The sequence below is a fragment of the Salminus brasiliensis genome, chromosome 17 (assembly GCF_030463535.1).
Source record: "Salminus brasiliensis chromosome 17, fSalBra1.hap2, whole genome shotgun sequence".
NCBI classification, from domain to species: Eukaryota; Metazoa; Chordata; class Actinopteri; order Characiformes; family Bryconidae; genus Salminus; species Salminus brasiliensis.
The window spans coordinates 2,666,946-2,811,124 of record NC_132894.1 but is presented as its reverse complement, the minus strand read 5'-3'; the positions used below and the strand labels follow the sequence as shown (position 1 = coordinate 2,811,124).

The 144,179-nt window shown below is 42.0% G+C and overlaps 6 protein-coding genes across 12 annotated transcripts in view; 2 read left to right on the top strand and 4 right to left on the bottom strand.

Annotated features, from left to right (window-relative positions):
• The window catches only part of ankmy1 (ankyrin repeat and MYND domain containing 1), a 24,378-nt gene extending 4,481 nt beyond the window's left edge, over positions 1–19,897 (bottom strand). The window contains exons 1-15 of the mRNA XM_072661097.1: positions 19,556–19,897; positions 18,532–18,678; positions 18,185–18,370; positions 17,148–17,446; positions 16,506–16,722; positions 15,377–15,559; positions 12,539–13,128; positions 10,288–10,459; positions 6,751–6,894; positions 5,880–6,035; positions 5,502–5,609; positions 4,038–4,169; positions 2,859–2,972; positions 1,383–1,548; positions 1,171–1,279 (exon numbers count right to left, since the gene is read on the bottom strand). Coding sequence (XP_072517198.1) covers positions 1,171–1,279; positions 1,383–1,548; positions 2,859–2,972; positions 4,038–4,169; positions 5,502–5,609; positions 5,880–6,035; positions 6,751–6,894; positions 10,288–10,459; positions 12,539–13,128; positions 15,377–15,559; positions 16,506–16,722; positions 17,148–17,446; positions 18,185–18,370; positions 18,532–18,678; positions 19,556–19,705 — 2,873 coding nt within the window. The 5' untranslated portion in view covers positions 19,706–19,897. The remainder of the gene's footprint in view (positions 1–1,170; positions 1,280–1,382; positions 1,549–2,858; positions 2,973–4,037; positions 4,170–5,501; positions 5,610–5,879; positions 6,036–6,750; positions 6,895–10,287; positions 10,460–12,538; positions 13,129–15,376; positions 15,560–16,505; positions 16,723–17,147; positions 17,447–18,184; positions 18,371–18,531; positions 18,679–19,555) is intronic.
• A 2,769-nt stretch (positions 19,898–22,666) lies between these two features.
• hsh2d (hematopoietic SH2 domain containing) lies at positions 22,667–29,282 on the bottom strand. 4 transcript variants are annotated; one of them, XM_072660337.1, is made up of 6 exons: positions 29,190–29,282; positions 27,656–27,813; positions 26,420–26,509; positions 26,166–26,331; positions 25,254–25,508; positions 22,667–24,238 (listed from the first exon to the last, which is right to left on the bottom strand). In XM_072660337.1, exons 2-6 carry the CDS (start codon positions 27,778–27,780, stop codon positions 23,747–23,749), a joined length of 1,128 nt encoding a protein of 375 aa, XP_072516438.1. In that variant the 5' UTR covers positions 27,781–27,813; positions 29,190–29,282; the 3' UTR covers positions 22,667–23,746. The 4 variants fall into 4 exon arrangements, with proteins under 4 accessions (XP_072516438.1, XP_072516442.1, XP_072516439.1 ...); XM_072660341.1 differs by lacking the exon at positions 29,190–29,282 and adding an exon at positions 26,648–26,920 and having other exon boundaries at positions 26,420–26,505; positions 27,656–27,724; XM_072660338.1 differs by lacking the exon at positions 29,190–29,282 and having other exon boundaries at positions 27,656–27,924.
• Positions 29,283–30,698: 1,416 nt separating this feature from the next.
• tpm4a (tropomyosin 4a) lies at positions 30,699–52,563 on the bottom strand. Of its 4 annotated transcripts, none has more exons than XM_072661066.1 (9): positions 52,191–52,540; positions 50,823–50,948; positions 37,893–38,026; positions 37,304–37,421; positions 36,692–36,766; positions 35,732–35,803; positions 35,347–35,409; positions 35,167–35,236; positions 30,699–31,582 (listed from the first exon to the last, which is right to left on the bottom strand). In XM_072661066.1, exons 1-9 carry the CDS (start codon positions 52,302–52,304, stop codon positions 31,500–31,502), a joined length of 855 nt encoding a protein of 284 aa, XP_072517167.1. In that variant the 5' UTR covers positions 52,305–52,540; the 3' UTR covers positions 30,699–31,499. The 4 variants fall into 4 exon arrangements, with proteins under 4 accessions (XP_072517167.1, XP_072517169.1, XP_072517168.1 ...); XM_072661067.1 differs by lacking the exon at positions 30,699–31,582 and adding an exon at positions 33,113–33,552 and having other exon boundaries at positions 35,732–35,807; positions 36,696–36,766; positions 52,191–52,563; XM_072661068.1 differs by lacking the exons at positions 50,823–50,948; positions 52,191–52,540 and adding an exon at positions 45,151–45,598.
• A 23,962-nt stretch (positions 52,564–76,525) lies between these two features.
• On the top strand, positions 76,526–85,491 carry lpla (lipoprotein lipase a). The gene is made up of 10 exons (XM_072661019.1): positions 76,526–76,781; positions 77,821–78,008; positions 78,334–78,513; positions 79,055–79,166; positions 79,293–79,526; positions 79,888–80,130; positions 81,173–81,293; positions 81,427–81,606; positions 81,720–81,827; positions 82,408–85,491. The coding sequence occupies exons 1-10, from the start codon at positions 76,667–76,669 to the stop codon at positions 82,457–82,459; spliced, it is 1,533 nt and encodes a 510-aa protein (XP_072517120.1). The 5' UTR covers positions 76,526–76,666; the 3' UTR covers positions 82,460–85,491.
• Positions 85,492–93,205: 7,714 nt separating this feature from the next.
• LOC140538040 (lipoprotein lipase) lies at positions 93,206–99,937 on the top strand. Its single transcript, XM_072660436.1, has 10 exons — positions 93,206–93,443; positions 93,770–93,963; positions 94,830–95,009; positions 96,234–96,345; positions 96,453–96,686; positions 96,962–97,204; positions 97,815–97,935; positions 98,027–98,245; positions 98,723–98,818; positions 98,940–99,937. Exons 1-10 carry the CDS (start codon positions 93,344–93,346, stop codon positions 98,959–98,961), a joined length of 1,521 nt encoding a protein of 506 aa, XP_072516537.1. The 5' UTR covers positions 93,206–93,343; the 3' UTR covers positions 98,962–99,937.
• Positions 99,938–101,391: 1,454 nt separating this feature from the next.
• LOC140538041 (disintegrin and metalloproteinase domain-containing protein 10) lies at positions 101,392–142,550 on the bottom strand. Its single transcript, XM_072660437.1, has 15 exons — positions 142,410–142,550; positions 140,804–140,951; positions 140,588–140,706; positions 138,204–138,359; positions 131,851–131,933; positions 129,712–129,834; positions 126,525–126,617; positions 126,259–126,427; positions 113,617–113,780; positions 109,673–109,844; positions 108,380–108,524; positions 106,934–107,117; positions 105,988–106,087; positions 103,845–104,065; positions 101,392–102,412 (listed from the first exon to the last, which is right to left on the bottom strand). Exons 1-15 carry the CDS (start codon positions 142,483–142,485, stop codon positions 102,305–102,307), a joined length of 2,061 nt encoding a protein of 686 aa, XP_072516538.1. The 5' UTR covers positions 142,486–142,550; the 3' UTR covers positions 101,392–102,304.
• Between the last annotated feature and the right edge of the window lie 1,629 nt (positions 142,551–144,179).

The window sequence follows — 144,179 nt, the reverse complement described above, 5'->3', positions numbered from 1 at the left end:
AGTATACTAAATATAGTGCCACAATAAATAGATTACATTTATATATATATTTAAATTAATATGAATATTTTTTCACTCCTGTAGAGTGTTTGTTCCCATATTTTCATAATATCTCATTTGAACAGGGGTGTCCAAACTTTTGCATGGTCTGGGGACTTTCATAGCAGATCATAGTGGATTTGTCTTGAAGACTGAACCGGGGGCCGAACTCAGGACTTTTTGTGCTGAAGTTCGGAGTGGCTCGTAGGTGCGTGAAGCCGAAGCTCCCCCGCAACATATTTAGAAAAAGGTGAAGAAGGGTGGAGACGGGGAGGTTAAGGGTGCGAAGTTGTTTGACATGATGATGAAGTAAGAATGAGGGTTTCTATAGGGATGAGTGGGAGGAGCTCCCCTAAATTATGTCATAACTTCACATAGACATGAAAAAATAGGATAAACAATACAAATAAAAATATATATATACATAATGTAAAGAAATAAAACATACAGAGAGATAAGAAATATATATGACATAGATAGAAGACAGAAGATGTGATAAATGTAAGAAAAATGTGAATACATTTATGTATAAATAAGCAATATATAGAGCCAAATTATAGGCTACAAATACTAAAGAAACATGTAGAGGTAAGAAATATATAGATAAAATAGAAAAGTCTAAATATATATAAATAAAATAAAGATAAATATATGGTGAAAATACAAACTAAATACAAAATATATAGATAAAATAGAAAAATCTAAATATATATAAATAAAATAAAGATAAATATATGGTGAAAATACAAACTAAATATAAAATATATAGATAAAAAATCTATAACAATAAAAATAGATAATAAATATATATAGATAAAAATATAAGAACAATACAAATAAATATATGTATAAATAATATATAGCGAGACAATATAGAGTAGAAATACAAATCAAAAGTATATAGAGATAAAAATAAGATGAATAATTAAACAATAGAAAGTGCCGAATGTGTTCCGCCTACATCTAATTCTGCCTTCATCACTCTTATTTAAAGACAATGAGATTAATTCGGGTTTTGTAGGTATTTTTCACCCCTGATTAAAAGAAAGACTAAAAAGGAGTAGAATAATATGTGGGAAGCCCTGGAGGCCATATAGTCCTCACAGTGTGTGTGTGTGTGTGTGTGTGTACCGCTGTGGAGCTGGTGTTCCAGGCTCTTCAGCGAGGTGCACTCGTTCTCTGCTTTGAGGGGGTGTTGCTCCAGCTCCAGTATACACAAACTTTTCTGAGGGACTAACACCTGCAACACACACACACACACACGCGTTTATGCTCTCAAATCAGTCTTAATCAGTCACGTGGCCACAGATACCATAGCGTAACCTCTTGCTCGTCTTCCTCACTGAGTATGCCCTGGCTCTGCTCCTTCTCCAGACGCTGTTTCTCCATGCTGACCGCCGCCTGCCTCAGCAGGACACCCATAGTGCTGAGCAGCTGCCGGCGTGCGTTGTAGGCCTCTCTCTCGTGTTGGCTTAAGGCGTGGTACGGGGTGTGGCAGATTCTCCGGTCCTGGAGAGATCACAACAACAAGTTAATTAAGCCCTGTGTTTTCTCAGGAGTTAAAACAATGACCCGCCACCCTGTTTAACCCATTACAGCCCATGTTACAAAATGCCAGAGTGCTTAGTTTTTGTTTTTTGGGGGTTTTTTGCAAAAAAATCTAAATAAATATGTGTATAAATAGGCAATATATAATAATAATAATAATAATAGGTACAATATATGGTAAAATATGTAGATACAAAATGTATAGAAATAAAAATAGATTAAAAAAAATATATAGATAAAAATATAAGAACAAATAAATATATGTATAAATAATATATAGAGATAAAATTGCATATTAGTTTATTTGTAGTTTATAGTTTATATATATAGTAATTTATTTTTTGTTTTGTTTTTAAAGGTCTGTTACAAAATATTTAGCCATTCAAACGCTTCAATAATATTAATAATTAACAAGTATATATTATTATAAAATATATAAATATGCTATATTGGGATTTTGTCTTACAATATTTACAGAAGAAGTCAAGTGACCTCTTAGGGGCAGTGGTGGCCCAGCAGTGAGAGCTCCGGGTTGTTAACAGGGTTGTGGGGTTGATACCCAGGCTTGGCAAGCTGCCACTGTTGGGTAACCATTTCTTGAGCAAGGCCCTTCACCCTCTCTGCCACCCAGGCCCCCACCACTCCGGGCATGTGTGCTCATAGTCACTGTGTGTGTTTACTGCACGGATGGGTTAAAGGTGGAGGCCAAATTCCATCTGTGTCCAGCACTAATGGTGAATATACTTGTCTATGTATATTCTATTGTTCTATTGTCTATTGTATATGTATTTATCACAAGAAGAAAGAAATGCTAATGAGCTGCTCAATTAATTTAACAGATTTAATTCTATAATATTATCTGGGCTCTGGGTTTTTTTCAGCTCGAAAGGTACGGACTGTTCCTAAACTGTGACCCCAACATTAGATAATGTCGCCATCGCCTCGGCTCATACACTCAAGATGCTCAGAATGGTGCGCAGCACCAAGCAATAGCAATGCAAAAATAGCAATGCAATCACAACACAGTGCCTTATGTAATGATACTGTTATACACATTTCACATTCACACTCGGAGCACCGAGGCCTTTATAGCTGTAAAACAGGTCATATGAGCCAACTAGAAGGACGACACCCAGCAGAGCTGTGTGTTAATCGCTGTAAACCTGAACCTAACCTGTTGCACAATGAAGCTGAACAGTCAGTCAAATAGGCCGACGGGTTTCAGATTTGCTTCAGGGAAAGTTTCAGTGGGTGAGAGCTGCTGTTTGTACCTGGCTGAACTGGTAATAGGCATAATCCACTGCTGTTCCTACTGTACACCTGCTCCCCTCACCAACCAGCACAGGCATCAGGATGTCAGCACCGGCCTTTATCAGCTTCTCAACCTTAAAGACAAAACAACAAGAAAAAATACCCAAAGTTTTTCTTTTTTTTTGTTTTTTTAATAAATTAATTTCCATTTTTTTCTGCTTTTCTCCCAAAAAAACACTACCAATTAACGCCGGGTCCACCACCCCAGCTAACAGACACCTGTGGCGACCAACATCGCTTAAGAGTGATGAGGGGAGAGAGAGCGCCATCTACCCCCCCCGGAGAGAGCGCGGCCAATTGTGCTCTCTCAGATTCCGGCTAAGGCAGTAGGCTCAGGATTCTCATGTTTTTGATGATTACATTTTCCTGTTTGTTTGTGGATTTAATTGTATTATTTCAGAAGAAAGGTGATACAGAAATTATACACAGTCCTTTCAGAATATTATGATCACCTCTAATTTGGAGTGAACTCTGCCCAACTCGGCCCCATGATATACTCATACTTACCATTGTCATGGGGAAAAAATAAATAAATAAAAGTAATGTAAAATGTAGTTATTTATACACTTAATTACTCTTAATGCAATTTGGTTTTACTCCTTTAAAGTGTTTAATTTAATATTATCTGCAAATTTATTTTAACTGCAGCACAGTACTGATACATAACATGCATAACATTTGCACTATGATTATTTGCACAGCTGTACAGATTTTAATTTTCTATAAATTTTTATATCATTATATCTGTACAAATAGGTACATATGGATGATTACAGATTTTTATTTTTCATTTTTGTATTTTTTTTTTACTTTATTACTTTTAGTACTTTTTTAACGTAGTATTCTTTATTTTCTTTATTGTTTTATTAATCTATTTATATATCAATTCTGATTCTGATTATCTGCAATAAAAGAATAAATTGTACATATCAAAGGGTAATAAACTACCAGGTACTTTTTATTTTTGCAATTTTGATACTTTTTCTGACTAAACTCTTCTTTTATGATTTTGTTTTATGATTATGTCTTACATTCATTTCAAACCTCTTTTAATGCAAAACCAACTGGCCACTCTGATGTAGCTACGTTCCTCATAGCAGTGGACATTAGCAGTGAACAACGCAGCAGTAGAGGATTACCAGTTTGACTCTGTCGCGTGGTTTAGGTCCACAGTCGTAGCTGATGTTGGCGGCGGCACACAGAGCGCTGCCCACATGTCTGGAGAGGGGCAGATTGGGGTCAGCTCCACCAGCCAGAAGCTCATCAACGGCCTGATGCACAGGGGTCAAAATCAGAAATGAGCCACAGTCATAACCAGAAGTGACCGGTGATTTATACAGTGCTAATCTGAAACTGAACATCTGTATATATATATATATATATATATATATATATATATATATATACATACACATTTATTACTATTAAGATAAATACAGCAATCTGACAATTTGAGCTGGAAGGACAGATTCCTGGACAGTTTTGGGCTTTTCCTGATGACGTGTGTGGAAACTGTTTAATTATTGCTTAATTAACTCACAACAGGCCCAAACCGTGGTGTAAACCATGACTTTTGCGTATTGAGTGCATACATGCTAAAAAACTAAATGTCTGATAGGTCACTAAACTCTACCACCAATCCAAGGCATGTTAAATTAGCACTGTAGACAGCTTCATCTATAAAGCTATATCAAAAATACATTGTTCATCTCCACAAAGAACCATTTTCTAAACTGTTATCAAATCCAATTACCACGAGGGTCCGAGATTTACAGGCCTAGGAATCATCCGCAAACGTCAACCTTTTTACAAGCGCAACTTAACCATGTAAACAAAGCCCAGTGAGGTATAAGCACTTTTATTCAGTGATGTAAACACAAGCTTTAATCGCATTAATCATAATTAATCACAGAATATTGTTGTGATTAATGTGATTAATTTTTTAATAGACTGACACCACTAGTATCAACACAACAGCTGAGGCCTAAAGGTTAGGGAAGCAGGCTTGGGAGTAAGGCCCACCTAATGCCAGCCATACACTGTGCAATTTGAGCCCACTGGTCCTAGCTGACTGAATTTTAGGATCAGCCCATATTGTAGCTCGATCGGTTGATTCTTGATGTGCAGTGTGAGAAGGGAAGCGATGCCTGATTACCTGCCAGTCAGAAATGTGATGATTTCTCAACATCACGATTTGTTTTCCCCAAAAAACTGCACACTGTAGATTGCACTGGTTATGGACAGATACATCCTGCTACTGGAAAGTTCATTTGCCAGCTGCCAAAATCGGCCTGTGAGTCACAGAATACACAGTCAAGTCGTAGCGTCCTCCCAGGCACCCGCGGGTGCATTGTGCAATTAAAGTCTACTATCTACTATCGCGCAGTGTGAGCGTATAAAACATATAGCAGGCTTTGTCCGTACACGTGCAGCGCAGGTTCTCACCAAAGGTCACAGTGTCCAAAATGTGCACAGTGTATGCCTGGCCTAACTGGCACCCAGCTGCTCCTGGGTGCTGAAGTGGCTTCCCACCACTGTAGGGAACAGAGGTTGAAGCTTAATGTGCCTACCCCTGACCAAGAAATCCATACAAGGTCACTCACAAGGTCGTTGCCACTGGCGATGGCCAGTGAGAGAGGGGAATGGCCACTCCACAGATGGTTGGTGCTCGCCTTGTGGGCGAGAAGGATGGACACCACATCTCTGGCGTTCTACAGAAGAGAAGGTTTACACACACACATACACACACACACACACACACACACACACACAGTAAATCAGTTTATTTACCCATTGGGTTTAACATACAGTGCATACCAGCACTGAGCTCACACCCCACACAAACACACTGCTATTACCTATGATGGTTATGTTTATTTAAGAACAATGAACATAATCCATGTAACTCCGCGGTGCACCGTCACTGACACCTTACACACAGCAGCAGCGAGAGTGTGTGTTCTAGAGGCGTCTATGCTTACTGAATAATCACCGTCCCTCTGACAAGCCACGTGAAGTGGAGTCCTGCCTCCGTCCTCTGGGACCTTTGTGGAGGTCATGTAGATGCAGGCTGGAGTTCGAGAGCCCATGGAGGAACTGCTTCCACAACCCACCAGGGCCTCTATTTTGCTCTGTAGCTGAATTCAAAGCATGTGGTTATTATTAACAGTAATTAATCAGTACATGTCAGAATTAATAATATTTTGATTTAATAATAATAATAATAATTTAATAAAAAAAAATCCCACATATATGCTTCACTAAGAGGTCGTACATGTGCAAATGTTTGTGGACACCCCTTCTAATGAATGCATTCAGCTGCTTTAAGTTGCACCCTTTGCTGACAAAGATGTGCAAATGCATACAAACACACAGCTTGTCTAGTTCCTATAGAGAAGTACTGCCAATAGAATAGGACTCTCTGGAGCAGATAAACCATCATGACCCTATTGGCTCCATGCTGCCTAATGCCAGGCGTGGGCTAGAGGGGTTTAAAGGCCCCCAGCAGCATTGAGCTGTGGAGCAGTGGAAGAGCTGTGTTCTCTGGAATGATGGTGGAGCTCCATCCAGTACTTTTTGGATGAGTTGGGGAGACTTCAATCAAATTCTAACAGCAATGCTTCTAAAAAGATCTAGTAGAAAGTCTTCTTCACTGGACAGTAGAGACATTTACTCCAACAAAAGCAGGATCAACTACTGTTAATACCCTTGATTTCAGAAGATTTTAGAATAAGCAGGTGTCCAAATACTTTTTTTTTTTTTTACATCAGCGCTACACCTCAGGGCGGGTGCTCAAAAACAATAACGACACCACAGCTGTTGTTTATTAGCAGATTTTGATGTAGTTCTGACCTTGCTGTCCAGCTCGAACACCTCGTTGGCATCCTGGGCTTTGACGTCAGGGTCCGCGACAGCATGCAAGAGCAGCTCAGTGATCTTAGGCCCCTCTGGCCCGGACAGACCAGCAGCTATGTGCAGTGGGTATAGACCCTTCAGCTACGGAACAAGAAGCAGCAATTACATTGATGTCTTTTTCAGCAGAGTACAGTCAAACACCACCTTCAAACCACCATTCCTAAGCCTTACACAATCACATCAAAACATTATGACCACCTGCCTAATAGTGGGAATTACCACCCTTAGCTCGGGTGACACTAGCGAGATGTCATGGCATGGACTGCAATCCACCATGGGGCACCACTGCTAGCAGTCCTAATGCAGCCCTAATACAATCCTAATGCAGTCCTAATACAGTATTAACACAGTCCTAATACAGTCCTCATGCAGTCCTAATACAGTATTAATATAGTCCTAATACAGTCCTAATACAGTATTATTACAGTCTTAATACAGTCCTAATGCAGTCCTAATACAGTTCTAATACAGTCCTCATGCAGTCCTAATACAGTATTAATATAGTCCTAATACAGTCCTAATACAGCTCTAATACAGTCCTCATGCAGTCCTAATACAGTATTAATGCAGTCCTAACACAGTATTAATACAGTTCTAATACAGTCCTCATGCAGTCCTAATACAGTCCTAATACAGTATTAATACAGTCCTAATACAGTCCTCATGTAGTCCTAATACAGTATTAATATAGTCCTAATACAGTCCTAATACAGTATTATTACAGTCCTAATACAGTCCTAATGCAGTCCTAATACAGTTCTAATACAGTTCTAATACAGTCCTCATGCAGTCCTAATACAGTATTAATATAGTCCTAATACAGTCCTAATACAGTCCTAATACAGATCTAATACAGTCCTCATGCAGTTCTAATACAGTATTAATATAGTCCTAATACAGTCCTAATACAGTCCTAATACAGATCTAATACAGTCCTCATGCAGTCCTAATACAGTATTAATATAGTCCTAATACAGTCCTAATACAGTCCTAATACAGATCTAATACAGTCCTCATGCAGTTCTAATACAGTATTAATACAGTCCTAACACAGTATTAACACAGTCCTAATACAGTCCTCATGCAGTTCTAATACAGTCTTAATACAGTCCTAATGCAGTCCTAATACAGTTCTAATACAGTCCTCATGCAGTCCTAATACAGTATTAATATAGTCCTAATACAGTCCTAATACAGCTCTAATACAGTCCTCATGCAGTCCTAATACAGTATTAATGCAGTCCTAACACAGTATTAATACAGTTCTAATACAGTCCTCATGCAGTCCTAATACAGTCCTAATACAGTATTAATACAGTCCTAATACAGTCCTCATGTAGTCCTAATACAGTATTAATATAGTCCTAATACAGTCCTAATACAGTATTATTACAGTCCTAATACAGTCCTAATGCAGTCCTAATACAGTTCTAATACAGTTCTAATACAGTCCTCATGCAGTCCTAATACAGTATTAATATAGTCCTAATACAGTCCTAATACAGTCCTAATACAGATCTAATACAGTCCTCATGCAGTTCTAATACAGTATTAATGCAGTCCTAACACAGTATTAATACAGTCCTAACACAGTATTAACACAGTCCTAATACAGTCCTCATGCAGTCCTAATACAGTATTAATATAGTCCTAATACAGTCCTAATACAGTATTATTACAGTTCTTATACAGTCCTAATGCAGTCCTAATACAGTTCTAATACAGTCCTCATGCAGTCCTAATACAGTATTAATATAGTCCTAATACAGTCCTAATACAGTATTATTACAGTCCTAATACAGTCCTAATGCTGTCCTAATACAGTTCTAATACAGTTCTAATACAGTCCTCATGCAGTCCTAATACAGTATTAATATAGTCCTAATACAGTCCTAATACAGTCCTAATACAGATCTAATACAGTCCTCATGCAGTTCTAATACAGTATTAATGCAGTCCTAACACAGTATTAATAGTCCTAATACAGTCCTCATGCAGTCCTAATACAGTATTAATATAGTCCTAATACAGTCCTAATACAGTATTATTACAGTTCTTATACAGTCCTAATGCAGTCCTAATACAGTTCTAATACAGTCCTCATGCAGTCCTAATACAGTATTAATATAGTCCTAATACAGTCCTAATACAGCTCTAATACAGTCCTCATGCAGTTCTAATACAGTATTAATGCAGTCCTAACACAGTATTAATACAGTTCTAATACAGTCCTCATGCAGTCCTAATACAGTATTAATATAGTCCTAATACAGTATTATTACAGTCCTAATGCAGTCCTAATACAGTTCTAATACAGTCCTAATACAATATTAATACAGTTCTAATACAGTCCTAATGCAGTCCTAATACAGTTCTAATACAGTCCTAATACAATATTAATACAGTTCTAATACAGTCCTAATGCAGTCCTAATACAGCTCTAATACAGTCCTAATACAGTCCTAATACACTTCTAATACAGTCCTAATACAGTATTAATACAGTCCTAATGCAGTTCTAATAGTCTTAATACAGTCCTAATTCAGTCCTAATACAGTTCTAATGCAGTCTTAATACAGTCCTAATGCAGTCCTAATGCAGTTCTAATACAGTCCTAATACAGTATTAATACAGTCCTAATGCAGTTCTAATAGTCTTAATACATTCCTAATTCAGTCTTAATACAGTCCTCATGCAGTCCTATACAGTCCTAATACAGTTCTAATAAAGTTACATCATGTAAAATTTGGCAGGTTTAATATAATTTCTGCAGAGTTCAGGAGCTACAGCCTGAAAGTTTAGAAGCTGAAGCTGCACAGCATCAAAAACACAGTTAAGTAAACTGAACATACAGAATGCCTCAACAAAAATTCAGATGGGTTGACACAAATAACTATAAATGGTGAATTACAGAATATTAGTAAATAATAAATAATGTAAAAATATAATTACATAAAAAAATAATATTGACATATTAGTGCCTGGGTAGTGCTATTTATATTGAACACTGTTAATTAATTTTACAAGCAAGTTATGATTGTATATAAAGCAAAACTAAAAAAATCTATATATTAACAATAATGTATTACTAATTAATATAATGTCATGTTATAACGTCCACATTTCTTCTCAGTCAATCATGTTCTATTTTTATCCTGTTCAAACTGGTTTAATTTTATTGAAGACTCTGATCCCAGTCTTTTGAACGATGTCCACTATCCTAGGTCAATTCTGACCCATTTCAGCTTGCAGGTACAGGACGCCTGCCCAAACCTGCTACTGGAGAGCTCGCCCCCTGCAGAGTTCAGCTCTGACCCACATTTAACACACTTAATCCTGCTAATCAAGGTCTTCAGGATTTTAATTAAACAGCCAGGTGTGCCTGTGCCTGTGTGTGTGTGTGTGTGTGTGTGTGTGTGTGTGTGTGCAGGAGCAGGGATGGGTGAGAATGTGTGAGAATGAATGAAGCCTCACCTCGGCAGTTAAGGGCAAGTCTGTGCGAGCGCTGCACTCCAGCAGCCGCTGCACGCCCTCAACGTGACCTGCCTTAATGGACAGGAAGATGACAGGCATGGGGACGCTGGAGGCGTTGGGGTCAGCCCCTCTGTCCAGCAGCAGCTTCAGGGTGGACCAGCGGCTCTGATGCCTGTCCCACAACCACCAGACAGGGAAAGAAGTTAACCGTGGATACTGCTGCATGGTACTGTGTTGCCACACACTCCTACAGGACTTCTGAGCAACTGTCTCAAAAAATATGGAAAAATGACAGTAATGAACTCCCACAAGGCAGAAGAAGGCTGGGATCTCAGCTTGTGGGAACACTAATAAACCACTGGCTCCTCTGGTTGATGCAACTGTCTAAAAAGCACTGATCTGAAAGCAAAAGTAATCAATGCCCACAAGGCAGGGCAAGGCTGCAAGAAGCTAGCCAAGCCAGGTGTTCAGCTTATGGTTTCTACAGTGCAGACTGTTGAAGAAACGGCAGTTCAGGGGAACTGTGGAGGTCAAGGTGAGATCTGGTAGACCAAGATGAGAGCTGCTTATATGCTGGTGAGCAGAAATGTATAGTAACAAAGTAGAAGTTAGTTTATCTCTAGATGGAAGAAGAACCACCAGAAGAAACACCATCTTCAGACCTCCTTCAGATACTCGTATGAGGCCTCTAAAGGCCTGAGCTCTTTCAGCTGTAGTTGAGTTTACAGAGAGTGAAGCTCAGGGGGTTGAGCTGCTCTCCTCACTGGTTTTACAGATTAAACTCTTGTATGTTGCGGGTTGAGTCAGGTCTGTTCAGCTCTCTCTCTCTTTTGGGCGAGTTAGTTTAGAGAGTGAACTGAAGACTCTGTTTATGAACTCTGTCTTCTACAGTCCTGCCCTTCTACTACAGCCAGAGGAACTGAGACAGTCCTTAGGTCTGAGCATCTGAACTAATATAAACACTGATACTCAAACTTTTGATTGCTTTCTGTAAGAACTACAGAACACAGTACTGTACTTTTACTTTCAGTACTTAAGTAGTAAATTGTAGAATAAATTACTTGCAATACATAAGTACTTCCACTGAAGTCTGGAGCTTAAAGACTTCTACTCAAGTCACTTTTGCTGCAGCACTTGTACTTTTACTCAAGTCTGGGGCTCTAGTACTTTTTACACGTCTGCTGGTAAGACAGGCAAATCCGAACCCCTATATGACTGCAGGAGAGTTTAGCTGAGGGTAATGCCATGGCAGGAGAGTACCTTACCTAGAACCTTCACAAAAACAATGTATGAAGTGCTGCAGATCATCTAGGGAAGCGAGATGAGATTTGTAAACCAGTTCTGTGGACTAATTAAGTCAAAGTAGAACTCTTTGGCCACAATCAGCAAAGATACATTGAAAAGAACACCTTGCAACTGTGAAGCATGGGGTTGGATGTGTCATACTGGAGTTGTCCGGTCACTATGTGAAATGAGCTCTTCCACTTCCAACTTATTTTCAGTAATGTTTGGTTATTTAATTAATTAATTAAATTATTATTTTTTACATTGACTATATATACACACATGCATATATATATATATATATATATATATATATATATATATAAAATTTGGCGGTTGCCAGGAGAACAGTCATTGTCTGACTGCATTGTGCCAAGTGTAAAGTTTGGTGGAGGGGGGATAATGGTGTGGGGTTGTTTTTCAGGAGTTGGGTTCGGTCCCTTAGTTCCAGTGAAAGGAACTCTTAATGCTTCCAAGAGCAAACCAAGAGATTTTGGTCAATTTCATGCTCCCAACTTTGCAGGAACAGTTTGGGGGTGTTCCAACTTCCTGTTCCAACATGAATGTGCACCTGTGTGCTATGCACAAAGCAAGGTCCATCAAGACATGAATGAGTCCTGACCTCCACCCGATATAATACCTTTGGTATGAATTAGGGCGGAGACTGCCAGCCAGGCCTTCTCGTCCAACATCAGTGTCTGACCTCACAAATGCGCTTCTGGAAGAACGGTCAGAAATTCCCACCCACTAAATAAACCTTGTGAAAAAGCTGAAGCTGGTATAGCTGCAAAGAGTGGCCCGACATCATACTAAACCCTATGCGTTAAGAACGGCATGTCACTCAGGTTCATATGCATGCAAAGGCGGGCGAGCAAACACTTTTGGCTATACTGTGTATATTTAGGTTAGATAGCTCATTTGGTTCAAGCACTATAGAACTGTAAACACAGTCGATTCACACACTCACTCAGTCCTCATGAGTGCCATCTTGCGGACAGTTTCCTGGGTTTCCGCAGGCTTAATGTGACCTGCTTGGCACAGGACCTCGGCCATCTGCTGTTTGATGCCCTCTGTGACGTTGATATGAAGACTAGCCACAGAACAAGCTGAGTCAAAGGCAGGATCCTCCACTGGGATTCCGTAGGTCCGGCCCGTGTCCTCCATCTTCGGTTCCAACTCTCGTTCTTTGGAACACTCTTCTCCATCCTCAGGCTCTCCCTGCTGCCAGGTGAGGATGCCCACAGGAAGTTCCCCATCCAGCACCTGAAGAGAGCTCACCTTGTTCAGCTGGGCCTCCTCCAAGAGTCTGACCTCTCTTGGAGCTTCAGGGTCCTGAAGAACCTTCTCAGCTTCGTTTGGACCGTCGCTGCCCTCTGGGGGCTCTGGAGCGCTAGGCTCCACAGCACAGTTGACATGTTCAGATGAGGGATTTTGCTCGAGCTGGCCAGTTTGGCTGCCTGTGGCCTCTTCTACTTCAGTCCTGTGCTCAGGCCTTTCTCTAGCAGGGTTATGGGGCTCCTCCTGAGAGGCGTTGGTCTCGGCTGAAGGAGCTCTGATCTGCAGAATAAGGCAGACGATGCAGTTAAAAAGAAATCAATACAACACAATGAAAGTAATTTGGCAATTCATTCCAGTTTATATCAGCATAAAGTGTCAGATATTTTTATTAAGATCACAAAAAAGATGGTGGAGGTGGTGAGTGTGTTAGTAGTTAGTGTGTGTTGTGCTGCTGGTACGAGTGGATCAGATACAGCAGTGCTGCTGGAGTGCTTAAACACCTCAGTGTCACTGCTGGACCGAGGATAGTCCAGCTGACAGCGTCCTGTGGGCACTGATGAAGGACCAGAGGATGACCAACACACACTGTGCAGCAGCAGATACAGAGCTTCTGCCTCTGACTTTGCCTTGATCTACAAAGTGGAGCAGCTAGGTAGGCGTGTCTAATAGAGAGCGGACAGTGAGTGGACAGACACAGTGTTTAAGCACTCCAGCAGCACTGCCGCGTCTCATCCACTCGTACCAGCAGCTCAACACTCACTACTAACACACTCACCACCACTTATACTGTAAAGCATGCATCAGCCTATCTGAATGGGGGACATTCGCATATGTTAGACGTTAAGGATTCTACGAGAGGTTGGAAAATGGTCATCTTAAAAAAATCTTTTGATGGTAGTATGGGCGCTTTAAATTACATTTCAAAGCACCCACAGACTGCAACTGCCCTCGGGTCATCTGGCAGCTGTTCCAAAGTTTTCCTAGTTGTAACATGCCTGATTCCATTCATCAATTAATTATCAAGCCACTCAGGAGCTGAATGTATGCTTGAGCAGGGACGTTGACCTGAACGAGACTGCAGAGGTCAAAACCTCCCAGAAATGCATGAAGAAGCTTGAAATTGTCAGTGTGTGGATATTTATCACTAGCTGAGAATTCGGGAAGGTAGTGAACACTATGTTTTCGGACACCACTGCAGTGGGGTGGAACCCAAAAGTAATGCACTAGTAATGCACTGTTTTAGACAGATTTTTACACAAGCAGCATTTCTGCTCCAGGGCTCCCCCTACAGTTCCTTTTTACTCTCATGGCCAGCTATAAACATGCATTTCTGGACAAGCTGAGAGCTCCACACCTTACTTAAGTAGAAATGTTGGTATCTAAACTTTACTGCAGTAATTATTTATTTTTCAGACTTTTTACTTCTACTTCTCACATTTTCACTCAATTATCTGAACTTTCTCCTCCTTACATTTTAAAAACAGCCTCGTTCCTCCTATTTCATTTCCCTTTGTTTTCATTCCGGCTCTTCATCCTTCAAAAAAATGATTTGTGATTGCATGAGAAGTGTAAACAGACACCATTCTGACTCCTTATTGGTTTATAAGCGATCCATCACACCTGCACACGTCCCGTCACTCTCCAGCAAGCTCACAGCAGACGTCTGTAGTCTAGTATGAAGACTGTGTCCGTGGCAGAGACTCAAGAGAGCTGCAGTGAAATGTCCCGACTGAGCCCCACATTTACATTCCAATAAAGCTTATTGATCACACGTCTCTGAAGTCTGACTTTCTGCAGCTTTACAAAACTTCTAGACAACGACTCCTCATATTTTCCTCCATGAAGCTCATGTTAATGCTCAGTAGAGCTCAGAGACGCTCCTTTAATAGAGCTGATATTACTGAAATGCTTCATTTTCAATGGGCAGATCTGCAGCTGAAACAGGAGCCTAGTGCAGCCCAACATTTTTAACATCAACATTTTAATAGATCATTCTCCTCATTATGACTTTTAGAGAAATGGGTTTTTGGGGAGGGGGAGGGAGGGGGGGGGTAGTGCACTATAGACCCCTGTGGTGTGGCCTAAGCTTTCGGCCTTTGTTTTCCTTCCATTACTTTTACTTTTCTACTTGAAGTCGTTCTGAAACCAGTACTTTTACACTTTTACTGGAGTAAAAAGCTCCAGTTGATTCTTCAGCTTCTATAGAAGTCTTTTAAACCCTCGTATCTCCACTTATTTTACTCTAATATGACTCTATGGGTTACACAGCGTTACACAGCAGCAGTTCTGGAGAGAGTTTCTCCTCCTGCAGCTCCACCACCAAAGCTCCATAGTGCAGTAGCAGCAGTTCCAGCCCAGAGTGGGAATGATGGAGATGTCGTTCTCCCCCTGTTCCAGTCAGTGGAGCATCAGCATGATCCTGAAGCTGCTGGTTTATGATATTTGCTACATAATGTTGCTTTCAATAAACTGAGAAAAGGTCAGTAAGGTTTAGAGTAAGGTATAAATGACCATATGCAAAGCCTACCTCTGAGGTGTCCCCATTTGGACAGTCTTTCTGAGTCCTCTCAGCCACTGTCTCATGTAGAGACTGGAACGGGTAGTACAGGACAGCACACGCCGCCAGAGCAGACATGCCCTCCTCGTTCAGCTTATTCACATCTGCTCCGCTGTCCAGCAGCAAGTGGATCACATCATCATGACAACTGACCTGCAATGACAGCATTTGTTGATCATGTGGGAGAATGGAAGCTTTGCCACAGACTAGCAGCTGCTGGACATCTAAATATTTGGGGGCTATAAGCAAAGCACATACTAGTGCTGCCATCTGCTGGCCACAGCAGAACATCCCATAGGAAATACACCTCTCCCTCTTGTTGCTTTCCAAAACACCTCAATGTTAAATTCCCCTTTACTGAACTGAATAAACACACAGTGTTCTATTACCATGGAACATGTCCAAAAGTTTGTAGACGCTTGGACATCCAATGTTTCTTTTGAAATCAGGGATATGATTAAGGAGTTTGTCCCCCTTTTCTGCTGTAACAGCCCCTACTTCTCTGGAAGGGCTTTACACTAGACGCTGGATCATTGTATTTAGGATTTGATTACTACATAGCAACAGCCTAGCAACCTGGAAGTGCCTGTAGGTGGACAACTATTCCACTTATTTATTTATTTTATATAGTGTAAATTATTTATTTATCTACATTTTTGTAACTGAGTGTCTTGCTATCCCTTTCTGCTGTGACACTGAGAATTTCCCCACTGCGGGACTAATAAAGGACTATTTTATCTTATCTTATCTTATCTTATTTTTTTTATTTATTAAAAATTTTCGGTTCTGATTGTATGATTTGGGTCCTATACATCTTTTTTGATCAGATATTTGAGGGAAGATAGGGTGCAAAGGTTTGCGCACACTTCTTATGTCCCTAGGATGTCCCAAAAAGTATAGTATCACCAAACCAACCACTGCAACCACTTGGCAACACCCTAGCAACCACTAAGCAACTTCACAGCAATCACCTAGCAACACAGTAGCAACCACCAGGGATACCATTGCAACCACCTAGCAGCATTCTGCGCACTGATAAACAAAAACTACACCAGCTGTCCTGTAAACTGTAGACTTATGTAACAGTAATGACTCTCACTGTTGCTGCGATGAGGGCTGTGAAGCCTCCTGCATCACTGACATCAGGGTGGACTTTCCCATCTCGCAGGATGTGGTGTACAGCTGAGGGGACACCCAAGGATGCTTCTCTGATGAGTCTTTCTGAGCTGAGCTCCAGAGGGCCTTTGGGCCCAAACGGCTCTCTGTTCATAGCCAAGACAGCAGCAACGTCCCAGTGCAGGCCTTCGGCCCCAAATCTGCAATACAAGGGTAAACAGTGTGTTTTTTCTAATACAGTGATGTAAATACGTCACTACCATGATGGTGCTACTGCTGTGTTGAGAACGGTCCACCACACGAATAATATCTAGTCAGTCGTGGTGCTATGGTGGTCCCAGGACAACTAATACTGCATACTGTATTGCAACAGATGGGCTACTCTGACTACTATAAATCTACAAAGTGCCCCTGTACAGTAGGTGTACCTGATACAGTGTTATAAATGGGTATGAGCATTTTTCATAGCAGTGTTTGGCTGAAATCTGAGCTCATCCTTAAATGTTATTATTCCTGAAAGTTCTGAAATCTGGCGTTTGACCATCTCTAAATTAGCACATTATTTGCACAGCTACCCTGGTCAGTCATAAAGCAATACAGGATTGAGTCCAGCTGTGTTGCTGACCGGTGTGTGTGGATATGAGCCCCGATTCGCTGCTCCAGAGGCAGGTCATTAGAGAAAGATGGTGTGACGATATCACTCCTGCCAAAGAAGTGCAGGTCCAGCTCTTTTCGTAGGCGGCGGGTTATGGGCAGGTGGTCTGAGTCTGTGGAGTAGTTGTGGATGTCTGGGGGCAGAATGAAGCTCTCGTCGTCCAGAAGCGATGGGTCATCCAGCAGAGACGTATCGATAGAAAAGAGTTGCCTGTTTTCTGTACCAGGCCTTGTTATGAGGGACGGCTGGGTGGACATGCCTGCTTGAGTCTGGAAAAATGCATGACAGACAAAGTAATTATTATTATTATTATTATATGACAGTTTATTGAGCTGATTGACCCAACTGTGCTGTTATATCGCTTTAGTATTACTAGTGTGTGTGCGTGTGTGTGTGTGTTCACTGCACAGATTCTAGGCAGAAGTCAAATTCCATCTGTGTCCACAAGATGACGGTGATTATTTTTTGTCTCTTGTCTCTGCCACAATACCATGACAACTACCAGATACACCATAGCAACCACACAAAAACCTCTAGTTTCATCCTAGTGATCACATAGCAACAGCTTGAAAGTGGGAGTCCAGGAAAATACATGACAGATAATATTATTATATTATCTACACCCACTCAACCACATGGGGTACCACAGCAACCATATGGCAGCACCATTGGAACCACTAAGCAACGCCATAGAAACCACCTAATAACCAACATAATAGCAAAGACCTGGAATACGATAGCAACCACCTAGTCTCCCCCATAGCAACCATAGCATAGCAACTTAATGAAGGTCTAGAGAATAACGAACACAAACTGCACGAAAAAAAACTTACGCCACATTTTCTATAAATACCTCTACAGGGCGTACAAGTAAAAGTGTTTCTAATAAAGTGGCCAATAATTACAATCAGTCTATTCATTTTAACCATGCATGCCTATAGAAAGTAAAACCCTACAGTTCTGCTTCTCAAAGGTTTATAGAGCACAATTCTGAAGCTCATCCTTACCTGGCTTAGATATGTTTGTTTTGGGAGTCGCGCTGTGTACTCTGGGGCGTCCCGGAGTGCGAAGGCCCCCTCCACTCTGGTGCAGAGACGCAACAGCCACTGCCTGTACCACACACCCACATCCTGCCGGCCATCCAGGTATGTAACCATTCCAGGCCCGAAACGGTTATCAGCGTGGTACAGCCCCTGAGAGGACAAGTTATTAATATCTTTATTTTAATACATTAGAATATTTAATATTAATGAATAAAATAATGTTTCAAATAGAATGATACACTGTAATCACTTTTAAATAATGAAAAACAACATTTAACCCTTTAAATACTGAAAATTGTTTGCTGTTTTACCTCAAAAGTGGTTCCATCCGGGAACACATGGACCCCATAGCCTTCTTTACGATTCAGATAAAACTTCCCAGTAAATTGCGACCCATCGGACCAGGAGTACGTTCCACTCCCATGGCGGTAGTCCTTGTAGAAGGACCCTTTATATGACTATGTAATAAAAACAACACCTGGTCATTATTATTACAAAAAAAAACATCATGATGAACAGATATTTATATTAATTTGAATATTATGTTTTCATTTCAATTATATACACCAAACAGCCATAACATTATTACCACCACCATGTTTCTCCACTCACTGTCCATTCTACCAGCTCCACTGTCCATTTAGACGCACTGGGTAGTTCTAAAAACAGACTGTATCCATATATTTCTCTGTATGCCCTGTTAGCCTCCTTTCACCCTGTTCGTCAATGCTCAGGACCCCACAGGACTGACCACCACAGAGCAGGAAGTATTTGCAGCAGTTTGTGTCTTCTAGTCCCTCATCAGTGCCCACAGGACCCTGCCCACAGCACGCTGCCCATAGGACAATCCTATCACAACTACCAGATATACCATAGCAACCACCTAGTTGTTCACCCTAGTGATCATATAGCAAGAGCCTAGCAACTGCCTGGAAGTGAGTCTACTAGGCTATTTATATTATTTTATATTACAAACACACCCAACCACACGCATGGGGCACCACAGCAACCACCTAGCAACTACCATGGCAACACCCTAGCAACCACTAAGTAACTCCATAGAAATCATGTAGCAACACAACAGCAAGCACCTGGAATACCATAGCAACTCCCTAGGAACACCACGGCAACCACTTTTGTTATTTTGCAGCTGTAAGAAATGGAAATAATGGTCAGCGGTTACAGATTCTGCGCCAGCAGAGTTACAGTAGGTGGTGTCCAAACTTTGTCCAAACTTTTGAATACCAGTGCATATGCACGTTAGTCAGTGGTTAATAACTGACCAAGAGTGACCAAGTGTGAAACTAAACTGAGCAGCAGTTATGGTGTGTCTACCTCTCCATTCGCCCAGGTGAAAACTCCACCTCCGTGCTTCAGACCGTCCACAAACTGTCCCTCATATCTGGACCCATCTGCCCACTCCTGGACTCCTGCCCCGGTTCTCTTCCTCGTGCAGATGCCCCCTCTGCGGTCCAGGAGTGGCATTTCTGTGAAGACGAGCAGTCTGGTGTCCTCGGATGTCCCAAAACAGAGAAAGCACGTCTGAAGAGCTTTTGATAAACAGACTAAAGCGTCCCAAAGGCGTTTGAAGACGGTGCGGTTGCCTTGACAACGGCGGCTTTAATTTGAACTTCGAACGTCAGCTTTGTTTTTCAAAAAAACGTTTGAAGGCGTTTGAAGTCTAGCTACCTGGCTAACCCCCTGACTGCGTCACCCCGCGGGCTGGAGCACCTCCACCGCGGACACAAGGGCACCAACCCCCGGGCTGCAGGAATGGGAACAGCGGCCAGACTAGACTGAGCCCTAATTCTCAAAAGACATTTAATACGCCCACCCTGAGTGTGTTTACATCGACTTCTCTGCTCCCAAGTTGCAGCTTAGCAACGGGGACGTCCCACGGTGATCTTTCCCTCACACACACACACACACACACACACACATGCTCATAGTTGTTCAGTAACCCTAAACTCATTTCTCAGGTGAGCTACACTCTCCTCTCCCTGCTGCTCAGAGTAATTAGTAACTACCCTCCGGTGAAGCTGGTTGACCAGTTTAGCTCTAGGGTATGTTTTATTTGAGCTGATGGTTCAACTGGTCTAACGGCATGATCTACTATGACCACTTGGTTGGGTGGTTGACCAGCATGGCTGAGCTGGTTGATCATCATGACCAAGCTGGTTGACCGGCGTGACCATGATGGTCGCACTGGTCGAACAGTATGACCAAGCACGTCAACCAGTATGATCAAGCTGTGCAACCAGTATGACCAAGGTGGTTGATCAGCATGACCAGCATGACCATCATGATCTTGTTGGGCAACCAGTATGACCAAGGTGGTTGATCAGCATGACCAGCATGACCATCATGATCTTGTTGGGCAACCAGTATGACCAAGGTGGTTGACCAGCATGACCATCATGATCTTGTTGGTCAACCAGCATGAGCAAGGTGGTTGACCAGAATGACCAGCATGACTATCATGATCTCATTGGTCAACCAGCATGACCAAGGTGGTTGACCAGAATGACCAGCATGACCATCATGATCTCGATGGTCAACCAGTATCAGCATGACCATTTTGATCTTGTTGGGCAACCAGTATGACCAAGGTGGTTGATCAGCATGACCAGCATGACCATCATGATCTTGTTGGGCAACCAGTATGACCAAGGTGGTTGATCAGCATGACCAGCATGACCATCATGATCTTGTTGGGCAACCAGTATGACCAAGGTGGTTGACCAGCATGACCATCATGATCTTGTTGGTCAACCAGCATGAACAAGGTGGTTGACCAGCATGACCATCATGATCTTGTTGGTCAACCAGCTTGAGCAAGGTGGTTGACCAGAATGACCAGCATGACTATCATGATCTCATTGGTCAACCAGCATGACCAAAGTGGTTGATCAGAATGACCAGCATGACCATCATGATCTTGTTGGTCAGGCAGCATGACCAAGGTGGTTGACCACAATGACCAGCATGACCATCATGATCTCGATGGTCAACCAGTATGACCAAGGTGGTTGATCAGCATGACCAGCATGACCATCATGAACTCGTTGGTCAACCAGCATGACCAAGGTGGTTGACCAGCATGACCATAATTATCTCACTGGTCCATCAGCATGACCAAGGTGGTTGACCAGCATGACCATAATTATCTCACTGGTCCATTAGCATGACCAAGGTGGTTGACCAACAAGTCCATTAAACTTTATTGAAAGCATAACCAAGAGTTGGTTCACCAGCTGGCATACCAGTAGAGTAGGTTATCTCCTGGATCAGAGACTAGATGACCAGCTGGAAACCAGCTACCAGCAAGTAGTTACCTACAGAAGAATGGAGCCTATTAAACTTCAGCTCCTGCACTGATAACAGCAGATGTGCTCCTCAGTGCTACTTTTCTCATATTTCCACTTGAGTCATGCTCAGTACTTACCCATTGGTGGTTGTTCATTGGTGGTCACCTGATAGCTGCAGGAAGGCCGGGGCTCCCAGCAGTAAGGGCTGCACGTGATCTGGTGTAACACTGCCTCTGCTGAACTGCACTGTTAATTAAGAGTGGCTGATGGACGTGTGGTTTCATATCTCTAACCTCACTCTCAGTAGATTTGAGCTAAAAAAAATACAGGGGCCACTTTATTAGAAACCCTGGGTAGCTCCACCTCAATGGTTTACAGTTCATCAACGTGTTGGTCTTCAGGCTCTTGATGATTGACGCCGATGTGTTTGTAGCACTGGTAAAAGTTGGGTTGGGTTTTTCAGCCATAACATTAAAACCACTGTCAGGTGTCAAGTGATTAACATTGATGTTATGGTTCCAGGGGGTCAAGGTCAAGGGGTGGACCAGTTAGTTCTTGAAGGCGACGAAGGTGTGAGAACCTGAGACACTTTGACAAAAACCTAGACGACTGGGTCAGAATATCTCCATAACATCAGGCAGGTCTTGTGGGGCTTTCAAAGTATGCAGTGCAGGACTTACAGGGTCTCCTGCTAATGTTGCTAATATCATTGATGCCAGATACCACTGGACCACAGGTTCTGTGGAGTCCATGTATCAATGGGTCAGAGCGGTTGGAGGCACAAGAGGCACCTACAGAATATTTTACAGATGTTTGTTCATTAATGATTTAATTAATTAATTAATTATAAGTTTTTATTTATAAAAATTAATTTGGATCCCCAATTACCCAATACTCCCGACACTGAGAGGGTGGACATAGACCCACGCCTCATCCTCCATAGCCCTCTTTTTCCGAACTGCTGCCGTTGCAACACCACCGGGCAACCGATGCCCAAAGCACTTGTAGGAATGCTCTGCCAATGGCTAGCAGCATGACTGCAATTTGAACATACAGATGGTTTTAATGTTATGGCTGATCAGTGTAATCAAGTTAAAATTTTTAGGCCTATTTCCGTCTGTAGCGTAAAGCACATAAACACATTACACCAGTTTATTACAGTAAACAAGAGAATGTCAGTTGCTGACAGGATTATTTACCAACCTGAAATACATGAACATCATCAGAAGTCTAGACAGGATCAGTCTATGAGCAGAGAGAAGCACGAAAGGTGCAGAACATCCTGTATACAGTACCATGCAGAAGTCCTAGACAGTCAAAGAATTTTTGAATATTCGTCCGTAAAACATTAGAAAAAATAACATACGTGAGAACCCTTCTGAGGTCTGAAGAACGTGATGTCCAGGTTCCACATCCATCTCTCTTATGAAACCAACAATGGTTAAAAATATTTGGCTGGGGTCATACAACAGGGGGCGCTGCACTCAAGCATGTCATCTCCAAAAACCTACAGTTTAACAATTGTTCAACTATATGTCCAAATGTTTGTGGACACCCCATCTAACAAATGCATTCAGCTATTTCAAGTTGCACCTATTGCTGACACAGATGTGCAAATGCACACACACACACACACACACACACACACACACACACACACACAGCTTGTCTAGTCCCTGATGAGAAGTATCACCAATAGATAAGGACTTTCTGAAGCAGATGTAGAGGTAAACATGAACCTACTGGCACCATGCTGTCTAATGCCAGGCGTGGGCTAGAGGGGTATAAAGCCCCCCTAGTAGTGGAAGAACTGTGTTCTCTGGAATGATGGATGGTGCTCGATCCGATACTTCTGGGATGAGTTAAGGAGTTGGGGATGAATGAGGTGTGGTGGTGATCATTCATTCAACATCCTGATCTCACTAATGCTCTTGTGATGCGCTGAATGCAGTCAAATCCTCACAGCAATGCTCCGCCAGTTCCAGTAGAAAGTCTTCTTCTCTGGACAGTAGAGACAGTTACTCCAACAAAAGCAGGATCAACTCTTTTCAATGCCATGATTCCAGAAGAAACAACGAATGAGCAGGTGTCCCAATACTTTTGTCCTTTTAGTGTATTTCCCAGACAGCTTAATTAGCTTAATCATATATATTGGATAATAATGCAATAATTAAATAATGAAAACATGAAGACATGGAGATATGAACATTTAGCTGAGTTAGTACCCAGGGGCGAAAGGAGGTGGGTTGAGGTATTCTATCGGTAAAGCTCCAGCAGCCTCAGCAGAAGGTTCAGTTTTGTCTTTAGGGTCGCTGGGGTCTCCACTGAGCTCCTGCAGGCTGGGCTCTGTGAAGGCAGGCTCCTTTCTAATGTGATGTTCATTGATTTCTATGTATGTGTGCTCCTCGGACTGGTGCTTCTTCTTCTGGAATATCTTCTTGCACTGGGCCAGGCTTATTCGTGCAGACTTTGCTTCCACGCTAGTCTTCTGACCATTGCCTGGGTCTTCAGGCTGCGGTGAAGGTAAAGGCCTTTCTATGTATGCTGCCGGTAATCCTTTCTTTTTGTCTGCTCCAGCAGTGCTTTGTGGAGGGCAGTGTGGCGAACTGCTTCTGGGGGGTATATTCGGTGGTACAGGTGGTGGTGGTGGTGGTGCTGGTGTGTCCAGATGTTTGGTTCTGGGCTTTGGGACAGGTCTGGGAGGAGAGGCCTGAAATAAACATACAGCGCTTTGAGACGATATCAAGAATCAAACCACTTACATCAGGCAAAAGTGAAAGTTTCAGCAGTCGCTGGCATTTAGTATGTAAAATGCATTACATGCACTACATGTCCAAAAGTATTCAGACACCCCCTGTAATTAGTTAATAGTGCATCATAGAATGGGGTGCTCTGGAGAAGCTGCATATGACCCTAAGACGTACGGCTCAGTCTGGAGTGATTCTGGCACTTCATTAAATATCACTACCTGACCTCACAAACAGAGCCTTCCAAGGCATCCTCGAATTATGCGACCGCTTAGGGCCCCAACGCAACCAGGGGGCCCCCAATAGCACTAGGATATCTCAGGTAAAGGCGATTTTTATATGAATTTATTTTCATAGTTGGCACACCAATACTAGGTTAATCCATTTCTGCAGTTGGGCAAATGCAGATATGCGCCTCTTGGATGGTCAATAAAGGCCCAGGCGCCTCAGCATATTGGTATGGGGGTGCCCAAAATGAAGATCTGCTTAGGGCCCCACACAAAGGCTTGGGCCGGCCCTGCTCACGAATGCTCTTATGGCTGAATGCAATCAAATAATTCTTGTATCAGTGTTCTAACATTGAGTGTGATGACTATAATATCGTCCTACGATGCTGCATTCACCAGACGTCTGAAAGGTCCCTGAATGCAGCATCGTAGGACGCTGTTTTTTTATCGAATGCAGCATCGGTATCGGCTATCGTATCGGCTGATCCTCAGCATTAGGAGACTCGGATTCAAACGGGAGCAATAACTGGATCTGGACATCGCTGGTTCAAGCATTTGCATACTAGTGTATATTAAAAAACAGTAAGTGGGTAATGTTAACATAAAATTAATAAAAAGATCAAACAAAATGTGAATAAATGCAATTATTAAAAACCATATTTGCATCTACAGAACTATAGTAGACTAGTATAGCTGTAGTCTTCTGCCAACTGCTATTTCCATTACTTCCATATGAGTCTCTGAAGCTTACCATGTCCTGTAGGTTAAGAGCAGCAAGCTCAGCGTCCAGGCAGGGATAAAGTCTAGTAGGATGGTCTTGTGGGGCAGTGGGGGGCGTGCCAGTGCTCTGCTTCAGAAACGGAGGACATGCCGGCAGCGCGGGACGTAGGTCTTCGGGGTTATTCGGCTCAGGTCTGGGGCTGTTTGGCCGGACATCAGTGCCAGGAGGACAGACTTGCCTTTTGGGGAATAGCAGTTCAGCATAGTCTGCTGTATCCTTAGAGACCTGTGAGTGAACAGGGTGCCAGGGTCAGAAATACATGTATACATGCACCAATCAGCCATAACATTAAAACCACCTGTGTTATATTTTTAGCTCCCCCTTGTGCCCCTAATAAAACAGCTCTGACTGGTTGACTCTAGCATTAGCATTTTAGCAATATGTGCTATAGTAGCTCACACATCAGTAAGCATTTGATTGCCTGTGACTCTTGGTGCTTCCTTGAAGCATTTTCGGTAGGTACTGACCACTGCATACTGGGAAGGCCTCACAAGACCTGCCTGATTGAGATTTTTGGAGATGTTCTGACCCAGTCTGTGGTCTAGCCATTACAGTTTGGTTCTTGTCAAAGTATCTCAGATTCTTAAACTTGGACTAAACTTGGAGATATGGTCCAAAATGACTTACTGTAACGAGCATTAGGCCTAGATCCCGACATATAAGCCTAAACTTATAAGAATTCCAATGAAAATCCACTGTCAGTAATTAGAAATTCAGGAATTCAGATATTTAGTCCAAGACCAGGCTTAATCCACGTCTTTTTCACTCAATCAGAGTCTGTAACTGTCATTTTTTTATAATAGAAGAGACTCTGGAGCCCATCCTGATGTTCCACTAACATTCTCAATGAATAACAGTCTTCTGACTGACAGAAAATCCCACCTGGCCACAGGCAACAGTGAGCACCTCGACGTAGGGCCGAATGGGGGTCCTGCGGTGAAAGGCCACCAGGTCGTGGAGAGAGCGATGTTGCGTCTTCTCCCCCACGATCACATACTGGTTACCAGGCAGCATGTCAATCATGAAGTGTCTGCAGCGGTCCTCAGCTCTAAAGGGGGACACAGACACACGTTTAGGGGGAAAAAACGGTTCGTTCGTTAGTTCAGGCCGTGCAATCCAGTACATCACTGACTCACCTGTAAGACAAGGTGTATCCTATCCTGCTCTCACTGACTCGGATCAGGAAGTAGCCCGCTGGCTTGGTCATCAGCATTTCCTCCGCCTCCCTGCAAAGCATTTAAATCAGATGGAAAAAAAAGTGTCCCGAAGGCAAAGTACCTAGCCCAGAGCTCTAACCGCTGAGCCCCCCTTTGCCCCTTATTATTTGACTATATGGAAAAAATCAGCCATAACATTAAAACCACCTGCCTAATGTTGTGTAGGTCGCTTTCATGCCAGCAAAGCGGCTCTGACCTGTCGAAGCATGGCCTCCACAAGACTTCTGAAGGTGTCCTGTGGTATCCGGACGCCTTCAGACGTTAGCAGCCGATCCTTTGAGTCCTGCAAGTTGCGAGGTGCGTGCGGCCGCCATGAGCATCAGTGAGCCTCGGCACTGTCGCCAGGTCACTGGTTGTGCCTCTCTTTGGAGCACTTTTGGTAGGTGCTGACCACTGCATACTGAGAACACCCAACAAGACCTGCCTGATGTTTTGGAGATGTTCTGACCCAGTCATCGTCTAGAACATCACAGTTTGGTTCTTATCACAGTGGCTCTGAGATTCTTACACTTGTCCATTTTTCCTTCTTCATCACCTTCAACAACTGACTGTTCACCTGCTGCCTAGTATGTAGTTCCCTCCACTGTCAGGAGCCACTGGAACCAGATCATCAGTGCTATTCACTTCACTTAGCACTGGTTTTAATGTTATGGCTGATTGTGGTTGCAAATGTAACAATAAATGCTGAAGTATTTCTTTAACCTCTTGAGACCCTCTTGAGATTCCTGCTTCTCTGCACTATGATACTTCATTTTTTGAAACTTTGACCCTTTGACCTCACATGAGGACATTGTTTTCTGCAAAAACGACCTCCTGTACAGACTAAGTTTAGTTTTTATGCTTGTTAGGTCCTACTAATCCAAAATGAGAAATTAAAAATGCACATCAAGCTAAATTCCAGGTCTCAGGAGGTGAAGCTGTAGAGTAAACTACTGAGCCACAGGGAAATGCCAGCTGTTTTGACCGGCACATCCATAAAGTGTTCAAATAAAACCCACTATACTGTTCCTTCTCCAAGCAAAGCTCTCACCGATGAGTAAACGTGAAAATTGACCCCCTGCCCTGCCCTGCCCAAACCAGCCATGTATGTAAAAGCATGTGGAGCAGATGTGATCTGTATCTGCGTCTGACGTGAACCGCATTTCTGAGCCTTACTTCCTGGAGATTATGCCATGGAACCACTCTGGAACGATCCCGTTCTTCACCACACAGGTCCTCTGAAACTCCACAAACCAGGCCAGGACGGCCTCTCGGCTGGCCTGTGACACCGCTCCAGCCATCTCACACACACACACACACTGATAGCCCGTACCCTGATGACAGAAGGACAGATAGAGCGGTCAGTTCCGAGTCCGAGTCACGCGTTCCAGGCTTAGGCGTCTGTAGACGTCTCTCGCCTGCAGTGATGAGGAACAGGAGGCCTCAGTTCGTTCATAACCTCTGACAAAAACGTGTCTACTGTAAACAGCATGAGCTCATGCTAAGGGCCCAGTAAAGGCCCTCACATGTTGTTTATAAATGACACAAAAGAAAATGCAGTTGGAAAGAAGGGGAAGTTAGACAGGTTCCTTTTGGTATATTTGAATAGATTTCCATATTTAAATCAATAGCCTGACCTATAAATACCTCATTAAATAAATTCATTCATTAAACAAAATAGTGTCAAATTAGCATGATACGATTCCCTGATTCTGATCAGAAAGTCATTAATACACCAACATTGACCAAATTTCTCAACAACAAAGTCATTCCCAGTGCTTCGGTGTGAGAAACTGGCTCAGAATCATCGCAATGGAAAAAAATCGCAATGGTGGCGAATTGAACCAGACGTCTGAAAAGTTTAACACCCCTAAAAGCTACATCCTAGAACGTTGGTACAAAAACAGTGGGTATAGATACACTGCCGGACACCTGAGGCATTGTTTAATGGTAGATTCACCAAATAGTTATACCCCAAAATGTATTTTGGGGGGTTGGGTGTGGTAAATAACACTTTAAGATTTGAGATTTACCAGTATTTTACCATCCTTAACATTAAATATATAAAATTTAGGAGACACCAGTGCTGCCTAATGCTTCTGACATTGTTTTGTGGTAGTTTTGTGATAAGACTTGGCCTAAAACCATTCCAACCTTCTTTTTTTTGAAAGTCTTAAGGGCGTTATAAAGCAAAATAGTCCCAAAAGCATTCACATTTCTTTAATTTCTCACTATTTTACCATCATCAAACATTAGTTTCATATAAAACTCAAAAGGCATGTGTAGGTTCACTGGTGGGTTTGGATAGCAAATAAAATGGCTAGATCTGTGTTGTAGTCATGGCGAACAATGTCTGGTTCCATTCACCACCACTGTAAAGAAATCTGTGTGGGTAAGTTTCTCTACAATGAAACATTATACACCAAACTCACAACCATGCCTGTGTTTACCTCTCCATCCCTAAATTTTACAGCAGTTTTGATAAATCTGTGAAATTCCCCTTTAAGTATATATAGATGACTGACCAGTGATACAGCTGAAGCAGCTCAGCTCACAGCTATGAGTCAGTGCTGAGTTCTGTTTGAATCAGTGAGATTTCTACACACACACACATACACACACACACACACACACACACATTACATCTACAGCCACTCCATTCTCTAACAGCCATTATCAGAGTGTGTCTTACCTGCCCAGACAGACTCACCTGTGTCGCTCTGAACTACGCCATGACTGTGATTGTCCACGACAGGCCTGGTTGTTCAGTGTGAGCAGTGTTAGTGGAGCCGCAGTGTCTGGGTGAAAGTCGACCCGTGTAAACGCTGGGAGTGGCATTGCTTCCGTCATGCTGCACCACGTGAGGGAGGCTATTATCACAACCACATCTCTTCCTGCAAAGACCTGAAGTGCTGTGAATTATTCTGTATGTACACACTATATGTCCAAATATTTGTGGACACCCCTTCTAATGGAGGCATTCGGCTACTTTAAAGTTGCACCCATTGCTGATAAGCATGAACCTATTGGCACCATGCTGCCTAATGCCAGGCGTGGGCTAGAGGGGTATAAAGCCCCCCAGCAGCATGGAGCTCTGGAATGATGGTGGTGGAGCTCCATCCAGTACTTTTGGGATAAGTCGTAGAGTTGGGGATGATGAGGTGGTGGGGTGGTGATGATCGAACTCTCTTGTCACTGAATGCAATCAAAGCCTCACAGCAATGCTCCTCCAATATCTGATAGTAAGCCATCTGCTCTGGACAGTGGAGACAGTAACTCCAACAAAAGCAGGATCAGCTCTTTTTAATACCCTTTGATTTCAGAAGAAGAAAAGAATGAGCAGGTGTCCCAATACTTTTGTCTATTTAGTGTATATAATGCATGTATATACGCTCATGTTAAACACCTCTTTGATGTATGTATACTCTTCAAGACGAACTGTTGCAAATCCAATGGGATGCTCTGAAACAGCCGTAAGGTCATGAACCCTCAGGTCAGCAGGCCCAATGGTGAGTGTGGGCTAGAGGGTCAAAAAGCCCCACATAATTTAGCTGTGGGGCAGTGGAGTTATGGAGCTCCACCCTTTAGGACGAGTTGGGTGGTGTTTGTGATCCTGGACTGATTGTGACTTAATACAATCAAATCCTCACAGTAACCTAGAAATCTGGTGTACTAGTGGTACAATCTGGAGTATTATTGTTTGTTAGATTAGGGAAGAGAGGCTTCAGGCATGTTCCTCCTCCCCAAATTCTTTCATAACTTTCATAACTCCACTTATATACACAGAATATATTATATATGATCATTCAGATACAGTGTTAATTAATAATTATTCTGTATTGATCCATGACTAATGCTTCTGTTGCTTATTATCGATCTATGTAGTAAATATGAATCAAAACACTGTAGATTTATACAGCTAATTTTGACTTAAATACTTTGTACAACAAAAAAAATCAAGTTACAAATAATAATGTCTGATAATTCATATTAATTGTTCAGAATATTAATTAACATGTTTAACATCAATTCATATCTAATTTATTTATTGATTTATTCACTGATTATCTGCAATGGGATTCAGATTCAAACACACACAGACCTGTGCGCTGTATGTAGTTTTATAGTGTATGAATGTATTGCTATGGTAACAGTGCACAACACTCCCAAACACCACAAAAAAAAACAAAAAAATAAAAAAAACACGTTTAGACAAACATTTTTATACAAATTTATTACATGGAGAGTGAAAAAGAGACTCGTTTAAGAAAGGCACAGAGAAGGCAGATCATTAAACAATTTGGTCCGTATTACAGGTGGAATATTGGATGACATCATGCACTGACTTCCAGTCTCTCTAGAGCTTTGCACCCTGAGAGGTGTTTGATTGACACATTTCCACACAGGCGTGCAGACAGTAGCAGGTCGAGGCATCGCCTCACGAATTATCTGGAGTTGTTGTGTTTGCCAGTTTTTTGCTGTATTAAACGTTTTCTAGTTTTGGTCCCTCAGTCTTTTTTTTCTGCAGGTTTAAAAAAAAAAAAGTAAAAGAATTGAATACAAAAAGCCCCCAAATTTGAAATATTTGAATAATACGAGTAAAATAAAATTCTTCAAAAGTTACCTTCATTAAAAACAAACTAAACAAAACAAAGCAATTCATTGAGTGACCAGTAGATGGCAGACTATCTGACCACACCATTCAACTGGTGCAAGAAACTGCATGCAGGAAATTTGGATGTTTTCAAATATAATGTAAACACATCTTTAAAAAAATGCTATTTGGTAACAATAAAGGGCACTTAACGAGCACCTCAGCAGCCAACCATCACCAATCATCAAAGACTGGGGGAGTTACGGGGGGTGGGGAGGGGGGTGTAGGGGGGTAAAGTGACAAATGAAATATTATGGACATATTAAATTAATCCTCTGTGTGGAAACAGGTTGGAATAGCTGGAGATATGGAATTACGCTGGATGTTCATGGAATGTTGTAAGATGAAACCTTGCCCTTCCCCCCTTCATATGCTGTTCAGCTCTTGGAGCGTCTGGTCCAGGACTTGGTGCATTCCGAGGTTTTCTTCTTTGGCGCTAGCTAATTTCTCTGCAAACAGAAAGACAGAGGCATTCAGAAGCTGCTGGAGCTGGTCTGGCTCACTCCTGGCTGGGTTGTGAGTGAGTGGGTTTGGTTAACTGAACACAGTAACGCATGTAGTTCTGCTCTCTCTGTGCGTATTAGTCCTTTGTTCCATTCGAAACAACCCTGCAGCGCCCAGATCCATTTGCATGCATTCATAGCTGCACTGCTAACCCATATGGAAATGTTAACTGCACATTAGAGGAGCTGTGGGAAAACACTGCAGACAGGGCATGCAGAGCAGGCTGTGAAAGAGAGGTTTAGGAGTTAAGGCGCACATGCTGGACAATCAAGATGTAAACATGATCTCACCTTTGTTGACTTTCAAAAGGCAAACATTACACCTGATCCAAGCTGTACACTCGAGCTATGCTAATGCAGTACAATGAGATCCACACAAAGTGTCTGTGCAACTAATCAGTGACCGTCCTGTATTAACAGTGTCCTATATACCAAATCCATAAACACACAGCGCTGTGCAAACGTCTGAGGCACCTAAGCAAACTATTTGAAGCTGTGTCTACCTGTGAACACTATATAACGTTAGAATAAAGCCTATCAGTGCACAGTGAGAGTGTCTAACTGTAAAACTCTATATAACATTAGAATAAACGCAAATAAACATAAAGTCAGCGGTCAGTGAGAGTGTCTAACTGTAAAACTCTATATAACATTAGAATAAACGCAAATAAACATAAAGTCAGCGGTCAGTGAGAGTGTCTAACTGTAAAACTCTATATAACATTAAAATAAACGCAAATAAACATAAAGTCAGTGGTCAGTGAGAGTGTCTACCTGTAATTAACTCTATTTAACATTAGAAAAAACGCAAATAAACATAAAGTCAGCGGTCAGTGAGAGTGTCTAACTGTAAAACTCTATATAACATTAGAATAAATGCAAATAAACATAAAGTCAGTGGTCAGTGAGAGTGTCTACCTGTAATTAACTCTATATAACACTAAAATAAACCTAAATAACCATAAAGTCAGTGATCAGTGAGTGTCTACCTGTAATTAACTCTATATAACACTAAAATAAACCTAAATAACCATTAAGTCAGTGATCAGTGAGTGTCTACCTGTAATTAATTCTATATAACATTAGAATAAATGCAAATAACCATAAAGTCAGAGGCCAGTGAGAGTGTCTACCTGTAAAAATGTAGGTATATGTGGCTATTTTGTAATGTTATATAGTTTAACAGGATGACACACTCACTCACCACTGACTTTATGTTTATTTGGGTTTATTCTAATTTTTAAAAAAGTCAGAGGTCAGTGAGAGTGTCAAACAGTAGTCAGTGAGTGTCTACCTGTAATTAACTCTATATAACATTACAATAAATGCAAATAACCATAAAGTCAGACATGAGATTGAGATTGTCTACATGTAAAACTCTATATAATATTATAATAAACCCAAATAAACATAAAGTCAGTGGTCAGTGAGAGTGTCTACCTGTAAAATTGTATGTATATGTGGGTATTTTATAATATAATATAGTTTTACACGTAGACACTCTCACTGACCACTGACTTTATGTTTATTTGGCTTTAGTCTAATTAAAAAAAATACCTGTAAAACTCTACATAGCGTTAGAACAGTCTGCACAGTACTGTACACAGCCTGCACTGTTAGAGCTGTGTCCGTCCTTCCTTAGACAACTCTAAGACACCTTAAAGCAGAAGGAATGAGAGTAGGTGATGGAAAAGGAAACAGGGACTTTATTGAAACTGAGATTTCCATTGCACAGAAAAGCAGAAAGCAGAGAGACAGGCTTCATGAAAAGAGGCTGAGTTATTGCAGTCAGCCAGAGAGACAGGAGGGCAGAGACAGGAGACAGGGCAGCGGCTACAGGGAGGTCATATCGTTGAGGGCATGGTCCAGCTCCTCCGAGATGGCCTTATATTTCAGCTTCTGAGCGTACAACTCATCTGTAGATCAGCAGGAAAAAGCAGGCAGAGGGAATGAGAACCAGCCGCAGCAAGAAGACAGGGAGAGAAGACGGGTTCAACAGACGAGGGAGAACATAAATATCCCTATTAACACCATCCGGACCTACACCATACACTATATGTCCAAATGTTTGTGGACACCCCTCCTAATGAATGCATTCAGCTACTTTAAGCTAAGCACACATTGCTGACACAGATGTGCAAATGCACACACATGCAGCTTGTGTAGTCCCTGTAAAGACGTCCAGTGTGCCAATAGAATAGGATTCTCTGCAGAGAGTACATGGACCTGTTGACACCATGACTAATGCCAGGCATGGCCTAGGGGTGCACGTATCTGTCACTGCACTATATACAGTGAAATGTGTCCTCTGCATTTTACCCATCTGTGGTAGTGAACACACACACACACACACACTAGTAAACTATAGGCAGTGAGCACACACACACACACACACAGAGCCAACTCCAGCGCCCAGGAAGCAGAGAGGGTGAAGTGCCTTGCTCAAGGGCCCAACAGTAGCAGCTTGCCAAGCCCGGCATCAAACCCACAACCCTGTCATCAATAGCCCGGAGCTCTAACCTCTGAGCCACCACTGCCCTGTCCAATACTTTTGGGATGAATCAGGGAGTTGAGGATGAGGTGAGGTAGTGATCATCCTAACGCTAACACTCGAGCTTGTCGCTGAACAGTAGAGACAGTTACTCCAACAAAAGCAGGAGAAACTGCTCATAAGAATGAGCAGGTGTCCCAATACTTTTGTCCATATTGTGTATGTGAACTCAAGGCTGCTGCTATCCTCTTAAAGCAAACCTTAAGCAAATCACATGGAAGCTTATAAAAAATTTCCATGTAACCAACTGCAAATATGCTCACGGTCGCTGCTTTTGCTAAGCATATATGCTTTTACACGGCCGATGCAAAGTATACGAACAGGAAGCGTCTACTGACAGCAGACATTCCATATTACTCCAGAGGATGGAGTAATGCATGGCCGGTCTCAGCAGATTCCACACACTCAGCAGAATTTATCGCTTTCATGAGAAATGCTCCCAGCTGGATGTAACATAAAGCTCAGAATTCCCAAATTCGCTTAAATCAACATAGATTGTATTTATATCCCTCAGGTTTGGCGCAGAGGGACAACAGACTGACCAGCTCTTGACCTATGAAACCATATCCATGCCGGATATTTGAAAGTACGTCTTGACAGGAACATGTTGAGCAAAGCAGACATGAAGCAGACATGAGCCATAACATTAAAACCACCTTCTAATATCATGTAGGCCTTGTGCCACCAAAACAATACCTCTGAAGGTGTCTGAAGGTATCTGCTAATAAGACTATTGCTAGGAGCAGATCCTTTATGTCTGGACAGTTATGAGGTGGGCCTCCAGGTGCATCAGTGAGCATTGGATGCCCATGACCGTCCATTGTACTTTCTGGGTATGGACCACTGCATACCTGGCAACACCCCTCAAGACCTGCCTGGTGTTTAGGAGATGTTCTGACTGACCCAGTCGTCTAGCCATACACACATACAGGCCTCTACGTTAGGTACAGCGCAGCTAAATAAACAGATGTTGTCATACCTTCCAGGTCATCGATGGATTTTTCCAGTTTGGCCACTGTTCTCTCTGCAAATTCAGCACGGGTCTCAGCCTGCTCAGACACAAGACAGGGAAGGTTGAGTAGCCTGTTGGAACAGAGTCCCACTCGAGTGCTCATAGTGTTCCTTCCTCTTCCTCATTAAAAAGAAAAGCGCACTGTACCTCCTTCAGTTTATCACTAAGAACCTTGATCTCCTCTTCATATTTGTCTTCTTTTTCTGAGTACTGAAACCAAAGGGAAATATGATATTAGGTCAGGAATATTGAACAGCATTCCCAAGAAGAACTGTGTTTACTTAATTTTCCTCCTCCTAGTTCATCCCCTTCAAATGTCACATTCAGCACTTTTGATTGTACAGTATTATACGGTATATATTATTCTGTATGTAAAACTGTCAGTAGTTAAATATCACATGATAGAACCTCTCCTGAGTGCGGCGGGACAAGCATATTTATAACTCAATTTTGAAAGCGCTTTTTAATAATGGCCACATTATACGGTTGTCTGTCAGAATATGTGAGGGTAAACATGGCTGTGTTAACTTACTTTCTCTGCCTGAGCTTCTAGGGATTTGAGGTTGTTGGTTACGTTTTTCAGCTCCTCCTCCAGATCACTGGCCTTGCTGTGAGCAAACAAATTGAGAAGAGTAACGTCTCAGTCAACACAATAATAATAATAATAATAATAATAGTAATAATAATAATAACACCACTCATATAGACTCACATAGGTTTGGCCTAGTAAACTGCAGGTTTATGAGTTAGTTAGTACTTTTAGAAATATCAGTTGTTTGATGATTAGTATTAAACTATTATGTAAGTTTCTATAATAAATATGATTACATATACATAAATCACATAAATATGATTATGGGAGTGAGTTGGTCCTTTTAGGGGTTAAAGGAGCAGTGCCTAAACTTTGTGTGGAGAGTAAATAGATCACAGTGTAAAATAAATGTATTTGTTACATATATCTATAATGCAAGTATAATAATAGTTATTTTTAGTCAAGTCATTTTTAAACATTTCTATTGATCCTTTCTTAATGAAATGTTGACAAAATATAAAGAACTGCCAGATTCACTATATACCAAAAATGTGAAAACTGGCAAGAATTGACACACAAAAGTTTTTCTGTGACTATATATATATATATATATATATATATATATATATATATATATATAGTCGCATAAAAACTTTTGTGTGTCAATATATATTATTATTATTATTATTTATTTATTTTGTTTTTCATTTTTTTAAACTAACTTTATCTCTAAAATCCTTTAAAATCCATTAAAATTGAATTAGGTTTTTCCTCTCCTCTAAAATGTCCATTTAGGAGAATTACGCAACAAATATTTATATATGTATACAAAAAGTATATATATAAGCAATAATAAACATATTAATGCTTTAGTACATACGTATACAGTCCTATATAAGCCATACCAATCATCTTTACTCGATGGACAGCCCTGGGATAAACAACTAAGAAAGGGGACACTTGCCATTCAGACACCTCAGCTCTCTCCTCTGCTCGCTCCAGTTCCCCCTCAAGAATCACAAGCTTACGGGCCACCTAAAGCAGAAACAGCCGGCTTCAGACGAAAAGCTCCAACACAGGACATTTAAGGTGGTCTCTGCAACTGTCCGACGCAAGCTGCTTTAGGCTAAAGCTGGTATTAACACATCCCAGCCGTCATGATGTCTGGATTTGGTGAAGACCATGTGTATAAAGCAGGAAAATGAAGCAGTAAATTCTGCCTTGTCGTGTCTCTGTAGTTAAGAGAACTGTGAAACACGCTCCGCTTCCTCCAGCTGTTGGATGGATGGATGGATGAATGGAAGCTTTATTAATCTGGAAGAAAACTGCTGTTCCAGCACATGGAATTTATGTAATTAATAAGATATATGAGTTATAAGGCATGTCAATCACAGACTATAAGGGATATAATGACTAAGTTATAAGGGATGTAAAAACACAGTGATATGACTATAAAGGGTGGATTCCACTGCCACGTGTCTGCCTGTCCTGAGCAGCTCATACGACCACACGGAAATCACGATTGGGTAACGGCATCATCTGAATGACCAAATAAGGAGCGAGCCCACTCACCTCCTCGTATTTTCGGTCAGCCTCCTCTGCGATGTGCTTGGCCTCTTTTAGCTGCATCTCCTGGATCTCCATTTTCTCCTCATCCTTCATGGCGCGGTTCTCGATCACCTTCATACCTCTGGAGAACATACAGATACGTCTAAGCTTAGCAATGCCTTCACAGCTAGAGCTCGTGAGCTATTGACTCTGCTATTAAATCTCTTAACCCAGCCTGCGGGTCACTTTGGGTTAAGGTGGACTGTTTTCATGTGGTCAGTGTTTTTGAAGTACACCCTTATGTAAGCTTATGTCAAATATCTGGGCAAGAACCTGCTCAATAATGATGTTCTGCAGGCTAATGGGATTAGAGAGCAGAGCTTGGCTAGGCCTCAAGCAAAAATTAGTATGACCCAATTAGTATGACTTGGATTTGTATACCTGCCACACTACAACATGTATAGGTGTTAGATTTATAAAGGTATATCCTGCAGACGTCTAAACGAATTACTTTACTTTATATTTGTAATAAAACCCACAAAACGAGGCGATCTTTCTGTATCAGTGAGCAGAATAAAGCAGTAAACTGAGCTTCCAGGGTGCTTTCACAGACCTCTCGCTCTCGTCTGCTGCTTTCTCAGCCTCCTCCAGTTTCTGCAGGGCAGTGGTCAGCCTCTCCTGGGCTCGGTCAAGCTCCTCCTCCACCAGCTGGATCCTGCGGTTGAGTGCTGCCACATCACCTTCAGCCTGACCGCAGAGAGACATAAGGTCAGGGGTCAAGATGATAAAACTGACAAGAATGAACTGACCTGGGCTAAAAAGGGCAATTGTGCTCAGCAGAGACGGACGCACTGAAATAGGAGGGACAGTATTAACCCCTTAACCTGCAGGCGGATTATATCACCTGGATTATCTGTATACAGGCCCTTGCAGCTCAAGGGGTTATAAGAATAGGTTTATGAATATCAAATAATGGATCAGGTAGAGCTGGGCAATATGACGATATTTTATCGTATCGTGATAAATTTGGTTATCATGGTATGTAATAATATGCTTCTCTAATCATATGGAGGAGACTGTTAGTGCTTAATAAACACTGATCAGCTGCAGGTTTCATTACTAACAGTGTAATTAGACTGGGTTCATTAGATGAAGAGAGTATAAATCACTGTATTCAGTACAGGAGAGGATCTGAATAGTAGATTATAAGAATCTGTTGCTCCTGATGTCCAACATGTGCTAAAACGTCTCTTTCAACATCAGTCCTGAGACATGACCCTGCAAAATGAGCCGCAGTGACGTCATAGCCTCGTTAAGAGCGAGAAAAACAAGGCCGCCTTCTCGCGACACGTAATCAACAGCAAACAAATAAGCAAATGTTTACACTCTGTAGCAGCGCCTCCCTTCCAGACTCGGGCAAACAAAGCTTTGCCTCAGGACGGACACAACGGAGCCACTATAGTGGTCCGTCTACAGGGAGCAACAAACAATTCAGCACTTACTGCACATTATAATTACGGAGGCTATCGCCATGGCGTCATCGAGCAGACGTGCTGTTCAATCAGAGGGAAATGTATCAAATCAAGCTGCCAGGTAATTAAGAGCTCTTGAGGTAAAAGAAAAGGCTTGGAGAAAGCAGAGCTCATGGGAAAACCAGAGTAGACCCACTTTCTCCTCAGAGCCATTCTCTCATGGGCTAGCTATTTGAGCTTTGGGTGAGAAGCGCTGGCACTCTGAGCAATCTTGGTGGATTCCTGTGGCGTAGGCCGAGTCCAAAATCTGAGCTCTAGCGAATGCTTGTGTCTAAAGCCAGTCCAACACAGGCTGGATAAAAGGGCCCGAGGTTAGGAAGCAGAATCAGAAAAACACTGAACACCCTTTTGTTGCTGCTGGGCTGAGAGACACACCTGGAGTTAATCGGGTTTGGAGTGACGTTACACAGCAAGGGTAAACTCCTCACCCCAGACTGAGAAATCCACAGACAGACGAACCGAAGACAATAGTACTAGTATATCAGAGTAATGACAGTCTGCTGTGGATCAAACAACTAATCTTAGTATGTATGTATGTATATATATATATATATATATATATATATATATATATATATATACAAACTATTATAAAAATATATATATATATATAACCCTTTGTATCAATGTATTCAATGGAAGTCGGTGGAAAAAGGTTTTGGAGCATTTCTATTGGTCCATTAAGCATCAAAGTTTGACACAATGTAAAGAACATCTCAGATACAAGGGTTTTGCTTGACAGTGATGATATATATATTTATAATTATAATTGATATATATATTGAACAATTGATGGTTGACATACCATGTAAATTTGCATTATAATTATACACAAATGCAGAAATGCACACCACACAATATCAGTGAATACAGAAAATGATAAGCAGATTAATCATTAATGATAATCCATAATTAATCTTTTTTTTCCATCATTAGCTGGAAATAAAATAGTTACAAAGAGCTCCACCTCCCGTTCAGCATTCTCATTTAATTAATTTAAAGGGAGATATTTACATTTTACATGAATACTTTTATTAATAAATTGTTTGTAAATTGTTTGAACTGAAGTAAATATTTTGTACCACCAGAAAAAAATGTTATTATTCCTTTAAGTGTCAATGTATAATAAAAAAAATACATTTCAGAAATATATATATATATATATACATATATATATATATATGTTATATTGTTATGTATTATATTACAAACAAATATATATATATATATATATATATATATATATATATATATATATAAAATGTAAAAATAAAGGTGCTACAAAGCGTTCTTTGTAACTCTAACTTCTTTAAATTTTAACGCTCACACATTTTTATTATATATATGGTTCTTTATGGACCAAAAGTGGTTCTACTATGGAAGCGTCGTGTCATGGTTAATAAAGCCTTGAGTATGATGTTGGATTTTCCCTCTGGAGGAGATCCATGCATCAATCTACAGAGTACACAATACCTCCATTCATGATTCTTCATGCTGGTTTTACAAGCCCTCCATAAACAAGGTAACAGTGGGAGATCAGTGAGGACAAGCTCAAATACTTTTCATAAAGATCAACTTCAATTCATATTTGTATTTTTAACTGTGTGAGTTATTGATCTTAACACTCTCAGTAACTAACTATGAAACTACGCTGAGTTTTAGGGGTTAATGATGACTCGTTTTTAACACTGTGAGCTTCGCTGGAGAGAAAAATTTAAGCTGATTATTAACGAAATATGAGGAAGGCAGTGACAAAGAAAGGCAGGAGGGGGGCGGGGGGAGACATACAGGAAATAGACACACTCTACATCCTGTGCCCTCCCCGTTACTCCCTCAGTTCAGGGTCAGAACGCTCCCTCCCAAGCCATGGCCCTTCCTTAGTCATCACGTTCCCTCAGCTGCCTGGGAATGCACACCATATATGGTAAAACATACAATGGTGAATGACTGTGGTGGAGCACCAGGAAGATGTAAGAGTAATCAGTCCCACAAAAAATGAGGCCTAAATGGAGCCATGTGTATCCTACAGGATACCAGCAGAGGAGACCCATCAGAACGGCAGGGAACGGTCATCAGTTTGTTATAGAGAACAATTCAACTCTAAACCTGTTCTTTAAAGCTTTTACTAAATAATAAAACACAAAATTCTTTGGATTTTCAAGGCATTGTCTATTAGCCTACGCTCTTAAGACTAATGCCTGAGAAGAACCACTTTTTATGTGAAGAACCACCTTACAGAAGTTGTTTCTTCTGAAAATGTACTCAATTCAAGGTTCTCTGGGATTCGGAAATGCTTCTAAATACTGCATGGAAATTTCAGGAAGTAGCAAAGTAGCACCTCAAATTGGCTATAGCTCCAAAGAGTGTCCAGGCCATGGTGTAATCCAGCCAGATGTTTCATTCTAGAGAGTTCTGGTTCTGTAGCAGTAGAAATGTCCAGATCCAAATGAGAGGATCAGGATTTGGGGCAGATCCAGACATACAGCTACTAATGGCTCGGGTATCGGCTACTTTAGGCCTGATCCAGTTCTGATCCTTTGTTTTTACCGCTGTGCTCTAGCAGAGCACCCTTAGGGATCTTCTAGAGACCATTACCGGACATTATTCCCGGTCTGCAGCAGTGATGAGCGTCTCAGAAGGTAACATAACAGTTAAGAAGCTGCTTTTCAAGCTTTTTTCCTGCTGTTTTTGGCCACGTCTCCTAAACCAAGTGCGGGATAACACTCCTGCTACGCATTTACTCTTGAATTATGTCCAGTTACCGCAGGTTCACATCACATCTTTCGTTGATTCTAAGCCAGCACAGCGTTCAAAACCCGAGAGCAGGCTGATGCACACACTCTATAGAAATATACACCATACCATTAAATACTATATACACTAAAATAGTTAATAATTAATAGGGACTGTTTTATTACACATTTAACTGTTATAAATAGAGGCTGTATTATTAAATATTTAACTGTTATAAATAGAGACTGTATTATTAAATATTTAACTGTTATAAATGGAGACTGTTTTAGTAGATATTTATAGACCTGTTACTAAAAATAATAAAATATTACTGAGACTAGTGAGACTGTATTATTCATACAAACACATGGATCAGATCGGTATCATCTGATTCTCAAGCATTGTGCTTTTGGATCAAGCTTATGGCTATTTCTTTAACTTGTTAATTTTAACACATTCTATTCAGGACATATTCAGTAATTACTCAGTACTAATTAAATAAATAAAAATTTCATAAATAGTAATAATGTAGTAGAATTTTGTTTCTAACACTCATTTAGTACCTACTAATTATTCAGAATCTAACTATTCAATTCAAGCAGTAATTATTTAACCCCTACTAACAATTATTTAATAACCACAAATAATACATTAAATTAAATGTGTACTAAATATTCAGTATCTATTAATTATTCAGTACATACTAATACTTTAGCCCTTATTAATTATTCTGTGATTTCTACTTGTTTAAAGAGTATTATTATTTGGTACATACTGATTATTCATTAAGTATTAATTATTCAGTATCTAAATGCTTTACTGCCTTATAGGGCCTTTTCAAACTACATCCAAGGAGGTGATCCAGAGTTTATGTTACTGTGCTGGACGCTCATCTCAGACTGGACCGAACTAAAGAACATTAGGCAATCAGACAGCATGAGGTTCCTAACACTGTGGTGTTCTAGTCCCATTGTACCCTCACACAGTTAACACATAAGTGCTATCATCGACAAGAGAGCAACAAACTTCAGGCCTTGCCTTCAGGCATGCAGGCTACAGTGACCTAGCAGTGTGTATGTAGGTATTTAGACAAAATACTGGGAGATAACGCCATGGCTACTTTATGGGCTGCTATTATGGAAATGGAAGCTTATCAGATCCCCACACAAGGGAAATGGGTGGTAGATTCATAGAAGCTCATGTTCTAGACCTGGTGTCTTAAACCAGGGGTGCACAGACGTTTAGTCTTGGGCGGGGAATAAACTGCAAATGGACCATTCGTCGTAGAAATAAGGAAAGCAGTTATTAAATGAGTTATTACATGTATCTATTAACATTTTGTAGGTGAAATAGTTTAAAATACAATTTTGTAAGAATTTAAAAAGCTGTATATGGAGTGGGGTAACTTTCTGCCACCCTCTCAGACCAACTTTGGACAGCCCAGCCTTAAACTCTAGGCTTATTCCTCAGTTATTAATCTTAAGACTTATTACTCAATAACTACCATCAGTTTTTCAGGCATTCCTATAACAAATTAATGTATGTATTCCATTCTTACAATAGACTTATGGGTTCCTAGCATTTAAGGGGTCCTAGCATTTAAATTGGATATCCAATGAAGTCCAATTTAACTGTGAGTGTCAAAATGACCAATGTAAGAGTCGACCTTGCCCCACACTTGCTACGCTTGATAGGTGTTAAGCTATTCCTGAACCGTAGTTTAATGAAAAGCAGACCAGGTTGTTAACAAAGTGGACATGTTTCAAATTGGGAATTATGAGCAGGCTTTTCCCATGTGACTTCCAATGGACGTCCAATGGAGCCTTGTTAACACATCTGACAGGAAAATGTATGTAAAACATCCGCATAATATCTGCTGCCTCGTTTTTCAAACACTAAAGCCATTGTCAGGTCAAATGTGACGTACACCCACTGAGGGTTCTGGCTATGATTCATTGGGACATACCTATATTTCACATAGCTCTCTAGGCTGAGGTCACTGGGAACATTTTTCTTTTCTTTTTTTTTTGGCTTGGAAACTCTGTCCAGAACACTTCTAAGCTCCAAAAAGAGGCGACGTATCAAAAAGGGGTGGTCTGGTCAGGAATGGTCAATAATAGTTTGTCGAGTATGTGAGTCCCATAATGACCACCTATGTCAGCACTCTTGGAGGCAGGGTCAAGAAAAGTGCTACCAACGAGTCATTTTCTGGAGGCAGTAATACAAGCCGGGCTCTAAGACAAAGAAAGATCTCTTGACTCTTTTCAACATCTAATAGGACCTTCGTTTAGGCCCATGCCAGCTTCCTGCCTATCTGCATGGTCATCTCAGTACAAGTAGGGTCCACAGGAAGCGCAGATGTGGAGCAGGAACGACATCCTGATTCAGCTCCTCAGGGAATACCACGGTCCAGGATGAGGCCAGAGGCAGCTAGTGGTGTGACATTCCTTCCCCGCCCCTCTAAGAGCCTTTAAGCCTACAGTAAAGTAAAACTCAACCCTGCCACTTCACAGCTCAGGTTTGGGGTGATTATATGAGTCTTGAGAACTATGCAAAAGTTCTTGGATATTAGACAGCTTTTTCTCCCAGCCTGGACCTTAAACCAGGCCTTTCACCACAGCTATGTCACTGAAACCCAGAGGCTGTCCAATAGCATTCCCTCAAATCCTCCTGAGGATTCAAGCCTGTGTTGAGGGCATCGCCCAAGATTTCCCCCAAAGATCTGAGCACAAACCTCCTGCAGACATCAAGAGAAGTTGCTCCTTCAGGATCTGGACAGTCATCCAGTTCTGATGGATGTGGTTAAGAAAGAGGAGGAGGAGGGGACTTTGAACTTAGTCCAGAACATCTCACCAGAACACATTTTTAAGCTTTTCGGCCCTCAGTTCTGCTGATCTGGGGGCGGATTTGCAGCCAAGACTGCGGTTCCAGTTTAGCAACGTTCAAAATGGATTTTGTTTAGAAAGAAGCCATAACTGACTGAGATGTTTAAAAAAAAAATATATATAAGCCTATTAAGCCTAGCAGACTGGATCTAATCAGGAGCTGCATGAAAACAGTACTTTTTCAAGGGTATCACATAAGACTGGAGATATGAGGGGGGTGGGGAAGTGTCCTCACATCTGGCCTGCTTCTTTCTGAATGAAGATAACTCCACTTTTCTTAAGCGAACACAGGCAGCAAAAGAGCATCTGAAACATCTGGATTGAGACATTTCAAGAGTTACACAAGCTATAGTCAAAAGAATAAATGAATGGTTCAGATGAGTTCTGAAGTGCATAGACAATCAAAAATAGCTTTTTTGGGGGGGACTTGCACTATATGGGAGGGTTCAGACCAACGCCTTGGCTTCTACACCCTCCAGCTCACGTCTTATTCGAATTTTCCGTTCCACCTTAAATAGTGCAGCGGTTAACATTGCTGGCGCCTGGCCAGGATAGAACTGCTGGAACGGAGCCGCTGCACTATTTAAGGTGGAACTGGAAGTTCCAAAAAGAAGCCGAGTTTAACCTCGTTTTGCAGCCATATCTAACCCACACAGGCCACTGGCTTATATTTAATAAACTATAGTAAAATAATAAGTCATATAGAAAAGGAAAGGCTCACTTTCTCACGCAGCTCCCGTTCATTGTCCAGCTCTCTTTGTAAAACTAGGGCTCGGTCCTCTGCGTCGTCCGCCTGCTGCTGCAAACTCTGGATCTTTCTCTTAACGGCGTCCAAAGAAGTCACACCTGCCATCTTTTCTTTTTTTTACTGTTTACTTCTCTCTAAACTAATTTTAAAAAAAAACTTAACAAAAGCTGCGTGCAAGTGAAGTAATAAATAAGTCACAGTCTGTCAAAAATGACAAATATACTCCTTAAAAAGTCAGTCAAACTGGAGGCGAGTGCAAAAAGGAAAAAGAAAACAACGTGTAAACAAGGCTCTTATTTCCCACTTCAGAGTCAAACTCCGGCTCGAAAGTAAAGGTTAAAGTCTGTGGAAATATGCGGAGGAAACGAGTCTAGTCTGATTGAATTTAGGGGCTGTAATGTGTGGATGAAGGAGGGAGTGTGTGGCTGAGGAGGCGCCCCGAGGAGGCAGAACCGCTGGATTACTTCATACCGCAACTGGCCAATAGCAAGACAGGATGGAAGTGGGTGGGGCGACTGTGCGCTGGGCGTCGAGCTAGGTTAGTGCTACGTTGCTATCTAATTAGGATAGCTAGTATATATATATATTTTTTTTTTTTACCATTTTAAACGTTATTTTTATCAAAAACTTCACATGTATGATAAGTTTGATGTTTCCACAAGTTTCTAAAATTAAAATATTCGAGTAAAATTTGGTTAAAACGCCATAGAATGCATTTATTCAGTATTTTAAGTTGTTGTTTTGAGGTAGAAATAGCTTTAATAACTTTTGATTGGTGTGAAAAATCTTTAAAATAAAAAAATGATAATTTTTAATTAGTGAAATTAATAAAACACGCAGATTAATTTTTTTTTGTATGGTGGCCTCATGAATTATTTATATAGCCCTGCTCTGATTGGCTGATTTAGGGCACTGCGAGTCACTTAGCATAGCATAGCACAGCATAGAACTGCGCAAGTGCAGTAGATCCAGCTGCAGATTCCCCAAAACCTTCATTGTCTGGTTATGTGATGCCCCCTTACTTTTTATCAGTGATGCGTTTGAGAAACTCAGCCTTTTTTATTTAATTTTATTTAATTTTGTATTTATTTGTTATTTTTTTTGCCTAAGCTTACAATAGGCAAATATTTAGTGATGAATGGACCAATAGAAATGCTTCAAAACAACTTGTTGCTTAAACCTACACTAGAAGTCTTTTTCTTCCCATTTGGGAGGTAAGAGGTTATGTTCCAACCGTTACGATATACGCAATATACGCATACCGATCATCCATAACATTATAAACAGGTTTATAATGATCTATTGATTCCATTGATAGCTCCTGTCAAGGAGTGGATGTGTTAGGCAGCCAGTTAACAGTCAGTTCCTGAAGGCCAGAACCAAACTGCAATGTTCTAGGCAACATTAGAAAGGTCTTGTGGGCGTTCCTGGTATGCAGTGCTCAGTACCTAACAAAAATCTCCAAGAAAGGACAACCGGTGAACCGGGACAGGGTCATGAGCGCCTAAGGCGCTTTGACGCTCATGAAGGCCTCACCTCACACTTGCAGGATCTGCTGCTAACCATAGCAGGACACCTTCAGAGGTATTGTGCGGTCCATGTTTCAATGGATTTGGTCAGTTTCATGGTCACGAGGGGACCTACACAATATTAGCCGGTGGTTTTAATGTTGTGGCTGATCTGTGCACTTCTTATATCTACTCTAAAGTCAACATGAAGTTAAAATCGATTGTTAGGTTATGTTCTTGGTCATGATTAGCACAATTCGTCATATCATATAATGACAAAAACAGCTCTCTGGAGTTTCCACAACCTTCCAACCTTTAAAATCTCATGACTTTTAAACTGTTAGACTGCCTCTTAAACCTAGACCTGCCAACACAGGATCCTGTGCAGACTAATGCAGCCTACTTTCAGGCCTGTTAAACTTTTAACATTTAACTACGCTTAGGATGAGGCTCGTTCGGATGCTAGCGTTTTCAGGGTGCCATGTCTGTGTTACCTTCTGGCTCTCTCCTTTTAATTAGGATGTTATAGTCAGACCTGCCGGAGTCGTCCGTAACACTCTGATACTGCTCAACATTCTCTGGCCTCCATAAAATCCTCTCAGAACTAACTCTCTCTCTCTTTTTACCTTCTCCGAGTAAATGGCCACCCAGACCGACCTGCTGGAAGACTGCCCGCTGAGGTCCCCTCTACCTGCGTCAGACCAGCTGCCACCTATCAGTCCAACTATCAGGCCCCCCACCCACCACCACCCATACCAGACCAGCTGTACACCCTCCTACCACTGCTACCTGTTTAATGACCATGTTCAAACCTAAATGGACTCGTAACTATCTGCCACTATTAATATTAATATCACCTCTATTAACTATCTGCTGTATCTGGTTTGGTCATTTTTTTATCAATAATTAATAAATAGTTCTGATCAGAGGAGGACGGGTCGGGTCCCCCTTGTGAGTCTTGGTTCCTCCCAAGGTTTCTTCCTCCAGCTCTGAGGGAGGTTCTCCTTGCCACTGTCGCCGTTGGGGCTCGCTGGGGGTCTTTGATCCTTCATGTCTTACGTTATTTCTTTTTTTTCTGTCTTTTATTAATTACTAATTATGTAAAGCTGATTGTGACGACAACAGTTATAAAAAGCATTATATACAAATAAATCTGACTTGACTTGACTTGACATAAGCAAACCATTAAGAAACTCCACTGTAGCTGGTTCTTCCAGGACTTCCTAGCAAAACCCTTTTTACTCTAAATGTGAGTTTCTGAAAGCTATTAAAATGCTTTCCCTCAACCTAACCAAATTTCAAAGGCACAATAAGAGAGGGATGTGACTCAACACAGGCTTCAGATGCTAAATTTAATTCTCTGTCACATTGCTGGCCATGAGAGTCAACTTGGAGGCGCGCACATCCACGATAAAGAGGCACTGCAGGCAGAGGGAGCATTGATTTCATTAGACATAGGAGTGTGGCCTTTTTCGTTTGCTTTTGCCACATTCTTGGGATTCCAGGGCTGCTGCGCAGCAATTGGAGCCAAGTCTCCCCCATTGCTCCATAGGCTTATCAGTAACAGGCATGCAAACAAAAAAAAAAAAAAGAAAGAAAAAAAAAACTTGTTCATCCCCCAACCAGGATCTGTTGAAAAGTCCTGTTTGCTGCCGAGTACTTCTTCCTCCTTCCCTCCTCCTTTGCCGTTGAGAATTCAGATGTATAATTAGTTTATGGTTTCTCCTAATGCATGACATGTGGCTTGGTAGTCTAGAACAGATTTCCAGGGCAAAATTCCAAAGGGAAAGTACTGCGAACGGCAGGCTTGTCTGTGAGGCCCGAAGCGCAAGAAGACGACTGGCGCACTTTGAGGGACCTTAAAGTTGGGCGTTTGGTTGTAGGCCACAAGTATTTTTCTAATTGTGCTGTTTACAAACGCCGTTTCTGAACATGCTTCATAATAACATCGCTGTCATCTCCAAACCTCAGTATTTTTGTTTGTTGGCCTGTATTTTTTTTTACGCCAATTGAAAAATCCAGCTGTCCGTTATATTGTGAGAACATTTGATGATGAGTTGAGGAGTTGAGAGTGTTTCTCTAGAAGCTCCAGATCTCATCAGAACAGCGCTCATCATAAAGCAGCTGAACATAAATCCAGTGAAAATGAGAAACAAGAGCTTCTCATTCTGAAGAAAGAAAGTAGTGAGATCTTGTCGGTGAGCTAGTCTGAAGAACAGAGCTCGGTTCCTCCAGGTTTCTCCTGGACACCCCCCCCCCCCCAGTCCAGCCAGCACAGCGTGGAGGATGTGTTCAACTCCATCAGCAGCAGCAGCAGCAGCTCACCTGATTTACCATCATTAAGCCCTGATTTACCATCAAACCAGGTGTTATAATAATATAAATAAATAATACTATAATAACTAAATAATACTAGACTGCATGAGGAGAACTTTGGAGATGTTCTAATGATGAACACAGTAATGGAGAACCTCCACCACTTTCTGTAGGAGTGATATTATTAGTGTTTATTCTAATATTAGAGTACTATGTGGCTCACACTTGCAGGGTAGAGGTGGCTTGGTGGTCAGAGAACTGGGCAACAAGGCATCCAAAGTTCATCCATGCTTTAGGGCAACAAAGGCCAGCCCATCTGGGCCTATCTGAGAGGAGGGCTACTAAGACACAAGTCTCAGTAAAGTTAAATGATGGTTACAGGAGATATGTGTCAGCCAGACCAGTCAGACCCATGCTAACACCTGTCCACCATTAAATGCCCCTACATTAGACACACAAGCATCAGGACTGGACCTCAGAGCGATGGAAGACGATGGCCTGGTCTGATGAGTCCTGTTGTCCTGTGTTGTGTGTAAAGGGAGCTGTACATAATGTTTTGGCTGATCTGTGTAAATTGGACTGTCCAGTATTTATAGAATTCGAAGTTGATTGACAACGCTATTCCCAGGAATGACCTTATCAGATATCCAGCAGTTTTGTAAACATAAAGGCACCTTCTGTGACCTCCACCCTGTCGATTGCCAAGTCTGATCTGATGATAGTCAGGCAGTCGTATCAGGAACAGTGCTGGGATTGTTCATTGGGAGCTCATCCTTAAAGAGTGGCGGACAGGAATGCTCCTGGCTCGGTGCTTCTCACGAAAAGATGGGCCTGATCAAAGCTGGAACACAGCTGGTAGCGCAAAAGCTCCTCCATGATTCACTCATGGTAGTGGAAACAGGTGGAAACCATTCGCCCTAACCTGTGTTCCATATCCCCTCCTTACATGGTCACAGGCCAGACGATGATGCTGATGAGCGATGCACATATACACTATACGGACAAAAGTATTGGGACACTGTCTCTACTGTACAAGAGTGTTATTGAGGTCAGGATATTGATATCATCCCCAACTCCCCAACTCATCCCAAAAGTATTGGATGGAACATCACCATCCATCATTCCAGAGGGATCTGGAGCTCTGCAGTTATTGGAGGCTATGCTCTGAGCTCGGCCCTGACCCCGCTCTGTAACTTTACGTGGTCTGACAGACACTCAGTGGACACTGAGCTGCTCTCTGTGAGCTGTTCCTCCTAAACTCTTCCACTGTTCAATAATAACACCACTCACAGCTGATGGAGGAAGATCTAGGAGGGAGGAAATTTCACCAGCTGACTTGTTGTTGTTGGTGCAGCGGTGTCTCCTATTACATACAGAACCACGCTGGAGTTCAGTGAGCTCTTCAGAACCTCCCGTTCTTTCACTGATGTGTGTAAGAAAGACAACTGCAGGGCTAGGTGCTTGATTTTATACACCTGTGGCGGCAATGATACTGAATCGCACAGCTGAAATCAGTGTTTAAGAGGTGTGTCCCAATACTTTTGTCCATAAAGTGTATAAATGGTGCTTAATGACACTATGTGGAAACGTACTGAATAAGTAGTGGGTACTAAAGTAATGGCAACTGCCACTGCCATCATTTTTCATTAAACTGAAGTAGCCAAAAACCCAAGAAAAGGGGTGTAATGCATGCAGGGTTCGACCTGGACACTCCCAAATCGCAAAATACAAAGAATCATGGGACTTTCTGAGCGGTTTCTGCCTTAATGTGACAAATCTTTGATGATTTCCCATGTTGGGCTAACCAGGTCTCTCACTTACATCAGCAGCTTTCTTTTCAGAAAGTTCCAGTTTCTCCTGGGCATCTTTCAGGGCCTCAGAGTACTTGTCCAGTTCATCCTCAGTCTGCTTCAGCTTCTTCTGCAGGCCCATCAGCTCATCATCCAGCTGTGAGGCAAACAACACACATGTAGTCAGTTAGGTCAAGTTACAGTAGTGCTAAACTTTGGGGAAATGTTGGGGGTCTCGACCTCATCATACAATAAACCAGTGTTAATGTATCTCAGATAACCGACAGATTTAAGAAGAACCCATCAAGGCTTAACGCATCAGTGGCAGTCCAATACAAGGACAAAGAGCAGGTCTAGCACATCTGCATTCCCTGGCCTGGTCTGAGCTGATAACCCGGGTTATTTTTGGTCCGTGCTAACAGCTCTTCTGGTATGTGGTGGACTAAGCATTCACAAACACTCTTGGCCTAATCAGTTTCTCCATGTTCCTGCAGCGCTCCAGAAGAACCTGCTAGTCTTCAGGAATTCCAGCCAACCAAAGGCCTGAGTGGTCCTCAGTGGTTGTTTATATTCACCCATTTGTGTTAAAATCTCAGCAGTTGCTCAAGCAGACTCGCACTCTAGCTCCACCCTAAAAAAAAGGTTCTCAGATGGTGTTTGGCTTGGTTTACTGTTCTAGGAAAAAGCTAGAAGTGCAATTGAACCTTTGTGTAATGTAAAGGTTCTTCAAATGTTAAAATTTGTAAAAATAGTTCCTCACACACTACAAGAACCAGGAAAAAGGTTCTGAATAGTACAATAAAAGGTTCTAGGACTCGTGTAACAACAGCAGAACCCTTTTTGGAGCTATGTTGAAATATTATTGAAGGGTTTCTTTGAGGAACCATACGCAACATGACCTCTATTATACAGAAGACCCATTTTTAGACTATTAGAGGGGTTCTGTGGGTTCTGGGTGTGGGTAGTGGAAGCACTACAGTTAGTGATATAGAACCACGTCAACCCAAAGAACTATCTGGATACATAAATGGTTCTTTATCCGGGACAAATCCCCCTGTATTTGGTTCTATAGTTGTTTCCATATAGCATCATCATCAAAGGGACATCATCCACACTCTTTCAAGGGTTCTTCAAGGTTCCTTTAGTGAAAGCTATGGGTCTATATAGAACCTCTTGTATAGGGTTTTTTAATTGGTTCCAAATAGGCTACCATTATACCATTACAAATCATCACAAGAACCCCATTTCAACACACTAAAGGACCGTTTAAACATGCAGATGGGTCTTATAGCTGGAGCTCTATACGGAACCATATATGGTGTCTTTACATAAAGAACCCCTAAAGAACCCATTTTTCTACACAGTCATAACAACAAAATGACTCCATATTCAAGCATACCTGCTTGCATCTGTCCTCAGCTGCCTTCTGCTCCGTCTCGGCCTGTTCCGCCCTGTCGATGGCGTTCTCCTTGTCCAGCTTCAGCATCTGCATCTTCTTCTTGATGGCCTCCATGGTGATAATTGGGGTTCTCAACTAGGTCAAGGAACTTTAGAAATGTGAAGCAGATGCTCAGCAGTCTTTCTTCTTCTTAATGGGAGTCAGAAAGAGCGAGAAGGCTCCAGCCTGAGAGAGAGAGAGCGATGGAGAGGGAGCCAGGCGAGGAGGAGAGTGCAGCTGATGCGAACTCAAACCCAACGCTGACCACAATGCTGGATCTGACTGTACAGAACCCTACTAGAGTAAGTAGTCGGCTCCCAGCTCCCTCCCTCTGCTTGCTATTCCCAACTCCCTATCAGCTCACTTGTGTGAAGGAATGGCTTGGACCAGTAACACTCGCAGCAGCTCGAGGCCCTTCTCCTTATTTGGGGCTGCTGCTTTTTGTTTAAAAAAAAAAGTGAGTGATAGAGGCCTACAAGGAGCTGGAGAGAACGCAAGAGACGGGACCTGCTTCCAAATATAACCCCCTGATTGGACACTGAGTACTGATATGCCGCTCCTGATATACACTATGTGACCAAATATTTGTGGACACCCCTTCTAATGAATGTATTCAGCTTTTTTAAGTTGCATCCGTTGCTGACAAAGATGTGCAAATGCACACACACACACACACACAGCTTGTCTAGTCCCTGTAGAGAAGTATCGCCAATAGAATAGGACCCTCTGGAGCACATAGTAAATATGAACCTATTGGCACCATGACGAATGCCAGGCGTGGGCTAGTAGAGGGGTATAAAGCCCCCCCCCAACAGCATTGAGCTGTGGAGCTCCATCCAGTACTTTTAGGACGTGTTGGAGGATGGGGTATGGTGGTAATCATCAAATCCTCACAGCAATGCTCTAAGTGGACAATAGAGACACTCACACATCTCATTTAGAAGGATGTTTAAAAGGTTCTGCATAGAACAATGAAAGGTTCTACGACGAGTAACAACAGCAGAAGCAGAACCATAGACAACATGACTTCTGTTATCCAGAAAAACACTGTATCCAAACTCTTTTAAGGGTTCTTCTGGGGTTCTTTAGAGACGTGATGGTTCTAGATAAAATTGAGACAACTCAAAGAACCATTTGGGTGCATACATGGTTCTTTTCCTGAAACTTTTGTATATGGTAAAAATACAAAGGAAAAAAAATCTCTTGTTTATAGTTCTTTAATTGGTTCCATTTAACACCAACCAGGGGTCTGCTATTGGGGCCTGCTACACACACATATATATATATAGAACCATGACTAGTCAAAGCACCAGTTGGGTGCATAAATAGTCCTCTAATAGCTACCTTTCTTAAAGTCCTTATTATTATTACCATTTCTCTGATTTTCTATCTGATTTTATTTATTTATTTATTTAATGATCTTATTATTATTACCATTTCTCTGATTTTCTATCTGATTTTCTACTTCTTTTTGTAATTTGAGCAGATTTTCACTGCATATCTCATCAACACATCAGACGCTCAGTTTTCACGTAGGAACACATTTTTGTGGATTTTTTCCCCATAGGAATGCACTGAAATATGTCCATAAACTTTTGACCAAAAATTCAGACTTCTCTACTGTTCATATTTTCTGAGATACAAACAACAAATTTGGCAAAATCGTAGAACTACCAGAGTAGTTTTATGCTTTATGGTTTATGAACCGATGCATCGCACAGTTTTAATAAAATTAGCGTACAAGTTTTCCTCTTGGGGATGAATGGTGAAATGGGCAGCTCACATGCCGGTTTCTGGAAGCTGTGGAATAAATAGTCCACATAAATAGTCCCCTGGTTCAGTGTAACCCCAAAAAGCGATTTCACTGTTAAAGAACCCTTTTCGGTTCTCTAAAGAACCATTTCTGCTTAGAGTGTGTGTAAAGAACCATGTACACATTCAAAAATGATGTTGAAGTGATATTGTACACCACACTGTTATTCAGTTATCCACACTCAACTAACGGACACAGCTCAAGCCTCAAGGTGCCTCCACCACTGCTAGGTATAGTGGGCATCTGCCCGTGTTTATAGAGAGCAGTGTGGTGTGCAGTGCCAGAAACCACATAAGCAAGTCTACTAGAGATCACCAGCCTCACCAAAACTGTCCTGGCTGATTAACTACATGTGGGATGGAGGAAATTCTGTGGATGTTTGGCTCCACCGTCTATTTAAGCTAGGAATTCCAGAAGGTTGTTATTCTGTAATATACACTTCCATGGACGTGTAATGAGGCCGCTCTTCTCATCAGGGCCTCTGCCACAGTGGGTGGTCTCCTGCCAAATAATTGAACGTACACCTCCGAAAAGACTGATCTGAGGCCAGAGCCTCAGTGTGTAGACTGACAGGGAGCCACAGGAGGGAGGACTGGAATTGAAAGCTGGGGCTGAAGTGCAGAATGTCACACCATTCACTGTTTGGCTGCCAGTCAAGCCGTGTAAGTGGTAAGTGCCGCTGGGGGAGAGGAGCAGACATTAAGGCATAGTTAGCTTAGCCACGCTCAGAGTGAGTGAGCTTACCTACAAGCAGCACAGTATCAGAGCCAGGAGAACTATTAGCCCATTAACATCTACACTCATCACTGTCAAAACCTTGTACCTCCAGTATTGCAGCTTTACAGGAGAAGGAAAAACACTCTTCTTAACTTCCAGCGGAAGTGAAAGTCTTTTCTGAGCATTTCTATTGGCCCGTTTATCAGGAAATGTGGACACAATGTAAGGAACAACTGCCAGATTCACACGTTGTTGTATGTGACAGTGGCCGTATGCTACCTTTCTTATGGTTCATATTATTATTATTGACCCATTTCTCTGATTTTCTATCTGGTTTTCTTTGTATTATTGTAATGTTTTGAGCAGATTTTCACTGCATATCTCGTCAACGTCTCGTCATGCTTTATGGTTCATGAACCGATGCATCGTACAGGTTTAATTAAATTAGCATACATGTTTTCCTCTTGGGGATGAACACTCTATAAATAAACTCTATAAATAAACTCTATAAATAAACACTATAAATAAAACACTCTATAAATAAACACTCAATAAACAAACACTCCATAAAATAAAAAAAATCACTATTTTATAAAAATAAAATTAAAAACTAAGAGATAAACTAAATATGTATATGTACATGTGTATATATATATATATATATATATATATAGTAAAGTGGTATTGGAGCTTTTGCCAAAAGTTTGTGGACACAGCTCCATTAGCCAAATGTACTGAATACAATTTCAAGGTTTTGGCATCCCACATATTACCACACCTTTACCTATACCATAGCAACTAACCAGCAATGGCTTAGCAATAGCTATACCACTGCAACACCATAGCAACCACCTGGGATGCCACAGCAACCAGCGAGAACCAGCTATTTAACCATTCTAACCATTCTAAAGTATTTCCAATAAATGATCTTTGATCTACAATTCTTTCAGGAAGCTCATCTGATTACTGGAGAGTTCGTTCAGAACCAATTCAATGTAAATAAAATAGTAGTTTATTATTTTCCCTGCTCCAAGCTTCCTTCCGTTTTCAGCACACACCCTCGTTCCGGCCTTTTCACACACAAACAAAAGCAGGCATGCACACACAGAAAGCACGCTGGCCTTTAACCCCTTAAACTGCAGTGACTCGAGTAGAAGTAAAGGGAGCCTAGAAAAGGCAAGTATCTGTAAGTAAGTGACTTCTAGAAGTTCTGCTTCTCAGTGCGTCTGGCGTCTGATGAACTATCCTGAGGAATCTCCACGGTTTTGACAGTTGTTTACAGCAGTGGGAAACTGGGAAATTGGTCCAGTGGTCAGGAAGTGGGCCCTCACTTCAGTTCCTCACCCTGATACCTCTCAACACTTTAGTTTCATGGTTAAAGTTTCAGTAGATACCAGAAGTGGGTACCGTCTTAATGGACAAAAGTATTGAGACACCTACTCATTCATTGCTTCTTATGAAATCAAGGGTGTTCAAAAAAAGAGTAAGAGTAACCAGTAGTCTCTACTGTCCAGGGAGGAAGACTTTCTACTGGATTTTGGAGGGGCATTGCCATGAAGATTTGATTGCATTCAGCAACAAGAGCATTAGTGAGGTCAAGATGTTGGATAATGATCACCAGCCCACCTCATCACGCCCAACTCCCCAACTCATCTCAAACAGACTGGATGGAGCTCCACCATCCATGATTCCAGAGAACACAGGAACACAGGAAAGTCTTCCTTCCTGGACAGTAGAGACAGTTACTCTTACTCTTTTTAAAATAACCCTTGATTTCAGAAGAAGCAATGAATGAGTAGGTGTCCCAATACTTTTGTCCATTAAGACGGTACCCACTTCTGGTATCTACTGAAACTTTAACCATAAAACTAATGTGTTGAGAGGTATTAGGGTGAGAAACTGAAGTGAGGGCCCACTTCCTGACCATTGGACCAGTTTCCCAGACCACTGCTGTAAACAACTGCCAAAACCGCGGAGATTCCTCAGGATAGTTTATCAGACGCCGGACGCACTGAGAAGAAGAACTTCTAGTCTTCAAGTCACTTGCTTACAGATACTTGCCTTTTCTAAGCTACCTTTACTTCTACTCGAGTCATTGTTTCTTTGAAGCCTTCCACTGCTCCACAGCTCAATGCTCCTTTAGCCGACGTCTGGTATTGGGCATGGTGCTAATAGGTTCATGTTTATCTGCTCTGGAGAGTCCTATTCTATTGGCAGTACTTCTCTACAAGGACTAAACAAAGTGTGTGTGTCCGCATTTGCACATCTGCATGAGCAAGTAGCTGAAAGCAGTCATTAGAAGGGGTGTCCACATACATTTGGACATGTAGTGTATCTTCTATTACTGTAAGAGACTGTATGAGACTTAATGAAAGCGTGAGAGTGAGTCTCCCAGTCCTGGATTGTAGTCTAAGCCTGGCAGAGCAGTTGAGTCAATGATGGCTTAATCCAAGTCTGAGAAACCGGCCCTTAAGAGTTAAAGGTAGTACCAGGACTCGAGACTCGACCTTCAGACGTCACTCCTCACTCACTCTAAAGGTGAATCACCTCGCATAGCACCTGGATGAGCAAAGCTCATGACGTTATCCCAAACACCTGTGCATCCAGTGCTGTCCCTACATGCCTCCACTCCAGCTTCAGACATGACGTACGAGCACCCTGCAGCCATGCACAGGTGGTAGGAACCTGTCGCGGAGATCTACTCTTTCGACTGGAGGGGAAATAGGACATGACTCCTCTCACGACTCGCGACCTGCCCGCCCTGAAAGCTGACCTCATGTGTGAATGGCCCTGAGTCATTCTCACACAAAGAGGAGCAGTTCCTTAAACTGGAGTTCTGTCAGCCTACGTTTGTGAATAATGTCAATACCGGTTCAATACGGCCTGTTAGTCAGGGAGTGTATATTGTCCAAATGTTTGTGGACACCCCTTCGAATGATTGTGTTCAGCTACTCTAAGCGTCGCTCATTGCTGTGGAGCAGTGGAAGAACTGGGTTCTCTGGAATGAAGGATGGTGCTCCATTCAATACTTTTGGGATGAGTTAGGGATGAGGTGGATTGGTGGTCAACAGCAATGCTCCCCCAAAATCTAATAGTAAGCCTTCTTCTCTGGACAGTAGAGATGGTTACTCCAACAGAAGTAGGATCAGCTTTTAAAGGACAAAAAGCAGGTGTAGTATGAGCAGGTGTCCCAATACTTTTGTCTGTGCGGTGTATCTATCTCTTATCACAAAAAACATAAGACCTTTAACACATTATCTACTATAAATGGTTCAAAATCTACATGTTTCTGTAAATACACTAAATGATTCACTATGATAAATGATTCTGTATCTACAACAAAATGTTCATTACCTACAATAAATGATTCAGTACCTTCTATATAAGTTCAGTATCTACTACAAATGCTTCAGTAACTACAATAAATGAATCAGTATCTACTAAAAATTATCCAATGTCTACTATAAATGATTCAGTAACTATAATAAATGAATCAGTATCTACTTAAATGACCCAATGTCTACCATACATTCAGTACCTCCTATATATAGTTCAGTATATACTACAAATGATTCAGTATCTACAATACATGGTCCAGTAACCAGAATAAATGATTCAGTATCTACTAGAAATTATCCAATGTCTACTATAAATGATTCAGTATCTACTATAAATGAATCAGTATCTACTTAAATGACCCAATGTCTACCATACATGATTCAGTACCTACAATAAATGATTCAGTACCTCCTATATGTAGTTCAGTATATACTACAAAAGATTCAGTATCTACAATACATGGTCCAGTAACTGTAATACATGATTCAGTATCTACTAGAAATTATCCAATGCCTACTATAAACAATTCAGTACCTACAATAAATGATTCAGTAATTCTATTTATAGGTTAGTATATACTACAAATGATTCAGTATTTACAATACATGGTCAAGTAACTACAATAAATGATTCAGGATCTATTAGAAATGGTTCAGTAACTACAATAAATGAATCAGTATCTACTAGAAATGATTCAGTATGTACTATAAATGACCCAATGTCTACCATACATGATTCAGTGCCTCCTATATATAGTTCAGTATATACTACAAATGATTCAGTGTCTACTTAAAATGATTCAGTACCTAATATAATATGTATTTGAGGGTGAAGAATTGATGTATGGGCCACATACATGCGTTACTGAATCTAAAATGAATAAATGAGTCAAATCAAATTCTATTCAGTAAATTTCCCATATTTGATATGATGGACAGTGGCTGGGTGTCAGTAGTGTAACTAGTAACACCACAACCACAGGCAGCAAAGCAAACTCCACTAAACTCACATAAGGAACATCACCACTGTGCCTTTAATGTGGGAATTAAAGAAAACACGCATATGTACACATACATACACACACACACACTCTCTCTCTCTCTCTCTCTCTCTCTCTCTCTTTCACACACACACACAAAGTTCTTCCTGACTGCTCAAATGGCAGCTTATGACTAAGAGGGCTCACATAGTTCTGCTGGAGTGAGAAAGAGAGAGGTGGTTTGAGGGAAGCAGGGAATTGCAGCTGGCGATAAGACAACAGAGAGAGAGAGAAAGAGAGAGAGAGAGAGAGAGAGAGAGAGAGAGAGAGAGACTCCAGCAAGTCGATCTGAGGTTCCTCCCACAGGAAACCGTAGCTGGTTCAGCGTTCAGCATGGCCTTTTATGGTAAAAATTCCCCCAAATGCTGGCTGGATGGCCCAGGCCTAGTGGTTAAGATATAACTGGATTTAAAGGAGCAAGAGCTCAGAGAACACAGCAGAACTGACCAGCCTGGAGAGACACTGCGACCACAGGGAGCCTGATTCATTAAAACAGCAGAAGTAAAGTGGATGAAGAAAACTCTGAACTCAAAGTGTGTTTAGGGTCAGCTGTAGTTCTCTGTGGGGGTAATAAAGAGAGGTGTGCATGTAAAGCCTGAGCAGACGTGTATAATTGTACAATATAAAAAGCTCCCCCTTGTGGCAATAAAGAAACCCTGGCCTTATTTTAGAGTTCTGATACTAAGTATCTACTATAAATGATTCAGTAATTGCAATAAATAATTGAGTAGCTGCTATAATTGATTCAGTAACTGTCAAATGATTCAGCAACTGCAATAAATGATTCAGTATCTGCAATTAACGATTCAGTATCTCATTTAAGTGATTCAGTAACTGCTATAAATGATTCAGTATTTCCCATAAATGATTCAGTATCTCTTATAAATGATTCAGTAACTGCTTTAAGTGATTCGGTATCTTCTATGAATCGTCTATGAATGATTCAGTAATTGCAGTAAATTAATTGGTATTTCCTATAAATGATTCAGTATCGCCTATAAATGATTCAGTAACTGCGTTAAGTGATTCAGTATCTTCTATGAATGATTCAGTAACTGCATTAAGTGATTCAGTATCTTCTATGAATGATTCAGTCACTGCTATAAATGAATTAGTATTTCCAATAAATGAATTAGTATCTCCTATAAATGATTCAGTGACTGCTATAAGTGATTCTGTATCTCATTTGAATGATTCAGTAACTCCTATAAATGAAGTAGTATCTCCTATAAAAGGTTCAGTAACTGCTATAAGTGATTCAGTATCTCATATGAGTAATTCAGTATCTCATATGAATGATTCAGTAACTCCTATAAATGAATTAGTATCTTTTATAAAAAATTCAGTAACTGGTTTAAGTAATTCAGAGATGACTATAAATGATTCAGTTACTGCTTCAAATGATTCTGCCATAACTGCTATAAATCAAGTAGTCTCTCCTATAAAAGGTTCAGTAGCTGCAATAAATGAATTATTATCTCCTATAAATGATCCAGTAACTGCTATGATTCAGTATCTCATATGAATGATTCAGTAACTCCTATAAATGAAGTAGTATCTCCTATAAAAGGTTCAGTAACTGCTATAAGTGATTCAGTAACTGCTATAAGTGATTTAGTATCTCCTATGAATGATCCAGTAACTGCTATAGATGAATTAGTATCTTTTACAAAAAAAAAATCAGTAACTGGTTTAGGTCATTCAGAGATGACTATAAATGATTCAGTCACTGCTTTCAGTCACTGATTCAGACTATAACTGTGTCGAATTGTTTCTGGTTTGGCTATAAATGATTCAGTACCTACAAAAAATATAGTTATTTAAGTTGTTATATTAGCAAGGAATAGAAGTATGGCCCACATACAGACCTTTAAATGTTAAACACTGTGATTTTCCAGAGTGGGTCTTCCTTTGCCCACCTAAACGGAGTTAACAGAATAGACTCTGAAGAACACTATACTGGGTAGAGCCTCCTTTTGCTTCATGGCCTGGATTCCACAAGATGTTCAGAACATTCCTTTGAGATTCCGGCCCATGTTTACATGTTTGCGTCACACACTTCCTGCAGCTTTTTCAGGAGCACTTTCCTGCTGCCAGTCTCTCATTCTAGCACATCCCAGAGGTGTTGTATTGGATTCAGATGTGTGAAGGCCACTGAACAACACTGACCTCCTCGTCATGCTCAGGAAACCAGTTAGAGGTGACTTCTGCTTTGTGAGATGATGCAGCATCATGCTGGAAGTAACCGTTAGAAGACGGTAAATTGTGGTCATGAGGCCACGGCTCTATGGCTACGGCTCTAACATTGCTCACATGTGACTGGGCTCATATATGGACCCAAAGGCCCACATGTACTCCCAGGCTAGATTAGGCCTAAGCCTGGACTAAAAAGATGAGGAACAGACAATTCACCATCAGAGTTCAAGCCTAGGCTTAAAAAAAGGGCTGTTTTCTTGGACAGGGTTTAAACCTAGTCCACAGCACTCTAAATAAGATAATTATTAGTTATTAATAATATATATGTATAATATTCTGGATATTATACGTACATTACATTATATATCATATTGCACATTTCTGACACAGAGCTGAAGCAGTGTGAGACACGTTTCTGCCCAAATATTTAAGATTAGATTTTTAATACATTTATTTATTTATTAATAAGATACTGCTGGGTTTTCTGGGTAATTCTTAAGATGTTAATCAAATAGGTGCAGTTCAGAGAATTTGAGCTTTTAATGGAGTCTAATGAAGAAACAGTTCAGTTCAGATTTTATTAGCTTAAGGAAAAAACCCTGACCTGCTTTGGTTAGCTCCATGGATCCCCTGCTGCAGTACTCCGAGTGGGAGGCTCCTCTCTGGGTCTTTTCCAGTTAGACCATTCAGCTCGTTCTGTTGATCTACAGGCACAATTCAGCCAATGTCACACAACAGTGCAAACAATGGGGATTGTATTGTCTCTGCATAAAAAAATAGGTCACTATTAAAGAGCCTTAAGCAGGGAAAATTGTACCGGCCTTGAGCTTTATGTCTTCTGTAAAAGCTGTTAAAGCCTCAGATGTGCTCAAATGAGTCAAATGAGGTGTGACATGCTTGTGATGTCACAACCATAGACGCTTCTGCATAACACTGCCCAATCCCATTGGAGTCTTTACTCTTTAACCCTCTCTTATTTTCAGAGGTGTTAAGTAATGAAGTAAATACTTCATTATCTTACTTCAGTAGAAATGTTGGTGTCTAAACTTTACTGCAGTAATTCTTTATTTTTCAGACTTTTTACTTCTACTTCTCACATTTTCACCCAATTATCTGAACTTTCTCCTCCTTACATTTTAAAAACAGCCTCGTTCCTCCTATTAAAAAACCCTCCAGATAAATCTCTCCATCCTGAAAGTGAGAGTCTGATTGTGGTTGGATGAGAAGTATAAACACACACCATTCTGACTCCCTATTGGTTTATAAGCGATCCATCACACCTGCACACGTCCCGTCACTCTCCAGCGAGCTCACAGCAGACGTCTGTAGTCTAGTATGAAGACTGTGTCCGTGGCAGAGACTCAAGAGAGCTGCAGTGAAACGTCCCGACTGAGCCCCACATTTACATTCCAATAAAGCTTATTGATCACACGCCTCTGAAGTCTGACTTTCTGCAGCTTTACAGAACTTCTAGACAACGACTCCTCATATTTTCCTCCATGAAGCTCATGTTGATGCTCAGTAGAGCACAGAGACGCTCCTTTAATAGAGCTGATATTACTGAAATGCTTCATTTTCAATGGGCAGATCTGCAGCTGAAACAGGAGCCTAGTGCAGCCCAACATTTTTAACATCAACATTTTAATAGATCATTCTCCTCATTATGACTTTTAGAGAAATGGGGTTTTGGGGAGGGGGGGGGGGTAGTGCACTATAGACCCCTGTGGCGCGGCCTAAGCTTTCGGCCTTTGTTTTCCTTCCATTACTTTTACTTTTCTACTTGAAGTAGTTCTGAAACCAGTACTTTTACACTTTTACTGGAGTAAAAAGCTTCAGTTGATACTTCAGCTTCTATAGAAGTCTTTTAAACCCTCGTATCTCCACTCACTTCTACCTTTGCTTATTTTGGGAACCCTCTGTCTTGCATACCTTCCAGTATTCTTCTGGAGTTTGAAACCACTGTGTTTGAGGCCACAAGTGTCTTCCTCCATCTTGTGGCCTAATACTTGTAGTACAGCTGCCGTGTGTGTATTTAAAGACACACGGTGTGTCCAAATGTTTGTGGACACCTCTTCTTATGAATGCATTCAGCTACTTTAGGTGACACCCAATTGCTGACACAGATGTGCAAATGCCAATAGACTCTCTCTATTATCTCTAGAGCAGATAAACGGGACTCTACTGAGACCATGCCGCTGTCTAATGCCAGGCGTGGGCTAGTAGAGGGGTATTAAGGCCCCCAGCAGCATTGAGGAGCTGTGGAGCAGTGGAAGAAGAACTGTGTTCTCTGGAATTATGGTGGTGGAGCTCCATCCAGTATGTTTGGGATGAGTTGGGGATAAGATAAGGTGGGGCGGTGATCAGTCATCCAACACCCAGACCTCACTAACGCTCTTGCTGCTGTATGCAATCAAATCATCACAGCAATGCTCCTCCTCCAAAATCTAGTAGAAAGCTTACTTCTTCTCTGGACAGTAGAGACAGTTACTCCAACAAAAGCAGGATCAGCTCTTTTAATGGCCTTGATTTCAGAAGATAAACAATAAACAATGCGGGTCAGACTGGTCATTCTGGCCAACCTGCCTGGTCAAACCGTTTGACCAGAAGGCTATCAGTCGACCAGTGGACTAATGTGCTGCCTCTATGATCCGAGGATCGCTGGTTCAAATTCTGCTGCTTGCCATCAGCAGCTGGAATCGGAGAGAGCACAACTGGCCTTGCTCTCTCAGGGGTGGCTGAGACTCCGAGCGTGATGCTGGTCAGCACAGGCGTCTGTTAGCTGTTGTATCGGCCTGCTGGCTACCTAGCGATGCTGCATCAGCGCCGGTTTAGGCTGACTTCACATGTGTCGGAGGAGACCTGTGCTAGTCTTCACCCTCCTAGTGGGGGCAGTGCTGGGATTGGGTAATTGTAAAATTATAAATAAATTATTAATATGTTAGTAATTAATATTGACATTAATTAAGTTAATGTGTATCAGCTCAACATCACAGAGAGAATCAGTTCACTGGCCCTATTCTGAATGCTGTAGTGTTTAAAGTCACCAGCAGAGGGAGCACTGATATTGAAAATAACAGGCCTGGACAGACTGCTGGACTCACTTCAGAGCTTCAGAGATCAGACAGTCTGATCACTGTGTAGTGTAAGAGAGAGAAGGAGTGAATAAGTGAGAGTGATCAGTAAATCCGTGGCTACCTATCTTATTGGCTGCGTAGTGGACATTTGGACCCCTTCAGGTCAAGCCTGGTCTACATATGCTTTGAATTTGTGTGCAAAGAGAAGTGAAATGCCTGTCATTAAAGAAACACAGCTGCTCTGTCGACTGTCCGACTGTATTTCCTTCCAAGGTAATCAACTTCTCTCTCAGCCAGTTCCAAAAGCTTGCTAGTTACGGCCCGAAGCCTGGACGGAGCAAAAACCTCCCTGAAGTACGCCTGAATTTTTTGCTTTCAGATTTAGTGCAATTATAAATTAGATCCAGATTTCCTCATCATCTCACGACAGCTACAGCAACGACGGAGCACTGCTTTAGGTGGATGAACTCTGCCTGAACTCGTCATGGTATTGATAACAACGCACCACTAGAAGGAGAAGTGGCACCCTGCGAGCCGAGGAAGACTAGGCCCGACGTCCACATCTGTGGCTCTCCTTCTGGTGGCTCACAGTGGTGGCGCCGCGAGGTTCGAGAGGAGCGCCGCACCTTCAGATATGGAATATCAGCTCTAATCCCAGGGTGCCCGAGTTAGGGCAACAAAAGCTGCGAAAACATCCTGGCTGTGTTTCCAAGGAATCCGTCCTTGAGGAAAGCTGGGCCATGGGATACGGGATAACAATGCGGCCACTTTCGAGCAGATAGAGCTGGACAGAGAGACGGAGAGGGAGAATATTTGCAAGATGGGCAGTGTGCCAGCAACAATAAGAATTAAGAATAGTCTGCTGGAGTTGTATTGTGAAAAGGAGGGAGCGGAGAGTTGCCTCAGGCTCCCCTGTGTGTTGCTGCTGAGCAGGACGGAGTTGGGAAACGCTGTTCACAGCAGTGCTGGAGGTGGGGGCCTGCTGAGGGGAACGGGATTCCAGAGGGCTTCGCGCCTTTACATGATGCTTCAGGGTCACAACGGCCTCGATTTTGTATGTAATCAGACACCAGAACCAACATGTGACGTTCTAGGCGACTCGATCAGAACATCTCCGAAACCTCAGGCAGATCTTGTAGGGTGCTCACGGTATGCAGTGGTCAGCACCGACCGAAAATGCTCAGAGAAAGCAACCAGTGACAGGGTCATGATGCTCACGGTCATTCTGGCCAACCAGCCTGGTCATACCGTTTGACCAGAGGGCTATCAGTGGACCAGTGGACTAATGTGCTGCCTCTATGATTTGAGAATCAATGGTTTAAATTCTGCTGCTTGCCATCAGCAGCCGGAGTCGGAGAGAGCACAACGGGCCTTGCTCTCTCAGGGGTGGCTGAGACTCCGAGCGTGATGCTGGTCAGCACAGGCGTCTGTTAGCTGTTGTATCGGCCTGCTGGCTACCTAGCGATGCTGCATCAGCGCCGGTTTAGGCTGACTTCACATGTGTCGGAGGAGACCTGTGCTAGTCTTCACCCTCCTAGTGTTGTTGGGCATTGCTTGTTATAGGGGTTCACATGAGTTCACATGAGCTGGGTTTGGGTAATTGGCCTTCAAAATTGGTTTAAAGTTAAATTAGAAATAAAATATTAATATGTTAGTAATGAATAATGACATAAATAAGACACACACACCTAAGACTCCACTGATGCTTATAGAGACCCCACCTCACAACTTAGCATTAGTCTTGTTACCAGGTACCACAGGATGCTGTCAGAGATCTGTTGTGGCGGCACTAGGGGGACAACTCCATATTAGGCAGGTGGTGCTAATGTTATGCTAATGCTGATTGGTGTGAATATATATATGTTACAATACTGTTCGCCTAAGACACTCCTACACAAGCACACACACACACATACACACACACCAAAACGCCCATGCACAATGCACATAATGGTTTAATCAAGCCTGATCCATATTTACACAAAAGCACACACACACACACACACACACACACACACACATAGAAAACACATGTTCAAATGTTTTGCCACTACTTATGGTCAGGGGCTGATCTCATAAGGCCCTACATGGCTCACTGCTAGTCTTACAGATCACATGGATAAGCATGGCACTGTAGCAGGAAGACCAGACCCCGACCATTAGACACATTTCTCACTTATTTCACCATAAAGTGTCTTAATATTATATTTATTAGAATTTCCTTTGGGGAATTTGGCACTTTATCATGTCCAGAGTGAAGGCGACTGAAGACGAGGGTCTGGGATGAAGCCCCTCTTTGTGTGCTGTGAGTGGAGGTATGCGTCATGAACCGTGAGAAACATGTGCCTGAACAGATGTGGCATTTCTAACTGGGGTGGGGGGTTCTGCTGTGGAGAGAGTGGCTAGAGAAGCTAGAGAATCACACACACTACATAACTCACAGTCCCCCACTGACAGGAGTCTGCAGAAGAGCCTCACTCAGGCCTGTTGCTCTTTTAGGCTCTCTGTGTGACCCCGGCAGCGCTCACTCCCTCTAAAGTGAACGAGGGCGAGTGGAAAGAGAACTATCAGTACTTATGATTCTGATGTTTCCTTTTGAGCCTCGGGTGCAGTCATGGTCACATGGTGCCATTATGCTACAGCAAGGGTGTATGGTTGTAGCTTAAGACCTTCAGTCCAGCCCCTGAAGCCCTAACCAATGGAAGAGCCCTATTGAATGTGCCAGCCCGGATACACTCTTCAAAATTAAGGTGCTGCAAAGGGTTCTCTAAGCAATGCCATGGGAGAACCACTTTTGGTTTCACTAAGAACCATCGTGAGTGAGTTTATAAATTAAATGTATAAATTATAAAGAGCTCACCTTTTATTTTTTAAAGTTTGCTAAAATAAAAACCCTGATTAGACAGATCCCCATTGGCCAGGTCCAGATCTTTACCTTCTCTAAACAAATCAAATATTGTAGAAGTAGTACTGGAATACTTAATACTGGAATACTGACTAATGGAATTTCAGTACAAGAAGCATAATTAATCTATTTGATGATAATTAATTAAAAATGACTGGGCATTTATGAAATTTCTTCATAATCACCGGGCCTAGAAGGTTCCCTACTGGGTACCTGGATATTTCCATTTGTACGTGAAATTAGCTGTATTGCCCATCCCTACCCTGCAACTGGACATAGTGGTCAACTTCCACATGGCCATTCCTGCAGACATTATTTCTGTCCAAACTTATGGACGTTTTTTATTTTAATGATATTTGCTTTTAAAACAATGTCAAATTAGTATTTTTTTAATTCACTCATGTGGAAGAACAATACACGGACATGTATTTTTTTACGGAATAGAATTTTAGAATATACTGCCTATTTATTTATACATTTAAAATACGTAGGAAATAATAAACATAGACATGTAGCTTCTTAAAGTTAAATAATAGCAAATATACATTTAACATAGCAAAACCAGATCGGTAGAGATACACAGTAAAAATGCAGGTTGGTTGGGTGGGAGACTACACCCAAAATAACACTACATTGGCCCACCTCTGTAAATGAGTAACCCTGTAAGTCACTCTGGATAAGAGCTTCAGCTAAATGCTGTAAATGTAATGCAGTTGGATTGCTAAATTTTTTTAAACCTAGAACTAAAATAAATGTATTTTTAAATATTTTTAATTCATTGGGAAAGTTTATGCATACCAAATATATGAAAACACTATATTATTTTTTTCAAATATATTTAACAGGCACATTTTTGGCAATTTTCATACATTGCAAAAACATATATAATAAATCAATTTTAAATATATATACTTTTCTATATGAGTATCTACATGAGTATCTACATGTAGTTTGTTACATTTAAAATATATTTGAAATACTTTGTATTTTATTTCAAAATAAATTTCACACACTAAAATGTATTTCAGAATATATTACCTATGTGCCAATGTATTACAGAACACATTTACATAGCAAATTTATATGTAACGTGGCAGACACAAGTTTTATACGTACAGTATAGATACAGTTGGATCATTATACACACACATACACACACAAATGTATAAATAAATAAATAAATAAATCATTTTTTAAACTGAAAACTAAAACAAATTTAAATTTTTATAAAATATATTCTTTGCCAAGTTCACATATGCAAAAAAAGAAAAGAAAATATATATATACACAAAAACATATGCAATTTTTAATATATATAAATAATTAGTAATATATATATATATATATTATATATGTTTAAAAATACATCTATATATTTTTCCTTTTTTTACATATGTGAATATATATATATATATATATATATATATATATATATATATATATATATAATGAAAAAATAATAATAATAATTGGCCATTTACATACATTGAAAAAAATATCGATTTTATAAAGACATTTAGTATATATATTTTTTCCCCTGTGGGACTAGCTAGAAAACAGTGACCAGGTTTGCCTTGATGAGCCTTGATGCAACAGTTGACAGCGCTAAATCACTGCAGCATGCTTTCAGGCCACTTACCTTTCCTAGATGAAATTCATTAGGAATATACAGTAGATTTAGAAATATCGCAAATGCAGGATTTTAAATTTTGCTCTGATGTCTGAAAATGCCTCACTATCGCTCACCCTAGCTCACTGCAAAGTATTCAAATGCAAAGTTAGCTACATCTAGATGCTCGCTATCGAGTAATCATGGAAATCCCTTGGGCACCTAAGACTCCACTGATGCTCACGGCCATTCTGGCTAACATGCCTGGTCAAACCGTTTGACCAGAGGGCTATCAGTGCACCAGTGGACTAATGTGCTGCCTCTATGATCCGAGGATCGCTGGTTCAAATTCTGCTGCTTGCCATCAGCAGCCGGAGAGAGCACAACTGGCCTTGCTCTCTCAGGGGTGGGTCGATGGTGCGACTTCCTCCCCACATGACTCCGAGCGTGATGTTGGTCAGCACAGACGTCTGTTAGCTATTGTATCGGCCTGCTGGCTACCTAGCGAGCCTCTGTCTGAAATGTCTGAAAATGCCTTAGTATCGCTCATGCTAGCTCACTGCAAAGTATTCTATACTCAAATGCAAAGTTAGCTACATCTGCTAAATGCTCGCTATCGAGTAATCATGGAAATCCCTTGCTTGTGGGTTCTGTCTGTTGTAGAACATTGTTAGCAAGAGTAACTGACCCTAGAGTTAATGACTCTCTTTTAAACCAGTAACCTCAGGCTGTGTGGAGTATCTTCTGGAGCTAGTCTTGTAGTTAAGGCTTTTTCAGGTCTTTTATAAAATCTTATCAAGGCAGTAGCGCCAGCATATGAAGATTAGTGCACTGTAGGACTTATGCTGTATGCATGTTTCTCATTAGAGACCAGCTGTCTAGGAACTCCTTCCAGAGAGCAGGAGATCAGTGGACTGCCTTCAAAGTCAGCCAGCTGTTCCTTAAAGCGGAACCCTATAGTTTGGCCCTATATAACCCAAAACACATCCATTTGTCAGTGTTTTACAGCAGCCGACCCTTCAACGCTGCGCCCTCCAGGCTTTTTGAGCAAGACGTGCATAAATGCAATCAAAACAGTGAAGCTCAAACGTTCCTCAGACTGTAGTTTTGTTCTCAAGGCTACTTGAAAGTCAAACTGACTGAACTCTGAGCTGACTGTACTGATCAATTATTAACTCAGTGTTACTGAGCTCTACTAAAGCCTGAGTAGATTGATAAATCACTGTGCTGATCAGTTACTGATCTCAGTGTTCAGGAGCTCTACTAAAGCCTGAGTAGACTGATAAATCACTGAGCTGATCAGTTATTGATCTCAGTGTTACTGAGCTCTACTAAAGCCTGAGTAGACTGATAAATCACTGAGCTGATCAGTTATTGATCTCAGTGTTACTGAGCTCTACTAAAGCCTGAGTAGACTGATAAATCACTGCACTGATCAGTTATTGATCTCAGTGTTACTAACTTAGTTCCATAGTTTCAAATGGAAGAACCTCCAAAAGGTCCTCAAGGATCAAGTGTACAACACCCTCCACCCACTAATGACACCCTGACGGAGCGCAGACACTGCATGAGATCTATGACGATCAACTTTATCAGCTGCTGTAGACACCAAAATCCCAAGGGCAATCTACACTGTCCTGCATCTCCTCTTAAACCTCCCACCAACCATAGAGAAGCCGGTATCAGTCACTGCAGCTTCTCCTGTATCCTCCTCTACTGTCATATCACCACCCGATTGCCCCGAGACCCTCCCCTATCACCAGAAACACAACAAACAAGGAGAGCTAGTATCTAACCCACTGGACAGGCAGTTTCCAGGCCACCATGCTTTCAAGTAATCTGGTGGATGAATCATTTTTGGGTTCATGCTGTTACAGTGATGATGTCAGCAGTACATGTTTTCGAAATATGTTTGGACACTGTGTGTCCTGTTCCAGTACTTAGCAGAAACAGATATGATAGGAGTACATGTCAGATAATGTAAATGTATCTAATCTGTAGTACGAATAATTTCATAAAGTGTTTTTTATAAACTTATGCAAACCTTCTGAGAGCGGACCAGTGATCTGTGGTGACCCCCATGGTTCAATCCTTGGGCCACTCTCATTCATTTTTTATGGTCATTCTCTTTGAGTATGGAATATGATGACACAGCTATGCCTACGATCTCGTGTACATAATCAGAATTGTATTGTCCTAGAAAAGTCAACAATATTCAATTTCTGAGCTCTACTAAAGCCTGAGTAGACTGATAAATCACTGCACTGCCCAGTTATTGATCTCAGTGTTCAGGAGCTCTACTAAAGCCTGAGTAGACTGATAAATCACTGTGCTGATCAGTTATTGATCTCAGCATTACTGAGCTCTACTAAAGCCTGAGTAGACTGATAAATCACTGTGCTGATCAGTTATTGATCTCAGCATTACTGAGCTCTACTAAAGCCTGAGTAGACTGATAAATCACTGTGCTGATCAGTTATTGATCTCAGTGTTACTGAGCTCTACTAAAGCCTGAGCAGACTGATAAATCACTGCACTGATCAGTTATTGATCTCAGTGTTACTGAGCTCTACTAAAGCCTGAGTAGACTGATAAATCACTGTACTGATCAGTTATTGATCTCAGTGTTACTGAGCTCTACTAAAGTCTGAGCAGACTGATAAATCACTGCACTGATCAGTTATTGATCTCAGTGTTACTGAGTTCTACTAAAGTCTGAGCAGACTGATAAATCACTGCACTGATCAGTTATTGATCTCAGTGTTACTAAGTTCTACTAAAGCCTGAGTAGACTGATAAATCACTGCGCTGATCAGTTATTGATCTCAGTGTGACTGAGCTCTACTAAAGCCTGAGTAGACTGATAAATCACTGCACTGCTCAGTTATTGATCTATATTGATGAATATGTTTAGGACAGTGTACTGAATAGTTAGCAATCACTACTTTTTCTATGTTCGAACTCCAAATCTGTCAGTGTCACATAACATGAGACACTGAAAAGCGCTAGCAAACCACTAGCCCACTAACACAGCTGTTCTGTCACCCTTTTGTCATTTTATTATCACTTATTCCAAAAGCACATACTGTAACACAGCCAGATTTTTGTGCTGAGCAAGCATTCTGTGTAATAACGGCCATCAGTGCAGACATGGTCTCCCTCAGGGCCTGCTCCAGGGGGTTGCAGTTTCAGGCAGACACACTTGCACCATCCTTAACTGCAAATGGCACTGGACCCCACGCCCGCAGGGAAAGGAGCCTCGCAACGCCAAGGTTTCAAAACGGTTGTGACCTGACGTCACATCAGCAGCCTGTCCGAGCCGGTCTCACACACTGGACACCTCGGTGTAATCAAACACCTCAGTCATTTCGAGAAGAGAATGCAGGCCTTCAGATGGGCAGCCTGCAGACCTCCAGCCTTCCAAGATCCCAACCATCCAGCAGATGGCTTTTATTTGCTACGCACACAAATATTTGTGACTAGCCCTGACAGCTTTTCTGTGTTTTGAGGAATTCAAAGCCTTGTATAACCAGAACCACGGCTGGTGTTTACTGACTTGTTTATGGTTCAGACTGTTTAGATCAGTGGCATTAATCTGCAATGAGCTTTGATTACAACCTATAAAAAAACCCATAAAACGGAGTGAATGGACGGGATGCATGAGTTTGGGCTTTACAGATTTGAAGGTTTTGCCCTAGGTCGTTTCTGTGCAGGCTCCAAGATGTGTTGGCTGGAAAGCACTCATCAGTTTCAGGCTCAATGAAAATGCTGTTGTGAGTAGCAGCAGTGTTACTCTTACTGGTAATTACACGCCAGCTAGGCCTTCAACATTAGGCGGTTAGGGTTGGGCGTGACCAGCTCAGAAACCGCTGGGTGGGGATCTGTGGTTGTGCCTCACGGAAGTCGGCCAATCTCCTTGTTATCAGACACAATATGGCATGTTCAGCCCTGGCTACAAGCGAAGAGACGCGGTAGTTAAGCTCTACTCAGACGGAATTAACATTAAGTCCACAAATCCTGCACTTGAGTGAAAGTAAAGTATTATTACCAGAGTAAAAGCAACATTATGTAGCATTAAATCAGCAGCTTCAGGATCATGCTGATGCTCCACTGACTGGAACAGGGGGAGAACGGCGTCTCTGTCATTCCCACTCCGGGCCGGAGCGCTGCTGCTACTGCACTATGGAGGTTTGGTGGTGGAGCTGCAGGAGGAGAACCAGAACTCTCCAGAACTGCTGCTGTGTAATGCTGCGTAACCCATAGAGTTATATTAGTGTAAAGTCCTGTAGTGTTACTCTGCAGCTTCGAGAAATGCATGTGTACAGCATCATGTCTGTCCATGAGGGGGCGCTCAAAGCGTGATTTGTATTTACTACAGTGCAGTAAAAGTAAGTTACACTCTCCAACTGTAGAGGGAGCTGCTGTTTTGGACACAGGCCGAGTGTAAAACTACCTCCACCATGTTTGGAAGCTGTACTTTAGCCTTGTCACCTAGTCATTGCTTTATCTGCATTAAAACTAGGCTCTATTACGCCACCAGGAGGAAGACTAAAACAATATATGCAAAGATAATGGTTCTATATAGAACCAGGACAACTCAAAGAGTTATTAAAATGCCTGGTTATAGAATTCTTAATATATAAGAAAAGCACCAAAAGACATCCACTATCCACTCCGACTCTTTTCCATACTATTTACACTATACGTCAAAATGTTTGTGGACACTGCCTCTTCTAATGAATGCATTCAGCTACTTTAAGTTGTACCCATTGCTGACACAGATGTGCAAATGCACACACACACACAGCTTGTCTAGTGCCTGTAGTGAAGTACTGCCAATAGAATAGGACTCTCTGCAGCAGATAAACATCATGAACCTATTGGCACCATGCTGCCTAATGCCAGGCGTGGACTAGAGGGGTATAAAGCCCCCCAGCAGCATTGAGGAGCTGTGGAGCAGTGGAAGAAGAACTGTGTTCTCTGGAATGATGGTGGTGGAGCTCCATCCAGTACTTTTGAGATGAGTTGGGGAGTCCATGTAGATACTGAATAGCACGCCTTAGTGTGTTATAAGCCTTGGAGTGTTAAGGGGTTGGAATTGAGGTGGGATGATGATCACAAACGCTACACTCTTGTCACTGTATGCAATCAAATAATCATAATCAGCCTTCCAAGCCTGGACAGTAGAGACAGTTACTCCAACAAAAGCAGGAGAGACATGCAGATGTCCCAATACTTTTGTCTATAGAGTGTAGAACATAAACATCTAGCGTACATAAAAAATAGGTTACATTTTACCCAATACTGTGCTCTCTTCTATTAATTGTACGGCCATTATATATATATATAATTTTTTTTTTTTTTAATTCTCAGTAAATAATGTTCTCTGGTTTCCACAGATCGATACCACCAGAATCAGATTGCTTAATTTGGGACATGGATGTTTACTCTGCTTATGTACTCGCACTTAGGTCAGTGATCCAGAGAGGAATTACCATACTTCCTCTATAAGGAGACTCTAACTCACAATAATTCTTGCCTAAATTACATTACTTAGCCTGTACGGATGTCCGTAGAGCCTCTGGGACTTTGTTTTGTCAACAAAAACAGTAGAGTAATGCAGTACAGTGCGAACAGGCCAGCACCTCGGGCCCTCTGGTCTTGGTCTCGGGCCTCTCTGTAGCTTTAAGCTTCTTACTGCATTCTTCAGCAGTGGTCTGAACCATATTGCAGGGTTCTGATATACTAGCTGACACATTTGCATATGGAGTCCATTGGAACATGTGGCTCCAATGAAAGCTTATACTGTGCCAGTGTAGCCACTCTCCGTCTGTGTGTGTGTGTGCGTGAGAGTGTAGGCTACGTGTATTTGGACGGTATCCTTGTGTGTGTGTGTGTGTGTGTGTTCATACGTGTGCGGTCTCGTAACACTTTGTAGTATGAAGGCAAAACTTCAGTGATAAGTGACAGTAGAAAACTCCACATGTGCACACTCACACACACTCACACACACACATGTGGCCCCTGGTCAGTCTGTCTATGCTCTGCTTACCATTATCTGGCCAATAGCAGACTAGGGTTCTGTACACACCCATTGACCGTCTCCCCAAAGTAAATTTCAGTGTTTTAGGACATTCCCTCACCCGGTGGAGCCGCTCAGCGTGGATCTGCTTACTCACAGTTGGAGCTGGAGGGCCTTGGCTTGAATGGTGGTGGCGGTGTTCTTTTGGATAGGCCCGGACTGTACCGCGATCAATTAAACAAACACTGGTAGTGTATTCATGAATGGTTTGGAAAAACAAGCTGATGGTGATGGTATGATATATATATATATATATATATATATATATATATATATATATATATATATATATATATATAAGTGACATGCATTAATATCACTGTCACTTAGAGCATGTTGGACATCATTGGGGGGCATGAAGATCTCAAATTCAGGGAATGTGACCCTTTTTAAGACATTCTGCTTTGGCATTCAACTGTTTTGAACACTGATAGATAGACATATATATATATATATATATATATATATATATATATATATATATATATGTGTGTGTGTGTGTGTGTGTGTGTGTGTGTGTGTGTGTGTTTGTGTGTGTTATATGCAGGTGACTCTATAATTAATTACATATATACATATTGTTATAATAACAATAACAAACATACTACTACTAATATTAATAATAATATTAATAATAATAACAACAATAATAGTAGTAATATTTATACATGTATTTTTATTGGCACAAAACACCTATATTAATGAATTATATAAATAAATCTAAATTATTATATTCCAATTATTGTTAAAAATAAAATTATAATAATATTTATTTATTTATTTCCTATCATTAAAAAAGAATTGCTTTATTATTGTTGGCACAACACACCTAAATAAATTAATTAAATACGTATACATAAATTCATATTATTTTAATAATAGTAGAAAATGTTATTATTATGTTTTTACTATAATGAAACTATTCCTGATGTATTGTTTTTTCACAAAACATATATAAATGAACTTGAATTATTATTTCTTTATTAATTATTTAAGTTAAATATTTATTTATATATTTATTTGTATTGATCTTTTGCTGTCTGTATCTATGTGTGGTCTGAAACCATCCGGTCAAGCTGATCTAGCACAGCGAGCAATGGTTAATAACACAGTTTAATTCTTGGGCTCTTATTTGCTGTAGTGAGTCTGAATGTGGACTCTTTAGTTAATGAATAGGAGAATTTCTGGCTTATTGATTAGTTCCTCTTTTTCAGGAGGGGCAAAGGACAAGTCATCCTAACTATCCCCCATATCAGCATATCAACACATAAAGCCTAATAAAACTTCATAAACAACAAAGAAATCACAAAAACTACAGAACTCAGAATCATTTCCATCTCTCTCCTCTGTGTATTGGTCAGTTTTAAAGGGTCCGTTTCTCAGAAACTCTTCCAGTACATGACCATCAGAAGGAGGGGCCAGCTCGCAGTTAGGCCTGGTAAGCCCTGCCCAGCTGCAGCCGCCGACCAATAGGCTGGGCCTAGATTTGCATGCGTTTCAACGGCGCATAAAGCCACGCGGCTCCGAGCAGAGGTACGCCACCAACTTTAAGCGCTGACCTCTGCAGGTTCCGCAGGGCTGCCCGCACTGACCACCGGACTAAACACCGCAGCGCAGCCGCTGAAGAGCAGAGCCACCTCCAAAACACGCAAAGCACGAGACCATGGGGAAGAGCGCGTTACTGCTCGTGATCTGGATGCATGTTACAAGCTTTTCCTGCAGCTCTGCAACCACAGTGGAGCCCACAGCTGACCCAGCCTTTGAAACAGCCTCTTTCAGTGAGTACTTCTCCCTGATGTTCCTCTGCATTTTCTTTTTTGGGGGGCTTCCTTTCCAGCCCTCTTTGTTAAACAGAGCAGATTAGGGCCATGTTCAGTGACCTGGCTTCTGCAGCACTAAGCTGAGTCACTGTTCTGAGAGGGGACCTCCACTCCTCTCCTCTCCACTCCACTCCACTCCACTCCACTCTAGCTGGAAAGAGCCTTCAGACTAGGAGGAGTTAGGAGTCTGCGGTTTTTGCTCGTGCATGCAGTGCAAATGTGCTGTTATTAAGGTTAATAATCAATGCCTTGCACGAGATTCAAATTCTGATCTAATAAATAAAAAGTAAGAGTCTAATCTCTTAGAAAATGAGAGAGAGTGAGAGAGAGCATTCAACGTGATAGTCTCTCTACCAGCCTTTTTGTTCATATCTAGTCTCTTAGAGCATGTTGGACATGATTGGGGGGCATGAAGAGCTCAAATTCAGGCAGTGTGACCCCTTTTAAGACCTCCAGCTTTGGGATTCAACTTTTTGGAACACTGATTGGTAGAGAGATCACTCCCTTATGGGGAGGTCACACATTACAGCAGGTCTGAAGAACTGAGAGTAGCAAAAGTTCAACACCAGATCAGTTCAAAGTTCATTTCTGAATAATAATTCATGTTCAGGCCAATCTAGCAATATCTATTATTATTATTATTATTATTATTATTTTTATTTATTTATTTATTTTTTAATAATATATTGCCTCCAACCCTCATGTCCATTAATAATTAATGTCCAGGCCAATCTAGTAATATCTATCTATCTATCTATCTATCTATCTATCTATCTATCTATCTATTATTATTATTATTATTATTATTATTATTATTATTGGATATAATATTGCCTCCAACCCTCATGTCCAATAATAATTAATGTCCAGGCCAATCTAGTAATATCTATTCTTCTTCTTCTTCTTCTTCTTCTTCTTCTTATTATTATTATTATTATTATTATTATTGGAAATAATATATTGCCTCCAACCCTCATGTCCACTTGTATTTGCTCAGGCAACATGTCAGCAAACTCTACAGACTGGATGGTGGACTTTAATGACATCGAATCTAAGTTTGCTCTGAGAACCAGTGATGAACCTGAAGATGACCTGTGCTACATAGTTCCTGGCCAGCGGCAAACCATTAAAGAGTGTAATTTCGACCCGAATGCCAAGACTTTTGTGGTCATTCATGGATGGACGGTGAGTGCAAATCACAAAGCTTATTCATGCTTATTCCAGTATTAGAGATTAGACATTTAATTATGCACATTCAAAGTGGCTGTAAATTGCATGCAAATGCTGCTTTATATGTTTAATTTACTGGTTAATGGCCAATATATAATCAGATTTATTCAGTTTGAGTAAATAAAAGCTGTGTAATATTAAACTAATATGGAATTAACATCAAGGCCAAGTCAGAAATCCTGTACACAGCTACATAACTCTGGGTTTCTTGAACATATGTCACCGTAAATAAGGGAGTTAACGAGTTTCCCAAATGCTGACCAGCCTTCTCTATGTTCAGGTCACTGGAATGTACGAGAGCTGGGTGCCTAAGCTGGTCACGGCTCTGTACGAACGCGAGCCAACAGCCAACGTGATCGTAGTAGACTGGCTCGTCCGAGCTCAGCAACACTACCCAACCTCAGCTGCCTACACCAAGCTGGTGGGCCGGGATGTGGCCAAGTTCGTCAACTGGTTGCAGGTTAGTTGGAAGTGTTATTTTAAGGCGTAACACAGCTGCTACAGACGATAGACATAACAGACGAAGGAAAAATAGACCTAAGATTATATGAGATAATGAGAAATTTCATGTAATAAGGTATTTTGGTCAACATCTATTGGTTATTTTAGATGGAAATGGCAGTTTTTTGAAAACAATGGATTTACAAGGTTTTAAGACAAATGTACTGTTATATAACATGTTCAGATGTGAATATCTATACAAATTAAGCACTGTTTCTGTGCAAAATGTACTTTATAATTTGTCACACGAAAACCCTGTAGCTCAAAAATGGCAACTTTACAGGAGAAGGGAAAAACCGCCTTAACTTTCAATAGAAGTCAATGTAAAAACATTTAACGGCAAGTCATTTCGGAGCATTTCTATCTGTCCATTCGTCGTAAAACTTAAACTTGGTCGTACAAAAAGACTGCCTGATTTACATTATGTCAAAAAGTGAAAAATGACAAAAATAAATGTTTTATATTTATCCCTAAAACACAATCTTGCCTTTTCCTCACAGGCTGAAATTGAGTACCCATGGGAGAAGCTCCACCTCTTAGGCTACAGTCTGGGCGCTCACGTTGCAGGCATCGCAGGCCTCCTCACAAAAAACAAAGTCAACAGGATCACTGGTAAACAGAGCAGCTTCATGACCATTTCAGACAGTTAGGTTGTAGGGTAGAGCTGGTATATCGTACGAGCTCTATCAACACTCTTGCCACGATCACCAATGCTCATCTTTCCTGCTCCTTATCCAGGTTTGGATCCAGCCGGCCCAACCTTTGAATATGCAGATGCCCAAAGCACGCTTTCGCCTGACGATGCCCTGTTTGTGGACGTGCTTCACACCAACACCCGTGGCTCTCCTGACCGTAGCATTGGCATCCAGCGACCTGTGGGGCATGTGGACATCTACCCCAATGGTGGAGCTTTCCAGCCTGGGTGCGATCTGCAGAACACCATGATGATGGTGGCTACCACGGGTTTGAGAAGTGAGTTCTGGCCTTCATTGTAGCTTTTGGTGGTTCAGTTCGAGTACTCTGACCACAGTTGAGATGAAATACAGTCCAAATGTAGAGACGTTGTCCTTCATTTCCTTTAAAGGAGTGGTTCCATCATTCCAGAATGCTAATGCTGCTAACAGTGAATGAAAGTAAATAGCCACCGGTTAGCATCTGGACTTATTATTATTAATTTTAACATGTAATATTCAGTTGCTAGTCTGGATTTGAAGACCTGGTTATGAGGCGCTTAAGAAGCTAACATTTCTAGCTAACCTGTTTTAAGCTAAGAGGCTAACTAAGCTAATGAAAAAATTCTAATTATTTTTAATGTCTTTCACTTCCGCTTCAGACATGGACCAGATTGTGAAGTGTTCCCACGAGCGCTCCATCCACCTTTTTATTGACTCGCTAGTCAACGCAGAGCAGCCGAGCATGGCCTTCCGCTGCAGCTCCAAGGAGACCTTCAACAAGGGGGTGTGCCTCAGCTGCCGGAAGAACCGCTGTAGCAAGGCGGGCTACGACGTGACCAAGGTGCGCAGCCGCAGGAGCAGCAAGATGTACATGAAGACCAGAGACATGATGCCATACAAAGGTGAGGAACAGAGGAAAGGGGTTTAATGTTAGGGGGGCGCAAGCTACACTGTATGTCCAAATGTTTGTGGACACCTCTTTTAATAATTGCAATAATAGCTACTTTAAGTTGCACAGATGTGCAAATGCACACACACAGCTTGTCTAGTCTCTGTAGACAAGTATTATCAATAGAATAGGACTCTCTGGAGCAGATTAACATGAACCTAATGGCACCGTTCCTGATGCCAGGCATGGGCTTAGAGGTCAGGTGGTGATCATCCAGCTTTCTGACCTCACTAAAACTTTTGTTGCTGAATGCAGTCCAATCCTCACAGCAGTGTTTCTCCAAAATCTAGTAGAAAGCCTTCTTCCTTGGACAGTAGAGACAGTTACCAGCAAAAGCAGGATTAACTCTTATTTGAAAGCCTTTATTACGGAAAAAAGCAATGAACGAGCAGGTGTCCCAAAACTTTTGTCCATATATCGTATCTCTTGGGATAGCCACTAGGTTTGGGTTGGGTTTAACATCTTAAATCATTTGAACACTGTATGTAGGGCCACATCTCATTAATTACACAACTTGCATAATGTTCATAGGCCCTAAACTAGAGCCCTGAGGCACTCCACAAAATTTTGCAAACTAAATAACTTGGTAGTTTCCTTTTTAGGATCAGTAACTGAATCATTAACCTAGAATTTGAGGAATTCATCCCTTAACTACACAGCTGCATAACAAATCAATCTGGCACGTATGGTTCAAAGTTCTGTGTTGACTGACTGCATGAGGGTCAGTTTGTCTAGAGGTGTTTGGCTGTATGGGTACAGCAAAAAAACACTAAGATGGAAATGTGAAGGATTGGCTGGAGTTATGATATGTGATATGATCAGGAACTATATACTACTTCATAGTTCAAGGCTTGAAAGTCGGCACCCCCTCAGTTCAGTAACAATGGCTGCAACCTGTAGGAGGTTCCTTTGCGGTTCCTCTGAAACAATCAGCTTAATAGCCATCGCAGGTGTTTCCATCTCCATGTTTCTCAGACTGCTCGTGTTTCCTGCAGTTTTCCACTACCAAGTGAAGGTCCATTTCTTCAGCAAGAGTAAGCTGAGCTACACCGACCAACCCATGAAGATTTCCCTGTACGGATACTCCGGAGAGAAGGAAAATATTCCTTATGTAATGTAAGTTTAAGCAGCTCTGACTGATGGTATTAATGATATATAAAAACTGACCTGAATAATATTGTTATTGTTGATTATGAGGATCATGACCTGGGCTTGTAGTGGTAATGATTGGTTTGGTGCAATTCCCCAGGCCTGCTTTGAACACCAACTCTACAGTGTCCTTCCTGCTGACCACCGATGTGGACATTGGGGAACTGGTGATGGTGAAGATTGTTTGGGAGAAGGACACGATCATCAGCTGGCCCTGGTGGAATCCAGACACCTTCCACATCCGTAAGCTACGCGTCAAGTCTGGAGAAACTCAATCCAGGTAATCAGTCTTTTCAGGTTTTCACTTAGTTTTGCTTTTAACCTTAAATGATGGTAAATTGTTGGTTATTATATTATATAAATATTATATTAATGGAAATGTCTTCATTTCAGAGTGATCTTCATTGCTAAAGAAGGGGAGTTCTCCTACCTCGCTCGTGGTGGGGATGCCGCTGTGTTTGTGAAAGACAAAGAGGCCCAGTCAAGCCACAAAAATGAAAAGTAATGTCAATTTTCCCCTTTTTTTAACCTCAATTTAGTCTAAAGTTCTCCTGACTCACATTTGTTTTTGCTTCTGCATCTCAGTTTGGTCAACAATTCATATTGAGTTATACAAAAATATCAGTAAATGAGCTGCGGCTGAAACTGAAGATTAAATACTGTGTATGTCTGTGGCTCCACCCCCCCCAGGCTAGAGAGCTTGCAGATGGCAAGCTTTTGACAATAGAACCCTGGCTAGGATTTGAACTTAGGCTCTACTCACACCTAATGAGCAGCAGTTAGATCGTAGGGCCGGTCAAGAGCTGTAAAATTCTATTGAGTTGAGAAGAAACAGTAAATGAGCAGGTGTCCCAATACTTTGGTCCATATATGGCCGATGTCCCATACAGGTATTAAGCCTAGTCTTGGACTACAGAGCATTCTGAGTCATGATTCTCCATTGCCAAAAGCTTGCCATCTGCAAGCTCTCTAGCCTGCAGGCTCTACTCACACCTAATATGCAGCAGTTAGACCACAGGGCCGGTCTAGAGAAAATTCTATTGAGGCTAAACTCTGACGCGGCCGTGTTTCTGTTTGACAGGTTGCACAAGCTGAAGATGCTCGGCAGCTCGTTCAAGAAGAGTGCAGACTAGAGAGGCACTTGCACCCTTGTCCACCCTCACGCTGGGGCCTGCGAGGAGCCTGCTGGGAACTGGACTGGTAGAGACTGCGCAGTTTCTGTATGTTCTGATTTCCGAGCGCCTCAAAGAATCGTAGCAATTATCCCACGAATCCTCATCCATAAGCACATCCTGCAAGGAACTGTAGTCTTGATAACGTTTAACTGCTGAGCAGTTTTGATCGAAAAGCCACTTCTAATACCGCTCAGTATTCTCTTTTCCCTCCTCAAAATAATGGGTCGAAGAAGGTCGCTGGAGCCTAGAGTGCTGAAAAAACCTGGAATATCTGGAAAATCAGAATTGCTATTGCGTCCCCCTTACCATCCCACCCACCCCCACCCCACCCCCCACAATGCTTACGTTCTGATTCAGTGGCTGAGTCCCAGAAGGACTCGATCCTGATCACGTCTCTTTAGCTATGAAATATTCTTTTCAAACGAAAGATAGACGTCTTATTGTTATGCAATATATATGTACTTATATGTAAGTAAACTGTTACACTGTTATAACGTGTGTACTGGATCTCTGATGTCTGCTTTGGTCTAACCGAAGCGCATTTAATAAACAATGCACCGCTGGTTGGATGAAGTGGATGCCGCGTAGAGCTGCACTTAGCCAACAGGGTTGTTTTGAGGTGAAGCCATGAGAGAAACACAAGGCTGGGTCAGCGAGTGACCCACTAGACCTGGGCTCCCAACCGGCTAGCTAGAAAAGTCAAATGCTGAGTGTTCTCCGAGCACATTGAAGCGAGTGACGTGATTCTGAGTGACGACATGCGGTGATGGCAGGCTGTTTGTAAAAGAGAGTGGTCATTTTAAGATGTTACAGGGGCAGAACTGACTGTTGCATTGGCTATTGCTATACACAATACTGGTCGATTAATGGGAAACGCATTACTAATGCCTTATTCGAGCTCTGATGAGGTTCCTGTAGGGATTTCCTCAGAATCTGAACCACTAGATGTTTGTATTTGTACTTTTGTTCGGCTACACTGTGAAATACTCTTCAGATCTACCTTCTACCATCTTTTCCACTGAAACCTACCTGCTGACTAACACTGATATTCATTGCAGACAGTTCAGACCTACCTGCAGGTTCTACCTACAGAAAACACAGTACTGTGCAAAAGAGTAAGGCACTAAAGAATGAAAATCTCCTCAGTGAAACTCTAATATTAGAGAAAACATTAACAATAGCTTTCTACAGAAAGTGGTGGTTGTGGTGGTTCTCCATCACTGTGTTCATCATTAGAACATCTCCAAAGTTCTCCTCTCTCATGGAGTCTAGTATTATTTAGAGTTCTCCTCAGATCAACACCTGGTTTGGTGGTAAATCAGGGCTTAATGATGGTAAATCAGGTGAGCTGCTGATGCTGCTGCTGATGGAGTTGAACACATCCTCCACGCTGTGCTGGCTGGACTGGGGGCCGTCCAGGAGAACCCTGGAGGAACCGAGCTCTGTTCTTCAGACTAGCTCACAGACAAGATCTCACTACTTTCTTCAGAATGAGAAGCTCTTGTTTCTCCTTTTTACTGGATTTAATGTGATGAAGTGCCTGAAACTTTTGCACAGTGCTGTGTATGTCTATCAGATCTTTACCACAGTATCAATCACCACCAAATATGGGACCAAATACTCTCTGAAGTTGAATCTACGGTATATAAGGAAGTGATTCTTGTAAATACGTCGTGAAATACTGTCTGCTTTCCACTTTGTTTTGTCTGTGTTTGGTTATTGTGTTTGGCACAGGTCACTTTATAGGCACAGACCCCTTTTTGATGAATTTCTCATTTAAAACCACAGTCAGAGATTGATGAATCTGGCCGGTTTGGGGTGTTTCAGCTCTCAGATGTTTCTCTTCTCAAATACTGTGAAGTACAACAGGAAACACTTATTTAGTTATGTTGAATTAGGGCAGATTGTGGTGAAGTCAGTGGTTGGTCTTGATGTTCAGGAGGTTTTTGTTCTGAAATCCTTGATTGTGGCTTCAATAGCTAAACTGTGATCAATCTGCAATACTATGCATTCCCATTGTTATTATTATTATTATTATTATATCACACAGGATCCCCAAAACAGTCTGAAATAGCTCTTTTACTTGCCATCAGCAGCCGGAGTCAGAGAGGGCACAATTGGCCTTGCTCTCTCAAGGGTGGGTCGATGGCACTTCCGCCCCACATCACTCCTACACTGTTATAAAAGGGAACCTTTGGAGGTTCTTCAATTTGAAACTGTGGAGGAACCTCTTGAGGTGCTTTGAGGAACCTTTAAAAGAAAAGGGTCCCTTTTAACAGTGTAGGAGTGACGTCCTCAAGGAAACCATCCTCAAGGATCTTGTACTTTTAACAGTGCAGTGTGATGTTGGTCGGCACAGGCGTCTGTTAGCTGTTGTATCGGAGCTGGGGAGCGTGCTAGGCTACCTAGCCATGCTGCATCAGTGGCAGTTGGAAAAGAGGCGGTGGCTGACTTTACAGGTGTGGAAGGAGAGGTGTGCTAGTCTTCACCCTCCTTGTGTTGGGGGCATTGCTAGTGATAGGGGAGTTCACATGAACTGGGATTGGGTAATTGATCTTCTCCAAATTGGGAAGAAAAATTCTTTAAAAAGTGACAATCTGCGCGACTGTGTACAATCAGAGCACCTCTGTTTAGTTGCGACAATCCTTTATTGGCCAACTTACCCATATCATTGCCAGAGCCCGTCTAGAAATGTATCGCCCCACATAATAGCCATAAATACAACATTATTATTTATTGAATGTATATATTTGTACATTGGGCTTGTATGATGCCGTGTCTATGTCTCTCTCTCTCACTCTCTCTCTCTTTCTCTTTCTATGTGGGTATATATAATTATATCCTCTATTTTTATAAACAAAGTGAGTATGAATGAGAGCAACTGCTTGGGGGAATGATGTAAAAACCCTATGGATCACGATCATTTATCGTATTAATACAAAATGCACTGTATAAAAATGATATTTTAATAAACAGAGTGATTTGTATCATCAGTGTGTAAAAGCTCTTGTTTCTTTTCATGTATTTTACATTAAAAGGGAACTTCTGTGAGGGAACTTCTTCTAAATTGCTTTAATTAACCACCAAATTAACCACAATTAAACAGTTAAATCATTTAGAGCGGTTTGGTGTTTTTAGAATTTGGCCTACATTCAGGTGTTATATGGCAAAACTTTATTTTTTTTACTACTAATATACCATCATCATCACATATAACTGGTGTAAGTTCACTGGTGAGTTTGGATAGTAACGTCTCCTTTAAACTATTCAGTCATTAATACTGTATGAAATGTGAGTTTTTATAGAGTGGTTTTAAATACATGAGTAAGACTTTAGGGGCAGTGGTGAGCGGTTAGAGCGCTGGGCAATTGATAACAGGGTTGTGGGTTCAATTCCCGGGCTCGGCAAGCTGCCACTGTTGGGCCCTTGAGCAAGGCCCTTTACCCTCTCTGCTCCCCGGGCGCTGGAGTTGGCTGCCCACCGCTCTGGGGGTGTGTATGTACTCACTGACCCTAGTTCACTAGTGTGTGTGTGTGTTCACTACCACAGATGGGTTAAATGTGGAGGACACATTTTGCTGTACAGTGACAAATATGTGCACCTTTAGCTTTTTACTTTGTTTTCATAAGGTTTTGGGCCTAAACACAGTATTTAAACTCCTGTGTGGTGGAGTGATAAATGTAGGCCACATTTCAGCAAAAATTTCCAATTTGCTCAGATTTGCCACTATTGTACCATCATCATCATTCCATAGAAGACCCAGAAGACCGGTGTGGGTTCACTGGTGGGTTTGGATAGTAAATAAAGGTCCATTCACCACCATTGTAAAGACATACACTCTCCTTACGTCTCCTTCAGTCATTAAGACTGTATAAAACAGAGTCATTCGGAGTAGTTTGGTGTGAGCTTTTATACAGAGTGGTTATGAATACACTGCCTGAGGAGTGAGACAGTGTTTCACAATAATAGTCTGTAGATGAATTTGGGCTTAAACACATTTTTTAACACGTTTTAAACACACTTGTGGTGGAGGGATACACCTAGGCCGCTCTATGGCAAAATAGTCCCCCAAAAAAACTATTTTTACTCAAATGCTTTACTGTTTTACCATCAGCACAATCCACATAAAGCTCAGAAGACTGGTGTGGGTTAACTGGTGGGTTTGGATAGTAAATAAATGTCCATTCCCCATCACTGTAAATAAATACTATTCATTTAGACTGTATGAAACAGAGGCATTCAGAGAGGTTTGGTGGGAGTTATTATACCAGGTGGTTATGAAGACACTGCCTATAAAACAATGTTTCGCAATAGTCTTTAGAAGGTTTTAAGGCTTAAACACATTTTTATAAAACATTGGTGGTGGAAGGATACGTGTAGGTCGCTCTACAGCAAAATAGACCCCAAAGAAAACATACTTTTCTCAGATTTGCCACAATTTTACCATTCCATATAAAACTCTGTACACTGGTGGTAGTGGTTCAACTCAGTGGTTCACTGGTAAGTTTGGATAGGGACTAAAATCGCTATATTTGTGTTGTTATGGCGAACGACACCTGGTCCCATTACTGAACGATGTTGTTTACATCTCAATAATTTAAATATGAAGTTTGTTTTTTACCAAGAATATCATTATATATATATATATATATATATATATATATATATATATATATATATAAAACATTACACCCAACACTTCTGAATAACAGCAGGGCCTATTAAAGCGCATAGGCCCCTAAACAGCCGCCAGTGTATTAAATAGTAGAGTACAGTTTAAAGAAGTTGCTACGATGTTTACAATGTTTACGATGTTTATGTTGTTTATGTGTTTACGTTAATTTCAGCTGCATTTCAACACTAACTTCACTAAAAACAAAAACAACTACAAAAACCTGCTGTTATTGTGACTCTCCATACTGTTTACTGAGGACGTGGATTATCTGTTTGGATTTTAAAAACTAAAAAAAAAATTATATATATATATATATATATATATATATATATATATATATATATAAATAACGTTTATTACATTATAATCTATTTATTTATTTATTAAATACGCTGGCAGCTGTTTAGGGGCCTATGCTCTTTAATAGGTCCTGCTTAACTGCTGTTATTCAGAGTGTGTTGGGTGCAATGTTTGTGCTGAAAGATTCAGGAGGGCACTTCACAGTAGAAGTAGGACATCGTAATAAAACGTCTCATAATCTTTTAAAGGAGGTCACCGACCAGCAATTCATCACTGTCACACAAAAAACCCTGGATCTCCAACACAGCTGCTTTACAGGAGGAGGTAAAAACAAAAATTCCGAACTTTCAATGGAAGTCAATGTAAAAGGTAAGACACACGTATACGTCCCTGTACAGTGAAATGTGTCCTCTGCATTTGACCCATCTGTGGCAGTAAACTAGGGGCAGTGAGTGGTGGGCAGCCAAATCCAGCACCTGGGGAGCAGAGAGGGTGAAGGGCCTTGCTCAAGGGCCCAACAGTGGCAGCTTGCTGAGCCTGGGTATCAAACCCACAACATTGTCATCAATAGCCCAGAGCTCTAATTGCTGAGCCCCCACTGTCCCGTCAGCTTATCCTGAGTCATTTTGGAGCATTTCTATTGGTCCATTCACCAAGAAATTGGGACACAATGTAAAGAACAACTGCCAGATTTACTTTATGTCAAAAAGTGAAAAATTACAAAAAGTAGAGACAGTTTTTTGCATCAAAATTTAATTAAATTAAAATGAAATAAATTTTAAATATACAGTAATCTTAATCTTCATTTGATTTAATGACTAAATGTTGCTCATGCTCTACAGTTTCCCAGTCAGGTTCTTCAGTCTTCCAGCACCATGTCAGTAGTTCATTCTCATTCTCAGTAGTTCTGTAATCATTCATTTCTAATTAAAACAATTCAGCAAAAAATAAAATACATGTTTTTGTCAGTCAGCAGTGATTTGTTGGTTAAATCTCAATTCTTCAAACCAGCGGTGGTTCCTGGCTTTTTTGCCCACTGTTATAACTTCTCATCTCAGCCAGTTTTGCATTGCAGTCCTTTCACCGGAGCATAAGGGGTTAAAATGGTCTGAAAACTGAAAGGCAAACATTTGATTTTGCTGAATTTGTGACTCGGTAAAGCTCATTTACTGTTTGTGTTTGTTTTAACCTCCTACACATTTAAACACTTAACCCCCCCGAAGCTAACGTTTGTGTGAGACCACCCACACACCAACGCTCACGCTCACACTTACTCACCTTCACAAACACAGACAGACAGACACTCTCCCTAGTGTATTTTGGGGGGTTTCTTGTTCTTGATCTACACGGTATATGTCCAAAAGTGTGTGGACACCCCTTCTAATGAATGCATTGAGCTACTTTAAGTTGCACCCATTGTTGACACAGATGTGCAAATGCACACACACACACACACACAGCTTATATCGTCCCTGTAGAGAAGTACTGCCAATAGAATAGGACTATCTTGAGCAGATAAACATCATGAACCTATTGGCACCATGCTGCCTAATGCCAGGCGTGGGCTAGTAGAGGGGTATAAAGCCCCCCAGCAGCATTGAGGAGCTGTGGAGCAGTGGAAGAAGAACTGTGTTCTCTGGAATGATGATGGTGGAGCTTCATCCAGTACTTTTGGGATGAGTTGGGGAGTTGGGCATGACCTCACTAATGCTCTTGTAATTGAATGCAATCAAATCCTCACAGCAATGCTGCTCCAAAATCTAGAAGAAAGCCTTCTTTCGTGGACAGTAGAGACAGTTACTCCAACAAAGCAGCCGGAGAAACTCTTTTTAACAGCCTTGATTTCAGAAGAAACAATGCACAATGAGCAGGTGTCCCAAAACTTTTGTCCATATAGTGTATAGAGTTATATGTGTTTTAAAATGACTGTAAAAATGTATTGCTGTGCTACACCTATAAAAAATCTTGTTATTGTACAACACAAATTTAACACACACACACACACACACACACACACAGATAGATACACACACTTTTGTTATTAATTGCCACCATCAGTCTGAGTCATGTTATTTCACCAACAGCTCCACACAACAGAAAAGTTGGAGGTTAACTCTTGGCAAAAACACACTCACGTCTTTCAGTGGGGTCTAAGCTTAATGGAATTCTGGGAAGGCCAGTGGAGGGATGGTCTGAGGAATTCTGGAAGGGTCTCAGGTCCTGGCAGGGCCTTGATGTTTGGCTTGAACATCAAGCTCCCCAAAGGCCACTCACTCTTTTGCGGAACATGTTGATGTAGATCTGCATACAACAACAACACGGACGCCCCAAAACCAGCTCGACCAATCAGACTGCGCTGGGCGTAACCAGGGACGGGTCTCACGTGCTTCTGCTTCCCTTGAACCCTTGTCTTCCTAGCTTGGGGGTTGCTTTTCAAGGAACAGAGGAAGCTCACTCTGGGAATGAAAACAGTGGATGGAGCTCATGGAGGTGGGCTTGGATCCCATCATTAACAAAATCGAGTGTGACTGAGCTGTCCGGGGGGTGGCGGGATGGGGGGTTACTGCTGTTTTCTACTGGACAGACCTACGTTACATAACACTGTAGTCCTCATGAATTGGGTTATTATAATTTAAGACTATCAGGCTATTGTTTGCACACACTATATGTCCAAATATTTGTGGACAACTATTCTAATGAATGCATTCAGCCACTTGAAGTTGCAACCATTGCTGACACAGATGTGCGAATGCATATACACACACACACAGAGCTTGTCTAGTCCCTGTTGAGAAGTACTGCCAATAGAATAGGACTCTCTGGAGCAGATTGCAGAGGGGGTATAGAGGGGTGTAAAGCCCCCCAGCAGCATTGAGGAGCTGTGGAGCAGTGGAAGAAGAACTGTGTTCTCTGGAATGATGGTGGTGGAGCTCCATCCAGTACTTTTGGGATGTACATGTGGTATCAGTGGCGGGCAGCTAAATCCAGCACCCGGGGAGCAGAAAGAGGGTTAGGGGGCTTGCTCAAGGGCCCAACAGTGGCAGCTTGCCGAGCCCGGGTATCGAACCGATTCGAATTGTATCGAATCGATTTACTTTATGTCAAAAAGTGAAAATGACAAAAATGCAGAGACACGATAAACTGTGATAATTTTCTGATTTTGTCAAGTTTTTTGCATCAAAATTAAATGAAATTAAAATAAAATTAAATTGAAATATACAGTAATCTTAATCTTAATTTGATTTAATGACTAAATCTTCATTATTCATGCTCTACAGTTTCCCAGTCAGGAGTTGGGGAGTTCAGGATGACCTCATTAATGCTTGTGTCACTGAATGCAATCAAATCCTCACAGCAATGTTCTGGGCCATTTTCTACTGTCATGCTTGGACATTTTCTGGCTCTTACTCTTATTTCAAATTCCGTCACTGTTCTTTTGGATTACAGCACTTTCCAACTTTTACAAAACGACATTTATTTAACCCCTTAATGCAGGGACGTCTGTACAAACGGGTGGGGCTATTCCTTGGTCACAGATGTTTATGATAACACGTTCGGCCCGCCGGCTGGCTATAGGGGGTTTCTAAGGGGTTAAAAAGAAGCCAAACAAACAAAACAAAGCAAAGCAAAAACACATGTGTAAAAGGGGTCTTCCGTGAATTTAGGCCCCTAAGCAGCTGCCTAGACTCGTCCCCTCTTTTTTTACAAACCTGTTGCTCTCTTCAGGCTTCTTGATGCAATAAACCTTTCTCTGAAAGCTCTAGCACTCTCCAGAACAGTGACGAAATGTGGAATCTAAGGAGGCTGGACAGCTTCCATGGGCTCAGTCCTGTCGGGAGCATGTGATCCTGGCAGGTGACGCTATCTCCACTATCCATAACAAATTATGTGAGCTCAAAACTATGTGGACGTCTGGGTGGAAAGGTTCCTTAGTGCTATTTTCAAGACTTGTTTTGGACTCTAGGGGATATATATAAGTAGGGCTTTGTAAAACAGCATGTCCAACAATAACAGGAACGCCCTGTTTTTAACTAATGCTACTGCAGATGCTAATATACAGTCCATCTACAGTCCTCTTTAGAGCTAATAAGGGGTTAACCCCAAATGGAAGCATACATGCTCGTGGGTCAAGGGAACTGCTCTGCTGCTCTGTCCATTTAAAGTATGTGATTTACCCCCTTCCTGGTGGCATGCCACCGACTCAGTACTCTAGGCCGCAGCTGAGAGAGCCAATGTGAATGACATCACAGGTTCACTTAAGGACCCTCGAAACAATAAGTGCTTTCCAAGATGTTCCTCGAAGCCCAGGCAGAACCTCTTGAGAGATGATTTATAGTCTTCGAGGAAATAAGCGCAACACAAGTCCGATGACGAAACATTAGAAGTGGACTGAATTGGATTGGGGTTGTTTTAACCCCTTAAACCCTGTGTGTAGACCCACACACTCCGGCGGCTCTCCACTCTCATAACTACATTACTGTCATAATTAACGTCAACTACACAGGCCCTAAAATAGAACCCTGTGGGACTCCATAAAATCATTCCTAACAGCTAACATGTCCATAAGGGGTCATTTTGGGTCGCCCAAAAGTTTTGTCCTATAGATGCCCACCAGGGTCAGTGTAAGGACCAGAGGGGGGCAAACATGGGCCCCATTGTTGTTGTACATGGTACATGGGACCTAGATGGGACTGATGTGAGATTAAGGTGGGCTGTAATGACCGGGCCATTCGGGAAGCCCAGCTGGGTCCCAGTAACAACACATGTACAAACCCACACAGAGCCCATGCCCACCTGGAACCCACCTGGAAGCCACCTGGAAGCCACCTAGCCCGCGTCCCCCCCCTGACGTGAGCCCCACATGAGCATGCATGTTGGCTGGGCTGCTACTACAATGGCGCTCTAGAATGACTGAATGGAAATATTCATTTAATTAAATTGATACATTTTATTGTATTTATTAAAGAATAATTTAATTATGCTTTCCAGAAGTGTGGGGTGCGCTCAAAAGACAGATTAAAGGGGGTTACTGCTAATTATATCATATTTATGCATTATTAAAGGTTTTATTAAAGCGGTTAGAGCTCCGGGATATTGATGATAGGGTTGTGGGTTCGATACCCAGGCTCGGCAAACTGCCACTGTTGAGCCCTTGGGCAAGGCCCTTCACTCTCTCTGCTCCCCAGGCGCTGGAGTTGGCTCACTGCCCCTAGTTCACTAGTGTGTGTGTGTATGTGTGTGTGTGTGTGTGTGTTCACTACCACAAATGGGTCAAATGTGAAGGACACATAATATGTACACCTTTACCTTTAAATTGGCCATTCTTGAGAACCAGTGGTGCTCTGAAGCTAATCCCATTCCGGGTGGAGGGGTACATGCAGGGCAGTGGTGGTCACAAGCTCCAAGCCCTTCATAAGGTTCACATATCAGACCAGGATTGGGAAACACCGGCTGAAATCACTGCAACATCTCTCAACATGTCTTGGACGTGCTCCTTATCCACAGCTCCTCCTCCACAAGTCCCACAGCTTGCTCACTGACTGCCCCATGATGTGGGCTTCTGTATGTGCTGGTCTCACCATGGTCTATCACAACCTCCACAAAGACCACAAGACCTGCCTCTAATCCCATAATGGACTGAGCATATTCGAAATACGAGCCAATCCCAGCGCAGGAGGCGCGATCCAACCAACCAATCCCAGAGGCAGGAGGCGGGACTTGTCGGAATACGGGTGGGAAAAAAAGCAAACAGCAAAATAAGGAGAAGTGCCTCCTTCACGAGTCCTGCAGTGTCCTTGTCCTCCGAGTTCAGCCTGCCTCTCTTTTGGAGATCTCACAACTCACCCAACACCCAAAGAACATAAGCCATGAGACTGTGGCCACTTCAAAGCCTCGTGGTGGTCGTGATAGGGTCCACAGTGGTCTGCGAATCTTCTCTGGAGGGAGAGCTGCCCACCTCACTGCATGGTAAGTTCATATCTGTGTGGCTGAAGCTGGCTTCTTAGTCCAGGGTTTTCCAATTCCACCTTAAATAGGGCAGGATTTAAGGTGGAAGGGGGGGGGTAAAGCAGGACAAGAAGCAGGTGAGAAGAAGCCAGCTTCAGCCTTCAGCCTTGTTGTAGAGGGTTTTGTAGATGTAGTGTGGTTGTGGTTGGTCAGCTGTCAGTTGACCGGGCTGTGTGTTACATGTCAGATCCTGTTGACCTCTTAAACCTGTTCCAGCACAAAGAGATGTTTCCATTAAAATTCCATAAATTTTATCTCGACTTTCAATAAAAAAAATTCTTTAACAGATAATTTCCTGGAACCCTTGAAGAGCCTGTTTGGCCAGAGGCAAGCTGCCGACGTTCTTGCCAAGTTCTCTCTGAGGAAACCGTCGTTGCCAGATGATGACCTCTGCTATCTTGTGCCCGGCGAGGAGGAGACTTTGGGCAACTGCAATTTCAACAGTACAGCCAAAACATTCCTGGTGATACACGGCTGGACGGTAAATTCACTTGTTAGGTCCACTTCAAAAACAGCCATAATTCACTAGACGTGACTCCTCTTTAGCCCTTAAACAGGTTGTTTTTGTTACTGTGCCTTTAAGCCCATGTAAATGACCTCTGCTCTGATTGGCTGCCCTGCATTAAGCAGTCCAGGCTGAAACGCTCCTTATAACTTCGGCATGAATGGGCGGAGTTAAACTGCAGCAGGCTGAATAGGCAGATCGTTTGTTGTGGTCATGGCCAAATGTTTGTGGACACCCCTTCTAATGAAGGCATTCATTAATTTGAACACTCATGCTGCTGACACAAATGTGCAAATGTTCACATACATACGCACAGCTTGTCTTGTCTAGTCCCTGTGGAAAAAGTACTGCCAAAAGAATAGGACTATATTGGCACCATGCTGCCTAATGCCAGGCGTGGGCTAGTAGAGGGGTGTAAAGCCCCCCAGCAGCATTGAGGAGCTGTGGAGCAGTGAAAGAAGAACTGTGTTCTCTGGAATGATGGTGGTGAAGCTCCATCCAGTACTTTTGGGATGAGTTGGGGATGATGAGGATGATGAGGTGGGGTGGTGATCATCATTTAACCTCCTCACCCTGCTTACGCTCTTGTTGGTGAATACAATCAAATCCACACAGCAGTGCTGCTCCAAAATCTAGTAGAAAGTCTTCTTCTCTGGACAGTAGAGACAGTTACTCCAACAAAAGCAGGATCAGCTCTTTTTAATACCCTTGATTTCAGAAGAAATAATGCACAGTGAACAGGTGTCCCAATACTTTTGTCCACATAGTTTTGTAGCTAAGTTCCCATGTATAGACTGTCTTATCTGGGGAGTCAGCAATACTCTCTGACCTCTGTTCTCTAGGTGAGTGGGCTGTTTGAGAGCTGGGTGGCCAAACTGGTAGAAGCGCTGTATGACCGGGAGAAGGACGCCAATGTAATCGTGGTAGACTGGCTAAACACGGCCCAGAACCACTATATTGTGGCGGCTCAAAACACGCAGAAGGTGGGACAGGAGGTCGGACATTTCATAGACTGGATCGAGGTTTGTACCAGCAGAGCACACTGCATGCTTTATCAGCTGTCCTTCTCAATAGGAAACATGCCGACAGCAGAAGCGTTGCCTATAGAAATGTACAAAGCTTAAGAGACCAAGTGTGTACACTGATCAGCCATAAGATTAGTACCACTGACAGGTGACGTAAAAAACATTAGTTATCTTCATTTACGGTGGCTCCTGTCATGGGGTGGATGTATTAGGCATAAGAACGGGTCAGAACATCTCCAAAACATCAGAGTGCTCCATGTACGGTGAAGCCCATGTCACGAATGGTCAGATCTGTTGTGGCACAAAGGGGACCTATTCAGTATTAGGCAGGTGGTGCTAATATTATGGCTGATCGGCATGCATACTAGTTTTTGTGGGGCACAACTTAACATGTTTAAGTTTTTGCTAATAAATTGTTAATAATTAATACGTATCCATAACCAGGGATGGGGATCATTTGTTAAAATAATCGGATAAATTAATAAAAAAAATATATAAATTAAATGCAAATTTACTGTTTGTCTGTATGTTTAAATTAAAGAAGCTTTCTAATTTAAATCCGGTAAAATTCTGCATCAAAATTATTATGATTAGTAAAAGAAAAGTTTCAAAGTGACAAATATCAGCACAATAAAACTGACATAGACTTTACTTTCTATAATTAAAAAAAAAATTAATCTGTAAACTTTCAAAAACAAGAACTTAAGTAAGTTAGAATTTAAGTGGAGTTATGGGGTAAATAACACGTCATGACTAAATTTTGGGAGAAGCGCCATGCCCCAAGCTCCTCCTCCTTACCCTTACATCTTCGAACCCACCAACAGCACCTACTTCAAAGCCGCCCTGAACTCCAGCCCATCCATCCATCCATCCCAGCTCCTTCAGGCGTGGTCCATACTAGCATCTAACAGGGTTTCGGGTTCTCTCCTTGTTTACTTTAGTGTCTTAGTAACAGTTACAGTGCAGAAAACTACCTCCACCGTCTGTGGAAGCTGTACGTTGGCCTGGCTAGCTCTTTTCTGGAATGTTCTCCAGGGTGATTCTTGACAAATATACCATTAACTCCTTCAAACTGTTCAGATTTCCTGATGAAGGTGACCAGAAGTGCATTCTGCTTGAGTCTAGGAAGCTAGAAGAGCCAGCCAGACAGGAATGCATTAGACTATAAAGCTAATGTCATAATGTCAATAATCATAAATACTCTGTATATTCATAACTTAGGACAAAACAAACCTTCCACTGGAGAAGCTTCATCTCATTGGCTACAGCCTTGGAGCCCACGTTGCTGGATTTGCAGGCAGCCATGCCACCAACAAGGTCGGACGAATAACAGGTAGATATTTTTCTTAGGACGTGGAGTTGGAGATGTTCTGGTACTCTGTTCAGATCACATGCTGGTACAGCAGGCTGCATATTTAAGACTATGGTGGTTTCCTGTAGGTCTTGATCCAGCAGGCCCAGACTTTGAAGGAGTTCATGCACACGAACGACTGTCTCCTGATGATGCCCATTTTGTAGATGTTCTCCATACCTTCTCTAGAGGAACCCTGGGCCTCAGCATTGGTATTGAGCAGCCTGTTGGCCATGTGGACATTTACCCCAACGGAGGAAGCTTCCAGCCTGGCTGCAATCTGCGAGGAGCCCTTGAGAAGTTAGCTCATTTTGGATTAGTTGGTAAGAATCGTGGCTCGGTACCATTTTTAATGGACCTTAATCTAGGATCCTGATCTAGGATGGGAAGTGTGGATATTGTTGATACTCAATTTTTAATGTACATATCAGGTGATGCTGATACATACATATTTATACAGTTTTAAAGGTGGAACTACATCTACATAGATATCTGAAAAAAATCTATCTAGTCTATCCATCCGAGTAATCATTTCTCAGAACCGTCAGAATGTCTTTGTATGGGTCACCTATGTTATACATTACCCCATTTCCACCAGCAATGAATGATGCCATCAAGTGCGAGCACGAGAGGTCTGTCCACCTCTTCATTGACTCCCTGCTGAACGGAGAGGAGCCCAGCAAGGCCTACACCTGCGGAAGCAGTGACATGTTTGAGCGTGGCATGTGCCTCAGCTGCCGCAAGAACCGCTGCAACACCGTGGGCTACGACATCAAGAAGGTCCGCAAGGCTCGCGGCGTCAAAATGTTCACCAAGACTCGAGCCTCCATGCCGTTCAGAGGTAGGGCTGCACTGCTGATAGCCTCCAAATCCTGCATTGCCCACCAGTCTAACCCCATGCAATGAAATTTAAGCACCCAGTTAACCTTATTTACTGCAAGCGCCAACCTCTAACATTGTGACACATGGCCGGAGGCATGTCATGCATTCACATAGTCAGTGCATCTGTGAGATCCTGTTGGTTGACCAGTCTCCTTCCTTTTCAGTTAGCACACAAATTCTACTGGAGTGCTAATAGGTCGATAACATTAAAATCTGGTCTGTTTTTTAGGTTTTTTAAATATACGTTTGCAAACATTTAAGTTATTTGAAAATGTTTAGAGTTGATTAAAGCATTATTTAGATTTTAAATCAAATTTAGATTTTTTTTCAGGAGTTTTATATATTATAATCTTGCAAAATGATTGTCAAATAACCTCAAAAGATGAATTCAGATCTTCATTCTAAGACAAAATATCCTTTAATCCAATTTAATCAAGACTCAAAGCAGCCCCATTCTGAGGTTGCCATTACAGGTCCCAAGAGAACGCCCTCCCAGCCCAGTTTGGCCTTCAGCATTCTGCATCAGTGTTGTGGCAACAGTGTTGATCTGAAGTTGCTTATTTACACAGTTCATCACTATCAGCTGAAGATCCACTTCCCAGCCCAGAAACACCAAACAGAGATAGATCCCACTGTGACGGCCTCCCTTTACGGCACCAGCGGCACAGTGGAGAACCTCCAGCTCAAAGTGTAAGCGACTCCTATATTGACTTTGACCTTTGGAGGCAGCGTATGGAAGTAGATCCATTAGACAGAAGGTCATGCTGTCTTCGTTTTGCAGGGATGGCAAAATCACTCCTAACAGGACGCATTCCTTCCTCCTGGTCACGGAGGAGGATATTGGTGACCTTCTAATGCTGAAGCTCAAGGTGGAGGACTCCAGTAGCTGGTCTGCTTCTTCACTGTTCAACATGGTGCAGTCCTGGTGGAACAGAGGGTCCTCTGACTCTGAACCTCAAGTGCAGAGAATTCACATTCGGATCGGGGAGACGCAGAAGAAGTATGTTGCTAAGATCTGTAATCCTTAATTCTTCTACTGCAAAAAAAGCTGTTGTATGGCTAAACAATGGAACATCTGGTGTGTATTGTAGGACTGAGCTGTTCCCAGAAGCCGTAACTGTAGATATACATCACAGTGTGTAGCGCTGACTTTAGATCTTCGCCGTTTTTGCCTGTGAAGTGCAGTGTACGAATGTTTAGTTAGTTGCCAAAGAAAGAACCCAAAATGAATGGGTCTGAATGGGAGGCCTTGTCTACAGGGGTACCATATGGGAGGCGTGGCTTGGAGGAATTTCCTCTGACATAGTCAGAAAACCTCTGTGCTCTTATTTAAAAGGTTGTCATATTGGGTTGGACATCATGCAGACATGGCCAGTCCATTGCAGTGGGATTCCTTTACCCTGTATGTTATTATGGTAGCATTATTTTATATTATTGTTAGTATATCAATAATTTTTCCTTCTTTGTGTTTTGCCAGGATGGTATTTTGTTTAAAGGATTACCAAAAAGCCAGTGTGCCTCATGAGGCGACCTTTGTGAAATGCAAACATGCATGGAGAAAATCCTCTAAGAGGTGAAGTGACCCTCACAAATGTGTACACAACTTGATACTGAAATATTAGATCATAAAATTAATCAGCATTCGTGTTGTTTACAAAATAAATGTTTATCTCATTCTTTATGCAACTCTACAGGTCCAGGGTGAGGAGCCAATGAGGAGGCGTGCAAGTCGCGTACAAACCAATATTCTACCTGTCCTGCCAGAGCACTTCAACACTTATTTATAAAGATGTTATTTATTTGCATTGGTTCTCTCAGAAGCTGCATTTGAAATGGCCTTGGTGGACGGTTGAACTATGAGGTCGGTTAGTTAGTGTATTTACAAGCACTACCACTGGAGCTCTTGGGGCTAATTGTTTTGCGGACACCTTTACTAATACATGCATCCAGCTACTTTAAGCTGCACCCATTGCTGGACTCTCTAGAGCAGATAAACCTGATGAACCTATTGGCACCATGCTGCTTCCTAATAATGCCAGGCATGGGCTAGTAGAGGGGTATAAAGCCACCCAGCAGCATTGAGCTGTGGAGCAGTGGAAGAAGTGATGGTTGGTGCTCCATCCAATACTTTTGGGATGAGTTGGGGAGTGACCTCACTGACATTGATTGTTGTCGCTGAATGCAATCAAATCCTCACAGCAATGCCTCTCTAAAAATCTAGTAGAAAGCCTTTTTCCCAGTTACTCCAATAAAGGCAGGTGATTTTAGAAGAAAGGCCGAATGAGCAGGCGTCCCAATACTTTACTTAGGAAATAATGACTCAAATCCCCCTCCTCGTCGTAGGCCATCCCACATCCCATATCTACAAACAGAGCATCGCAATTTGCATATAACTAGTTACTGTGCACCTGTGTTGTCCAACTGCTGACTCCTCCTCCTGAAGAAGGCCACCCACTGAGAAGGTCTGGTCCATCCCAGTCGATCAAACCTGATCTCAGTAATGTGGGCGTATTAGAGCCAGATGTGTGAGGTGTAGGATGGATGTGTTAGATTAGGCCTGGAAAGCTCTATAGGGCAGTAAAACTGCAGGAGTGGAGTTCGGCATCCCGGAGTTTGATGTGTCTGTGATTAGCTGGGTCAGACCCTCAGCCGTTGGTCCTTTTTTCACATAATAAAGATTTTGAAAATCTGACTGTAAGCAGTTTAATGGATTAACGCTCTGGTCTCAATTCCTTAATGTATTATTTCAGTTTTCCCAGAGTTATTCAAAATCACTGTGAACCCAGAATGATTCCCAGAGTCTTTTTCTTTTTTTCTCTTTTTTTTTACTTTTGTTTTAATTGTCCTTCTTTTTCATTTCCTTTCATTTATTCATTTTTTTTCTTTCAATTTCATTTTGTTCTTTTTTTAATTTCATTTGTTTTCTTTAGCTTTTTTCTTACTTTTTTGAAATTTTTATTTTATTATTTTGTTCTGTTATCATTATTTGTTTTTCTTTTCTTTCTTTCTTTCTTTCCTTTTTCATTTCCTTTGCTTTTGTACTTTTTTCTCTTTAATTTTTTTTTATTTCATTTTTCCTTTATTCTCTTTTCATTCTTTTATTTTGTTTATCTCAATTTTACTTATCTCCTTTTTATTTCCTTTGTTTTCTTTCTTTTTTCTCTTTTTATTTCTTTATTTCTCATTTTTAATTTCATTTTTCCTTTGTTCTTTTTTTATTTATTTTTTATTTATTTCTCTCTTAATTTTACTTATCTCCTTTTTTATTTTCTTTATTGTCTTTTTCTTTCTTCATCATTTTTAATGTTTAATTTATTCTCTCCTTTGTTCTGCCCTTATTTTTTTCTTTCAATTTTTTTTCTTTTTATCATTCATTTGATTGATCTTTTCCTGTTCTTACTTTTTTTCTATTAGTTTTCTCCTTTTATTGTCATCATTTGTCCTTTTTTATCCTTCATTTTATTTCTTTTTTCTTTGTCTTTTCCTTCTTTCTTTCTTATTTCTTTCTCATCTTTTCTTTTTGTCAATTTCTATTTTCTATTTTTATTTCCTTATTTTTCATTTGTTTCTGCAACAGAACAGCACTGAATGCATTTTTGTCAACGTTAATGCTTCAAAAAATCCAACCGAGCCACTGGCTGTTCACACACTTTCACTAAATCTGGTGTGCCCTCGGCGTGGGTTGCCTGTTGTGGCTCTGATCTCAGATGAGAATAACATGACAGAATGCGTGACCCACAGGAACAACTCCATGCACATAATCCCATGAGAGGATTTTGAACACCAGCACTAATTACAACTCTGATGTGTTCAGAGTTCAGAGGAACAGAACTGACGGGCCTATACCGGACCGGCTTAGAAGCAGAGTCAGCTCCAGTATGTACTGTACGCTGCTCCTGGGTGACCAGACCATCCTCTGATGGGTACAGTACACCGTAACTCCAGCATCTTAACTCCAGTCCAAAGAACAAATGCTTAGCACTTTATGGAGATAACAAAAATGACCTTTTGTGACCTTTCTGTAACTGTGATCATAACTATCCAGTACATTTATGAAGCTGCTGAAACAGAATTCATTTTTAAATGTAATGTTTAAATGTGTAAATTTGTAAAAATGTATAAATAAAGAAATTTTAACTGTTAAACTGTATTTCACAATTTAATGAAATGAAAACTGAACATGAAATAAAATGAATAACCAGACTCCCAAGGCAGAAATATGTTATTTATGGGATGCTTTCTTTTATAGCTGTATAGTATAATGTATAGTATAAGGTATAGGTAATGCATGTGCAACAGCTCTGTAACTCTCTAACGACCAAAAATACACAGCCAACAGTTCAAACCAGTTCAACCCTGTAATATCAGCTTATTTACCTATCGAGTTGACCTATTAAATGATAACTGGACCCTTGTTTGTCATGATAACCCCAAACAGGGCAGGCCTAGACAGGCCTAGAAAGCAAATTCCAAAAATCAGATTATGCAATTTAGGAGGTTACTTCAGGGCAATTAATGGGATTATCACACTGGTCATTTTGTAATATGATAATTCTGCAATTTCCTGACCCTTTTTTCTTTTTTATGGTCACTACTTTGTCAGTAATTGCAGGGATGTAATATATAGATTCTTTCAGAGACAGATATCACTGGTCATCACTACTGCTGGAGTCTCAGACCCATCATGTGAGTCCTGTTGATGTGTTTACAGCAGGACTGAATCAGTTACTGAGGGAGCTGTGAAGCCTCAAATTAGCCGTGGAGTTCCAACAAGCGTACTGAGGACAGATGAGGTGAAGCTCAGTGGCTTCTGAGGGAGTCCAAGAAAACCCAAAGATATTTAAACAGTTGTGTTTAAAAAGAGGAACCCCTCGAGACGTCCCCTGCCAGGCCTCTCGCTTCACTTAGTGCTGTCGGTCCAATCATGCTGGGACTCCGAATTCCTTCTTCTGGAGTGGATAAAAGTGCAAATCACTGATTTTCCTGCATCTTCGAGCAAGAACTCGACGTTCGTGGCCTTTGCAGGTGAGCGGTCTTGTCCCGTTTGGAGCTGACCTGCTTATGTTGTGGAATCGCCACTCTCCAGTGTGTGTCCGAACAGACAGACAGTGCCGGCCATCACTGCGGAGATGGCAAGAATGGCCAGCAGTATCACCCACCACTGGGCCTGGAGAAGGAAAATAGGGCAGGTGGCTAAATTAGGCTTCAGAAAAAATATGCTCTAACTAATTAAAGAAATCCCATCATTGCTGTGCAGGTGTTTGTGCTGGCCTTAGGTGACCAGTAGGACCGAATGATGCTGAATGATGCTGAATGATGCTGAATAAATGGACAGGACTGATCAACAGCCTAAAAGAAGCAGGAACTAGCCCGAAATGTGTGTCTAAATCACACTTAACACTTAAGTGAGAATGTAAAAACCTGCAAAATAATCTTTTAGCAGCTCATAATACTCATGAATATTCAATGAATATTCATATTGAAGCATTTAAGACTATTTTTTGAACAGTCAGGTGCCTTCACACCTTCTAATTTGCAATATCTGTCCTTAGGTTGCCAGATATCCAACACCAGAATCAATATTTACTCATAATTCAGTTCATACGCATTTCTACTCTCTTATATAAAGATATGCAGTTCATTTAGAAAGTACTTACATATATGCCCACACACCCTGCAAATGCATCGTTTCCACCCACAACCGCATTTAGTACCATAATTAGGTAGGAAAATCACTAATCTGGCAACCCCTCAGAGAAAATGAATACACTATGAAAAATCGGTGCAGTGTTCGTGGTTGCCATAGCAATGCTGCAGTTTATGATCGTTTCTAATTTCCAGCTGTTTAATGGTGTTTTAAATGCCGCTGCAGTTTTCAGACTGTTACAGCAGTTTCACAGTTTCACAGTCATGGCTTTTCTCCTGCTGAACGGTAGGGCTGCAGTTAGGGACACTGATGCAAAATCTAAATAAGAGTCCTCGTAGCGTTCCACATGACGTTTGTTTACGGATAAAGTCCCGCCTTTCAACAAAAAGAGCCAATCAGCTCTCAGTACCCCTAATCGATGTGGAGTAGCCTGAACATACCGAAAAATCTTCTGTGCATTACTGATCCAAACGCTACAAACTATTCTATTATGTAATATTTTGCTCAGATTTTATCACTGACTTAAAATATGGCTTAAAAAAGCAGTGATCTGATCTTCAGCTAGGTTTTGGGGTGGGTGAACAACCCAATGGCCCCCATAATTGGCACCTATGCTGTACATATACAGGAAAACTGTGTGTTTACAATTTTGAATGCTGTAAAATTCAAGTGTAATTATGTATCTATGTAAAGTATCTAGAACCGCAGTTACTGTTCTATTACAGTACCCTACTGTGATTTCCACTATGAATTTCTGCAGTTAAAATAATAATTAGTACAGGTCAGAGCTTTACACCCCTACTGGTCAGTAGGTAAGTGTATGCAAGACTGAGCTTTACACAGTCATGCCTGACCTGAAACCCATTCTGTCATGTTACCACTGTTACCACCTCAATTCAAAACTGTGTAGCAAAAAGGAAGCAGTGAATTCACCATCTGCACCGAAACAAACCTTCATCCAGTCCGCCAGGTCATCAAATTCATCCAGATGCAGGAACGAATTTTTCAGCCTGGCGATAGGCCCGTCCGCGTCCACCAGGCGGCACGTTTGGAAGTGGTCACAGTAACCCTGGTTTGCAGAGCAGGGCGATCCAGGAACGAGGGCCACCTGCTTTCCTTTAAAGTACGTCGAAAGGACGGAGGAAGTGGTGCTTGCACAGGTGTTTGGGTTTCCTGTCACAGGAAACATCATCATCATCATCATCATCAGTAATGAGAGATAATATCAATAGATCAATATTATTACTGATAATATCCTTACAGTCATATCAAGTTAATCCAATTCCAAAACATCTAACCTAACATATACTAAATTGGCAAAAGTATTGGGACACCTGCTCATTCATGGCCTGGCAATAGGCTCATGTTTACTATCTGCTCCAGAGAGTCCTATTCTATTGGCAGTACTTTTCTACAGGGACTAGGTAAGATATGTGTGTGTGCTGTTCTGTAAAGGCCTATGTGTTACGACAAACTTCTATTACCAGAGAACAGCCCCACCAGTGTGTACAGAGGTCCCTGTAGTGACTGTAATACACCTTAGTGTGTGATAAGCCTGGGAGTGTTAAGGGGTTAATACTTTCTTATATCTGAAATTCAGACATATTTAATCAATTCTTTGTAATTTGGAATTTGTAGGAAAAATAAAATTTAAGCCAAACTATTAAAAAACAAAAATATGCAAAATGGGATTAAGAGAGGGGAAAAGAAATTGGTATCAGTATTTTTAAATCAAATCAGATTTATTTCTATAGCTTTTTGTCACAAAGCAGCTTTACACATAAGCAATTCCTAAAAACACAAGAAACCTAAGACCCCCAGTGAGCCCCAACGGCGACAGTGACAAGGAGAACCTCCCTCAGAGCTGGAGGAAGAAACCTTGGGAGGAACCAAGACTCACAAGGGGGACCCGACCCGTCCTCCTCTGATCAGTAAATGATCAGATAAATTATTGATAAAAGTTACTAAACCACCACAACTGTTGTACTGCTCAGGTGTGCAGCATATTCATAATCATAATATAATAATCACAGTGTAGTAGAACTGAACATAGTGACCGTCAGAGTAATGAGAATGATGATGGGTAATAGTGGTGATATTGTCATGGCTGGTTAGGCCAGACACCGAGGGACAAACACTCGCAGAGATGGATCCAATGCAAGTCCTTCATTTAACAAAAAGTGGTGCAACTAAAGGGACTAAATAGTAAAACAACGTAACCACGACAACTAAAACGGGCTAACACAAAAGCACACCTGAGACCAGGAGGGCTCTGGGAGCTGAGATGGGTGAGCTGGTGAGGGAGAACTGGGAATAACACAAAACAACCTACCAGGCCATGCTTGGGGAGATTACAGGGGAAACTAAGGACAAGCGTGAAGGACCTGAGGACCTGAACTGTGAACCAAACTGGCCAGACAAACCGTGATCTGAGTCACGAGCCTCTCGGGCTACCTCGAGGCTCTGAATCTACAATTCTTGGCGAGGAGCTCTGTAGCCGAGCTCCTTAAGTACCCCCCCGTCTCAGGTGAAACACATTAACTTTAACTGTATATTTGAAAAGGCGTCTGTATATTTATGTCCTGTCTTGAGAATCTGTGTGTCTAATTTAAAGCTGATGAGAGCCTAGCGACACTTCAGCTGCTATGTTGATAGATGCTGGTACTTGCCTTTTTGAATCTTCCTGTTAGGGCATTTTTATTATGCTGAAAGATTGTTAGACGTTATGTATCCTGGCATGGATGAACAATGAGAGGTCAGTGAGAGTTCAGTACATGGAAGTGACAAACCGTGACCCTCAAACTCTGTATAACAGGCCAATTCCAAAAGCCTAAAACTGTTACATCACAGTCTCGGCTCATTACATTTACACCTAAATGCACTAGAATCTGCTCAAATTGTTGTTTTTGACTCAATGTAAGAAAAAAGTGGCGACGTGTGAGGTGTCTGTATACTTATGTCCTGTCTTGAGGATCTGTGTGTCTAATTTAAAGCAAACTATGTGGGTAGTTTGTGAAACCAAACACTACATCACTTTTATTGGCAGTGAAGCACCAATAAACAGCTGTTTATTAGGCCCGATCCGCAGCGGTTACCTTTCTGCTGGCAGCACATGTGGCATTTTTCCTTCTTGTTCTCTCCGGGACAGTCACACTGCTCCAGGTCGTATATCACACACAGCGACTGGGCACATTCCTGCTCTAGAGGGGGAAAAACAACAGCTTTGCAGAAGAACATTTTGTAATTCATTTGGAAACGAACTAAAAGAATGTGAAAGGATCGGACGCGGTTAACTGTATCTGTCCCGCGAGTCGTTACCCTGCTTCCATGCAGTGCCGTGCTTTAGCTGAAATCCTAACCCTTACTTCTCAGCCCATACGACCCCCCAAGGAGTCATAGTTTAACATTCAGGCCCTTTTGCGTCATGTAGACTTTATTTATTGCTGTTCTTAGGGCTAGTTTATATTTTATTAAACAAAAATGGGTATTTAAGAACATTAATTAATTTAATTTAATTAATGTTATTTGCAAAAACCTTGCATCTCCATTGTGCAATAACTCGAGTGCAATAATGTTCCATTTTATTATCCATATTATTATTATTATATTATTATTATTATTAGCACAGTTATTACCTCTATGCCACTTTACTATGTTCATATATTTGATATATTTGTACATATTTCAAATGTTTTTTTATACATTTTATTTTTATATATATATTTTTTTTATGTGTTTTATTCTTACATGAAAGGTTGCAACTGTACCAACTGCAATTTCCCTCTTGGGATCAATAAAATATTTCAGATATTTGCAGTTTTTTTACCTTTACACTGTGTCATAATATCATAATGAAAGGACCAATAGAAATGCTCCAAATTGACCTGGAATACAATATTTTTACCATGACTTCCATCAACTTCCAGTATTTTCCTTCTCTTGTAAAGTGGCCCTTTTGGACATACAAGGTTTTTCCATGAAAACAAAGTTATATCGAGGCAGTGGGAGGAGTCAGAGTTACTGTTGGACTGTTGGACACACCCCATTGAGACAAACACGGGTGCCCAGGCTGCAGAGGGTCATGTTTGGCTTAGCAGAAGGTTTGGGGCAGGAAGCTGAAGATCCTGTGCACACACTCTTCAGCCGACACTCAGAGTCTTCCTCACAGGTAAGCCCTGGGTTCTTAAAGACACAGCTGGAGCTACAGCACAGACCCTGACTAGGACTAAGAGGAACAAACAGAAAAAATAGAAACGAAGAGCAAATTCCAGAGTTAGCCAAATGTTACTGAGGAGGTAACTACAGAGACAGAGAACTCTTGGCCATTTTATTGGAAACTCCATACCCTACTGGTGTACAGTTAGAGAGAAAGAGGCCCATCTGTCGATACACAGTTTGCATCCGCTATCCATCAGCCTACAGATTCTCAAGCCTGGTCCTAGGGAACCTCTTCCCCTGCACATTATGGTGTTTTCCTGCTCTAGCACACCCACTTTAACTGAGGAAGGGCTACAAATTGGGCTACAGTTGGTAACGGTACCTACAGTCTTATGCAAAGTGTAAAAAAAAAAAAAATCCTCCAAAGGAAATAAACTTTAGAAACTTTTAGGCACATTTCACCCATAATTACTAATTATTTACTGAATTTAATGATAAATGAATTAAATAAAGCATTTAATGTGCCATTACTTGCCATATTTAACCCCTTAAAAAGCCTATGTTACCAAAGAATAGCCCCACCAGTTTGTCAGATGTCCCCATGTTAGTCAGTAAGCCATGTTAGGGGTTATATAAAACTAAATGTATTATATTTTATAAATATTAAACATTAAATAAATTTTTTTATATCAAATAAATGTAATTTGACCAGGTTTTCCAAACTATCGCATAAGATTGTACATAGTGGACCAAAAATTCTTTAAGCTACAGGAGCTACTCATAAAGTATCCGAAATATCACAGAGAGACATATCAGTAATATCAGTAAGGCGGGATGTCATTCTCATTAATATCTTTACTGTCAGATCAAGTTCTACTTTGACTTCATCAGTCCAATGACTTCTCTAGATCCTAGGTCCTGTAGCACACTTCAAACTCTGAGTCTTGTAATGAGGTCACAGGTCAGGTTTCCATTAAGGTTATGAGTGTGTAAGCAATGCTGCACAGTGGAACAGTGCACCACCCTCTTGACTGAGTTCATACCTGAGTTGCTGTTTAGCAAAAATCTCAGCCTTTGCAACATTTTGGGTGCCCAAACTTTTAAACAGGCCCCAAGCAATGGCTCAGTGAGTGGAATAATCCAGTTGGAGTTTCTAATAAAGTGGACAAGAGTAAATCTCACTAATAAATATTTTAGTAGGTTTAACATTAATTAATGAATTAGCTTTTAATCCTGTAGCTTATTACTTAGCAACTGATATGCAAATGATGTGCTATGACAAAGTGACATGGCAGAGTGTGATGAAGACTATCACACACTGAGGCTGACCTGCATTGCTTGTTGGGCTTCAGTCGACAGCGAGTGCCTGCTGGCCCCCTCGAACTGTAGCAGCATGGATCGCTTTCATTATGGCCCACATCACATTCCTCTCCTTCCTCCAAAATCTGGTTTCCACAGATGGGCTGATCGCTGACTGACAAGACACAACAGGCACAACACATTCATGTGGCCTGTTCTTACTTAAACAATTGTTTATGGGAATACAATCACCCCAGACAAAGCGGGACATGTACAGACAAAACACAGGAAGGCTGAGTTGGTAACTAGTTAGATTAGTCTTAGTCTTGTTAAATTTGACTTAAATAATTGCCTTTTTTATGTGTGTGTGTGTGTTGGTTTAGCTTCTGGGCCGCTTTCCTGTAGCTCACACCTTCTATTTAGAGGCTTTTTAAGCCAAATGCTTCCCAAAATGACGGGATGAGAGCCTAAAACACTTCAGTACACGGACATGACAAACCATGACCCTCAAACTCTGCTGTTCCTCCTTCAAAAGAAAATTCAGCTGAACCAAAACAGAGCTGTAAAACAGGCCAATTTCAAAGCCCTAAAACTGTTACATCACAGTCTCGACTCATTACATTTACACCTCAAGAATTAACATAAACCCCGCCCACTGGTGAAAGCCCTAGTCAGTGACAAGAGCCGAAATAGCGACATAGTAACACGACGACGACTTTAGGAGAATATGGTGGTGTTGATACTGGAGAGCAGGTCATCACCTCCAGACTCTGCTAGTTGCTACAGGAACCAGGCTGCAGAGGCAAATGGGGGCCTGCACTAAGCTAAAATTCGCACTAGCCATGCTCATGCTACTGCTGGCCTCCCTCAGATTACCCAAACTGGAGCTAAATTCACATCAGCAGAGAAAGCACTGGCATTTTTTTTTACTAGTAAAACTCCAAGACAAATCCAAGACAAAGCTGGGGAATCAAGTGAAGGCAAGGCTAAAAGCTAACCAGCTACCATCTCTAGAGGTTGCTAACAGCACATTGCGCTGAGAGGACGCGATGAGAGGATAGCAGCGCTATAATTACAGTGTTTTTTATGGTTACAATGTTAAAACCATGCTATAATATGCAGGTTCCAGCTAAAATTCTGAGCAGTTGTTCGAACCCCCTGTAAATAAAGATAACATAACAGGGTGGTAATAGGCTTGTTCAACTCACATACCTACTACTTACTGGTTTGAGCAACTCTGCACACCTCTGACCTGGTAAATACGGTTAACAGGTGTGTTCGATTATGCCAGAAATGCCCATCACTACAGTCTCAGAGTCTTACCCACAAAGCATTTGTCCTTCTTGAGCTGTAGCAGGCGGCTAATGTGGCGGAGACTGCAGGGCGACAACCGATCGCTGTTCTCCAGGATCTTGTCAGTGGCATGTGGGAACATCAGGAACCTCCCTTTCCCTTCAGTGATTTCCAGGCCCCCACAGTCTGAACCCTCATCATGCTAACACACGCAAACACAAAACACAAAACAGAGAGCAGCGATGGGTGAGTAAGTTGAGCTCGACTTCAAAAGCAGTCTTTAGGGTCAGGGGTTCAGGATGCACTAATCCTACACATTTCTTATGCCGGTGGAATGGCATGAGCCGTCTGATCTCAGGCCTGATAGTTCTACTTGTGAAAAAGGCAGCTTTACGACTGTTGCGGGTAACAGACTGGAGCCTACACTTCTTCACGTCTTCTGTCTGATCTTTGGGTTTGTAACTTCAATACAATGAAGGAAGGCCTTCGGAATTGCAGATTACTATTAAAATCAGAAGCAACGTAGACAAGCTCCAACCTTCTTTCTTCAATTAGCTTAATTACGTCTGCAGTTTGTTAACGCAGGCCGGACGAAAACAACTTTACCAGAAGCTGAGCTGGCTCTCCATAGCTCCAGAGTTAGCCAAACGTAACTGAGGAGGTAGCTACAGAGATGGAGAACTCTTGGCCATTTTATTGGAAACTCCATACCCTACTGGTGTACAGTTAGAGAGAAAGAGGTCCATCTGTCAATGCACAGTTTACATCTGCTACCCATCAGCCTACAGATTCTCAAGCCTGGTCCTAGGGAACCTCTTCACCCTGCACATTATGGTGTTTTTCACTTTAATTGAGGAAGGGCTATGAATTGGGCTACAGTCGGTAACGGTACCTACAGTCTTATGCAAAGTGTAAAAATAAAGAAAAAATCAAAAGACTTTTAGGCAGGAATGCCTATGGAACTGCAGGTTACTATTAAAATCAGCAGCAACGTAGACAAGCTCCAACCGTATTTCCCCAATTAGCTTAATTACGTCTGCAGTTTGTTAACGCAGGCCGGACGCTCATACCAGGTAACATGGCAGGGCGACACGTCCGCTCCTTGTAGTCTCTCCACTGGCGTTCCACAAGGCTCAGTTCTTGGTCCTCTTCTTTTCTCACTCTACACCAGCTCTCTTGGTAAAGTGATATCCTCCCATGGATTCTCTTACCACTGTTACGCCGATGACACTCAGCTCATGCTCTCTTTCCCACCGTCTGACACACAGGTTTCTGCCCGCATCTCAGCATGCCTCGCCGACGTCTCTTCTTGGATGGCGGCTCACCACCTCAAACTCAACCCAAGCAAGACGGAGCTGCTGTACATCCCGGGAACTGCTGGACCAAAAAACGATCTTGCCATCACCTTTGAGAACTCACTGGAACTCACTACAGAAGCTGGAAGCCTTGGTGTAGTGATGGATGATCAGTTATCGTTCTCAAGTCATGTTGCAAACGTAACTCGGTCCTGCAGATTTCTTCTGTACAACATCTGGAGAATTCGACCCTTCCTCTCTAGAGAGGCCACCCAGGTGCTTGTTCAGTCTCTCGTCACTTCCAGACTTGACTACTGCAGCTCTCTTCTGGCTGGTCTCCCTCTGCGCACCATCAGGCCCCTGCAGCTCATCCAGAATGCAGCGGCACGGGTCGTCTTCAGTGTCCCAAAATTTAGCCATGTCACTCCACTGCTGCGTTCTCTCCACTGGCTTCCTGTAGCTGCTGCCCGCATCAGATTCAAAACCCTGACGCTGGCCTACAAAGCCAAGAACGGACCAGCCCCTCCGTACCTGATGGCAATGGTCAAAAGCCGATCCACACCAATAGCCCTTCGAGCTTCAAGTACAGCTCGGCTCGACCCGCCATCCCTCAAAATCCACGGAAGACAAGCGTCCAGGCTCTTTTCTGTCCTGCACCAAAGTTGTGGAACGAGCTTCCCCTGGGTGTCCGAACGGCCGAGTTGCTCGCTGTCTTTAAACACAGACTGAAGACCCACCTCTTCCGAGAACACTTGGACGAATAGAGTTCTATGGTCACCTTATTGTCTTGTGTTTAGTAATGTCTAAAGCTTGGAGGTATCTTTTGAATTATTAGTCTATTCTAACTAGCTGAGGTTTTTCTTGAGTAAATAGCAAAGCACTTTGTAAGTCGCTCTGGATAAGAGCGTCTGCTAAATACCGTAAATGTAAATGTAAATGTATCCCCAGACTACCTCCAGACTATCCCCAGACTACCACCAGACTACCTCCAGACTATCCCCAGACTACCTCTAGACTATCCCCAGACTACCTCCAGGCTACCTCCAGACTAATTCCAGACTATCCCCACACTACCTTCAGACTGACCCCAGACTACCTCCAGGCTACCTCCAGACTAATTCCAGACTATCCCCACACTACCTTCAGACTATCCCCAGACTACCTCCAGACTACCTTCAGACTATCCCCAGCTCCAGAGTTCCCCTTATTCAGAATATGCTAAACTTTCATTGTATTTAGGGATGCATACCCGATACTAACAAAATAGCTGGATAATTCAGCCGGATCACAAAACCGATCCATTCACGGAACCCGATTCCTGCACTGCTGGTATTCTAGGCTTTATAACTCAGGTTCAGAGGGGTTCTTCGCCCTCACTAGTGTCGCGAGCATTGCATGCGATAGGGGGAGAAGGCATACAGGCTGGGAAACTGGGTAAAATGGGTAAAAGAATCTAAATAAAAACAATAAGAAGATGAAAATAAAAGAAACATTGATAGAATGTGGGATGGAATGTATATGTATCTACAAAACCAGAAGACCAAACTAGGTGTGTCTTCATATTCAGGTGTGTTTCCATCGTGTTTAAATGCACATTTTATTGTAAATTCTTTCGATTTTAAGGTCAATTTTGATTTCAGCTGTCCAATATATATTTTATTATTATTCATATTATATCACCCCTTACTGCTCACTAGTAGCTCAATGTAGCCTCACACAGGCAGAGCAGCACGTCCCTATATCTCTAATTTTGTTAATCATTTTTGTTAAGCGATTTCCCTTCCAGTGCTGGATAGAATGGCTACTACTAATGTACAGAAGGTACAAGGCTAACTTTAGCCACCAGGTTAGTACATTTCCATGTAATCTCAAATAGACTTGACCGACTGGCCGACTATGTCTTGGAGTAAACTGAAAACTGTACATTAGATTTTTACTTTGAATTATTGCACAAAATAAGTGGTTCTACATTGTCAACATGTTCTAGATTCACCGTATCTTATCTGCAAAGCACTGCAGTAAGGCCTTTCGGTCTGCTGTGTATTATCACTCAGCGCAGAGCAGAGTTACTCAGTGAAGACGGTCGACAGAAGCCTCAGTATCACGCTCATGAGGGATCTGGGCTGTGGACCAAGTCTACCTCATAAATCACAGGTGAAGTGAATCCTCTGATCCTCTCCACCGCCTCCAAACTAAGACTGGAAACAATGAGTTATGTGTGTCGTCCAACTACCGCCAAGCGTGGCTGAATTTATATTCGGACTGAGGCGGCAGGACCAGAGCAGACCTGTCGAAGGCCGCCGTGAAAGAATCTGCAGATGAGAAAGTGTGGACAGCATGTGGACGCCACTGCTGGAGATCCAGTAGAAGCAATGGAAGCAGTTAGGGGAAAGCTCACAGCTGTTCATTCAGTCAGATCCAGGTGTAAATAAAATAAATAAATAAAAAAGACACTTATTATGCAAATGCTGCACTGCCATAAGGCCTCCCATGCTAGCTTAGCTTTAGGAACCCTTGATGTACTTCTTTTAAGGGTGTGTGGTCATCAGGTCACACAAGATCCACCTGACCGACTGAATGGGTGTAAACTAGCAGTCGGAGTGGTCTAACCATGGTCTAAGGAACCCTAAAGTTCTGTTCCTCCTCTGGTTTGATGGTGTGAGCAGATGAAGGACTCACGGGTGCACCCAAGCTGTGGCCAAGTTCGTGAGCAAAGGTCAGCTGGACGAATTTGGGCGGCAGGTAGTGGCCATAGTTCTTCAGGGTGATCAGACCGGTGTTCAGGCTGGACATACGTCCGTCTTTTAGACGCAGGTTGTTGGAGCAGATCCCTCCCCAGTCATCTAAGGAAGGGAAGACAAGGTTGAGGAAGGTCATAAGAAAGGTGGATATGCTGGCAGACAGAGTCTGTATCCTGTATTTATTTATCTATTGATTGATTTATTGATTGATTGATTGATTGATTGACTGACTGAGTTCTCCACTGATGCTAATTTATAATATCTCTCTTTAACCCTAAGAATTGAACAGACTTTTTTGTTACTGTCCCTTTAAGACTGCTACACTTAATGTCCAAAAATGTGTGGACACCCCTTCTAATGATAAATGCATCATCACAGCTTGTTTAATCGCTGTAGAGAGGTACTGCCAATAGATTAGGACTCTCCGGAGCAAATAAACATTATGAACCTATTGGCACCATGCTGCCTAATGCCAGACATGGGCTTATAGAGGGGTATAAAGCTGGATGGTGGAGCTCCATCCAGTACTTTTGAATTGGATGAGTTGGGGAGTTGGGGATGATGAGGTGGGCTGGTGATCCAACACCCTGACTTCACTAACATTCTTGCTGCTATATGCAATCAAATTCTCACAGCAATGCTCCTCAAAACTGTAGTAGAAAGCCTTCTCTGGACAGTAGAGACAGTCCACTCTAACAAAAGTAGGATCAACTCTTTTTAATATCCTTGATTTCAGTAGAAACAGTGAACAAGCAAGTGTCCCAATACTTTTGTCAATATAGTGTATAAGTAAATGTACTCAAAACACTCTGAAACACTGTAATTTTGCCATCAGGTAATGTTTACAAACACAGAAATTAGGCTTTCTCAGAGATACCAGCCCTTTAATGAGTCGAGGAGGCCACAAATCTGACTGATAGTGCAGCTGTAGAAGGACCTGAATGTCTCTCTAACTGGCTTATACAGCATATGTGTGTGTATGTGTGTGTATGTGTGTGTATGTGTGTGTATGTGTGCTCTCAGCTGGGCGTGTGGGCCTCTCTGAGAAGCTGGTCCAGAAGTCCGAGAGCGTCCAGAAGAGCTGCTTTCTCCTCTCTATGAGCTCTCCAGTCTTATATAAAGCCAGCCCTCGACACACTGCTGATCATAAACAGATGGGTTTCTTCACACAGCACCACGCGATGATGTCATCCCTCCCCAGGGGTGGTTTGGGGGGGGTGGTCGGTCATGAAACTGCTTCCAGATATTCCTGTGATTGGTTTGGCATAGACACTCTCATTTAGGAGACCTAGGGTCTGGTGATAAGGCAAGACTACCACTGATCCTGCTGATGCTGGATTTGTCTGAGTGGGTCAGGAAGGACGAGCCAAGCATTACAGAACCAATATAAGTTATGCTTATACTCAACATCATGACATGGACCTGCTGACACTCACAGTCATGGATTTTAGTCATGTCAGGGAGCTAGAAACATTATGGGACTTGATGGTTTGAAAAGAAAAGCTATATAATAATGGGTTTCTTAATGGGTTTTGGCTTAGAGACTTGTACAAAAGTATGTGGACAGTTCTTCAATGTTAAAAAGGTTCTTCACACGCTCACATTTGAAAGGACATTGGTTCTTTTACACCTAAAATAGAGTTCTTAGTAAAGGCAATTAGTCGTTTTTCATAAATCAATGACAACCGTGGGCGTTTCGGTACTGCTGGTTGTACTGGGACACAGACACCCCCGCTTGCCTAATAATATTTCTAGTTTATAATAATAATGATACTACTACTACTACTACTACTAATAATAATAATAATAATAATAATAATAATTTATTATAAAGACTGATCCTGACTTTACTAACATTCTTGCTGCTATATGCAATCAAATTCCCACAGCAATGCTCCTCAAAAATCCAGTAGAAAGCCTTCTTCGTTGGACAGTAGAGACAGTTACTCCAACAAAACCAGGAGAAACTCTTTTTAATACCTTTGATTTCAGTAGAAACAGTGAACGAGCAGGTGTCCCAATACTTTTGTCCATTTAGTGTATAAGTAAATGTACTGAAAACACTCTGAAACACGGAAACTTCACCATCAGGCAATGTTTACAAACACAGAAATTAGGCTTTCTCAGAGATACCAGCCCTTTAATGAGTCAAGGAGGCCAAAAATCTGACTGAGGAGGACCTGAAGAGACGACTTCAACTGCAGGAATATTTTTGTGAATATTTATGTTGGCTCCATCACAAAGCTCATTTTACAAGCTTGTGTAATCTATGCTCTCTGTTTATAACTAGCAAAAAGCCTGCTATGCTATAATGCTATGTAATATATAACTGTATATAACTGTAATGCTAGCCTAATTAGCGAATACCATCTATTCTGTATTGTTGCTCTTAATTAAACGCAGAGCTATGAGCTATCATTAACTTTAATCCACATTAATCCACTCAAAAACACTACATAGACTGGCTCTGACTGACAGCGTCAGCTGCTCAAGCTTTGGGAAAGACGCTGGGGCATTATGGGAAATGTAGTGTCTGTAGCTAGTGAATTTAAGAGGCCTGTCCTGTAGTTCTGCTCAGCTATTCAGGATAAAATGGACTTTTGGATTTTGATGCTGTGATTTTAATGGGGCACAGCAACAGTGTACTGGGGCAGGTGGTTGTTGGCCTGGTCAACAGGTTCTGGGAAGCTTTTTGGTTCTTAATATCTTTATCAAAATCACTTTAAAGAACCTATATTGTTCCATTTTGCTAATTTAATGTTAAAAGAGCAGATGTATCAGTGGAAGTACACAAAGCATAAGTTCTATTCATTTATGATCTATTTTTTGATGTAATGATAGTGGAACCCTATTTGATGCTATATAGAACCAAGCTTCTGCACAGAACCATCTATAAAAAGCCAATTTGCTCAATTCCAACAGTCCAAATAACCCTTGACCCAGGCCAAGAACCTTTTTCAGTCACTTGAAACCAAACGTTAATGGCTGATATCTGGAATCCTTGGCTTTTACAAAAGAACCCTTGAGGAACTCTGTTATAAACCCAGAGACACACAATAAAGATCCTCCTCATAGAGGAACCTAACCCTAATAAATGGTTCTTCTGGAAGCTTCTTCTACGGCACCACTTCTACCACTCCAAACAACCATTTTTGGTCCAAACGGCTCCTTTATTATCATTAGTGAACAAAATTGTAGCTGTAACTCCAGACGAAACTCCCCAGGACACTCAGAGGCTGTAGCTCAACGTGAGCAGGTGCAGTTGGGCTGCATATCAGTAGATTCATTGTTCTGGCAGAATTCCAGCAGCATATTCACTTTCACCCTCATCAGTATAGATCTACGTTCACTGCATAGAGCATTTTGCATTTTGAGTGACAGGTGGACAGGTGCATATGGAGGCTACAAGTAGAGGAACACTATCTAGGTCAGTTGTACCACTATTTGTTTTGCTGTCTAGGACCATGTACTCACTCAGGAGGGGTCCTGCTGCCTGGGTTTGGAGATGTGGGCCATACACCAAAATGTACTGCAAAGCAAAGTTTTGCTTCCCAAAAACATCATGCTTTCCATCACAACTTGGACTTTGTGCTGCAATCATGCTTTTAGGAAACAGGATCCAGCAACCGGACTCTTTGCCAAAATGGGAGGGAATGAGTCAAGCTGGGACAATTTCTAGATTTAGCATCACCAAGCTTAAAGAGAACCATGTTTTCCCATAAAGGAAGCTTTAGATCTGCATGAGAAGGTCATGCATTATTAAAATTACTGCAGCTTCAGACAATAAATCAGCATTACATGAAAATAACATTAAAACCACCTGCTGCCAGCAAAGCAGCTCTTTGGCCCATCAAGGCATGGACTCCACAAGACCTCTGAAGGTGTCCTGTGGTATCTAGCACCAAGATGTTATCAGCAGATCCTTTAAGGCCTAGAAGTTGTGAGATGGGGCCTCCACGGACCACATCAATGAGCCTGTCCTTTCTTGGAGCACTTTTGGTAGGTACTGACAATTCCATACAGAGAACACCCACAAGACCTGCCTGATGTTCTGGAGATGTTCTGACCCAGTCGTCTAGAACATCACAGTTTGGTTCTTGTCAAAGTATCTTAGCACCTTCAACACCTCCCTCGCCTGTTGACTTGAGCCACTGGAACCAGAAATGATACAGATGTCATTGACTTTACCTGGCTGTGGTTTTAATGTTATGGCTGATAACCCAGCTGTCCCCTATAGGCCTTTCCTGCAGTCATGTGACTTTGTAACACTTGCCTGATCAGACAGCTGGGCAGCATGTAAATGCACTACTGTGCTATTACTTTTCCTAGAAGGTCCAATGTTCCCAAGTCCATTGGCCAGTGTCCCATGAGTGCGTCCCATTTCTTGCGTCCACTCCACTGAGCCAGAACGCAGATGAATGAGAGGGGCAATTTTTTTCCTTACGCAATCACAACCCCCACACATTTACACAATCCCATGACAGAGGAAGGCAATGTAAGGAGCACAAACTGGGGAGCGTCTGTAGCATTGGCTACTGTACTGTATGGCATCAGTCCAGACTTCATAACGGCATCATGACCGGAGCAAAAATGGACTATAAACGGAGTTATAAACTCTTGAACTGAGGCTAAAAAGGCTAAAAGCTAACCCTAGCCAAGTAGGTGAAGCACAGATCGTAGTGGATTCATGCAATGTGGGGAAAACGATGAAGCTAGCTAATTGCTAGCTATTTGCTAATTGCTAGTTGGTTGCTAGCAATAGCCGGTCAGGAAAGGCAATCATACTGGCCTGAGGAACAGCGTAGCCAAGGCCACATCAAAAAGTGCGAAAGCTAAAGGAACTGTGTCAACAATCAGGAAACAGGGACAGCTTGCTGCTTGCCACGGCCCACCACAGTGACGTAAACCAGCATAGCATTTTTTCCACAAGACCCACATACTTGATGGCGATGGTCAAAAGCCGATCTGCACCAAGAGCCCTTCCAGCTTCAAGTACAGCTCGGCTTGACCCTCCATCCTTTAAGATCCACGGAAGACGAGCGTCCAGACTTTTTTCTGTCCTGCACCAAAGTGGTGGGACGAACTTCCCCTGGGAGTCCGAACAGCAGAGTCCAACACTCACTGGCCTCAAACCCAGACTGAAGACCCTCCTATTGGGCGGATAGTAGAGTACTATGGTCTCCATATTGACTTGTGTTCAGTAGAGTCTAAGATTAGAGGAGCTTTAATCTTAGTCTATTTAAACTAGCTGAGGTTCTTCTTGAGTAAACAGGGAAGCTCTTTTGTAAGTCAGTCTGGAGAAGAACATTCTAAGCAGAAATAACAGGGTGGTAAATTGTTTTTTTTCACCACAGCCTCATCACAAAGTCACATATCTACTGTTTATACATCAAATAACAACGTAATTCTCAATAAATGCATTTCATTGGAACTAATATTCCACTATTTACACCCAAAAACACAGTTACTGTTAGAATACTGACCACTGGGGTCCCCTTTACCTGCGTCAGACCAGCTGCCACCCTCCAGTCCGACCACCAGACCCCACCACCCCCTGTGCCAGACCAGCTGCACACCCTCCTGCCACTGCTACCTGCCTAATGACCATGTTAATATCTACTAATCTGCCACTACTAATATCACCACCATCAACCATCATTACTCTGACCATCACTGCCATGATTATATAAGTTATACTAAACCATAATTATTATATTATAATTATGAATATGAATATGTTGCACACCTGTGCAGTAAAACTATTTATCATATCATATATTTATACATTTTCCCCCATATGGGTCAGCATTATGGCCTTCATGAGGGCTTAACTAGTCTGGTTCCCTCACACTTAGGTCACCTCTCTTCACGCCACTATATCCAGCTCTTTTTCCACTGAGCCCTCTGACAGAGCCAATTTTGGCACACGCCACTCTTATAGGGGCCTAGTTAAGGAAGCATCCCAGCGCTCAGTACAGCTGTCCTCAGGGGCAGTAAAGAGCTATAGGGGTCATACTATTATGACGGCTCTGCTGAAGCTCAATGGCAGCGTATTAACAGCATAGCCTGTCCAAATAAAGAAGGCCTGGGACTTGCCAGCTGTGCCACGCTAAACTGAGCTACTATGGAGCTGTTTTGCTTATTAATTATAGCACTCAATATGGCTTTTGCGCCAAGACAACAATGCCAAAAGAGTCAGAATACAATCAAATGAACCCCTGCCATTAGGGCTAAAGGACTTTCCAAGGGTACTGGCACTGTGAGAGGGGAAGGAAACCATAAACAATGCTGGTGTATTCTCTTAAGGACATGCTGGCAAACCCTCAAGACTCCAGTGTCCACCTGTATGGGTCAATGACATTTTTATTGGGTCTATGTTGACGCAAACAGCACCTTCAGCATACTCACCTGGCAGCTCCAGTGCGAAAAGGTCAACGTTAGCCCTAGGATTTTAGCCTGAGTCCTGGCTGTGCTATGTGGTGATGTCCATGTTTGGACATCCTGGAAAAAGCAATGGACTAAGGGACTAACAGACTCAGTAATTACACAACTGATGGAGGTTACAGATGGGGGACATTGGGAACGTGGCTCAGTCTAATCCAATGGAAAGAAAGGAGCTCTCGCGTATCTCGTCCCGCATTTTTCGGGACATCAACATCGCTCCGACTGCAGACTGTTCGGTCCGATTGTGTGAGTCAGGCTTGTAATGGCTACAGCTTTTTGATCAGATGCATGGTTTTTGCTTAGCAAGGGATCTTTCCCATAGGAATGAATGGGTGCAGAAGTTTTGGCACCCTTCACTAGTAACACCCACCCAACCACACTGCTTAATATCCACCTGGCAACACCCTGGCAACCACTAATCAACACTATAACAACTGCCTAAAAAATATAATTACAATCACCGTGCAACAGTGTAACCAGCTAGCAACATCATAGCAACCTCCTTGCAATAGCATACAAACCATCTGGAATACCACAGTAACCACGTAGCAACAGCATGACATCCCAACACCCTAGCAACCACTAAACAACACTATAGCAACTGCATTAAATACCTTTACAATCGCCTTGCAACAGTGTAGCACACATAAAGCAAGCACTTAGCAACACTATAGCAACTACCTGGGATGCCACAGCAACCGCCTAGCAACACCAGGTTACCGCCTGGGATACCATTGCAATCGCCTGGCAACAGTGTAGCAACCATAAAGCAAGCATTTAGCAACATGACAGCTATTACCTGGGATACCATAGCAACTGCCTAGCAACACTATGGCAACCACCTGGGATACAATAACAACCAGCTAGCAACACCATACAAACCACATGGAATAATATTCCAACCCCCTAGCAACCACTAAACAACACCTTATCAACTGCCTAATATTATTGCAATCACCCTGCAACGGTAACGGTATAGCTCCCATAAAGATACCATAGCAACCAGCTAGCAATATCATAGCAACTACCTAGCAACACCCTAGTAATGCCTGGGATGCCATAGCAATCAGCTAGCAACATCATACAAACCACCTGGAATACTACATTAACGATTACCATAAAGGAAGCATTTACCCACATTACAGCAACTACCTGGGATACCAAAGCAACCAGCTAGCACCATCATAGCAACCACCTAACAACACCCAAGAAAATGCCTGGGATGCCATAGCAACCACCTAGCAACACCCTAGTAACTGCCTGGGATGCCATAGCAACCAGCTAGCAACATCATACAAACCACCTGGAATACTTTAGAAACTATGTAGCAACAATCTAGCAGGAAGTGGGAACCAGTTAAGCTGCACTAGCTTAAAAAACACAGTAAACACAGTGAAAAAAACCCTACTACAAAAACATCCGCTTCTTCACAATTAGCTACTTTTGCTTTTCACACCACTTAGCCAGTTAGCGTGAGTGCCAAGAATTCCCACTAAGCCCCCCTACCAAGCCCCCTGCTCTAGCCCAGCTAGCGGCGCCTTTGAAAGCAAGGGATAAACAACCCCCCTAACAGAGCTCACTGAGTGAGGGTCTATTGTTATGGTCAAGAGCTACATTGCACATGAGATCAGTCTCTGGGTTTACGGTCCAGTAGCGCACACGACAACTTAGCATTTCGCTAAACTCTCCTCTCTCTTTCACAGCTCTGGTTTGTTTACGGCTCTTGAGGACATGATCACATGCTTGGTCATTCAACCAGTCTGGAAAGTCATCAGAAGGTCACTGGAAGTAAACGAGCTCATTAACCCTTTGCACTCTAAGGGTCCGATGTGCATATAAGGTGAAGTGAATAACATTGATGGTCAATTTCCTGTCAAGGGGTGGATTAAAAAAAATGGTCAAGCGTAAGAATATGAGACACTTTGACAAGAACCCATCCGATTGGGTCAGGCTCGGTCAGAACATCTCCAAAACATCCGACAGGTCATGTGAGGTGTTCCCGGTATGCAGCGGTCAGTGACAGGGTCACTGATGCTATTGGAGGTCCCACCTCACAATTTACAGGACTTAAAGGATCTGCTGCTAATGTGGACCAAGTGTTTGGGTGTGTGTGTGTGTGTGTTGTGTGTGTGTGGTGGGGGCGGTGTTGAGTGAAACGAAATCTCCACATGTGAGTCTTTTACCATGGTGAGTAATCCATGGTGAGGAATGCGGTCATTCCTTATTCCTGGTGGCTAAGGCCACGGGGGGTGGGGGGTGGGGGGGGGTGGGGGCTGGGTAAAGGATCAGGCTGCATGCCTCTCTCGTCACATGACACTATTTTGGCCGACTCACGCCTCCCTTCTCAGCCAACCAAAGCAGACTCTGCTGACAATGTGATCACCACACCTCCCACCAAAGGACCACCACCAAAACACAGTGGGCTTTGTCACCATCAGTGTGAGATCTCTGTGACATTAAGGCAATGTAGCAAATGCAGCTTTGAGTCTAGTGCGGTTCTTAATGGACCAAAGCAGTGGAATTTAAGGCCTTAATGGTGACTAATATAATGATAGAATTATAATAGACAGCACAGTCCAGAAGGTTTTGGCTCCTGCAAAAACTTAGAAGTAAAAGCTGCTAATCTGGGCCGTAAGTGTTTATCTCCTCAGATACACTAATAATAACACTCCTACAGAAAGTGGTGGTGGTGGTTCTCCATCACTGTGTTCATCATTAGAACATCTCCAAAGTTCTCCTCTCTCATGGAGTCTAGTATTATTTAGAGTTTCCCTCAGATCAACACCTGGTTTGGTGGTAAATCAAGGCTTAATGATGGTAAATCAGGTGAGCGGCTGCTGCTGCTGCTGCTGCTGATGGAGTTGAACACATCCTCCACGCTGTGCTGGCTGGACTGGGGGGCGTCCAGGAGAAACCTGGAGGAACCGAGCTCTGTTCTTCAGTCTTCTGTTCTAGCTCACCGACAAGATCTCACTACTTTCTTTCTTCAGAATGAGAAGCTCTTGCTTCTCCTTTTTACTGGATTTATGTTCTGATGAGATCTGGAGCTTCTACTGTAGAACTATCTCACTACTGAGACACATGATCTTAATAATAATGTGCCTAAAAGCTCTGTACAGTGCTGTCTCCATCTATCTACATATATATATATATATATATATATATATATATATATATATATATACCATAATATTACTATTTAGAGAATTTATTTCTTTGCAGAAATGACAACTGCTCAAAAACAGCTGCTCCAATAACGCAAAGAAATGATGATAATAATTATAAAGTAAAGAAGTTATTATTCAGATTTAAACACAGTACTAATATCTGAACTCTGAGAGCATTCAGAAATCACTATGCTGAAATAACCTCGACTGACCAATCACAGCTCTCATGTCTCGGCCGGCTCTCCACTAGTCTTTCACGTTGCTGTTGGGACTTTATGCCGTTCATATTCTGCAGATTCAGCTGAATCAGCTCTGTTTGATGAAATGCCTGGAATCAAACAGCTGCCAGACACGTAGAGATGCAGATTTTAGAGCAATAATTAAGTGCTGTATATATATATATATAAAACTATATGTACTGAAAGGGATGGATGGACGAACACAGAGAAGAAGAAAAGGCTTGTCTGACACACAAAGGCTTGAAAGGAAAAAGAGATGAAGTCAAGTCCAGGCCTGCTGTTAATGAGGAATGCAGCTGCCATTGTTATGGTCAGAGGAATGTTAATTACTAGGTCGCTTCGGTGAGCGATGGCCAGTGTAGTAGAGCTCAACAATACAAAACTCACAAGGGGCCATGGCTCAGAGTTATGAATAGACTAGGGCGACCGTATTTTGGCTTTCAAAAAAGAGGGCATCGGGGGCACATGGCGTCCACCATGGTGGGGATGTTGAGGCCGGGGGGCTTCAAGTAGGCCTGAGTTGTAGGACAGTGTCAGTGTAATACATTCATTCAGCTACTTTAGCTTGTTTAGTCCCTGCAGAGAAGTACTGTCAAATGAATAGACTCTGGAGCAGATCTATTAACCTACTGGCGCCAGGCGTGGGCTAGAGGGGTATGAAGCCCACCATCAGCATTGAGGAGCTGTGGAGCAGTGGAAGAGCTGTGTTCTCTGGAATGATGGTGGTGGAGCTCAGTCCAATACTTTTGAATGAGATGAGTTGGAGAGTTGGGGATAATGAGGTGGGGTGGTGATCATCATCCAACATCCTGACCTCACTAATGCTCTGCCACCAAATGCAATCAAATTCTCACAGCAATGCGCCTCCAAAATCTAGTAAGCTTTCTTCCCTGCACAGTAGAGACAGTTACTCCAGCAAAAGCAGGATCAGCTCTTTTTAATACCCTTGGTTTCAGAAGAAACAATAAATAAGCAGGTGTCCCAAAACTTTTGTCCATAGTGTAGATGAATGTACATTTAGACTAGATGTGGTGGTGAGAAGGTGGGGCTTGTATAAATCCATAAACACAATGCGTGCAGACTGTAGAAGCAAACTCTAAGGTACAATCCTGGACATTTGACATGATTTAGAAATTTAGCCCCAAAAACTGGACATGTCCAGGAAAAAAGAAGACCTATGGTCGCAGTAGAACGGTCCCACAACCTCAAACCATGGCTGAAAACAGAGCAGCACCAGCAGGCCTTTTTTCCAGTGGTCACAGGAGCTGGACACTTCCGCAGCCTGTTACGCAAGATCTCCGGATGCTTTGTTTCTGTGTACCCTTTTTTCCAAGAAAGTCTCTTCCAATAGCTCCCACCCAATATAGCCCCCCCCCCACACACACACACACAGCTTAGAGATGGAAGTTTTGGAGGGGGGCTGATGTTATCAGCATGTGCTGTTTCAATATGATGTCGCGTCAAAAGACACCTGCGTGGACAAAAGGCGCATTCCACAAACCCTACAGCACTAACCAGAGCCTCTAACCTGGGGGTTACAGTACGGGTTTCCCACAAATAGTCCTCTGTGCAGCGCTGTTTATTTTATTTAATAGAATGTTTATTTTTATTTTATATAGTGTTTATTTTATAGGGTTTTTTTTCTATTTTATAGAGGGTTTTTTATTTTATAGAGGGTTTTTTTATTTTATAGAGTGTTTATTTTTCTTTTATAGAGTGTTTATTTTATAGTGTTTATTTTTATTTTATAAAGAGTTTATTTTTATTTTATAGTGTTTATTTTATAGTGTTCATTTTATAGATAGTTTTTTTTTATTTTATAGAGAGCTTATTTTTATTTTATAGAGTGTTTATTTTGTAGTGTTCATTTTATAGAGAGTTTATTTTTATTTTATAGAGTGTTTATTTTATAGTGTTTATTTTTATTTTATAGTGTTTATTTTAGTGTTCATTTTATAGATAGTTTTTTTTTATTTTATAGAGAGCTTATTTTTATTTTATAGAGTGTTTATTTTATAGTGTTCATTTTATAGAGAGCTTATTTTTATTTTATAGAGTGTTTATTTTATAGTGTTTATTTTTATTTTAGAGTGTTTCTTTTATAGTGTTTATTTTTATTTTATAGAGTGTTTATTTTATAGTGTTTATTTTTATTTTATAGAGAGTTTATTTTTATTTTATAGAGTGTTCATTTTATAGATAGTTTATTTTTATTTTATAGAGTGTTTATTTTATAGTGTTTATTTTTATTTTAGAGTGTTTCTTTTATAGTGCTTATTTTTATTTTATAGAGTGTTTATTTTATAGTGTTTATTTTTATTTTATAGAGAGTTTATTTTTATTTTATAGAGTGTTTATTTTATAGAGTGTTCATTTTATAGATAGTTTATTTTTATTTTATAGAGTGTTTATTTTATAGAGTGTTTATTTTCATTTTATAGAGTGTTTATTTATAGTGTTTATTCTTACACAAATGGTTAACAACTGCAATTTCCCTCCTGAAATCAATAAAGTATTTCTGATTCTGATTCTGATTTTGATTCTGGTTCTGATTCTGATAACAGCAGAAGAACTCAAAAACTTCCTGTCATCAGTCTCTGCATCACTGTAAGGCCTGACTAGACATTTTTACAGCACAGGGAAATGATCTGACCGATCATAGTGATGCAGCACATTACGACCTTCAGTTTTCTTAAGATCAGATAATCATGACACCTCAGTTTGCCTCACCTGCCTTTCCTTCCCAGGCCAGACCCAGAACACCACTGAAGTCCCGGTTGGTCAGCAGGTAAGACAGACAGTAGTTGCCCCAGTTTATCTCTGAATAAAGACTCAGCAGCTTCTCAGGGCCGATATACGCCTCCTGCAGGGGGTCACCCGGATCTTCGTCTGAGGCGACCTGAAAAAGAGGAGCCGTGTTGGTTCTGGACATCCGGTCAGTGCTTATGACAGAAATTTCCTATAAATGGAACATAGGACATCAGTGCAGGTCTTACACTTATCGATTTCACCTTGAAGTTGATCAGATCAATCCCATCAAAGTCTGCCTTGACATAGATGTCGTTTATTGCTTTCATATAAGAAGCAACCTGTGAAGGAAGGGTAGAGTTCTGTTGATCCATGGTCCACTGAATTAGTGTGGGAACCCTATTGCTTTTGTTAGGGTTTTTCTTATTATTATTATACTAAACATTAAATTTACTGTATCTTACCATTGTATAACGAATACCAAAAATACCCAAAATATATGATTAAATACTGTTTTTTATAAACAGCATAAGGATATAAACATTTATAAGTATATAAGGACATACCTGTAATTAATACTTTTATAGTATTTTGCTGTTAAATGACATTTTCAGTAATACTGATGTGCAGTTTTGAAAATGTGCCTTATTTTAGTGCGTTTTTACAACTCTAATGTATTAAATACCTCCATGTTTACATTCTAGTATTGCAGTATTTCCTCACGTACAGAATTGATGAAGAATACACTGGAGGAATGTGCCAAACAGGAGCTCCATAGGTCAAGTAAAGAACCTTATAAATGGTCACATTGGGGGGAAAAATATGTATATAATATATAAGATATAAAAACATGCAGCACACATTACAGCAATTTACAGTAACTAGCATAATAGAGGATTTACAGTAGGTAGGCCCTCCCTCCCAGAGTCCAGACCTCTAAAACATGCCCTTCCAGGGTTACACACCATGTAATGGGTGGAGCAAATCACTGAACACTCTGGGAGTTAATCTTTACATTTCACAGTAAAGAGCTGCTTTTCAGAATAACAGGGTACATCTGTTAATTTACAGCCAATGTTAATTTTACAGTAGAGCTGTAGTAACAGGAGTATACTGCTGAAAATGGCTTATAAAATTGGTTATTTTACAGTAATTATTTTACCTTTTTACATAATGTAAATCTGATGTGTGTTTTTTTTAGATTGTAACAGAATTTAATGATTAATAGATCAATAGACCAATGGAAATTCTTGGGAAAAAATCTTTTTCATTGACTTCCATTGAAACTTAAATAAGACTTTCCCTTCCCCTGTAAAGTTTATGTTTAAGATATACAAGGTTTTGCATAGCAGTGACAATATAACAGCTATCCATTAAAAAATAACATCAAAAGACCTTTTGATGGTTGCTGGTTTCAGATGGTTCCTGATGGTCAAGGTGGTCTAAGTTGTCTAAGCCTATCACCATGTCTAAATTGACTAAGCTGGTTGTCAAACTGGTCACGGTGGTTGGCTAGTTTGGTAAAGCAGGTTGACCAGTGTGGACCAGGTGGGTTATGCTGGTCAACTAGCTTCCCACATACTTAACATGCAACACGCTGGACCAATACAAGTTTTGTCCATGGGTTTCATGTTAGCCCCACATATAGATGCCCACCAGGGTACCACAGGGGTCAGTGATGGGACAGGAGGGGTTAAGCATGGGCCTCATCTTGTTTGTACACTGCTTATGGGGCCTAGATTAGATCAGGAGCTGTAACTGTGAGACCACATTTGAGAAGATCAGCTGGGTCCCAGGAAACAAGCATGTACAATCCCACTCAGGGCCCAATGCCACCTGGAATCATGTGAGCCTCATGTGAGCAATTTGGCTGGGTTGGTCAGGTTGCTCAGGTCAGGCTGGTCATGCTGGGAGACCATTTAAATCATCAAACTTACAAACTAGGCTGGCCAGCCATGTAACCAGTTCACTGTAAACATGAGCATCAGGCCATAGAGCAATACTATATTAAACAGAGACAAGGCTTCAGGACATCTTTGGGCCGAACTGCTGAAGCATAATGTAACTTTCTAACATTATAATGATGATACAAGCTTCAAGGTCAAGGTTGCAGCAGATTCTCTTGGCCATTGCTGGCTTGTGTCAGTGTCCAAAGACCATGTCTCAATATTCCCCAAAGAAAAGGCAACCTCATGAAGTTTCCAAACTGCCAAGCAAGGCCTGCTGAAATGTCTGACTAGGATGACTTCCAAAATAGTGGGTAGCAATCCGACAAATTATCAGCGCTGGCTGAGACATAGCAGGCATGTTACCTCATAGCGATGAGAGATGGCAGCAGTTGTGGACACTGATAAACCACATAACTACGCCACATGGGGTGATTTTCCATCATGGCAGGATGCCTGGGCACCTGTTCCCTGTTCCATGAACACAATGCTCTAATGCTACTCCCATTACTACATTATTAGACAAGTGTCTGGCTGGAAGGCCTTCACACAACATGTGCACTTTATTTGAGGATGGTGGGTGGATGGGTCGGATCCAACTGAATAAACATATTAGCCACTGTTTAATTAAAATTAATATTTTCCCCTTATTTTATTGTAATACTCTAACACATACACATCTAAAAAACACCAACCAGGCCAGATTAGCTCTCATTCCAAAGGGGGGCCAAGCAATGGGTTTAGAGTGGGACGTCATATAAAAGCTCTGGCAGGTGGAATGTGGAGGTGTCCCAATACTTTTTTTTTTATCTTATAGAAATATCCGAATAATATTGGAGTCACTGATGTAAGGTAAGAGCAGAAGTGGAAGTATTTGGTGGTATCTGATAGTCTGCAGCTGCTGCAACTGACATATGATGAAAGTAAACAAACAGTGTAGTACAGTAGAGTGAGTGAATGGGGGAAGTCAATGAATGAACTCATCGGGCTGTTGTTGGGAAGGCGAAAACCTTACATAACGTCCCAACAAAAATAATACACGGAAACGGGTATTATAAAAAAGACACCGGTCCAAAACTGTGGTTCAGTGATCTCATTCACTAGCATGGGGACCACCAGGACAGAAGGCGACATTCCGGGAGACCACGGGATGCTTGGGACCTTATCTTCGGCATACAAACATTGCATAATGTCCAATTTTGTGATTTTGGTTTCAAGAGAACTTTGTGTTCCCATCATCAGGAGGCAAAGGAAAAGGCTTGGCACACGTTTGAGAGGGCTATACTGGAGCCTCCAAACTGACCTCGACTGACCAGCACCTGTATGTACTCTAAATACAATCTGAGGAAAAGGTACATAGCTAAACATGTATGTACATACATTTAGTACTAATTATAGTTGATATATATGTTGTTGTGATGTCACGTCTTCAATCATTCAAGGTTACGTTTGGGGTCAATGAACCCTGGGTATTGGATTTCTGGATCACCTGGGCAACAACTGCTTCAATGCTGCCAAACCGTTGATAAAACAAATGGTCTGCATGCAGGTGTAGGAGGCAGCTGGTTTTGGCCTGGTCCACTGTCCTCTTTGACCTGGACGCTGGTCCTTCCTGCTGGTCAAAACATACAATTGAACACTTCAGCAGCCAACTGAGAGCCAACAGAGCTTGAGGAGTCAATGCAAAACAAGGCAAAGGGTGCACATCTGTTTAGCTAATATTGAGGAGCGGCCACTGATTTGCTGGAAATGATGTGTTACCATAAATATGTGCTTAAAAATATACCAACAAGTAATCCGACGAGACTTTCCAATTGTCCAGAAGTGTGGGTGATTACAGCATGGCCATTACCCAACCCAGGCCCACAAACAATAGGTCTTGTAGATTGTAGCGATAGCAGACCCCAAACCCTTTACACCAAACAGCTGCTGGTAGAGTCATTACTCAGGACAAGGGCAGCAAAATAAACAACTGCCTTCTGTTAAGGGCTTGCAATTCACTTACACTTACACATACACTCGCATACAGCTGGAAAACGTTAATCCTCATAAATCCCCCAAAGCGTCTAAGCCACTACAGGGCTGTGCAAAAGTCAGAGACCACCAAGTTTTTCATTTTTCTGTGAGAATTAGATACAAGATCATCTTCTTCAGTGAGGAACAGGAAACATCAAAAACTGAAGCTCAAATTATTTAGAAATACAGGGGAAAAAATGACCACTAACAACCACACGATACCTCAAAGACCACCAAACCTGCCCCCATCAGATAATCAACGCATAAAGCTCTGGTCTTTGAGAAAAAGGAGAAAATCAAGCTCCACTGTCACTAAAAGCTAATCAAGAAGAATCTGATGCTGTTCTCAGACATCACACTGTCCACCATTGAATCCAGACATCAACGTCATTGAATGTTTGGGAGGGCTTAGATGATGAGAAGCTGAAAATGCTCAGATTTCCAAAAATCTCCCTGCAGATTTCAGAGCACCCCCACTACCATGTTTAACAGATGAGTCGTGGGACTTAGTGGAACCCTTCTGCTGTTCTGACCGGCTTCTGGCAGTGTTCCTGTGGAATCCTAGTCCATTCCTCATGATCAGTGGCCTCCAGTTCACTGATATTCTTGAGTTTGCTGCTGCAATCACCAACTTCTTCAAATCCCACCATAGATTTTTATTGGGTTCAAGTCAGGCCACTGTGAAGGCCACTCCAGAATCCTCCAGGACTTCTTCTGAAACCAAGCCTTGATGGACGTATGGTGGAGGTATGCTTAGGGGCATTGTCCTGTTGGAAGTGATGCCCAATAACATCCAAGCTTCAGGTACCTCACAGAGGGCATCATGTTTCTCCTAGGCAGATTTCCAGAGCCAGAGGAAGCAAATCAGCCCCAGAGCATCACCGACCCACCGCCATGCTTCACTGTAGACAGGGTGTTTTCCTCCAGACACCTTGCTGATCCACAGGCCTGAAATACCCTGCTCTAGTTCTAGTAGCTCAATTTCTTTGCAGACCAGAATCCCAAAACTTATGTGGAGCGAAGAAACAAAACTGGACCTTTTCGGGTCTATGGATCAGCAGGATGTCTGGAGGAGGAAGACTAAAGCCTATGCTGAAAAGACCACCTACAGTGAAGCATGGAAGTGTTTGTAAATGAAAGAAATGAAGGGTGGTCTCTGATGTTTGCATCCGATTGTAATGAACTGAAGTGTAGAAACATATATAAATATATATATATATAATATTTCTACAGTTATAGCATCTTTTACACAGTCTGTTTTCTATGTCTTTGTGCATAAGGCTTGAATATTGAGTCTGTTTCCACAATGTAAATGCAGTTTTTAATAATACATACTTTCTTTTCATATTCTCTTAATATAACTGAACTTCTACACTTAAAATAGAATCTGATCTCATTTCAGCTGAAGTGTCATTTCCTGATTTCAGAACGAGTTCCTGATGCGGTCAGATTAAACTGCAATTAACTGCCATTTACAGCTGAGAGTACACCCAGGAAGGGAGTGGAGGAGCACAGGACTGGAACAAAGTGACCCGTCTGGACAGAGACTGAGCCAGGACAAGTGTCTGTGTGTGTGCGTTTGTACTGAAGTGGAGGTGATGTCATGTCTGACCGGTCTGAGGCTTTGGATGAGGCTCTGCAGCCGGGCAGCACCACAGAACCCTGCATGGCCGCCGCCTCCCAAGAGAGAGTCATCTGCACACAAACACAGAGGAAGAACATGGGCGTCATTTTCACTGGAGACAGATTTACAGTCCAGTTTAAATTTACACATTACAGATTATATAAATATACACATTAAACTCTTCAAGATACATAATACACAAAATGGACAAAAGTATTGGGACACCTGCTGATCCATTGTTTCTTCTTAAATCAAGGGGATTAAAAAGAGACGATCCTGCTTTTGTTGGAGTGACTGTCTCTACTGTCCAGGGAAATAGACTTTCTACTAGATTTTGGAGCAGCATTGCTGTGAGGATTTGATTGCTTTCAGCGACAAGAGCGTTAGTGAGGTGAGAATGTTGGATGACCACCACCCCACCTCACCATCCCCAACTCCCCAAATCTACAAGGAATAGAAGGAAGGAAGGATGTATTTATGGAATACAGAAAAGAAAAAGAAAAAAAATGAAGAACAAAAATGAAGAAAAAAAAAGAAAACAGGTGGGAAAAAGAAGAAGAAAATAAGAAGAAACAAAAAGGAAGAAATGAAGAAATGAAAAAAGCAAAAATGAAAAAAGGAGGAAAAAACAAGAAGGAATAAATTAAGAAAAATGAAGAAAAAAGAAGAAGGAAAAAAGAAAAAAGACAAAATGAAGAAAAAGCAAGAAAAAAGAAAAAAAGAAAGAACTCATTAACAAGCCTTGCTTTTTGGAAGTGGGTGAGGGACGTCTACGCCCAAATCTACGCCCTCCACAAAGTAAACCACACAGTAAGCACTGGCATCTAAACAAAGACAGAATATCTTCAAATGAAGCCGTAATTGTGCTGAGAGGAACCTCAGGAACGCTCTCTGTGGGCCAGCTTGATGGACCAGAAGATAAAGCCGATCAGGGACAGATCCATTACAAAACCGAAACAGTTACTCAACTGGATTTCAGCAGCCCAGAGGGACGTTGGTAAATGCCTTTGGACTGCTGAAGAAGTGTTTCGGCACTGGGCAGACGCTGCATGTTTCTGGGCTCCAGGCTGGCCTTGAGTTCTTACTGGACCGTACTGTGGGTCTTCAAGTAGAACTGAACAAGTAACTGTCTCTGCAGAACACTGAGATCACTGAGTAACTGTCTCTACTGTCCAGGGAAGGCATTCTACTAGATTTTGGAGTATTGTTGTGAGACTTTGATTGCATTCAGCCACAAATGAGCTGTCTTTGTTGGAGCCCTTTTGGTAGGTACTGACCACTGCATACCAGGAACACCCCACATGACCTGCTTGCTGATGTTTTGGAGATGTTCTGACCCAGTCATCGTCTAGAACATCACAGTCCGGTTCTTGTCAAAGTGTCTCAGATTCTTACGCTTGCCCATTTTTCCTGCTTCAACAGCTTCTTCATCACCTTCAAGAACTGACTGTTCATTTGCTGCCTAAAATGTAGCTCCACCCCTTGACAGGAGCCACTGTAGATGAAGATCACTGGTGTCAGTGGTGCTAATGTTATGGCTGATCAGTGTAAACCCCATTGGAAATGTGTAGAGACGGCAAAAAGACTCAGTTGCCATAAGAGGTGTCTGGACAACAGTGAAGAACTGGACCAGGGGTGTCCAGACGTTTGGCCCGGGGACCACCTTGCAGTGTTAGAGGTGGGCCAAAGAGAAGAAAATCCCAGCCCCTATAGGAGGCATGTGGACAACAGTGAAGAATAGGGTGGTAGCAGTTTGTTTAGACCAGAGGAACCCAGATGTTTGATCCTTAAGGGCCACGGCTCAATGTTGGATATACAAATAAAGATGGAAGGATGGGTTTTAAGCTTTATAAGCTCCAAGGCCAGACGAGGATCAACGCAACACTGATACACACTCTACACTCATGCTATAGTTTGGCTAACATTTAACCTTCCTACACTTCAGCAGACAGGGCAGGAGGGCCTCTGTAGCAGGCTGGTTAAAGATAAAGGGCATGAAAGGCAACAAGCTGGCAGAAGTGCAATGTCATGATGTTCCGTCTGCAGCCGAGTGTTTATGTAGACCGGCAGTGTGACTGGATCACACCATCCTGGTGTACGGCAGCGGGCCAATAGGAATCCCACCACTCTAATGCAGCGAGGGAGGATTCCTGAAGGGCCGGACTCTCCCTGGCTGAAGTTCTGGGATCATTTACTTTGACTAAACTGGGCTGGAGGAGCTGGTCCTGGACCTGTGACTGGTTGTGGAAAACAGCCAGAGTGTGCAAAGAGGAGGAGGAGGAGGGTTAATGTCGGCCACTGACCCATTCACAAAATGACTTCCAGACTGTGGATTAAAGCTGCATGCCTGTGTGTTAGCGTCTCTTTCAAGTGTGTGTGTGTGTGTGTGTGTGTGGAGAGCAGGGTAAATAATCAGCGCTTGAAAAGAAACAGCTTGACTAATCTCAAACCTGTGCACGCAGAGCCGCGACGGAACCCAAACTGAATTTTACCCTGGAGAACCAAATTAAGCTTACTCCTAAAAATCTGAAGGAACTGACTGTGCGGTTCTCACTGTAAATTACACCCCAGACGTTACCGTGTTACTGGCTAGCTGCCCAGCTTCACTGGCCTTTCATTCTTCCATTGCATACTTTGTATTTACCTATATCACCAAAGTGACCTTCACAGAGAGTTCAGGAAATCAGTAAAGTTAATCATAGCAATGATGTGTCATATGAAAGCAAGGACAGGAGTAAGGAATGAGAAAGTGGAGGAAAAAGAAAGCAAAAAAGAAAGAAAGAGAAGAAAAAAAGAAATAAAGAAAAAAGAAAAGATGAAAGAGAAAAGAAAGAGAAAATGAAAGAAAGAAAAACAAGTAAAAAAAGAAAGAGAAGATAAAAACTAAAAAAGATGAAAGAAAGAAAGAAAAATAGAAGATAAAAGAAAAAGAAGACGAAAGAAAGAAAAAAGAGCAAAAAAGAAAGAAAGAGAAGAAAAAAAGAAAAATAAATAAAAAAGAAAAGATGAAAGAGAAAAGAAAGAGAAAATGAAAGAAAGAAAAACAAGTAAAAAAAGAAAGAGAAGATAAAAACTAAAAAAGATGAAAGAAAGAAAGAAAAATAGAAGATGAAAGAGAAAAGAAAGAAAAGATACAAGAAAGAAAAAAGGAAACAAAACGAAAGAGAAGATGAAAGAAAGATGAAAGAGAAGATGAAAAAAAGGCTTTTGTGTATTTGTTCAGGAGACCCGGACATCTGCAGAGTCTGTGATGATCTGAAATGATCTGATCAGTTATTGATTAGACTCGGATCAGGCCAGCATTCTTTGAACTCTGTGTTGGGGTGTCGTTGGTGTGAGATGGTTTGGAGTGTCTAGAATGTTCCTCCTTTATTCACACCGGCTCTTATAGCTTCAGTTCTCACTCTTAAGTAACAGTGCAGTGCTGAGGTTTGCTGAGGTTTGCTGAGGTTTGCTGGAGTTTGCTGAGGTTTGCTGGGGTTTGCTGGAGTTTGCTGAGGTTTGCTGGGGTTTGCTGAGATTTGCTGGGGTTTGCTGAGGTTTGCTGGGGTTTGCTGGGGTTTGCTGGGGTTTGCTGAGATTTGCTGGGGTTTGCTGAGGTTTGCTGGGGTTTGCTGGGGTTTGCTGGGGTTTGCTGGGGTTTGCTGAGGTTTGCTGGGGTTTGCTGAGGTTTGCTGGGGTTTGCTGAGGTTTGCTGGGGTTTGCTGAGGTTTGCTGGGGTTTGCTGGGGTTTGCTGGGGTTTGCTGAGGTTTGCTGGGGTTTGCTGGGGTTTGCTGAGGTTTGCTGGGGTTTGCTGAGGTTTGCTGGGGTTTGCTGGGGTTTGCTGGGGTTTGCTGGGGTTTGCTGGGGTTTGCTGAGGTTTGCTGGGGTTTGCTGGGGTTTGCTGGGGTTTGCTGGGGTTTGCTGAGGTTTGCTGGGGTTTGCTGGGGTTTGCTGAGGTTTGCTGAGGTTTGCTGGGGTTTGCTGAGGTTTGCTGGGGTTTGCTGAGGTTTGCTGTGGTTTGCTGGGGTTTGCTGGGGTTTGCTGGGGTTTGCTGAGGTTTGCTGAGGTTTGCTGGGGTTTGCTGGGGTTTGCTGAGGTTTGCTGGGGTTTGCTGGGGTTTGCTGAGGTTTGCTGGGGTTTGCTGAGGTTTGCTGGGGTTTGCTGGGGTTTGCTGGGGTTTGCTGAGGTTTGCTGAGGTTTGCTGGGGTTTGCTGAGGTTTGCTGGGGTTTGCTGAGGTTTGCTGAGGTTTGCTGGGGTTTGCTGAGGTTTGCTGAGGTTTGCTGGGGTTTGGTGAGGTTTGGACTCTCACCCTCATTTGCTTTTCTTTCTTTTGCTAATTTGAGAATCAGGACTAAAACAACAATCCTACAGCGAGCTGCGAGCGTCTCTGCTGTGGTCAGAGCTAGATTATATCACATGTCTGACACACTGGGAATCAGGAGGCGTGTGGTGAGGCCGGGCAGCAGGAATATTTTTAGAATTTGCATCCAGCCTTGTTGGGAATCTGGTGCAGGCCGGGAATGTGCTGATCGGGAGTTTCCGTCAGGCAGCCAGGTGTGAAACCTAATCGAATCTCAGGAGCTGTGTTGCGTCCGCATGGAAAAGGAACCCGGGATGTTTTCCACCGAGGAAGCAGCATTCGAACAACAAACAAGCAGTTCAGTTCAGGAACATCAGTAGACACCAAAATCATGTGCTTTCAATATCCTCACTCACTGTGCAGGAAAGAGAATGGCACTAGTCATCAGGCTGAGAGAGCTAACATACACTACATGGACTAAAGTATTGGGACACCTGCTCATTCATTACTTCTTCTGAACTCAAGGGTATTAAAAAGAACTGATCCTGCTTCTGTTGGAGTAACTCTCTACTGTCCAGAGAAGAAGGATTTCTACTAGACTTTGAAGAAGCATTGCTGTGAGGATTTGATTGCATTCAGCGACAAGAGTACTGGATGGAGCTCCACCGCCATCATTCCAGAGGACACAGTTCTTCCACTGCTCCACAGCTCAATGCTGCTTTATATTATATTATATTATTGGTGCAACTTAACATAGTAGCTGAAAACATTCATTAGAAGGGGTGTCCACAAACATTTGGCCATATATTGTATATGTGCTTAACAGAGAGTTGTAGGTAATCTACAGATAACTAGCAGCTACAGTAGGCATGGGAAATGCCCCAAGGTAACCTTCACGACCACATGGTGGTGTGACTGGAATCACATGACTGTCTGTAGGCCGCGGTGCGTGCATACACACATATACACACATACATTCTCCTCTCAGCTACTGTTTACCTCCAGCTATACAACAACACAGAGTTCAAACGCAGCTTCTCCTGTTTCAACACAGAGGGATAGAGGAGAAGAGGAACGCTGACATAAACAAAGACATAAGTCCATATATAACCCCCCACTGAATCCGCCCCACCTGCCCCACCCGCCCACCCACACTTTCTGTACAGTGGCAAGTACACATACAGTACTGTTCAAACATTTAGGCTCCTGTGAAATTCATAGAGTGTAAATCTGTTTATCTGCTCAGTAAATCACTGATATTAGAACAAACACTAATAATATCTCCTACAGAAAGTGGTGGTGGTGGTTCTCCATCACTGTGTTCATCATTAGAACATCTCCAAAGTTCTCCTCTCTCATGGAGTCTAGTATTATTTAGAGTTCTCCTCAGATCAACACCTGGTTTGGTGGTAAATCAGGGCTTAATGATGGTAAATCAGGTGAGCTGCTGCTGCTGCTGCTGCTGCTGATGGAGGTGAACACATCCTCCACGCTGTGCTGGCTGGACTGGGGGGCGTCCAGGAGAAACCTGGAGGAACCGAGCTCTGTTCTTCAGACTAGCTCACTGATAAGATCTCACAACAGTACTTTTAGGATAAGTTGAGGATGATGAGGTGGCTAGTGATCATGCAACATTCTGACTGCCCTAAGGCTCTCGTCACTGAATACAATCAAATCCTTACAGCAATGCTTCTCCAAAATCTAGTAGAAAACCTTCAGTTACTCCAACAAAAGCAGCATCAACTCTTTTTAATACCCTTGATATCAGAAGAAACAATGAATGAGCAGGTGTCCCAATACTTTTGTCCACATCCACAGATGCAGATCTTTGGGAAACTCAACTGGGTCCTAGTACAAACGTAGGTACAAACCCACTGAGAGCCAATGCCCGCCTGAAACCCACCTAGCCCACCTAGTCCACGTTCCACCCATGTGAGCCCCACATAAGCATGTTGTCAGGGAACTTTACTAACTGTGGCCTGAATGTGAAGCTGAAAATACCTTCCTATAGCCTTCCCCTACTTCAGGTTTCAGATCTTTAGCCAGGTGCTACTTACCAACATCGTCCTCATGGTAGATGATGGAGTGATGATTAGAGTGTGTGTTGGTGTATTTGTGCGCTGACTCCACGTAGAAAGTGCCGTTGGACGTTTTGATGGAGCCTTCAAACTGGCCTTCCAGGATGGAGCCCTGACACGAGGAGCCACTCTCATCTACGAGTCGGAGCAGAAGAGAGGCTGCCTTTATATTAGAGACTCAGATTCAAACAAAAATTGTCAAACTGAACTTTTGCAAAGAAAAACAATATTTAGTTATAAAATATGAGGTATTATTATTGATATTACACCATGCTATCTAACGCCAGGCGTAGGCTAGAGGGGTATAAAGCCCCCCAGGTGGTGGTGGTGGAGCTCCATCTAGTACTTTTGGGATGCACTGGGGATGACCCTGACTTCGCTAACATTTGTGCCGCTATATGCAATCAAATCCTCACAGCAATGCTCCTCCTCCAAAATCTAGTAGACAGCCTTCTTCCATGGACAGTAGAGACAGTTACTCCAACAAAAGCAGGATCAACTCTTTTTAATACCCTTGATTTCAGAAGAAACAATGAATGAGCATGTGTCCAAATACTTTTGTCCATATAGAACACAGAGCAGCCAATGAGAAAAGAGGTTATTTGCATATATTAGATGCAAACATGTAGCAAAAAACAGCCTGTTTAGTTTTAAGCGATGAAGAGAGGTTGGAAAATGGCCATGTAAAATGAATGACCATTTTTGACCTTAGCTGACCTGAACTCTTCCACGCATGGTGTCCATTACATTCAAACATAATTTTAAAGCACATGCCTTGCAATGCCTACTCTAAACTAGCAGGGTTAGAAGGGGCATCGCCTTGGCCTTTAATGACAGCTTTGACTATTTGAATGAGGTAGAAAAAACAGCCTGGTCAGCTCAAACTGGTCAAGCTGGTCAAGCTGGCAAATCTGGTTGGCCGGTTCAGCTCTTGAACAGCATAAGGAAGGTTTTTATTTACTGGTCTACGAGCATGAACAATCTGACCAAGCTACAAAACCAGCACGACTGGCACATCCAGCATGACCAGCAAGACCAAGCTGGTCAACCAGCATGACCAACATGACTAAGCTGGTTGAAGAGCATGACCATGTTGGTCGACCAGCAAAACCAGCAAGACCAAGCTGGTCAACCAGCATGACCAACATGACTAAGCTGGTTGAAGAGCATGACCATGTTGGTCGACCAGCAAAACCAGCAAGATCAAGCTGGTCAACCAGCACGATCAGCATGTCTAAGCCGGTTGAACAGCATGACCATGTTGGTCGACCAGCAAGACCAGCAGGACCAAGCTGGTCGACCAGCAAGACCAGCAGGACCAAGCTGGTCAACCAGCACGACCAGCATGACTAAGCCGGTTAAACAGTATGACCATGTTGGTCAACCAGCAAGACCAGCAAGACCAAGCTGGTCAACCAGCAAGACCAGCATGACTAAGCTGGTTGAACAGCATGACCATGTTGGTCAACCAGCAAGACCAAGCTGGTCAACCAGCATGACCAGCATGACTAAGCCGGTTGAACAGCATGACCATGTTGGTCGACCAGCAAGACCAGCAAGACCAAGCTGGTCAACCAGCACGACCAGCAAGATCAAGCTGGTCAACCAGCAAGACCAACATGACTAAGCCGGTTAAACAGTATGACCATGTTGGTCGACCAGCATGACCAGCAAGACCAAACTGGACAACTAGCATGACCAGCATGACTAAGCTGCTTGACCAGCATGACCATGTTGGTCGACCAGCAAGACCAGCAAGACCAAGCTGGTCAACCAGCATGACCAGCATGACTAAGCCGGTTGAACAGCATGACCATGTTGGTGGACCAGCAAGACCAGCAAGACCAAGCTGGTCAACTAGCATGACCAGCATGACTAAGCTGGTTGAACAGCATGACCACGTTGGTCGACCAGCAAGACCAAGCTGGTCAACCAGCACGACCAGCAAGACTAAGCTGGTTGACCAGCATGACCATGTTGGTTGACCAGCATCATCAAGCTGGTTGAACAGCATGACTAGCAAGACCAATCTGGTTGACCAGCATGACCATGTTGACTATGCTGGTCAAGAGCTGGTTAACCAACTAACTGACCAGTATAGGGCATGTTTTTTTTGCCTGGATGACCAGCTTTTCAACCACTCTGACCACCAAAGACCACCAAAGACCATTAGAAATCAGCTACCAGCAAAAAACAATTTTAGCAGGGAGGCCAGCCAATCGGAACAGGGGTCATTCGCATATCTCAGTCTTATATTAGTCATCCCAGGACTTAAAGCTGCATTGGTGTCTAATTGTTGAGCGTTTCTGAGGAAGTAATAAAGTCATGACATTGTGAAAACGCTGGGCTATTGTTTGCTGTACCTTCCAGAACTCCTGAGAATATGTGAGAGAGATCTCCAGTCCGTGACTCATTTCCAGAACGGACCTTGAAATCATCGGCGAATCCGTCAAAGTCTTGCTTGAGTCGTAAATGGAAGGCCCTGCAATAAACCAGCACTTTTATTACACAGCATTCATCGCTAGCCTGCTCTCACAGCTCACTTCACTGTCTGAACAGAAGGGGTCATGGTAAGGTACCTGTGAAAAGCCTCAAAGTCCAACTGCAGCACCTGCTTTTGAGGATGGAGATGCCGCCTCACTCGCTGATGCTGCTGTAGTAAGGAATTTCTGTCATATGAGAGAGGCTCGTGGTACTTTATGAACTTCCGAACGTCCCTCAGATCCTCTGGAGTAATGGAGGGGAAAATGAGCTCAGGTGAAAGATCTGGATCAGGGTCAGAAAAATGCTTACATTCGAATTCCAACATACATTAAACACATTTGTGAAAAGCCTTGATGTGACATGCCTGCATCATATTGCTGAAATTACTACAATTCTTTAATTAATTTAATTAATTAGTTGAATTTCCCCATTTTTCCCCAAGTCGGTATCCACACCTTCGTAATTTCCTCTAGCACTAAGAGGGTAAGGACTGAACACATGTAAAGCCACCTATGCCAACCGGGGGGAGAGAGTGCCATCTACCCACCACGGCCAATTGTGCTCTTTCGGACTCCGGCTGCTGATGGCAAAGCATCCATCATGACCATAGTGGTAGCGCATTAGACCGCTGAGCCACACAGAGCCCTCGGATCCAGACAAATCAAAATACCCTTAGTAATGGATCTGAAGTCGGCCTGTATGCTCAAAGGCTTCTTTGCATATTGCGGCATTATGGACAAAAGTATTGGGACACCTGCTCAATCATCATTTCTTTCAAAACCAAGAGTGTAAAATAGAGCTTATCCTGCTTTTGTTGAAGTAACTGTCTCTACTGTCCAGGGAAGAAGGCTTTTTACTAGATTTTGGAGGAGCAGTGCTGTGAGGATTTGATTGCATTCAGCGGCAAGAAAGTTAGGGAGGTCAGGATCATCCCCAACTTCAATTCACTCCAAATGTTTTGGATGGAGCACCATCAGCATTCCAGGGAAAACAGTTCCACTGCTCCACAGCTCAGTGCTGGTGGGCTTTTTCTGTTTCAGAGAGTCCTATTCTTTTGACAATACTTCTCTACAGAGACTAGGCAGGCTTAAAAAATAGCTGAATGCATTCATTATTAGAAGCGGTGTCCACAAACATTTTGACATACAGTGTATGTCCATTCCTATTGCTGAATTCAGCTACTGTAAAACCACTGCCAATGAAATAGGATGCTCTTGATCAGCAACACAAGGGCTACAGGGGTCTAAAGCCCACCAGCACTGGGCTGCTAAGCAGTGGAACTTCGTTCTCAGTGATGGAGCTTCATCCAAAACCTTTGGAATGAGCTGGAGTGGCGTTTTTGATCCAGAACTAATCGTCCAACATCAGCACCTGGCTTTACTAAGGCTGCAATGTTCTATCACTAAGTGCAAGGCCTTCCCAGAAAAGCTGAGGCTGCTCCCTGTTAACACCCTCGATTTTAGAAGAACAGGTGTCTATAGACTTTTGGAGATGGTGTATTTTCCAGCCATACTACACAACACACGGCTCTGAGCAGGGCATGTTCAGGCAGGTCACCTTAAGCTAAGGGTTTAAGTTTCAGCCGAGACGTAAGATCCAAGCAGACCAGCCTTCAAGTTCTCCTGAAGAAAAACCCTGTGTCCCACAGCCAGCAGTCGTTACAATCATAAGGAACGTGTGGAAGATGATCAGACACCATACCTGCACCGAGTTCCTCTACAATCAGATAAGTGATCATCAGGCAGAACCTCAGAGCCCTCGAAGCCTTGGCTGCCATGTTGTCTGTGAGTGCTGTAGAAAGGAATGTTTGTATCTTCCTTAGCCTCAATCACACACACACACACACACACACACACAGGCATATTCAGACATGCTACCATGATTGAGGAGATGGTGGGATGGTCTCATTATGAGATCCTAAATATGTATTTATGATTATTTATTATTACTGATTTAAATCAGTGGCCTTAATCAGCTGGCTAAAGAAATTTGGGTTTCTATTCTATACCAAAATGTTGAATTTCTGCTGTTCCAGTTCTTTGTAGCTCGTACAATCCAAACCTTCCAGGTTCACAATAATCAGGAAGTCGTCTTGGAGCCAAAAGAGGCACAAAGCAGGCCGAACCCAAGATACTTCCACCACCATGTTTCACAGCTGGGATGAGGTTCTTTTGTTGGAACGCAACAAAACTCTTCTCACGGCCAACAGTACTTTCCTCCGAAATCACCTGTTAATTGCCAGGTTTAGTAGGTCTGTTAAAGCAGGGAAATCAGCAAATGTGATGGACTCCTATTGGTTACCTATTCCCTACCCCTGCTACTGCTATCCTGCAATGCCCATCATTCTTGTCCAGAGTTTGCCTGATATTGGCACCAGCATCTTATATAGAGACACTACATCAAAACACTGCAAGTCCTTGCGTGGTTGGGTGCTGCTGCCTGCCTACCCCCTGTTCCAGGCTCTCCCACTGTGTTAACTAGCCAAGATATGCCCTGTTCCGACTGTTCTGTCCTGGTATAAGGGATCTTCCTCTCGATCTGAGGGAGTTTTTCAGTTGCCACTGTCACTTCCTTTCTTGGCTCGGACCTGGATCTCTGTAAAACACGTGTCATTTGTTGTGAAAAGTGCTTAATAAATAAATCTTGTGTACAGCACGATTTACACGATTTGCAGATCACACGATTACAGATTGTAAATCTAAACAGAGCATTATTTATATATCTGTAATAGAACAGTATATACATTTATTCATCTGTCAAACTCTATGCGTGAAATCTAGGGCTATCTCTGTGCAGACATTGTAGTTTTATGGCTTATGTAGTTCAGTATATAGGGAGTGAGGAGGTATTTGAGATTCAGCCAGAATGTCAGCATTTTCATAAAACACTATTTTTCCCACTGGAAAAATAGTGAAAAGCTCAGTTTCAGAGACCAAAAAACAGTATTTTCATGTGGACAGGAGACCAAAACGCCAGATTACAAAAATATCCACATAAGAATAAAGGATAAAGGAGATTCGCATCAAATGTGATACATTGGGTGGAACAAAATTGGGATCTCAAGGTCCCAGTTACACCCAAAAAACAATTACTGAACCAATAAAATAACTGAATATAAAAAGGGTAGGCATAAATAGGAAAAGTGGGAAAAGTAGAGGAATTTTAAAAAGGTAGCAGCAGAATGATCACATAGTAAGTGTGGACCGGGCCTTATAGTGAAACACTGGAGAGGCGGCTAAACACACACCAGGTTGCCCTCCTTCTTTAGTAAAAACATCTGAATCAGTTACCCCTTTAAATGAACTCCAAGAGGTTCACATTAGGGCTGTGTGATATAGGGAAAAAACTGAAAAACACTTTTTTGTGATATATATATATGGACAATTTCACCCACCTTTACACCTGTGTAATATGACATGACAATAAACGTTTTTTTAAATATCACAATATACATATTATATATATATATGT

Excerpts from the sequence above, each read along its gene's own strand:
- hsh2d (XM_072660337.1), bottom strand. The coding sequence starts at position 27,780 with ATGGCTGGAGCGGTGTCACAGGCCAGCCGAGAGGCCGTCCTGGCCTGG. Across the intron at positions 26,510-27,655 it reads CATGGCATAATCTCCAGGAA|GGAGGCGGAGGAAATGCTGA; the intron begins GTAAGGCTCAGA and ends AATGCTTTGCAG. Across the intron at positions 25,509-26,165 it reads TCACTGTTGCCTGTGGCCAG|GTCTCTAAGGATACAGCAGA; the intron begins GTGGGATTTTCT and ends GTTCACTCACAG.
- tpm4a (XM_072661067.1), bottom strand. The coding sequence starts at position 52,304 with ATGGAGGCCATCAAGAAGAAGATGCAGATGCTGAAGCTGGACAAGGAG. Across the intron at positions 50,949-52,190 it reads CTGAGGACAGATGCAAGCAG|CTGGATGATGAGCTGATGGG; the intron begins GTATGCTTGAAT and ends TTTGCCTCACAG. Across the intron at positions 33,553-35,166 it reads ATCCATCGATGACCTGGAAG|ATGAGTTGTACGCTCAGAAG; the intron begins GTATGACAACAT and ends GCTGATCTACAG.
- lpla (XM_072661019.1), top strand. The coding sequence starts at position 76,667 with ATGGGGAAGAGCGCGTTACTGCTCGTGATCTGGATGCATGTTACAAGC. Across the intron at positions 78,009-78,333 it reads TGGTCATTCATGGATGGACG|GTCACTGGAATGTACGAGAG; the intron begins GTGAGTGCAAAT and ends CTCTATGTTCAG. Across the intron at positions 81,294-81,426 it reads GAAAATATTCCTTATGTAAT|GCCTGCTTTGAACACCAACT; the intron begins GTAAGTTTAAGC and ends GCAATTCCCCAG.
- LOC140538040 (XM_072660436.1), top strand. The coding sequence starts at position 93,344 with ATGAGACTGTGGCCACTTCAAAGCCTCGTGGTGGTCGTGATAGGGTCC. Across the intron at positions 98,246-98,722 it reads ATCGGGGAGACGCAGAAGAA|GATGGTATTTTGTTTAAAGG; the intron begins GTATGTTGCTAA and ends GTGTTTTGCCAG. Across the intron at positions 98,819-98,939 it reads TGGAGAAAATCCTCTAAGAG|GTCCAGGGTGAGGAGCCAAT; the intron begins GTGAAGTGACCC and ends GCAACTCTACAG.
- LOC140538041 (XM_072660437.1), bottom strand. The coding sequence starts at position 142,485 with ATGGCAGCCAAGGCTTCGAGGGCTCTGAGGTTCTGCCTGATGATCACT. Across the intron at positions 140,707-140,803 it reads GACTTTGAGGCTTTTCACAG|GGCCTTCCATTTACGACTCA; the intron begins GTACCTTACCAT and ends GGTTTATTGCAG. Across the intron at positions 104,066-105,987 it reads CATGTGCTGCCAGCAGAAAG|GAAACCCAAACACCTGTGCA; the intron begins GTAACCGCTGCG and ends TTCCTGTGACAG.